The sequence below is a fragment of the Sinohyriopsis cumingii genome, chromosome 8 (assembly GCF_028554795.1).
Source record: "Sinohyriopsis cumingii isolate HCF-2022 chromosome 8, ASM2855479v2, whole genome shotgun sequence".
Classification (NCBI taxonomy): Eukaryota; Metazoa; Mollusca; class Bivalvia; order Unionida; family Unionidae; genus Sinohyriopsis; species Sinohyriopsis cumingii.
Window position 1 is genome coordinate 98,590,723 of NC_142968.1, and position 144,179 is coordinate 98,734,901.

Here is a 144,179-nt window from a genome sequence, read left to right on the forward strand (position 1 = left end):
GCTTATATGAAGAGACAGCTTCTTACCATTTGTTTGATCTTGCTTTCATTTTGGTTATGCACACTGACTCTCCTTGGGATCTCGAACTACTATTTGAGTCTCAAAAAATCACAACACTGTCAGGGAATATGGCAGGTATGAAAGGTTGGTCCAATTAACCCAACTGCAACCATCAAGAATACATATAGCAATGACTGACGTATAGTGCATCGTCACGTGCTCTGAAGGACAAATGATTTCAACAAAGAAGTTAAAAATGGACAAATTTATTTCCATAAAAATTTATGTACAATTGATGACATACAGGACATTCGAAGTAAAGTCAGTTTCTCCAACATATACTGATAAGAGTTTTACATGCAAAAGAACATCAAAAAAATTCTACTATCATAGAAAATATAGAAATATGGAGTAATCTTCGCATACAAGTACACACTGTGTACAAGCTTTACCTGATACCTGTATAAAAGTCTAAAAAGCAGTCACAATGATGAAGTCAGTCCCAAAAGCTAAAATATAATTTTATGAACACAAAAGACAACATCTCATTTACATGTACTAAATTGTTAGTCGAGTCCAACTGCAAAGACCCATATCTACAGTTGCATAATGCACAGACAAATCTGGGTCTATGCAGTTTGTTAGGAATAATCGGTAGAATAATAGGCCCTGATCTGCTGGCACACTTCGTGAGAGCTGAGCAGGAACTATGTTGTTTGCAGACTCAACCTGTATATATGAATTATTTTCAGATAATACGGGATGCTTACGATTATTTCTTTCATGCACCATGTAACCTCGTCATTTGACAGGTTGCATGCATTCTTCCCTGAATAACACACAAAATGCCCACAAGAGATATTAGCTTAAAGAGAAACCAATACAATTTAAAAATTTTCCCACGGATTTAAACAATTTTAAAACTATTAAATTTGAAAATGTCAAAAAAGATAGAGATACTTTGCACTTTTGGACATTGGAGTTAAAATAAGCACTGCTTTTTACACCTCCTGGATCTTGTCTTGTCCATAGTAATTTGATCTAATCCTCATCATTCATGGAATACAGGTAACACACATTTACCTAATACCTGCATTAATATAATTACATAATTTTTTTTGGTCAAATTACTTAAGTCTGGTTTTCATATTACAACTTTTATCTTTCATAAACTAACACTGAGTCTATGCTAGATTTTAAATATTTGGGAAAATGATCCCTCTCCAACCAGAATGTTTAGCAAAAACTGGGATGATAGTTAAAAACGTGCAATGTTCATGAGTCACTTTCCACTTTGAAGTTGCATACCTTTACATCAGATGTTTCAAGCACGTACAAAATACTGTCAAACGTTTATAAAAATATTACAAACTTTCTTATATTGCTTCATCACAGTTTTGGTACAACTGTTACTGCATAAAACATCAACCTCTAAAAAAGGTTACAGCATAATCATCCACTACCATATGTGAAGTCATCTTTATCATATACTTACTGAATTAAAACACTGGATAAAATCATTCATTATGGGTCTGGATATGTCCAGCAAGTCATAATTGTGTTCCAACAAGGCAAGGAATATACACCCTTCATTTGTATTTATTTTCTTTTCAAGGATCGTCTGTGAATTTTTGATTGAAAGTCTTAGATACAAATGCAATTCCTGGCATTTACGATCATATTAGCACCAAGACTAATTACAGAGCATAAAACTTCCCTTTTTTTAACTTTCCACCTTCCTCTTTGTGGGGGAACATTTTAATACAGTTAATATTTTACATGAGCATTTTTGCATCATACTGGAAAACAAAGGGGTTGGAGGAATGGTATGAAATCGAGTCAAGGCAAAGGGAATTCTGGGCATATTTGGATAAATGACAGACTCCAGGGTGACAGTTTTTGTAAAATTTCATGCAGTGTGATCCCTGCTAATAATGCAGTTTTGCATGGCATTAATCCCTTTAATCTAACTCCAGTACGACTGCATGAGACTACTGTATATCGATTCAAGACAGAAGTCAAGGTTAATTAGAGACCAAGCTTGGATGCTGGAGGGGATTTTCTTCCATTCAGAGATATATTTCCTGTTTCACTTCAAGATCACTTATTTGTTTTCAATTAAAATGATGGATATAATAAGGTTTTGACAGCAATGAATTAATATAAACAAAATATAACTGAAATCAATGTAAAAATATAGAACATTTGATTTAGTTTCACTGAAATAAACACTGCACATATAAAACTACCTGTGATGGCAATTGTTAGACAATTTCAGAGCTTGTAAATAGTAAGAAATTTTGAGTGTAAAAAATATCATAATCTAACTATCATGCCAAAAATGGTTTTCATGTAAATTGCTTTTCAAATCTATCATTTGCATTCTCCATATCCATCATACTGTATTCATCATTTCATTATTATTCTGCATTTAATATACATTCATGCTGCATTTTATTTTTGACTCACTGATTAAGTGAGTGTAAAACATTTAATAATTTTTCTGATAAGGAAAGATTGCAGTTTTATTTGTGTCTAATATTCTTTACATTGAACAAAGATTTTTACATACAGATATGACCAAGTTATTAGATTTACAATTAAAATCAAATACATATTCCTTGTGCACATTAAAACAAGAACACGGCGAACAGTTAATTATATGCCCACTTATGTTCAACAGTCCTCTATACAGACACTAGTGGATGTCTGACTTTGAGACTGCTGACCAATGTGGAAGTCCACCACAAACCCTGTTGAAAATGTATGCTCAATAAACAAGATTTGTGTGTGGAAACCATTTTCCTCCTTCAGTTAGTATCCTTTTGACACCCAAAACAAGAGGATTCTTCCTTATCCAAGTGCAAGCTGTCCACAAAGTTGGCCAATGGTATGTGATATAAAACTACTGGCAATGTTATTGTAGAAAACACCGTTTTTGTTTTTATTTCACTCACAGTGACCTTGATTTTTGAACCACAATTTGATAAGCTTCTCCCCCCCCCCCCCCCCCCCCGTAATCCATCCACAAAGTATGGAATCTGTATATATGAATAAATAAAGTGTTGTACCAAAACCAGTTTTCTTCAACTTGTCACACTGACATTGACCCTGAAATATTTAGAATTCTTTTTCTTAACCTATATGCATTACACAAAGTTTGGCAATTTGATATGGTTGTTAATAGAGGTTCCAGTATTACCAGCATACCAGCAGGTATCAGTGTTAACACTTCTCGTTTAATCAACAAGCTCTCTAATGTCAGTACAATGTCATTTCCTGGGTATCAGCTACAGTACAAGCTAAATTATTCCACTTTAGATTTTAGATTACAACTATATAGGGGCTCTGGGCATCTAATTGGCCTAAAGTGCTTGCCTTTACTGATCTCTGTCCATGTGGATTTGCGATTTGTGATCAGCCAGTAGCCTCATGTTGGTTGCTTGTTCTTACTGGTACTTGCACAAAAATCGGCATACACATAGCAAATTCATCCTCTGTAAGGTACTGAGCATTTAATCTTGGGGTGATGTGCTGGTCTTTTGGGCCAAGATATTTTGTTTATACCTTTAGGTAATTTGTTTTTGTCTTCAATGATATAATAAAGATCTTTCTTCCAGCTATTCTTATAATATTAAATTTGTAGTCCTTAAAATAAATGTGGTATACCATGGTGTGCATCATGGTATGTTCCAAAATACCATGGTACAATATCTTTTGTGATACCCAGCTTTGAGAACTTTTGATATTGTGCAGAAACCATGTTTCTTCTTTCTGGCAGTGACCTTGACGTTGGGCTCCAAAACAGGTAAGGTTCTTCACTGACCAAAATGCAAGCTGTCTACCAAGTTGGGGAACTGTTAAAGTGGACAACCAAGTTATTGCACAGAAATAATTTTTCTTCTTTTAGGAAGCATCTTTGACCTTTAAGTCTGAAATTGTCAAGATTACTGCCTACCCAAAGAGCAGACCATCTACAAAGTTTCCAAACTGCAGATAGTGGACAGCTCAATCTAGTGTGCGGATATGAAACTGGCAATCATATTGACAGATCGCAACATCTTATGCCAAGTGTATAAAAAATGAGCTGCAAGGTTTGTATTCTTTAAATGTAGTAGTGATCAGCATGGTAATTTGACCGACTAGAAATAAGCACAGAGGAAACAAACCTGCAAATATGAAGGATTTGTTGTTGTTGTTGTTGTTGTAGGGTTTAACACCATTTTTCAGCACAAGATAGGCTATAAATGGCGGCCAGTATAAATGGTGGAGGAAGAACCCGGGAAACCCCCGGAAAAAACCACCGACCCACGAGAAGCTACTGGCAAGATTGCTCACATAACCACATTAGCCAAATCCAAGACTCGAACTCACGCAGACAGAGGTCAGATGGCAGTGATCCGTAACAGTGAGCGCTTTAGACCACTTGGCCACTTGGGGCCCCCGCAAATATGGAGAAAATGAAGTAAGTAAAGACCCAGATGCAATATCAAATTTCAAAGTATGACCCATGACCAGGTCCAGTCCAGTTTTTCAGAAATACTGTAAAACCTGTCCTGAAAGACTACTGCTATGAAAGACCATCTGTTTTGAGAGACCAGGTCCTCAAAACATAGAATGGTTTATTATATAGGATAATGACCTGAAATAAGTGACCACAATGTTTTCACAGAATGTGTGGTCGTTCAAGAGAAGTTCTAAAGTAGTTGCAAAATTCAATTTAATCAACATTTTTAATTTAAAGATCATTATCAAGTTTGGTCTCAATCTATGAAATATTTCAAAAGGTAATGGAATTAATGACGCATGGACATGCTTTAAGTTAAACGGAAGCCACAAGTTAGCAAACCTGAGACTGAAAAAGTGGAAAATCAAACTTTACCTGTTCCTCAAATCATAAAGTTCTCAGTGAATTTTTATTACACAATAAAAAATCATTTATTAAAATGTCTTGCTTCAAACATATTTCCATGGCAAGAATGTATAATACTGTGATACAATTTCAATATCTAGATATACAGATATTGTTCAATTGCCTTATCCGTCTCTTCCACATAGTAGCACTGATATGTAGTCTGAGCTACATATGCAGTGAATTCATTCACCGAGATGCAGTCAGAGAAGAAACAATGCACATTTGGGGACAGTATGACATGGTGAAAAATTAGAGCACAATCAAAGGTGCAAAGGTCTAGAATGGAGGTCACCAAGACCAATTCTTAGTCTAAAATGCTACACCCTCTGTGCAAGTTGGTCTACAACAGGCAAAAAGATACTGGGATTTATATTACATGCAATATTTAATTTTTATTTTTAAAATTACATTCTTGAATGAAGGTTACAGTGATGCAGTTTTGTGCATAACCAAATATTAATCCCTAAATACAACTAGAACTGTGTTTGTAACAACTGAAATCCAAGTTCAAACAGTAGAGTAAATGGTACATTGTACGGCTAAAGTAAACTAGTATTATTATAATTCTTTCTGTTAAAACGTTTCCATTGGTCACATACTAAAGTAGTACCTGTTTAACTTGTGTGCTATGCCACTGTGACTGTGACCTTGATCCCAAAATAACGGATTGTTTTCTTAGCTCAAAAAGGTTGCCAATAATGCAAGCTGCTTTCTCTGACATACAAATACTCTTCTTGGAGTCACTGTGGCCATGACATTTTGAATCTGAAATGATTAATGTCTTCTTTCATTTCTTTAATGCAAGCCATTTGCAAAATTTGTTTTTTAGAAAGTACAGAGAACTCGTTATTTTTCTGAAACCATCTTTTTCTGTCTCTGTAATATTTACTATTGATCTACAAATAGATGCTTTTTATTGTTTCAAATGCAACTAACCACAAAGGCTGATCATGGTTTGCATCATAAAACTGCAGTTAATTTGTGTCAACTCATTTTGTCCTGGAATTCCTAAGACACCGATGTCATATCTTTTAATGCCAAATCAATAGGCATATTCATCATCTTAAAATGCAAGTAATCTCTAAAGTTCAGTACAGGCAAGTGGAACAGAATTTAAATGGTGTGAAAGAAAGAATCTTTTTCCTTATTCCAGTCCCTGTGACCTTCCAATTTTGAACATCAATACAATAAGCAGCTTTCTTATCTCAAATGCAAACCATTTACATAATTTGATCAAGGTATCGAGAATACAAATCAAGTTGCTGTGTGGCAGTGTTACTTCCTTTAGTCTCTATGACCCTTTGACCTGTGCTCACTTTAGCCTAAATCTGACAGGTTTCTTCCTAGTCTCAAATTCAAGCTACTTACAAAGTCTGGTAATTATAGATGGTGGAATTGTTGTGCAGAATTGAAGTAGGGAACATATGGATGGATGCACTACACTCTCCCTTATGGCCTCTCTCTCCTCTGTGTGTGTGTGCACATGTACTTATGTATGTATGTATTAGGGTTGAAATGATACACCTGTACCATGTATCAATATGATTCACGATACACAGCCTTTGATACGATACATATCGATAAACATATGAAATTGATGGTCTTTCCATCTTTGGCAGGTAGGTGGTGCCCTTTTATGTATGTTGCCATACTGGTTTTATTTCCCATATGCAGGTTACAGGCAGACATATAGTTATCATATATTTATATGCAATTCTCATCAATGACAACAGAAAAAAATTTCAAACAATCCACCTGCTGGTTGTCACTGAGTTTCATTCAAAAGGTTTTAGGCCATTTAATGCAGGTTCCATATAATTTACTTCAGCCGCCAGAGCCTTTGCTTTGAATGGCATGCATCCTTGTAAACCTCTTATTACAAATTTAATGTCTCACTTAAACTTGCAAGACATTACAATGTTATCTTTAAACAGGAAATAATGCAATATCCTCTTGCAAAGAAAATCTCATCTAGAACAAATCTGGACATGGGAATGAGGACAAATACCAAAAAAATATATTGCACTTCATGCAGACACAAAAGACTGCTGCAGCCAGAGGAACATGGATTTGTTAGTGAAATAAAACAAGTGACAACACCCAGTCCCATTCTAAACGTTTTTTTAAAATAAAATTTACACAAGATGATAACGAGAGCAGTTTCAAATCTGCCCCCAGCTGATTCTGTGCTAATTTTGCTTATTCCACTGTCATTTCAGTCATTGGTTAAGTATATCTGCATATGTCATTCCAAATTTGTTCCTCATATATAATGTAGAAAGAGATGCTGCCAGGATTGTATCTTTAGGGGAAATTCCATCTTTGTCACCAAAATAATGGGGGTTAATAGAAAAGGATGTGGGGGGGGGGGGAGAAGGAGAGGAAATAGCCACAGTTCAATATTTACCCAACACTTTGACATCCGTATTTGTCTCCTCCACCTTTTCTGAGTTCCTTTGAAATCAAAGTCTTCAAAAGATGTCACCTCTAGTTGTACAAGTATTAATCTGTTAATTATTTCAGAGCATACCGTGTTCCTAATCTGTGTATGAATACTGTTCTGTGCTTCCTTGTGAAGGGACATCTTAATAGGAAGCCTTGTCAGCTAGAATATGTTGGCAAGATGATCTGTATGGCATTTATTTACAATTTTCCAGAGAACACAGATATTTTCTTTGTATACATCTGCTCCAAAATAAGATTTTTCACAAACAAACTTATTGTCCGGAATCAGTAGTTTTCTGACTACTATGTCAAATTTCTTTTCTGTTCCAAAATGCTGTTATATGGATTTTAGTTTATCAAATGCCATAGTCTGTTTGTATAGAAAGAAGTATTCAAATAAATATCTTTACTTCTTAGTTTTATTTTTTCATTCTTATTTATTCAGTTTGTCTTAACTCTGATATGGACATGTTGTTTTGTAGCATACACTCTGCAGGGCTTAACTGATTGATGAAAGAATGGAAAATTGCATTCTGCTCTTGAATTGTCTGTATTTTTTAGGCTCTGTATTTCTACGTCTCTTTTCCAAATACCGCTGAAACGAATGATTGACTGTCCTGCAATATATTTTTGTCCATCCAACATGTCAATCTGATTCATATTTAACACCATTTTTGAGCTCAAACTCACTCACTGGTACCAACATTAACACCTTCCCATCTCTAATATTCTCATCTGCTTCACAACTTAAAAAATTATTGTCATCATCACTATTATCAGACAGTATTTGCCGATGAAATTATAATCTAAAGATCACCCACGACGGGAATCAGACATTTGGGTTTTCAAGGTAGCTGTTATATTAAATGCAATTGTAAAACCTCCTGGATGGATGGTTCAAGCTACACTGTAATGCTTATTCTAGGGCACAACGTGCCAATCAAATATAGTTTAATAACCATTCATGTCATGCATGAAGAACACATATGCAGACCTGCCAACCCTGATGAGTCCGTCTCAGTAATGCAGTTGCTTTATTTTCTATAAGACTGACCATTTTTCAGTAACAAAATATCAATAACTGCTATTGTAAAGCTGGAAAACGTAATTAAAAGTTTGACACATCGACAATAAACATGTTCAACTGAAAAGCTTGTAAAGTATGCATAGACTTTATTTACCACATGTACAGTTGCACAAATTCTAGTTCCAAACCCTATGCAGCTCAAAGGCTTGTTGCTATCTCTCAACATGACATAATTCTTGGAAATTCTTTTCTATTTCACATGACGTCATACTCAAATTGGCATGTGATGTCCAATAAACTGTGTCCTTTCCAGCTTTTATTAATAAAATCTGAATATTCCTTTATATTCTTCTGTGTTGATTATTAAAACCTTTCTAGAAGATTATTTTCCCTTTCGTCTTAAACATGCATCGCTTTCTGGATGCCACTTTAAAAAATTCCATAATCAACAGTTTGATCATTGCAGGTGCTTCACATGAACAAACAGGTGCAGTTTAATGCATCAGTGTGCTGCTGTAAAGTTCATCTGGTTCCCTGACTAATTTCACTAATTCTAAGGTGAAACCCAGATGCCACCAAAAATATGGATGAACCAATTGTCTGAACTTTGCAGCAATGATCATTTTCCCTGTAGTTTTTGCTGGGCAAAATTGTAAGAGTTGGAAGGTCTGTATATGTGTAAACAGTTGTCTACTGGAAAAACAGATGTTCTCTGTTGCTTTGCCAATACTTCCTGTTTGTGGTTATTATTTAACCTGGTCCTGAACAAGCAATAACCACCAATGAGAGTTCAATGGATCAAAGTAGACAAAATGCAATTCAGTGTAAAAGTGGTTATTAAATGACGAAGTCCCTATATAAGTGGAACACATTTGAAATGTATCCTTTATGCCGAACATGCTGCTGTGTTAAGATAATTAACATGTAATGGGGAGGGAGAAGCCAGCCAGATTACTAAATATGTCACTTTGTGTTAATTTGAAGATGGAAAGCAAGTATTCTCAATAGTCATTTTCGTTTTTACTAACAACAGTGAGAGCCTGTGACTGCAAATGCTATTTCAGATGAATTCTACATTTAAATAATAGCAAGACAAAATAATAAGTATTCATGACTGTGGAAGACTAAAATAACTTGCATACAGTATTGTTTTGTATCACTTCTCCACCATCTCTTTTAATGTATTAATGCATCATTTCAACCCTAGTATGTGTGTGTGAGCAAAATGTTTTGAAGTAGAGACAAAATCTAAACAGTCATCAACAGTCATAGCAAATTTCATTTGCTGACCTTTAAAGCATTTTCCTTAGCTGTGCTAACAAGGTTTACATTTAAAAAATTAAGTGACACAGTTAAAAAAATGTACAAAAATTGATAAATGTCTCCAATGATATAAAAATGTTAATAATATGATCTACAAACTGAAAACAAATGTTCCCACATTAACCTTCAGTATACCATCAGTAATTCCAAGCTTCAATTTTTCAGAATCTAGGTTAGTCCATCTGAAATGGATTACATGTTCTCTAAAAGTCAACTTGTTGCTTTATATATGAATCTATGAATACATGTACACATTAACAATTAAGGTCTAAGGAGGGTAAATATTTTATCTGCTGCCTCATTTCAAGACCATGTATTCAAGTAACATTTTTGACCAAAATTACTGGCATAAACTTAAGCTTTCCTCACAAATTTCCCTGTCATCACTTTTTATGCATTGATTCTCTAAACAACTTGTTTTTGTTTTTTTTTTGGTGGTTTTTAAAAAAAAATTTTAGGAAACTATATTCTATGTCTCCCATACTAGTGCACAAGTATACTGGTCTATATCGGCACAGAAAACTCCTGTTTAAAAGTTTATAAGATATTTGACTTCTGTAATGTCATTATTTTAATCCAGAATGCAGAATTTTCATTAAAAAAATTTAAATAGCAATTCTGCACAAATCTGAATGGATGGCATCTCTGTATTCCTTATAATCTTTCTTCGTCCACCTAAGAGGTTTGTGTCTAATCTTGATAAAGGCAGCCGCTGTAAAACAATGTTTTTGACCAATTTTCTCAGGTCATTAGTGTATGCACATAAACAGGTTAGCCAAATGTACTTAAGTGTTTGTTTTTGCAGCCTTACTAAGGGCTGTTCCAGTAAAACATACCTGGGACCCTGGGAAGGCACTTTTGATGTGGGGCACTCATTTTAATATTTAACTATATTTGTATTAAAATACCCTGGCACATATTTTTAAATAAACTGCCTTCCCTGGGTACCATGTATGATTAAAGGGAAACAACTCTGATTAAGCTTCTCATGCTGACATGACCAGATACAAGCAGTGGGGTACATCTCTACAAGTCCAGCGTAGGAGTTACTGCCTGAACAGATATACGGACACAACCTTTAGGAATATTAAAAACAAATCCAGTCAATTAGCTCACCATGACTCAATTTTGGTGCATGACATACCTCCAGCCCAAGACGAAACTTTGTCTGTCTGGTATCAACTGGTAAGATGTTGGAAGAGCTATGGTACAATTTCAAGCCATTTTTAAAAAATAATCTGAAAGTCACAGCAAACTAGTTTTGGTGCATTACACATGCTCATTCCAAGATGCACATAAAGTGCATTCTGATGTTGAGTACGTGAAGTGGAGCAGTGGTTAGGGCAGCACAACAACGAAGGAGGGACAACCAGGGATGGATGGATAGACAAAGTGAATCTCACATCACCAGATTCTTCATTAAACTGATATCTATAAAATAAAATCAATTCAGAGTGTCCCCATCGATAAAATGCAAACAAGCACCGAGACAGAGCGAGAGAAAGAAAAATAAGAGCCTGAAGTGCAACAATTAAATTTAGACTTGATGATGATTATTGGGACCAAAGTCAATTTCAGTAGTTTAAGCAACACAACTGAACCTTATATATCCAACTGTTCAACATCAGGCAGAATCCATTTCTAAAAAAAATAATCTCATCAATATTTGATGATGCCTTATTTCTGAGGAAAAATGAGACTACAATACTGAACACGGCTTTTGGAAATATAAAATCCATCCAGTTCTTTTATGACTCACCAGTCCTGGACTCGGTCATAAAACTATAGTCAATAGCTGTCTTGTTGCTATATCCAAAGATAAAGGAGGACCCTAACCCTGAATTCTACTGTCCATGTCCAACAGCATGCTCTGAAGCTCATAACATTTTCCATCTATGCTATGTGCATGTGAACTTTAGAAATTGCTGTAGCTGAATCCTGAACACAAGAATGACCTAATAGTAACCACCTCTATAACCTCCTCGTCTGTTGTAACCCTGATTTTGGTAGTTCCTGTCATAATTTCTGTCTCTGCCATAGCCTCCATCTCTGTTAGAGCCACCTCTATTTCTGTCATAACCTCCATGACCCCTGTAACCTTGACCCTGATTCCTGTTATCCTGACCTTGATACCTGTTGGATTGGTGGTGATGGTCCCTGGAAGAAAGAGATCAGTTGAATACTTATTGAAATTTTTTGAGCTTTAAAAGTAACAAGGGGCCCAAGTGAGCCTAATATTGCTCACCTGCTTACATAACTTTATAGTTGATCATTTCATTGAGCAAGGCAATGTACTAACTTGCTATTGAATTCATCCAAGATCCTGATATAAAAAACTTAAGTTTGTTTCAATATCGGGTGATGAAAACATAGTTTACAGAAAGGATTTGGTCCCCTGCAATTGTTGATATGACTTTTGTATAATTAATAAAACATCCACCTAAAACTTTAAAAAATTGTTTTGAATTTTGCACAAAAATAGGAAATAACAAAATTAGTCAACAAAATTCAGCTACTTCAAAAAATTTCTATATTGTTATCAGTACAATATCCACTTTTGTTTATTAAAATCAGGAAAATGGCCTTTATGACACATAAACCTCAAACAGTGTTGTTAAATATTGTCCTTTACTGAGTAGGTCACTCCCATGATGTGCCACAATATAGCTTGTTAATTCTTAAAACGTGTTCAGAAGCCATTTGATATGTTTAACCAGTCAAAAATTATAAATCAGCACAAGCCAAAGCAAAGACCATGGACCATTTATCAAGCAGTCTTATTAAATTATGTAAAGAAATTAAAAAACTTGAACCTTGACATCCTGTATCATAAAAGTTAAAGTCATTTAAGTAACTGCAAACATCACACAACTATTTGATGCTTTTCTTTGAGATACATTTTCATTCTGTAATTTTTGTTTCTTGGGTGAAATGGAATTTATATAATGACTGTGCCCAAATTGTTGCAAAAATGACACAGATAAATATTAAATGCGAAACACCTAAAACTAATATTTTACAAAAATTGATATTTATTTTTGTGTGTACAGAAAATCATACGTTAAATATATGTGTAAAAAATAAACTAATACTGTGTAGAGAGCATTAACTGACCTCACTGTATCCACAATAGTAATTCGGTCTAAATGTGCACAAAGAAGCACAACTTACAGAATTTCACAGATAGACATTGACTGCTGGACTTCAAATGATTTCACAGGAAAACAAAAATATGCAGTACTCAACCATACTATATTTAATGTAACATAAGGAAAATACATACTGCTAGGTAATTTTGATACATAAATGTATTCATAAATAAAATAATAGGCAAAATAAATGTCATTCAAAGTCAGAATGATTCAAGTATATAATTTTCAAGTGAAGAAAAAATTATTTCCACTCTGTCTTCTTACACCTCAGTGAATCCTTGTGAAAGGCACACAAGATCCCTTTTCTTCAGAAGGAAAATAATGTATTAAAATTGCTGTTAAAAACCAGGCAACAAAAAACTTGTTATAGTATTCATGTTCCACTGAAACACTATAACATCAGGAATTACTTCTGGGGGCGCTCACCAGTTATTATATACTTTTGAGAGAATGACATATGTAAGGTGAAGCTGTTTGCTTTTAAAACATGCACAATGGAGAGAATGGTGGCATACCTCTATGCTATATTAATGTAATGTGGATGATATTTCTTTGGATATTGTACTTTTGGAAATTGTACATGATTTAAACACACTGCTAACTAAAATGAATGCTCCCTTGTGCTAAAGAAAAACAGCCTCAATTTGTCTAAAGTACACTATCCATAGTAGCTATTAAAATAGGGAAAATGAATACCAGCTTCTGAAAGGGCAATGAATGAATTACCAAATATATAAATTTTGAATCCACCTCCTCTTTTTTTGGAGCGACAAAGGGAAGTAACTCTTACAGATTACATCCCCTTCATTGACTAGCTGGTGCTTCTTGTGCCAGACATAAAGAGTTTTAACTCGAGCACTGTCTGAGAGTGGATTTTGGCATTGCAGGAAAATTGAGGAGAGATTTACAGTAATGTGATTGGGTGAGTATTTTCAGAAAAACAGAAGTTACTATGAATACATTACCCAATCACACTAATGTTAGGAAATTAGGTAGGAGGAGTAAGAGGAAATGCCAAGCATCAACCTCTACCTCAAAGCACCCTGAAAGGGAGACTCTACTTTTATGGGTAAAACTCTACAAACTATAGTTGACAACTGAATGTATGTATATACATGTGCAAGGAAATATCCTGTGATCTCCTGCATTTGATAAGTGACTATAAAGGAAGGTTTTTCTCCAGTGAATCCAATGACAGTTGACATCTACATCCCATGGATGTGGTTGTGTCAGTAACCATAGGACCAACTTTATTCAAATATGTGTTCTTGAGACCATGTCACACAAACAGAAAGAGGAAAAATAGTGGACTAGGCATGTCAGCTGACTGATTCCATTATATCTTTGACTGAGACACTGCATAGACAAGAATGGCAATCAGAAATTGCTCATATATAATGAGACAATCTTGATCGGACATGCTGTGAGATCAGATTATGATGACTGAATGACTTTCTTTAGTCAGGTTTATAATACTTGTGGGGTTATGTCCTGTTTCCATGGATTAAAAAAGTAAGAAAAGTTTGCCAAAGTTGACTTGGCCAAAAAAAAGGCCTTATTACCAAGATAGCTGATTTCTCTGACTGGCTACTTCTGCAATCATCAAAGATTTGGGTAAAGGTCTTAAGGACTGATGTATGTCGTCTTCATCTGTATTAAATGACACATTGACATTGAAAATTGCATTTGTATTTTGGCAGTAGGAGACATTCTGTAAGTGGCATGTGTTCAATGGCCACTTTGGGAGGACTGAGTTATCAGGATGCTCTAAAGTCAGAAAGATTGTTGATTTCAAGGTTCTCTTCCTTCAGTGGTTATGTCTTTGAATATATCATACCATATGGCAAAGATGCTACTGTCTCATCAGCATGCACTGCCAAAAATCTTCCACACTGGAAAGCTACTAAAGGTGGTTTTGCGACATTCTGGACAGCCTGTACATTAATATGATGGCTTGGCATGGCTGGCTGGGGCATGACAGACGACTGGTGTCAGTATGATCAGCTGGCTTGGCTGGTTAGCCTGTTGACTTTTGTCTCTGAGTAAATGGTTCTGTTTCTGGATAAGATAACTGTTTCTTTTTATTTTATTAATTGTTAGATATGCTTTGTTGTTGTTGTGGTGTTCAACGCCATTTTTCAGCACACAACAGGCCATACGTGGCGACCACTATTAATGGTGGAAGAAGAACCCGGGAAAACTCTGAAAGAACCACCAATCCATGAGAAGCTAGTGGCAAATTTTCTCACATACCAACATTGGCCGAATCCAAGACTCAAATCCACGCAAACAGAGGTGAGACAGCAGTGATTCGTAACGGAGAGCGCTTTGGACCACTCGGCTGCTAGATATGCAATGCACATGTATAGACTGTATAGATTTTTCATATTTTCCCAAAGACCAGTCAAAACTGTCTTTATGTTCAATATTACAACTAAGCACTAATAATGTTAACACCTAGACCCTTAATAACAATGGACACACCTCCAACCTAGAAAAGAAAGAAATTTTAAGGCTGGAGAAAAAATATTGTAACGGAAAGAAGTGAGAAAAAAACAAAACAGACCACTTGCAAAAAAGCAATTTAAAGGTCGGTAAAAGAAATTAGGTTGTTATAAAGGAAAATGAGTAAATCAGAAATGATGTCATATTTAATGATAGAAGAATATCTTTATTGCTATATAATTTTTTTTTATAGATGAATACATACAATATTGGTTTACTCTTCCACTAAAAAAGACTGTTGGAAGTCTAAAAGAAAAGGATAAAAGTTCACAGATTCTTGGAGGCCTGTTGAGTGCAATGAAAGTCCAAATTGATGATATCTGGTATAGGGGGCGGTAATCTGTAAGAGTTACTTTCCACTGTCCATAAAATTATACACAAACTTTTTCAAGTCAATGGAAGGGACAGATTAAGGAGGTGCAAGAAGTAATTCCTAAAGATAATTTGATTAAGTAATGTAAGTGACAGAGAAACGATCAGTGTCTCTCATATTTCCAATCCAATACAATATTTGCTCTATGCTCGTGAGCTACGAGGAAACAATATTCCTTTCAGCAGTGGCCTGTTTCTAAATGGGTTGTTACAACTATCAACTATCCTGACAATAAAAATAATGGCTTCTTTACAAAAGGATGCAACACCTCATTACGACTACTCACTCATAATGAAAATCATTCAACACTTTAAGAATATTAGCCAATTTACCAAGTCATATGAAAATCTGGTCAGAAATACCTTCTCAAGTGTATGAAGCTCAGTCTGCAAGATTCAATTAGAAACAAACTGGACATTATGATCATATAAGCCTCATTAACTTAATGAAATTATGCTGAAAAAGTGCTAGAGGTGAATCATACCCAGTTGATACAGTGACACAATAATGAATTTTTTGTACTTCGTTTACAAGTAGGGGCACCAATATTAGTACAAATGCCAAATCCAATCAAAACTGGATCAGAAATCTGGTCTCCAGATTTGTAATAAGCAGTTGTTGATGGTGAGAGATGAGATGCATGTTGCATTATGGATACAGAACCAACCCATATACTCACTTGACCTTACAGATTGTGGAATTTTAAAATATTTCATTTCTCTTGATCACCATTTTTTCTTGAACCACTGAACAAGATGCATGGTGCCTAGTCTAAGATTTTTTCTTCCCTTTTATACACTTTAAAAACTGAAATGAAAGTAGTTAGCATGTGACATGTCATTCTGTCTATACAAGAATAGCAGATATGTAATAGTAATGCTGGTTTAAAGCCGGTCTCTCATTTGCACATTTTTTCTGCCATTCATGCTGCATAATGGTCATGATATAGCTTATAAAATCCTACAGGAGTTTTTGACCCTGACAAACATTCAATGCACTTATTGACTATAAATGTGTGGTGGCCAATTAACTTACCTGTTCTCCGCATAATGTCTATGACGATAGTCATCTCTGTGGCGATCTCTTTCATATGATCTTTCCCTATCGCGACTATGTTCATGTGATTTATTTCCATGGTAGCCATCTCCGGACCGACTGGACCCATGAGACCTATCATCATGGTGCCTCTTATCTGATTCCCTTTGATCTCGATGATCATTCCCATGGGAATGGCTAGAATGAGCATCCTTGTCCTTGACCTTTAACTGACTGGAGTCCTGTGACTTTTCTCTGTCCTCTGATTGGTGGCTCTCAGAAGGTTCATCCTTGTGCTGTTCCTTATCCTTTGCATCTTTCTCAGAGCCTGTGGAGCTGTCATCACCAGACTGTTTCTCTGTCTGTTTTGTGGGTTCAGACTCTTCTGGATTTGCCTAAAATGTATTTGCAAATTAACATAGTTGCAATGCTTACTAAAATATGTATCCTTGTCTAACATACAAATGCTGGGATTTGATGACATGCATGGTTCAATTATCGCAGAGTTTACCACTGCATTGTCAACAAAGCCAGTAAGACTGATACTGATAATTTGTGAACGTAACACAACCATTAATGTTAAACGTTAATTTTTTTAACCATCACCCAGTTTGATGATTCTGCATGAACAGAGTTCAAGACAGAACTCAAGACAGTGACATGAAATATAATTTATAGCGACCTATTTTTGTGAAAAGCTGTAGTGCTCATTAACACACATTCTCTCACCAAGTTTCATCGATTTTGGTATAAACATGATATACACATAGCGTGCAAAAAACATTTGATAACGAGCTAAATGAAAAAACCTAAGCTATTAAAAAGTTAAATGTAGGTCACAGTGATTGTTTTCTGCTAGAATTGAAGCATGAACAGTCCTTGGAAAATTAATTAAAAACAACTAATGTAACTAAAGTCAGTTTAGTGTAAAATACAAGTCACAGTTACCTAATTTGTGATGAAGGTGTAGTACTCACTGTATACATACACGCACACTGTGCAACTTGTCTGGTCATAAGCTAAATGAGAAAACTTAACCAGAGCCAGCAAATGTGAAATATTGATCACAGTACCCTTCCTCTGTGGCAACGCTGTGATAATAAGAGAAATGCATGCAATCACATAATCTAACATGAACAGAACTCAATAAAAAAAAAGACACCACCCACCTCCAAATGTAACCAGTCAGTGGAAGATGCAATACAGGTCATTGTGACATACTTTTGAGATAAATGTGTAGAACTTGTAAATTTGAGTGAAATGAAAACAATTAACCATGAACAAACATGTACAGAGTTAGCCTCCAACCCACCCACTGCTCCCCTGGGGACAGATAACACACAATCAACCTCAAACTGCTGCCCAGGACCTAGGATATAACTGATATAAATGTGGTTCACTTTCAGTGTTCGTATGCATGTTGTTATGTGCAGATGCTGTAGAGAGATGAGCTATAATCGCAGGGGCACAGAGATGTGTCCATACGTGCATCTTCAGGTGAAATTAGTCAAATTAGATGTCCATGTACTGAAAATATTACACACAGTTCCAGTCACATCTTTTCTTGAGTTGTTATCAAAAAATCATGAAGTTTCAACTGACAACTTTTTCTGATGCCAAGTGTATTCCAGTGTTTGTCAAACATGCTTTTCTGAATACTGCAATTTAGAACTAATGAAACTATTTTTATGATTGGGATGGACGGCTGATCTTCTACAGGTCCATGTGAGATGTTCCTGTTGGCCAACGGAAAATTTGTTGTCAACCTGTGGGTGATGACCATAATATTTATCCAAGTTTTGTGGCAATCCTACAAAAACTGCAAAACTAATTGTATTCACCAGATTGTATGGTACAAAGATGAAATGGTTAAAAACTTTACAAAAGCCAACGGAGCACATTAACTTGTCCATGTGAGCATCTTCAATTGATAACATAATATTTAAGAAATTTCATGGCAATCCATCATAAACTGCAGGAATAGTTGCAATTATGAGTGATGGATGGAAGGATGGATGAGTGCACATGAGGATGATTATACATCCCCATGGGGGTATAATGGTCATAGTTTTACAAATGAGTGTGATGAAGTCACAATGGTGTGTGTGATTTGGATTTTTAATGTGGCTTTAACATTAATGCAGTCTCATCGCTACAGTGTTTTCAATGTGGCAGTTTAGTGATGTCAAGGAATAGGGCATCATGCCACAGACATGTAGCATGATGTCCCACCCAGCTGCATTATCCTCAAAGCAGGCCGACCAGTCCTATCAGTAACCTCTTAATGCTGAGTGCAAAGCGAGGCAGCTGTTAGTATCATTTTTAAAAGTCTTTGGTATGACTCAGCCAGGGTTCTAACCCACAACCTCCCTCATCCAAGACAGACACTCTAACCAATAGGCCACCGAAGTGGTCAGTCATAATGGTAACATTTCCAACAGTATATTGTAAATTTTACTGTGGTTAAGGTTTACCTCAAACAATCTGATTGTGCATTACATGTGTTAGTTTTATTCATTTTGTGTGGATTGCACAAGTTCTCTGTCAACTTGCATAGCCACTATAATGATGGTATATATATTAGTCTGCTGCAACCCCTATTAAGTGAAAACATTGCAGGTATCTGAGCAAAATCTTACAGGACATCTTGATGTAAACAGCATGAAGGCATATTATTTATCACACAGACGTAATCTAAAACATTAGCCTGATTCTCAGATTAAAAGGACATTACTGCAGCAATGTTGTTACGGACAACTCCTGTACACTACAGAGGTACACTCTGAAAAGAAGCAACATGACTGATTCACGTGGGTACCCATGCATACCTGTGTATTAGAATCAGACCCTTCTGCTGCTTGTACGTCACTCTGCCCTGTACTGGCATCATTCTCTATTTTGTTAACATCTTCCTCAACAGTATCAGTCTCTGATTTGTCCAAATGTTGCTCAACAGGTTGCTCTGAACTACTTTCATTACCATCTGAGTCGTCCTCCTTGCAAATGTTTTCACTAGCAGTCAATTCTTTTTTACTTTCTTGACCCTGAGTACTAGATTCCAAAGTCTGATTGTCACTTTCATGATTTTCTGATGATTCACTTAAAATTGGCAGAGAATCTGACACCTCTGCATTTCCAACTAGACTTGACTTCACAGGTTTTGAATTCTCCTCTCTGCCATCTTTGCCTTCATCTTCCTTTGCATCTACAAAATCATGGTCAATTCTATTTATTACACTAGAACTATTTGTAGTTGCGTCTGTGGAGTCTTGCCGATCTGCACCACAGTCTTCTGTTTCCTCAGTTTTTATGGGAATCTCGTTTTCCTCATTTTTCACAGCAACTGTTGCAGAGTGATCTGGCTTAGTTTCCATGACAACCTCAGATTCAGCTGAGGTATCAGTATCATCACCAGCTTTTTTTTCAGTTTCATCTCTAGCAGTGTTTTCTGACTCCTCAGCACCAATTTCAGAATTACAGGTTTCCTTCTCCAATTTTGTATCTGCTACCTTTTTTGGAGACATTTTAAAATCTTTTTTCATTGATTTTGTCTTAGTTTCTTCAGATTTTCCTGCAACTGGTTCAACATCATCCTTTTCCACTTTCTGTGATTCTTCTTGAGTTACAATATCTTTTGACTGATTTAACTTTTCTGACAGGTCAGTATCAGAAGGGTCACTTTTTAAATCCTGTGTCTCAGTGCCCAGAAGAGTGGTATTCTCCATCTTTAAATCTAATTGCAAAGAGTCTTTACTTTTGATACTACCATCCCTGTCCTTCTGTAAAGAATGAACATTAGCACCTGATGTAGGGACTACATTACTCTGAATATGTAAGTCAGCACTGAAATCTCTGCTCTTGACTGAGCCACCCTCATCTTTATATTCTGTCCCCTGAAATGCAGACAATAAGAAATGTGATTTTTTTTTAATTACCTGCAATGCTTTTGCAAATTGCAATGCCATTGCAACAAAACTATCACTATTATAACTTTAACAATATACACAGCCTAGAACTGAAGGCAATAACAATGTATGTGGCTCTAAATGTATGTTACTGCTGTATATTAACTATTACTTTATGCTATCAAGTTTGGACTAGTTAGAACATGTAGTTTAACTTATTCCTAAGAGGTCCATCAGCACAGTCACTGCCTGTTATAGTGTACAAAATTAAGATGGATAAAAAAGATGTGTTTTTCTTCTATAATACAGGCATGCAAGCTAATAAAACTTAAATAATTTCAAAAAGGTAAACAGTTTTCCATATAATGTCTACCTCGTTTGTGATCTTGTTGGAACCAACCAGGAATATTATGTATTTTTCTAGATTTTAAAAATCCATGACATCACAGAATTTTCTTTCTATTTTGCTGGAGAACTTAATGATGTCATGAAAAATATATTAATTAATTTAATGTGACAGGAGATAATATTCTACGCTGCTCCATATGTCTGGAAGTACAAAAACTTGTCAGTAAAGATAAAACATAATTATAGAAAACTAGAGTTTTCAAGTCATTTGTTTTGTTTATACCCATATGTAAAGCACAGCTTTCTATAATTATGTTTTATCCACTGTTTTAGCAGAATCACAGCTTTAAGACAATGGTATCATTCAAAATCTGGATGCTGCAATAATGCATCTTGTCAAATGTCACTCGACCTAACATGTAGCAATACCAGCTGCACCAGTGATAAAGGGATATATAAACCTCTCATTGACAAGAAAGTGATTAGCTGAACAAATGAATCAACCAGGCCAATTCACTCGGTTAAATTACAATAGCAACAAAACTGGTCAGGGACTGAGGGTGACTAGACCCCTCCCCCCACCAGCAAACGAAAGGGTATGCATCCACATCCTTTCAGTCATCACTTTCTAACAATTAATATTAATCGGACGACCCCTAAACTTAAAAATCTAAGTCAGAATAAAATGTGTCTACTTGTTCATTGGAATGTAACTAAAATACAAAGTTTATTCAAAATTCATTTGCACAAGTCAGCATTCACAAACTCAAATGAGTACAGAATATGACTGCAATGACCCCTCACTTGATACCAAGTACATATCTTAAGAAGTCTTGAAGTTAAAATGTGGTATTTTTGTTACCACCAATTCATAGGAAGTAACATCAGCATGATTTTGAAGATGGCCCCAATGGTGGTCATATTTTTTTCAGGGGACACCACCCAGATATAAAAAGTCTTATGGTGAAAACCTTATGTTGATAGGATGACTTATCCACGAGGAGTAGGAATAACAAGACTGATAAAAATGGCATTAACAGCTGTCTCGCTACGGGATCAGCATCACGCATCACACACAATTCATGGCATTCCTTTTAGTAGTTTAGGAGTATCAGTAACAAACTTGTGCAGACTGAAAGACAACAGGCCATCACATAAGCTATCCTTGTCAATGGCCAGCAGAGCTATAAAAATCACCTTTCTGAAAAGTTATGTCCTAGAATATTTTTACCACCTGTCACTTAATTACAGATTTTATCAGCATATTTCATTTATCAAAGCATCCTAAGCACAGGGATGTATTCAATTTTTTTTTGTTCTCCTTCTAACAACTTTTGAAATTGATATTGTTCATTAGTCTTGTTCATTTTTATATACCTTTTTACATTTTTCTCCAGCTGTCACCTCAGAAGAAGCATTCATGTCCTGGTTGGAGGAATGAGCAAATGATTTAGGCACTGGTGCTGGTAATTTTGTTCTCTGCACTGAAAACCAAGACAAACAGTTTACAGGTATTTGTAAATATTTTCAATGAACAAGGTAAACATAAAAACATAATTGTGAACACACTTTTTTCAATCATGCAATTAGTCCAATTTTTTAACTTCCGCAACATTCATGTGTATTTAATTATGATGAGCACAGAAGTTATCACAGGTTGAACAGGAATTATATCTTAAATTTCGAGGTCAGATTTCATCAATAAAATCTGAATATCTGAATGCAGATTTCTTTCTTTTCCAATCTACAGACCTGCCAACCCTGACGAGTCCATCTCAGTAAGGCAGTTGATTTTTTCCCTTAAGCTTTCAGTAAGGTGTAACAAAATACCATAAACTGCTTTTGTAAAGCTGGAAAATGTAATTAAAAGTTCAGTATTTGGAACGTGCAGCGACGATAAATATTATGTTCGACTTAAAAGTTTTTAAAGTAAGCATAGACATTATTTACTACTAGTACAAATTTTAGTTCCAAACCCTATGGAGCTCAATCACTTGTTGCTGTCTCTCAACCTGACGTAATTCTTGGAAATTCTTTTCCATTTTACATGACGACGGCAAAGATCATTTTCCTGTAGTTTTTGCTTGCATGCCCATAGTCTGTATTTTAAGGGCAAATTTCGTAAGACTTACGGCAAAACTGTAAAGAGTTGGTAGGTCTGAATCTACCATGTATACTTGCTAATAAGCCTAGTCCCACTGCAAACTTCAGTGATCCTGATCTGTCATCAGGTAAGGCATCACAAGATCCAGGGTCTATGCAGTATGTTAAGAGTCATAAGTATAACAAACAAAAGATATGGGTCTATGTTATTGCAGTGGGTCTTGATAAGCATATTTGATATGTGTATTTTCTCTATAGAAACTTAGCATAAAATACATTAATCCTTTCTTAGAAGGTTTTATGAAGCAGCTTTATAACTAACCTTAACAGACTGTAATCAGACCAAACAGCCTTACAAAAATGTTCTACAGACCTGTAAACACATTTATAGCAGAAATTTGAGACGGTGGAAATTTAAAAATAATAGATTTACAAGTCTCTGAACGAGAAAAACATCCAGCCCAAATTCACTACTTTAATTATATAGCCTCTACATTGTCAAAAACATCCAACTCTAATTTACCACCTTAAATATTATAACCTCTAGATCAAGAAAAATGTCCAACCCAAATTTACCACTTTGAATATTATGACCTGTCTAGATCAAGAAAAATGTCCAACCCAAATTTACCACTTTGAATATTATGACCTGTCTAGATCAAGAAAAATGTCCAACCCAAATTTACCACTTTGAATATTATGACCTGTCTAGATCAAGAAAAATGTCCAACCCAAATTTACCACTTTGAATATTATGACCTGTCTAGATCAAGAAAAATGTCCAACCCAAATTTACCACTTTGAATATTATGACCTGTCTAGATCAAGAAAAATGTCCAACCTAAATTTACCACTCGAAATATTATGACCCCTCTGGATCAAGAAAAACGTCCAACCAAAATTTACCACTTGAAATATTATGACCTCTCTGGATGCACAACTGTTAAATATACTGTCAATATTTAACCAGTCAAAAGAAAAATTCCATATTTTTAAAAACAAGTCAACAAAATTTTATGAGTGCAAAAATAACTGCTGTTAAGAATTAATGGCACTGTGGAATTATTCAAGTCATGATTGACACATTTTAAAATCAAGATACATTAATTTTATTTTACCGATATATGAAATATTTAAAAAATGGGAAATTCAATAAAATATAGAACTGAATAAAATAGAATAGAATAAAATAAAGTGCAAATTATGAACTTAGTTAACACACACTCATGCATCTTTACATTTTGATATAGTTCTTGCCTGTGAACTGCACAGTGATACATCCACAGTGCACTGGATTTGCAAAGATTTAATAGCTCTAAAATTTCAAACACCATCATCTGGATTGTAGGAAAAGGGATCACCTATATCTCACTGTTTGCAAAGGTAAGATGATTAACAAAGCTAGAAACATGTTCATGGTAGAGAGATACCTTACAGCAAACACTGGAATAAAAATCTTGACCAAGGAGAGATGGACCAATGGACATTTGTATTTTGCATTCATTATCTACATTTGCATTACTTTCACTTTTTTAATGACAAAGAGATACAGAACTGAAGCTTCTTGCATAACACAGTGTCTCGTTTGCATCTTTGTAATGATGGTGCAACCACATAACAAGTGACATCTATATCTTACTCCGGCAAGACAAAAGGATCTGATACATTGATTGTATGCATCGGTACGCTATGTCTCATCAACAGTTATATGATTATATAGAAAAGCATGAAAAGCAACCATCACACAAAACCATATGCATGACTGTAAAAGGCTGAATACAAACATCTACTCTACAAGCAAAGCTGGATTCATGGCTGATATTCTGTGAAGAAATGTCCCAGTGTGAGGAAAGTTGTTAGTAGAGATAAAATCATAGCTTGCAAGTTGGTGAACTTTATCAAAACACACCCTATGTAGTATGCATCTTGTACTACTATTCCATAAAGCACGATACATAGCTTTCAGTCAAACAAGTCTTAAAAATAAGTTGATTATAATGTGCTTTTCTCCAAAAAAAAATGTCAGCATCAGCTAATCGCCATTATGATAGTTTAGTTCTGGAGACTGCAAATAACTTTTGACAATACAGTAATCTTTTGAATGTATATAGTATTATGCTAATCGTATTGATTCAAAAAGAAGAATGACACTATTGACAGACTACACACCAGTTATATTGTGTATCTGGTACATAACAGACTAAACACCCGTTATATTGTGTACCTGGTACATAACAGACTAAACACCAGTAATATCATGTGCTTGTGTGCAGTACAGATTAAATATTGGTAATATTGTGTGCCTGTGTGCGTGACAGACTAAACACCAGTAATATCATGTGCTTGTGTGCAGTACAGATTAAATATTGGTAATATTGTGTGCCTGTGTGCGTGACAGACTAAACACCAGTAAAACTGTGTAACTGTGTGCCTGAGAGACTATACACCAGTAATATTGTATACTTTTGTGAATTTCAGACAACACACCAGAAATATTTGATATCTGCATGCATTACAGACAGCACACCAGTAACATGCGTACATGAAGCAAATAATGGTAAAGGTAAAAGTTGTATGGAGATGACATACCCCCATACGTAAAAACTACAACTTAAAATACCTTAAGAATCCAAACTCTCAAATTATAAACCGATTATGGTCCATCTCCCTTAATTTATACACTACTTTTACTATACTTTGTTTCCATGGCAACATAAAAACAGATTATGAAAATTCCAGACATCAATAGGAGGCTTAACATAACTTTCATAATGTGCAAAGTTTGGTTGAAATACCTTTCATGGTAAGAGTTATACTCGAGAAACTAAAATGTCTTTCGACGGATGGACTTATCAATACATTGCTCCATGTACCCACCAAATTGCAGTACAGACTTGAAAATGTTTGTAGCCATTTCAAAATGTTAGGTTGCTAGACCATAATATTTGGTTGCTTTAGATATCAGTAACAGAAATTGAGTGGAGAATAAAATATAAATGGTGACAAAAAGTGAATGTTTGAGCTAAGTAAATTAAACAGTTAATATAATAAGAATAGTGTTAATGGAACATTATGTGCCAGGACTCTATTTAACAGTCCTCTATGTAGATAAATGAGCAGAAACCATTTTTCTTCATTCAGCTAGTGACCTTGACCACTGAGCCACAAATCAATAGCCATCTTCATTATCTCAATTATAAGCCATCAACATTTGGTCCAGACAGTGTTGTCAAACTGATGGTATTGTGCAGAGGGTCATAGTGATCTTGACATTTGACTTCTCACCCCACCCACCAAATGACAGGCTTCCTTCTTACACCATGTCCATGCTGTATGCAAACTTTGACCCAGGCATGTTATATAATGTTTTTGTGCGAAAGTATCTTTTTCCCTTTAGTTGGTAATCATTATTTTTTAACCAGCTGACTCAAAAACTTGCCAGGCTAATATCTTTCACAAAGTTTCATTGAGGTATGAGATGTAGAGCCAATGTTATTATACAGGAACTCTTTTTATTCTTTCAGTCACTGTCTTTGAGTGTGTGTGTGTGTGATTTGGATTTTTAATGTAGCTTTAACAATTTTTCAGTCATATCACTACGATGTCTACAGTGTGATGTCTAGCACTGGTGCATCAAGCCATAGACATGTAGCATGATGTCCCACTCAGTCACATTATCCTGACACCAGGCTGACCAGTCCTAACACTAACCTCTTAATGCTGAGCACCAAGCGAGGCAGCTGTTAGTACCATTTTTGTAAGTCTTTGGTATGACTTGGCCGGGGTCCGAACCCCAACCATCCACATCCGGGGTGGATGCTCTAACCACTAGGACACCGGAGCAATCGTCAGTGTCTTTGACATTTCAATCCAATCCAAAGTCAATTGTACTTCCCCAAAGTCCATGCAGTTTGGTAACCTATGATGGAAGAAAATTTAAGTTTTTGTCCAGAATTTCAGCCTGTGTAACCTTTAAAGCTCAAATTGGATTCTTGCTTACACTAAGACACTGTAGATGGTGGAAGTTATTGTGTGGAAACCATTTTCTTCTGAAAGTGACAATGGTTTTCCCTTACGAGCCCAAACTTGATAAGATCTTTCCACACCTCAAATACAAGCCATCTACAAAGTTTGGTAATTGCAGATGGTGGAAAACTAGAGTTATTGTCTGGATATCAAATCAGTAAAGATGGTGGACAGAAAACATATGCACTCCTGTTTTTGGTGGGAATACAAAAATGGATATAAATGATATTGTTATATCACAAGTGTTCCATGGAACCTGGAAACTGACCATATCCATGTGTTGATCCAATACTTCTGTGTCTGACTCGCAAATGATTTGAAGCAACATTGCTGAAAATGCTAATGGTGTCACCAGAAATGCAATACCTTGGTCTCACAATGCTAATGGATGTGAAGAAGAAAATCAGTGCTTTCCAGAAATTAGAAGATAATTAAGTTTTGAAACAAGGTGCTAATTATGAAGAGAAATTCTTTCTTTTGCATTTGGAACAATTCTATCCGTCTTCTGCCTTCACAAGCCAATACAAGCTGTACACAATTTATAATCTTCCATACACAAGCATAACCAAATATATTTAGTATACACTTAAATGTAAATTATACAGATACCACATCTTTGCACTTTTTTGATGTAACAGATCCAAGTGTTTCCCCAAATAATGTTCTATATATACCAACTCAATGTATTCCCTAGGGGTGCAAGACTGAGTAAAAAATAATCCTGGTGTCTGAACTGGGGGTCAGATTGACTATAAACAAATCTTGTATTAAACTTTGGGGTCAGATTAAAATTTTTGGGGTCTCTGATGCAAAATTCAGGGTAAAGGGAAACACTGTGACACTTCTAAGTCCAAGTACAAAATACACAGATCCAGATCTGCCATCACATATCAGGGTTTATTCAGTTTGATAGGAGTAATCAGCAGTAGGAACACATACCCATGATCTGCTGGTGCATTATGGGTTGAAAGATTAGGGTCTATGTTGTTTGCAGTTTGGACTCAATTAATAAGCGATTATATTTAGGTAATTCATAGATTTTCAAGGGTATCAACCAGTTTTGTGGTGTTAAATGTACCACTGAATTGACAGATTCGTCTGTACTATATGCAGGTTGTGAAAGGAGTCAATTTATTTCTACTGAATGACATACTGGTCTTTACAACTGGATGACATCTGTCAATACCAATTAATGATATATCTGTGCTATTTGCAGGTTGTGAAGGGAGTCCTATTGTTTCCAGAGAAGGTCAGCTATTTGTGGGGTCATTAAAACCTTGTGAAACATTACAAGTTTCACAGTACACTACTTGTTCTCTATAAATTTATCAGTTATCTGGACAACCAATCAGGAATAAGTATTCCAATGGGTCTGGACAATAAATGTTTAATTCAATATGTATCCTGGTCTATGATTAACTCCACATATATATTTGTAGCAGACAGGATTTGAAACACGACAGGCAATTAGAGGAATACAAATTTGAATGAACAATAACTAGAAGATTTGGTTTTATGACTAAGTAGTTCATACAAGGGTTGTATGGAAAAGCACAAACTAGATCTGTCAGGAAGGGAGTGGTTACACAAAAGCCACACAAAGCAAGTGTACAAATTTTTACATAAAAATGGGGATGGTGGGTTAACTCTAAAATACAAATCTGACAAAGCCAAGACTTGTATGGAACACAACTAACTGTTAAAATTGCACACATAGTTTCTTAATAATATCTCACACAGCTCTGGAGATATTAAGTGGACAAGATGGTGAAGGATGAATGGACACAATTTGTAATAATAATATGAGAAAATGTTGCTCAGACAACATTTATTCATTACAGGAAACAATGCAATTTTACCTACAACACACAATGTCACGATACACAAGCATACCAAGTTTTATGAAGATATCTCAAAGGGATCAAAAGTACGTACACAAAAGTGACAGACAGACAAGTTAACTCCAGGATACACCCAAAACCCACCCACTGGGGGTGGTGGAGAGGAGAGGCACAGTAACAAAACTAGTAATGCTGGAAAAGAATAACTAATCAGCATTTTCTGGCTGTATGACTTCTGTATAATAAGTAACAATAATAATCCAAGTCCACTAGTTATTGTTTACATATGGAGACTACGAGCGAATACAAAGCAGCATGCTGATGCAGAGGACTAAGTCTCACCATTTTCAGCTGCCTTAACCTCTTGGCTTGGCGACACTCCTTCCGCTGCATGTGAAAACAGTTGCAATTAAGAAGTTTTACTTACTCTAATCACCATTTAATCCACCAAATGCTTAGAGAGAGAACATGGACAGTTAATTTCAAGACAAATAAAAATTCAAGATATAACTATCGGCCCTACATGCAAATTAGGATCAAGATTTTCATCAAATTTAGAAATACCCTAATAGCTTTTCACTGTTATCTACGACTGTAGAAAACATCTTTAACCATTAAATGTTTAATAAAATGACTAAATCACAAATACCACCTTGCAAAGAACATAAAATATTCTTACAACAAAGCTTTGACATGGGCAAATGCAGCACAAAATGAAATTGCAGAAAAGAACCGTAAGAAGAGACTCAATTCCCATTACATAATTATGAAACACAAGATGAAAAAAATTATAGCTTTTTAAAAGAGCTATTTTGAAGACTTGTGCTTTCTAAGAACATTAAAAATAAGAATAAATATTAATTTTGCTTCCATTTGAAGGTTTAGAAAAAGAAAAAGAAACTAAAGCTAGATGCAATGTGTAGCGATGAATTTGCTCTGCAGGGTCATCAACTTTCTTGGAAAAGCAAGTTTGGAGACAATAGTCTTTATGGTGCCATAGTTGTTCTCAGTGACATAATGCTGGATGTACAACCCATTCAATATCTCATCAATATTAGGGAGCAAATGAAATTGCCTGAAATGCAATAAACATCCATAAAGTACATCATAAAGAAAATATTAGGAGGTCAGGCAATATGGCATCACAATTCTTCTAATAATAATGCTGAATACAAATTAAACGAAACCCATACAAGGTCTTATTATAAAACTGCAGCCCAAATTTGGTTGAAATCAGCAGAGTGGAATTGTGCTGTGGACACCAAATTCAAGAGGATGAACAGTTAACAGCCACAACACCCGTAAATGATATCGTGGAATGCCAGAAACCAGCTTGCTATAGGTCTCAAAAATTTGCAGCAAAATGCCAAAAAATGTAAGGAAGTTATCTTGAAGAACCAAAGTCAGGAGAAGACACTATTTGATAGCATCTCTCTTCTAACTTAGATTAAACATGTAAAAGGTACATGCAAGAGTCTTTGAGGCAACATTCATAACAAATAAAAAATATGCTGAATGGTTCAAGAGCTATGCCAGTCACAAGCAACATCCAAGTGAAAATACAGATGGTTTGGTTTGGTGGCACAGTAACAAGTTTATTATTTAGTTCAGAGGAAAAAAGGTCACAATGGTGGCTGACCCAGGTTAATCTGAAGGTAGCATTAAAGCTATATTCATTTTGTCTGAAGTCAGGCACTTTAGCCACAGTCACCAAGGCTGGGCTGAATGATGATATTTATAAGGTTCCTGCATCTCAATGTGGGCCTGTAAGTACCAAAAATAATGAACAACTACTTACGTGTCATAAGATTCTTCTTCTTCACTAAACCAAGAATGTCAAGCAGAGAAGTACCTGGCTTCTCAGGAGAATCATGGTCACCTTTCAAAAGAAAGAAACCCAAACCATTATATGATACATATATAGTGTAGTCTCTGAAAAGATTATATTGACTTTGCTTCAGATCAGTGATATATATAACTGACACCTGTGGCACATATGTTCATTTTTAAACTGATAAAATGACCCATGTGCAAAACAGCACAAGCTCCATGAAACATCATGTATTGGGTACAAAAGCAATGAGACCTAGCATATCAGCGACAAACAAAAAAAGTTAGACTGATAAATCTTTGTACACCCAAGGGCACGAATGTTGGTGATGCCAGTTCTATAGCAGAGAAGGTCAAGAACTCTGGAGTAGTAGCTAGAAATAATTTTCAGTGGAGACATTGAAGGCCTACTTTTCCCAATACGTTACTGAATTGAGAAGCTTACAACATTAGAAGTGTGCAAGAGAAGCCTCAGCTGATGGATGGATTTGCAAAGTATTGAGATGTTTAACATATTATTATCAGGTAATGTATCAGACAAAGGAAGAAAATGTTGTACATGACAGTAATAATGAAAAAGAAAAACCTACCTGCACTACCTTCATCTGCACTATCTTTCCAAAGGACATCTGGCTTTTTGGTGTAACATGTCTGCTTTGAGCAGAAGACAAGATGGTTTGCTAAAAGAAGAACACAGGATAAGACTCACTACTTCTATCTCAAATTAAGATTAAATCTCTAGCAAATTAAATAGGGGACAATCATTCTGAGATGAAAAGTAATATAACATAAGACTTAAGAATTTTTCTGTTTATATTGTAACAAAGGAATGCACAACATCTTTTGTTTTTCTGTTTGGGTTGGTTTAAAAAAGTACCTTTTACTATTATGTTCAAAATAAATTCCTTTACGCTCTGCCTTGTTTCCAATACCCTCCTGCCCAGAATAACAATGTGTATTCAACAGTGCAAAGTGTAAACCTAGAACTGCCAATGCCATAATGCACTGACAGTCCAGGATCCACACTGTTCACCTGGAGTAATAGAAGGAACTATGTAAATTCTGATTTCCAAACACATTATATAATGAAATAATGCCCTCTTTGGTACATACTCTTTTTATAAGAATTTCACAGAGCATTTTTTTCTTCACCTGTTCCACATATTCCAAATACCCAGTAACATCAATCGAATAACAGTAGAAAAAGGCCACCGCTTTATTACCAAATATACTCACTTATAAACCCGTTCTCGTATAAGCTGACCACCAAACTACTGAAGAGGTATAAACACTAAAAAGCACATCACTCACATACAAGACAACCGAAAAGTCCTAGATGACATAACAAGATGCATGCGGTAAGTTCTAAATGCATTTATTTAGGCAAGCTTACATTAGCAAAATTTATCTATATAACTCTCATGGAATTGGCATGTAGGATTATTACATAGAAATGGTATAAATTTGCTTGAAAAGTCAAGAAATTTATTTAATTTTCTTTCGTATTGTTTTTGCCTAATTCAGATTTGTGTATAACTTGATCCCATGATGACAAGAATTGAGCATTCGTGGGTTGCTGTAACACTACCTCTCCATTTTGACTTAATAAAAAAAGTGAAGCTAAGTATGATCTGCACTGTGTAAGTACTGTACATTATACTACAGCCTGATCTCCTGGATAAACTTGAACTGACCCATGATATATTAAGTCTTTATTTTTTTAATTTTATTTAATTTTGTGTCAGATAAATCAGAACACATGCAAATGCAAAATAATAACAAAACCATTCGGGACACCAAGAATGTATTTTTTTCACATGCATATTATGTCTTATGACATGGAAAAAATTACTTTTTGTGACCCAAGATTTACAGCCACTATGGTCAACAAAAACAAAATCTTAAAATCTTTCAAGTTAAGACCCCAGCCCACAGATAAGCTGAATCTTCTTCTACCAGTCCTAAAGTTTTCTCTAAATTATGCAGCTTATACAAGAGTATATATGGTAACTAATGTCATTGGGAAACTCCCATTTCCACTTGCTCTAAGAAAGTTTCATATTAAGGACTTGTTCTATGTAATTCTTTTTAATACAAAAGAAGGTGACAACTCCACAATAATTACTACTACTACTACTAGAAAAAGGGCCAACAGAGAACCTGACATAAATGCAAACACCTGAAACTTACGTCCATATCAACAACAACCAAAACAAAAATTAAATCATAAACATGATACCTATGCCTGGCCTATGCTTTGCAGGCAGACAATAAAGTAACAACACTGAATATTAAAGATTTATTAACATACCAATTTTATTTCCATATTTGCTGGTGTACCCACAGAGGCAGTGCATCTTTTCAGTCATAGGTCTTTCCCAGGGAATGTTTAGATTTAGACTCCACATCTGGCGGGAATGGAAGCCCATCATGTGATTGGCATATGCAACACTACAACTGGTTGCAAAGCGACACATAGAACAGTTGACGTGCTTCCTGAAAGAAAACAAAAATCAATGCATACAGTAGTCCCCCTCTTATAAGGCCACCCCTAATGCAGCAGGGAAGTGGCCTTATAATGCGGGTGGCCTTTCTAGAGGGGGATGACAAATGCAAATAGTAAATACGTATGAAAAAAGTCACAAGTACATTTAATTTTAAATATTTAATATTTTAATTAAAACATCACATGCATGATGTGAAATAAATGTAAAACAAACTTTGTCATCATTTTCAAAAGAATGCTATGAATAACCACTGATATAGTTTTAAAACTGTTTTTATAATTATGTTACAATTCACATCATCTGTCACTTTGTTGGTAACAGTCTAAAAAACAAACCAGTCACGTCACATTAAAAATATCATTGCTGTCATATCCCCTGCATATATCGTTTAGTCTTTTGTTCCAATCTTCGACAACTTAATTATTAACATCAACTGATTCGCTGCTAATGACAACACTTGATATTGTGTCGCACTTGAAATCTGTGCAACCATCCGTTACTTGCGGTAAAGTTGTCATATCCCAATTCAACTGACAAACTTTTTGCGTTTTCTTGTCTTTTAAATCAGGATACAAACGTCTCCTGGATCAAACAATCTTCCTTTCTCCGTCCATTTCACCTTTCCACTTCTGCAGAGTTGTTTCATTATCTTTCACGATATTGTTTATCTTAGTTTTTCCGACGTTAGTTTTCTGCAAGGATCCTCGACGACCCCCCACTCCGTCAGTTGAATTACTTTCACGTTCTCCTCTAAACTGAGAATTTTTATTTTCCTCGATGACATGTTGATCTTTTTACAGTAAGTTATTCATGTTGCCAACTACAATACTGATAAAACAATTTTGTATGCATCTAAACAAATTGCCGTGTGTTTTTAAAGGAAGTGATCTTGTCACGTGATTTGTTAGTCGCAGTCTGGTACCCTATTGTTTTTATACATTTTTTTAAACTAAGTGAGAGAAGCCAAAACGGCTTCGATATGTACCATTAACATCACGCAGATCTGACCTTGCGGCCGCTAGGATTTGTAATTTTGACAATTATTGTCAGTAGTAATAGCCACTGATTACCAAAGTGAACAAGCTCAACATCTTACTAAGGGAAGCCATAAAGTCTATTAAACCATTTTCCTGCTGACTTGGGTATTGTACATCGATACTGCCACTTCTCAGCTGTTACTACTGTTTGATAATTGTAATCTTAACAATTATCAAAGTGACTAAACCGGACATCTTATGATAACACAGCAGTAAAGCTAATTGGATTACATGTACGTACCTTTTTGTATGGATTAAAATTTGAGTCTTTCTCTGTTTTTATGGAATAAATTTGGCTTCTCGTGAGGCGTAAATGATATAATATTAACCTTAGTGGTAAATGTACTTTATTCAACACTTCTTTCAGTAACGAAAACCTGACATCGGGAAACAGAAATCGGATTACTTAACACAAGTTATGAATAAAATACTGGTTCTGGATACATATTCATATAAAATGCGTCCGCTTGTGAGGGGTAAATTTTATAATTTTGCACTAATATGCTGGCCGCTGGTCACGTTAGCCGGGTGGCCTATCGCGAGGGGTACTTTTGAACACAAACTCGTCGGTGCCAACGGACTCTGGCTGTAAGGAGCGGGTGGCTGCTGGTCAGGGGGGCCGTTCAAGAGGGGGACTACTGTATATTAATAAGCAAGTAAGCATGTAAGAGACATGTATACATGAACAAATACATTTCATTTTCAATATCATTTTCATAGTCCAAGGCTCGATGTCTTTCACACACCTACACAGCAATTTTCCCTCCATATTTAACAAGCACATCTTTTTTTAATTAGAAAAATATCTTCAATGAAAATTTTGAAGGTGCAGATTCTGAGTTAACCAAATTATCTATGCACACTGAAACAAACAAAAATGTATAGTAAAACTTCCCTCTACAAGACCCATCCATAATCTGGATGCAGATGCATAGGTCTTGGTCCCAATAAAACCATTCTCCATAGACAGGCCAGATATGTGGGACCCAGTAAGACCTCTTTAATACTAATTAATCTTTATGTATTTGTCCACCTGTATAAAACGGACAAGCTTTTGGTGCATAAAGTGTCTGGCTCGAACAGTTTAAATGTATTTCCTATGTTTATTCACTTCATTTTCAATGGAATACGTGACTCACACATTTCCTGACTAATCCGAATATAAGACCCTTGAAGGGACTGGAGCTCTACTTGCCAAAAAGAATTTTCAGTAAATAAAGACCGTTTCTATTTTTTAAAAGCAAAATGTTGAAACTGTCTCGGGTATATCTGAGTAATACCAAGAATTCTGAAGTAGCACTTTGGCTGCCATACTGGATGTAAGATTGGCACCATTTTCATTAGGACAAACCCAACATCAATATACAACTTTTGGTGAGAACCCCATGTGAATACACATGACCATCCATTTAGAAGGAGTAGTGATAAAAACATTTTCATGATGGATGTCATAGTGGCTATACTGGATATTAAATCAGCATTGATTTTCATTAGGTACCAACTATACCTCACAAGATGTTTCTTTGGTGAAAACCCCATGCTGAAATGCCCCGCCATCAAGGTGTAGCAACAAGATTTTAAAAATGCCCATCAAAGAGGCCATACCAGAGGTCAGATCAGCACTAATGTAATACAGAACTTCCACTCAGTCTCATCAAAAGCCTTTTGTTGAAACTCCCAAGTGAAAATGACCAGCCATCATGGAGCAATAACAAGATTTTGAAAATGGTCACCAGAGAGGCTATAGAGGAGGTCAGGTCAGTGCTACATAAACTCTGAACCAGTAGATGTCACAAGTCTTCTGGTAAATGCCCCATATCAATATGGCTTTCTGTTCAGGATGAGTAGTGTTAATAAGATTTTCTAGATGAACATCATCGTGACCATACTAAATGTCAACACCATTTTTATTCAGGAATAACTGTGATAAAATATCTTCATGGCAGCTATCATGGAAGCCATACTGCAGGTCAGATCGGCTCCGTTTTTATTTAGCATCAAGTAGACATTATAGGGAATCTTAGAGAAAACTCCATGTTGACCAGACCATCCATTCAGCAGGAGTGGCAAGATTTTCAAGGCGGCCATATTATCAGCAACAGTGGATACCCAAGTGACAACATTTTCATTTAGGACCAACCCACCATAAGAAGTCTTCTTGTGAAAATCCGATGCCTATATGTCCATCCCTTCATGAAGAGTAGCAATAATAAAACGGCTACCAAACTGGATGTCATATTGGCACCATTTAGGACCTCCTAGATATTACAGGAACTATGTTAGTCAAAACAACAAACTGATATGACCATCAAGCAGCAGAAAGAAAATTTTCAATATGGTTGTTATTGCAGCCATACTGAAGAAGCACCCTTTTCACCTATGCAAAACTAGACATTGTAACTAACGTGTCTGTAAAATTTTAATTCCTCCAAGGAGTTTAGGACCAGCAGTGATAACAAAATTGTGTTAATGGATGCACAGTTGAATGAGAACAGACCCTCCCATATGTTCTTTTGGCATACAACTAGTAGAGCTAAACTTTTTTTTAAAAAATATCAAGCAATAATATAATTGGTGCATTATCAATAGTAGTCAAGTCTCCAATTTTTCCTCATCAATCAATTGTTGCTTTCAATGTTCAAGTAATTCTACTGAAGCACATGGGACAGCACATAGCAGAGTAACCATACTACTTTCATACATTTTTATTTTCATACTTTTCTATCATTCCATTAAGTCAGTAATTTAAGGGTCATTTCCGTCTGTAGGGTTGACAGGTTGCAACTCAGGATGACAAGCTAAGGTGATCAGGGCAGATTTCTAAGAACAAAGATGTTGCTCATTCTTATGTATTCCTCTCTCTCACACACACATACAAAGAGTTCTTACTTGTAGTGTTCTGCAGATCCCATTGATGTTTTACATTCGAAGCACACATAGTCCTCTGCAGATGCTGGTAAGCGAACAACTCCTATATCCATTACCTTGGAGATAGAGGGAGCATTGAGGGATTTGACCTTTGACCTGTGTAGACCTGACTCTGGAACCTTGATCATCATCTCATTGGAAGTAGACTGCTCACTGGCAACCCCTGAAATTATTGCACACAAGTTTTAATGGGTGTTACAACATCAACTGAAATTTTGAATTAAAGTAGGACTAGAATCAGCTGCACAAAACCAACTGAAGATCATCAGGTTCATTTCGTAAAAAAAACTTGGTTATAATGTTTCAGAGAAGACGTGTAAGTGCAACTAAGATTTGGCTTTTTATGCATTCAGGGCTTAGAAACATTTAGTGATTCAAATTTTATACCATACAATATTTCAATGATGATCTCTTTATTACTGAAATTTGTTATCACAATAACCCTGTCAAGGCACATATGGATGATATTTAGGCCATTCTGATGTAAATGTATCTGAAATCCATATGAAAAAGCATACCAGATTGGACAAAGTAGCAAAATGACACTGTTGCTACATTAAACAAGTGAGATAAGTCAGTTTTGTCCCCTTACCATCATGAGGTCAAAAGTGTATGCAATTATTAAATCTTTTAAGGTTACTGGGCAGGTATGAAAAACAAAACAAGTTTCATCTCAACAGGAATCATAGCATAACCATAGAAATGAGTGAAAAGAATTGTTGTGACCATGACTTTACACAGGCTGTTATACATGATACATACAATGCCATCACATGAGAAGAATTTATACATGATACATACAATGCCATCCCATGAGAAGAATTTATACATGATACATACAATGCCATCACATGAGAAGAATTTATACATGATACATACAATGCCATCACATGAGAAGAATTTATACATGATACATACAATGCCATCACATGAGAAGAATTTATACATGATACATACAATGCCATCACATGAGAAGAATTTATACATGATACATACAATGCCATCACATGAGAAGAATTTATACATGATACATACAATGCCATCACATGAGAAGAATAAGTGTACCATGGTTCATCCATGCACCTCAAATGACTTGTATGATATGGAAACAAAATTAAGCTTAATATATTGACCCATGACCTTGACAATGAGGATGAAACCTCAAATATCCAATGCAGCACATCATCTGGCCACAAGATACAAGTACACCAAGATTCATCCATTTACCTTAAATAATCAAATCTGAAAAGCCAATGTTACTGAAACCAAAAATATTAACATTTGACCCTGTCAATGAAGATGAGATCTTCAGTATGGTATGCAACAAACCTTTCAGTAATGATATATAGTTTGGGCTGGCATGAGGCAATACAGTGCCCTGTGCAAACCTGACATTTGGTGCCTCCCTCCCACACCATGATCAATCAAATATTTGCTGACAAGGAAGTTCATAAGATATTGATGTGAGTTATGACCAAATGAAAAGAATTTTAAAAAGAAAAAGGTTTTGTTTCATTTTGTCTGAATTTTGCACTCCTTTTCCTCTCCATTTTTGCACCCCTCTGATAATGGCACCCCGCTAGTACATAACTTGCACTGGCCCTGTATATAGTTATACAAAGTTTTTTACCTTCAGAATAAATTGATGAAAAATTTCAGAGTGGAAAGAAAAGTGCAAAAGCAAAAGCTTATAGCATCATGACAATAACCTCAAAGCCACCTACCCCACTAAGGTATAGAACACACCTGGTAATGATGACATGCATGAATCTCACTATCTGTGCCTGCTAAGTCTATAGCAAGTCTTGTATGAAAGGCTAGTCAGAAAAAGGCTCTAGACCAGGGGTCTCAAACTCGGGGCCTGTAGGCTGCATGAGGCCAGAAAAGACATATCGTATGGCCTGCAAACTGATTGGTGTCATAAGGTGTCATGAAAGATAACAAAATTAGTTTGGCCCTCGGGCCATCGAAAATGCCCTCATGAGGCAGTCAGGGTGGTTTGCATTCGAGACCCCTGCTCTATACAATGGTTCAAAGATTTCTTTGTTTAACCACACCAGAACCCACAAGCTCTATTAAGGCTTTTGTTCAAAAGGAGTGAAAATTAGATATAAAGCTGGAGAACTTTGTTCTCGCCCATGTTCTTCTTTAATGATGGCTCAAACAGGGTTGAAGTCATGAAATAGGAGACAAAAAGTGTGACTGTTCTCCCTAAAATTACATACGATGTAGTCAGCTATTTGTGGTACAGAGGCTCATAAGGGAGAAATGTCTGCTCAAACCTCTCTGAGAAAATTCTCCATTTCCCCAATATAAATTTTCAAAGAGGAGGACCTTATGTCTAAGCATTTCTGTCCACTGTTCTCCCTTGAGGTCTTGTTTCATATGAGCCAAGTGTGCATCTTCAATATCTCAAGGCTCAGAAGGAAAACCCATATAAACTGTTGTTTTAACAAGCGGTAATCTGAAGGTCCATGCAGGAGGTCAATAACAAATTATCTTTCCCACATGATGGGAGCAGTCTGGACAAGTAAGTACCTGGATTCCCCCACTTTCTACAAAAGAAAGGTTTGGAGTTTGGCATTCTACTTTATACCAGGGAGGTCCACCCCATACTTCCGAAGAATGATGTCCAGGTAGTTTGAGGTTACAGATGTAGGTGTGGCTCTGATGACTGAAACGTCTCTAAACAGGATCCTCATGAAAAGCCAGGGTAAAATAGTCAGCATGAAAGCAAGTCATCTGAACTAACACACGTCCCATTATGCAAGCCTCAAACACTTTAGGAAGAACTGTGAAGATGCACATCTTGGAGGTCTAAGCTGTCCTAATGAACAGCATTGAGAACCAAGTTCAGAATCTCCATTTCAAACTTAGGTGTCAATATGTATGGGTGGAGACAACTTGTATTTAGGACATGTAGGAACTCGCCATAGGACATGGCCAACTAAATAAAATAGGGAGTAAAATCCTCAGAATTTGCATTAGGAAAAATCTTTGCTACCTTCTTCATAAGGTATTTCTTACAGAAGAATGTCTGCTTTGCATGGGTTTCTGGAGACATCTGGAATGAAGAGAGCCCTGGACAGAGTGCAGGACATGACTTGAAGGCCTTCAAATATGATTTATTGTGGCAGAATCCCTCCCATTTTACAGTTAAGTGTTGAAGTCTTCCTTTTCCTTGGATATTGGAAAAAGGAAGCACTAATATGTTGTCATTTTATGTAGAAATGCCTGTCGATGCTAGGGTCGTGAATTTGCTTTTCAAAACTGTGCAAGATATCAGCTTATTTGGTCAAGTGACAGATTGATAATTACATTCTGTGACAGGCCACTTACATAACGGAAGACTAGAACTCTGTAGGCAGAAGCTTGAAGGCTTTTCAAAGGTTGCAAAAAGTGGGGACTGTCAAACTGAGGAAGGAAGATGGTACTTGTAAACATATACCTTCAAACTGTTACGAATTATGTGACAGAGAAGATGGTAACAACTGAGCTGGAAAGGCAGGTGAATGAATTGTGGGAGTCTGTCCATGCGGGACAGGGTGATCTGAATGTCATTAAAGCAATACTTTCATGGGGCCAATAATAGGTGTTGTGGAGGTTGGTTCTCTGAATGGGATGCCATTAACACCTGGTGTCCCTGACAGGACTGGCATCACCAAATGCCAGAAACTGCCTGCACTGCAAGTCCAGGATTGGGTATGCTATGAAGACAGATCACCATAGCTAGTCCTAGTGCTAAAGCATACATGCCAACCCTGAGAGAGGTACAAAGGTAATAATTGCTAATATAGGTGGCAAAAAAGCATAATCTGAGCATAGAAAGTGTAATCTATATATTCCATAAGTACATTCCACTGTATGAAAATATATACATACATTTTGCTAACCTGAATCTGCAGCTCATTAAAATTCTTACCACAAATGGGCAAAATAATGTGGATTAGAACTACAAACACAAAACATACTGACAAATTATCTGTATGCAACGTCATGTTAACTAGTTAACTTGTCCGATTTTCAATGAATGACCTAAGAGCTGCATTAGATCACACTCATATTCTTCTTTCAAATTTGTAAAGGGCTGTTGCTTTGTACTTTTTCGGATCTGACACATCTGAAGTTTGAAAGGATCCAACTCCTCCAACATTTTTGGGTCATATAACATGATCCACAAGTCACACCATTAAAGACTATTTCCTATAACATCTGGCACCCTTTTCTGTTAAAGTACAGACTAGTCTGCTACCCAACTTGTCAATATAATGAATATGTGAGACAAAATTGTGAAGTGAAGAAACTGATGTTTAAAAAAAATAAAAGTGTCATATACAGTTGTTATAAACAGAAAACAAGGAAAGCACATGTATGTTTAGATTGGACAAATGTACTCTTATGCTGTTGTTATGCAGCAGTTGTTTTAGAAAATTCTCAAATTTATATGAAGAATGGTATCAAAGTGATGATAATAACAATGACAAACATGACTTTGTATTGCTTTATTTAGTTTATATTTTTTAATGGACATGAAAAGTATCATCCACAAACAGGAGAGCCCAAGACATGATTATGTGAAAAAATGTGAAATGGCCGGCATGTATGCTAAAGGTCGAAGTCTATACTGTACAAGATTTGGAGTACATGTGATATTGGGCCTGATCTGATGTTCAAATATTCTGGTACTGGCTATTAAGGGAACGATCCCCATAACCAGTACATGGTAATGGATTGTCCTGTATGCAGGGTTTCATGGCAAGTCAGCACAATCATGGCCATATAGTGGTGATGTTACAATAAGCCACAAAATGTAACAGCAAATAGAAATCCTTCAAAATAAATATCACATTTTGTCCCATGGACCCCTGTACCATATTGGTTCTGGTCCAGTGGTTTTAGGCAGGATGCTATGTTTGTGGCACTGTGAGGGATTGCAGGACTGCAACTGCATGTGATAGGTATATTTTTAATGACTAGGCAATTATCCTCCCTCAAGTGACACTGGTTATCATAAAGTTGGATGCCTGCATCATTGTGTGTGCTTTTCTTAACTCCCTCATTGACCTGGGTAAACTGCTTGGTCATGACAGTTGCCACTCTTGCTTTAAACCAATGACAGCAAAATCACAAGCATGATTTACAGTTCAAACAAGTGAGGAAATTATCTTCTGCTATAATAAATTTATACATCCACTCCAGCTGTAATATACAAGCAACAATATAGCCAGTGGTTTCTTTTTAAGCTTAGAATGGATGGATGGATGTACAGAGGGTATAAACCATAAAACCGCATTTTGAGAAATGATTTCCCAGAAATGGCCTTGCAATACAAACAAAAATTATATTTATTTTAGGTGAAAGAACCTAAGACAGGTACCAGGAGGTACATCTATTCAATTTCTATCAGAAACAAAAATAAAGACTGCATGTTGTAACACTAAAAACATGAAATATTGTTCTCATCTAGATAATGTGCCAGTGATTAGATTTATTAATCTTATGTACTAACCAACAACAAGTAGTGTGCTCATAAATAAGAAATTCTAAAATCACCATTTCAAGTGTTAACTGGTAAGAGCAAAAACCATACTGTGCTTGATTTTAGCAAACTGATCCATTATCAAAGTACTTACCTGTTTCCTTTTGGTTTTCTATGTGGTCTTTCTTACGGTGGGATTTCACATCCTGAGAGTTGAAAAAGGTCAATCTACAGGTGGCACATTTCTTGGTAGAGGATTTGGACTGGTGTTTTAGAAGATGCCCATAGTAAGTCTGCGTCTGACCCCAACCTTGACTGACAAACTTCACACGGAAGATGCGTAAACAGTACAGACAGAGCAGATGCTGAGAACTATCATGTTTCTAAAGAAAGGACAAGACAATACAAATTATTTGTTAATATTCCGCTGGGTTAATAAGAAACTTGTATTTGTGGTTTAATAAGAAATGACAAATTTACTTGCAGGTTAATTCCTGGATTAGAGAAGCAGAGTATACCATCATTACAAATGAATTAATTATTTAGGCAAAAAAGGGAGTTCATAAATTAATGAATTAAAGTTGTTTGTTTGGAACAACTATTCTGTTGCCTATATGTTTAACTCCATATCGGGGCCCAGAGTGGCTGAGTGGTCTAAAGCACTCATAGTTATGGATCACTGCCATCTCACCTCTGTCTGCATGGGTTCGGCCAATGTGGGTATGTGAGAAAGCTTGACAGTAGCTTCTCATTGGTCAGTGATTCTTTCCTGGGTTCTTCCCCCACCAATAACACTGGCTGCCAAGTATAGCCTATATTGTGTTGAAAAATGGCGTTAAACCCTACAACAACAACTCCATATCAGCATCATATGTCTTTACATGGAAGAAGTTTTTGGTTTACATTATTCTGTATCACATTTCTTTCAAACAGTTTCAAAAAAAAATCTGAGGATCTGGTGATGCATTTTGTCTGTCAATTTGTCTCTCTGCTAGCTCATCTCCTAAACTAGCTTTGATGTGGTAGCCTTATTTGGATATTTTAATTTATTCCATGCATACAACATATACTATCATCTGTTCATGTTTCCAAATAGGCAGCAATCAATGTCCTCATACTTTTACAACAAAATAAACAAAAATAAATAAAAGAGGCTGAAAATGGAAGCAGTTATCAACAGGAACTAACATCACAGATAATCCAAAAGAGAATATTGCATAAAAAGGTAAACTATACTTTACAATCATTTCCACAATGATATTCAACAATTCTGATATTAAATAAGATGACTTTCTTTCAGTATGTGCAATAATTATGTTAATAATTTTTGACGGTAGGCTGAGAATGTGCTGGGTGTGACTTGCACCTGGCTGCTCCAATGATACATTTATGCTTATGTTGGTACACCATCCACAAAGTAGGGGTGCTAATATTTGTACTCCTAACGAGTGTTTGAGTTTCATGGAATATTTATAATGTCCCTGTTGGCAACATCTGTAATATCAGAGTCATTTTAGAATCCCAACATGTCATTCCTAGTAGGTGGACAAAGTTACATAACTCTCAGTTACAATGGCATTTAGTATGACCAATCATTGTATATGCAACCATTGCAGTTGCAATGACATTCAATATGACCACTCATTACATATGTAACCATGGCATTTAGTATGACCAATCATTATAAAACCATTGCAGTTACAATGACATTCAATATGACCAATCCTTATGCAACTATTGCAGTTACAATGACATCCAATATGACCAATCCTTATGCAACCATTGCAGTTACAATGACATTCAATATGACAAACCCTTATGTAACTATTGCAGTTACAATGGAATTCAATATGACAAATCCTTATGCAACTATTGCAGTTACAATGGCATTCAATATGAAGGATCATTATGCAACCACTGCAGTTACAATGGCATTTAATATGACCAATCATTATATATCCACGATAACATCACATATGACAGGTTTTGCATGACAACTCTGGGTCAAAGTTTGGAATATTCCTTTTTGCATTTTTGTGTGTTCTATTTAATCAAACTTTACACACATTACTGGCTATATAATGCCAAGGAAATGCAAGCTAAGTGCCTTTCCTAAAGTCACGCCAAGACAGCTGACCTGGCGGGCCTAGGCAGGTACTGATTTGCAATTAGATGCTGTACCAACTGATTTTCAAAGGCTCCTTTGGAATATGCAGAAAAATGCAGGACAGTTTTGATGGCAAGCCATTGCATCTGTTAATTTGTTTTTCTCATCAAATTTTTGACAATGCTGATAAGATTACCTAAAATGAACAATGGCAGTGAGTATCTCCTGATCAGTTTGCATTATTATACATGTATGCATTTATTCAAAATGTATCATTTAATTTACAATTACAGCTATGCAAGATACCGTATGAACAGCGTTTTGCTCAAGTCAGTGGCTCACTCATGTCCATGCACGGATGAATCACTCCATATCTGACTTGCAAAAAACTTGAACACAGAACTGACAAAATTATACCTGTGTTGTCATACATATCAAGATAGTCTTACCGCAAGTTGACAAGAACTACCTTTTTAAAGTGGTCCACCACATCACTGTACATGGAAGAGCGGAAGTTGCATAGCTGACACACGTAGGGCATTTCACAAGCCATATGGCACTGTTTCATGTGGTTTCCCAATGCACCATATGTATCCTGATCCTTCTCACAGATACGACACATAAGGACTTTTGTACTCAGGTGCACCTGAAACAGTCAGCAGAGTGAATACATGAAGTTATTATTATTGCAATGTAATTATTCATACTATTAAATATTATAAAATATTGTAAAACAGTTCTATGAGGTCAATGCCTGATAATAAGCCACCTTATACTGGATTACACTGCACAACAGACATGTGCAACCTGTGGTAAATAGGTTGGATCCAGATCATTACTTGAGTTTTATCAACTTATTTACATCACACAGGTTGCTTAAATATTGCTCATCAATTAAGTTGCACATGCATGCTATACAACATAATCGAAATCCACATGACAAGAATAATCCAAACTAAAGTGTACAAACATGGTCCTGATTCCTTTTCTTGTACGAAGCCACATAATCTTATCCTGTACTACACTGTACAATATATTCTGAGTACATATGCCAAGTGGTATCCGGGTACTCACCTGCTGATGATAACCACGATAATAAAATGAGCCAACGAGTATCCATTTACCTTGTACAAGTTTTCTGCCAGTGCTTGTAATGGCAGCAAATTGAATTACCTTTTGAATGAGCTGCAAATGTATGTATTTTCAGTGCCAAGCTTCTTTCAGTAAATAATTGACCTAAATCCCACAGCTTGTTTTCACATGTGACAACTCTTTCATTGAACCATGAGTGTGGTACAGTGGCAAGTAACAGAGGGTTGTTATTTGATCTTGCCTCACAACTGACATGTGTTCAGTTGCAACCTTGAACAGACTTTACAAACTGTATGATCAAAATGTTACTTACAAAGCTCAAGCTCAGTCTCTAAATAAGCATCCACATTGGACAGTGAGGCCAAGGAAAGGGATTCCGACCATATTTATGATTACTAGATCACCTTAATTTACAATGATGGTGGATTTCAGGAATTTATTAGAAAACAAAGATCAATGCATGGACTCTCAACCATTTGGTAGTGATATTTATAGAATACTGTGAATTGGAAAAATGTCGACTTAACTTGAGGTCTGTACATATTCAACACAATTCCCCTTTGGTCCAGTAACAAGATAACCTATCATTAGGATCAACAAGATATTTTAAGATTGTAATACTTTTTACAGCTTTAGTACTGAGGGCATTCCCTGGTAAGAAGCCACTGTATCCTACACTATAACATGATCCTAAACTTGTATCTTGACAAGTCACCTCATTCTGCAATACACAGTCCTGAGGGTATTCCCTGATAAGCAACCTCATTCTGCGATACACTTTATCAGTCTTTAGGTATTCCCTGATAAGCAACCTCATTAAGTAATACACTATCGCACAGTCCTGAGGACATTCCTTGATAAGAAGCAACCTTATTCTGCAATACACCGTTTCATATAGTCCTGAGGGCATTCCCCGAAAAGCAGCCTCATTTTACAGTACACTGTTTCACATAGTCCTGAAGGCATTCTCTGATAAGCAGCCTCATTCAGCAATACACTGTATCACAATCCCAGGGGCATTCCCTGATAAAAAGCCACCTCCTTCTTCAATACACTGTATTACACAGTCCTAAGAGCATTCCCTGATAAACAACCTCATTTTGCAGTACACTGTATCACACAATCCCAGGGGCATTCCCTGATAAGAAACTTCCTCATTCTTCAATACACTGCATTACAGTCCTGACTTTTCCTGATAAGCAACCTCATTCTGTAATAATTATACAACTTGATCCCAAGATCACAGGCAACTGGACAGTGGGGATGTGAAAATAGATAAAGATATATAAAACAGTCCAGTTCTATGCTTGTAGTTAAGGTGTGAGGAGAAAAAAACAAAACAACTTAAACAAAAGGATGAATTTGAATCCAATAAAAACATACACATCACCACTTCAAAAATGCTTAAAGTTATAAAAATGAATTATTTCTAAATTGGCAAAATATTGCCAAATCATATGTCTATAGTATACCTTTTCCATGTGAGTCTGCATCTCAAATGGCGTGTCAAATTGCTTGTAACAGTGTTTACACTGGGTCAGGTCACTTAGATCTAGATTCTGCTGCTTGCCGCTGTCAATGTGTCCTTGAAGATGCTGCATTGTGCGTACATTGTTGTATAGCATTTTAGAGCAGTACCAGCACTGAAAAGGGGATGAAAAGCTTTGATAAAATGATTATCAAGCTGAACCATTTAAATATTGGTTTTTCTCTCTCTCTCTCTCTCACACACACAGACACTTTCATGAGAAGTCCACAGTAATGGGCAATTTGACAATCTTTTTTGGGGGGTGGGGGGGTGGGGGAATTAATTTTCCTTGCATGACAAATTACAGCAATAATTAACCCGATTTTCTTTTGTTGAGCATCCTTTTATTTGGCTAGAATGATGTGAAACTGTTAACAGAGTTTAGTCTAAAAATAGTTTATACTAAACTTAATCCAGGGTGTAGACTGCTGAATGGTTTGACAGAAAGATGGACAGACAGACATACACACAGATATTAAAGAAAGTGCTCTGTAGAGTTTCAGCCAAAGCTGACCCGACAATAAGAGAAGCCACTATAGCAATTATGTGGTAATGGGCTTCAGACTGATTATTAATCAAGTCAGATATTTTTATCTTTCTCAATGTCAGTAAGCTGAAGAATAGTGAAACATGGTTCTCCATTTTAACATGCAACTTGTCAAGGTTATTTATGATGATGTGCAAATAAATCATCCTCATATCAGTCTATCATATAAACAACACTTGTGTCCAAAAACACCACTGCAACAATGATATTGTTTTTAAATGATGACTGTAAAATACAAGACATGAAAAACAATTGGCCAGAAGATTGGGTGCCAATAAAATCATCAGAAGACATTGAAAAACAAGCACAACATGGTTCCAATTATTTGGTGGAACGTTGTTCTAATTATTGGTTTAACAAGCTTCAAGACTAACACTGTGGGTTTTTTCAGTTCCTTCACGTTTGAGTGCATTCATATATACACTGATCCCATTGCTGACAATTCAGTTCAACATGAACATAGTTTTGCATTTAATGCATGATGAACCTTTCCAATAAATAAAGAGTGATTTCTTTGCCCAGTCACCTCCAGCATGGTCCATGAGGTTGTGGCCCATTTGCTTTGAAACTAGAACGTATTCTAAGCCAACAAGGTTTCCTTACCTGTATCTGTATGCTTATCAGTATAACCCCTGTATGTGTCTTCATAGACAAACATTTCTGGCCATGATGCTTATGTGGATCAGACAGAAAAAAAACGGAACTATTCACATAATGTGTATTCTTAGATCTACAGGAATGTTATCCTAAACTTTCACTTAATAAAGCAACTGGCAATATGAATTTAAAATATTTGTTTTTTTTAAAATATAAAACTTCAATTTTTTTACAGTGATGAAGCACGTTTTTTGCCCAAGCCAGCATGACAGGAACTCCGAGTACATGCGCATATGACTTAAAATCTAGTGCAATATTATTCAGACATGATTTTAGTCTTCCGTAAAAAAAAAAAGCTGAAATTTTTTTTAAGGGGTTTTGTAGGATCTCCCTCAACAGGGTCTGGAGTTGCAGTGCCCCTGATCCGGGGGTCCAGGGTGCTAAAGGCCCCGGCCATAAATGCATTTTACACTCATAAAAAACTGCTCCTGGTGCAACTTATGATCAAAATATAAACCAAAATAATCATCTGATAAACTAATAAACTTACCAAAAATATTCAACTTGAGTTCAATAATTTCACAATATTTATAGTCACATGAATTTGTGCTCCAGTGCTATTGATGATGAAGTTATTTCATGTGCATGTCAATGTTCACATCGTAATTAAGTCACAATTTCTGAATTTTTGCAGCAAATATATTATACTTCCCTCTTTTCATAATAAATCTGATCATCCAAGGATATCAACTTTATACAAATAATCCCATACATTCACTTGTCTTTTTCTCCAATGGACAGAACCTGTTGATATGCCAGTCGAGCTCTTTTTGTGTCTTTGGCAAAGATTTGCTTCTGAATGAGAGCCTTTTTCCTTTCGAGCTGGTGCTTGGTGACATGCATTGCACATATTCTGACACAGGGCTGTCTGTGTCTATTCTCTCATGGAAGAAATCTATCTTCTTACAGTAATTAACTGCAGTTTCTTTTGTTGGTGCTGTTTCAAGCTCTTTCAACCTCAATTACCGTAATTCAGGTCACAAAATGCCAGTCCTCTAGTGTTCTGATTTCTTATAAACTGACCAACTAAATTTCCATGAACTCATTGCTCCAGTCATTCAAGTTTCCGTATGTTTTTTTATCTAAACTTTCTGTGTCATGGTCTCTCTCAACAACTTGGGACGCTATGTTTTGCAACCATGCTTCTTCTTTCCATTGCCATCAGTTTCCATTATACAAAGAGTCATTTGATGAATTTAAACTTTTGACCAATCAGAATCCTCTTTATGAGAGTCGTGTGCTAACTAATATATGGAACGATTAATTTACAAGGGTCGTTGTGGAATGGGATCAAACAGACCTTTCTTTTTATATATAAAAACAGATCGGATTTTATTTAAAAAACAGACTATATCAAGAAAAATCTGATTAAAGTTAGGAGAAAAGAGGAATTCTGCTTTAAAGCAGAGAAAAATCATGTCTGATTATTCAAATGATTTCAGCTGAATGCACAATAAATGTCCACAGGTCATGAATTTCACAAATTTAAATATTAAATTTAGCATTGTTCACACGGATAAATGAAGCTTACTGATCAAGCTGGCAAGAAGAGCAACACAGGAACTCCACGTCACCTATAATCAACAGATCCAGTTATATTTTCTCAAAGCTTCAGTTGAATGCAGCCACTGATGTAGAAGACATGTGACTTTTACAAAAAATAATGCAAAACTTGAATATTGCTTCCCAGCATCCTTAAGCATTTTAACAGCCAAGATAGGAAACAAGGGTACATCATGGCATAAACTTTATTCCTAAAATTATATTATCAGTTTCGCTTAAATGCTGCAAATAATTAGAAAAAATTCATCAATACAAAACTTCAACATTGTTGACAACATATTTACAAAGGTGAGAAAATTATGCTGTATTCATTTATTCCGTGAGGATTTACCTTGAACCTGTATTCTCCTTTCTCCTCTGTATAGCTTGCATCACCCTCCTTTTTACCATAGTAGTAATCTTCCAATGGCACCCAGTTATCTGCTGAAGAACAAGAACATTCAAGAAATATGAATATCACATTGCAAATTTTAAACAAAAATAAAATTGAAACAATTACTGAAAATGAAATTTGGTTACTATAATGAAAGTATGGCACGATGTTTACATGAAGAATATATCAAAGTTGCTTTCAATAAAACTGATTCAACACCTTGATGATACAAACCTATTGCAGAGCTCTTTATTTTTGTGCTGTTCAATGTTTTTATTTTTTTGTGTGCAAATAAAGACATTTTTTTGGGGGGTGGGGTGTCCTTAAATTTGTGATTTCACATGACAGAGTGTGCACATTAACGCAGGGTTAGGTTTATTTGCTGCCCATTAAGGAGGATGCAAAGCTCACAGTTCGCATTTGCATTGTTAAAGTGGAAGACACAGCAGACTGTTTTTGTTGCGCTTGGCTGCAGGTGCCATTTCTTGTAGAAGTCCATCATATTGTCCAGGTCCTTTTTCAGTACCCCCTCAAGCTCAGCAAATGAGCGACTTTTGGATGTGGTCAGTATGTCAGAACACCTCTTTAACATGCATGTGTTTTGCTCATTATCAAAATCATTCCAAGACCTTAATGATAGAAACACACCCTCCTAGTTTACAACAATTGGTGAAAAATATGGCCAACTGAGATATAAGATCACCTACCTGAGATATAAGATCACCTCATTAATATGTGTGAATAAATTAATAACATATCTTAGATCATGAAGGTAAAGGTAAATAAGGATACAATCAACAGCACACTATACATGCACCCAATATTTAAGTCATCAGTGTTGGCGCTGAAGATGCCAATGGGTACATGCCCATTGATAACAACCCGGGCAATAAAATAAGCCATGTTGTACCTGTTCATTGGATACAACTTTTCTTTTAGTGCTTGTAAAGGCAGCACTCACATTGTTTTCAAGTTGACAATCCCTTTCAACAAACTGCAAATAAATGCACTTTTTCAGTGCCAAGCTGAAGCCTGCATCTTCCAGTAAATAATCCATAGCTTGCTTTCTCAAGTGACAACCTTTTGATTACGCCAAAAGTGTGGTACAGTGGCAAATAACATAGGGTGGTTATTTCACCTTGCTGCACAACTGACGTGCTCAGCTGCAACCCTGAATAGTTGTTATTTATGGTGACTAAAACATGGCAATTTACTTGATGATGATGGAGGATTTCAGAACTTTATGACAGCTTAAAAAGTTTAGCATGACTGCATGGGAGATTACTGACCAAGGGATCTATTATGACCTCTACCTATGGAAAAGGTGTATGATTGTGAACCAAACAAAATGTGCAAAATCCTTTTTTTTCAACTATGACCATGGTCCTAACCTGACCTTTAGACCTTAGAATCTAAAGGAATTTTTATTAGCTGAAGAGCAAGCCATACACAAAGTTTGTTCAAGAAACTTGCTCAAGAAAACCCATTTTTCTTTCAGCTACCATGACCCAGACACTTGACCTTAAAATCAACAAGCCTATTTCACATCTAAGTCCTCGAAAAACAATGTACAAAAATTATGCAAAAAAAACTTTCTCCTCTTTTAAAAGGGCATCTTTCTCATGAAATATGCAAGTCTCCCCAAAAATGGTGAAGTTACATAGTCACTATAAAAAAATGTCTTTACTGAAACCATATTTCTTCTTCCAGCCAAAGTGACCTTGGCCCAAGACACTTTGACCCAAAGTCAAAAGGTTTGTTCCTGATCCAAACTGCAATCAATCCATAAATCTTGGTCCAGGTCTGTGATGCAAATTAATGTTATTGTGCAGAAAATTGTTTTTCTTCTCTCTGTGAACTTGACCATTACCTTTTGACTTGCATAATCAATAAGCTTCTTCCTTACCCCAACTACAAACCATCAAAAAATTTAGTAGTTCTTAATGGTGGACAAGGATGTTCTGCAGAAACAAAATTGGCATCAGATGAACTGACAGCATAACATAATCTGTGCCTTATGGTGGAAATATATAATCGGATTAGATTAGATACATGGCCACCACAGTGGCAACATGCTCAGCCAATCAATTGCAAAATCACCTCAATACTGCATACTGATCTTCCTCACTATCAAACTGGTCCTATTACATACCGATCTTCCTCACTATCAAACTGGTCCTATTGCATACTGATATTCCTCACTATCAAACTGGTCCTATTACATACCGATCTTCCTCACGCTCAAACTGGTTCTACTGCATACTGATATTCCTCACTATCAAACTGGTCCTATTACATACCGATCTTCCTCACTATCAAACTGGTCCTATTACATACCGATCTTCCTCACTATCAAACTGGTCCTATTACATACCGATCATCCTCACTATCAAACTGGTCCTATTACATACCGATCTTCCTCACTATCAAACTGGTCCTATTGCATACTGATATTCCTCACTATCAAACTGGTCCTATTGCATACCGATATACTGATATTCCTCACTATCAAACTGGTCCTATTGCATACCGATCTTCCTCACTATCAAACTGGTCCTATTGCATACCGATCTTCCTCACTATCAAACTGGTCCTATTGCATACCGATCTTCCTCACTATCAAACTGGTCCTATTGCATACCGATCTTCCTCACTATCAAACTGGTCCTATTACATACCGATCTTCCTCACTATCAAACTGGTCCTATTACATACCGATCTTCCTCAATCAAACTGGTCCTATTACATACCGATCTTCCTCACTATCAAACTGGTCCTATTGCATACTGATATTCCTCACTATCAAACTGGTCCTATTACATACCGATCCTCCTCACGCTCAAACTGGTTCTACTGCATACTGATATTCCTCACTATCAAACTGGTCCTATTACATACCGATCTTCCTCACTATCAAACTGGTCCTAGATCTTGATTAGATACGCCAATACTCCAAGTTTGATCAAAACTGATCAGAAATGTTGCCTAATGAGCAGCAGCACACTCAGCCAATGAGAAGCAAAATCAACAAATTCATGTAAAGATCTTGCTTACTGTCATCAACACATTAATGAAAAGATCTTGTTTACTGTCATCAATACATTAATGTAAAGATCTTGGTTACTATTATCAAAACATGCATGTAAAGATCTTGCTTACTGTCATCAATACATTCATGTAAAGATCTTGCTTACTGTCATCAACACATTCATGTAAAGATCTTGCTTACTGTCATCAATACATTCAGGTAAAGATCTTGTTTACCGTCATCAATACATTCATGTAAAGATCTTGCTTATTGTCATCAACACATTCATGTAAAGATCTTGTTTACTGTCATCAATACATTCATGTAAAGATCTTGCTTACTGTCATCAATAAATTCATGTAAAGATCTTGCTTACTGTCATCAATACATTCATGTAAAGATCTTGCTTACTGTCATCAATAAATTCATGTAAAGATCTTGCTTACTGTCATCAACACATTCATGTAAAGATCTTGTTTACTGTCATCAACACATTCATGTAAAGATCTTGTTTACCGTCATCAATACATTCATGTAAAGATTTTGCTTATTGCATCAATACATTAATGTAAAGATCTTGTTTACCATCATCAATACATTCATGTAAAGATCTTCCTTACTGTCATCAATAAATTCATGTAAAGATCTTGCTTACTGTCATCAATACATTCATGTAAAGATCTTGCTTACTGTCATCAACACATTCATGTAAAGATCTTGCTTACTGTCATCAACACATTCATGTAAAGATCTTGTTTACCGTCATCAATACATTCATGTAAAGATCTTGCTTATTGCATCAATACATTAATGTAAAGATCTTGTTTACCGTCATCAATACATTCATGTAAAGATCTTGCTTACTGTCATCAATAAATTCATGTAAAGATCTTGCTTACTGTCATCAATACATTCATGTAAAGATCTTGCTTACTGTCAAACTCACTCACAATTTTGACAATAATTGGATAAGAAATACCACCTGCATAGTGGTAATGAGCAAATGTTGATGGAAATATGACAGACCAACAAACAGAAGACAGGCAACAGATGCAAAGCTATGCCAGAAGCTCATTTGGCTGTAATTTATGGCCAGGTGAGCTAATAAAAATTGCACTGTTTAGATAATGGGTCCTACAATATGATCTGCAATCATGATCTTAATTTCAATTAGACTTGAAAAGAATGTTGACAGTTGAAGGCAATGATGCAATGATTTGTACACCTACCCTTTTCATCTGTCTCTTGACGAGGTTTCTTCTTTGCAATTTCATCACCTCCAGTATAGCCAGGTGGTCTCTTGATTCCAAATCCAAATGTACCAGATATAATGTTGGCATCTGGTTTTTCTGAGAAAAGAAACATCAAAAGAAATTAAAAATGCTGGTATCATAAATGATTTGCTCTATTTAGGGTGGTCTTCTTTACTAAATCAAAGCCTACTGTGTGACTTTAAATGACGTGAACACTGTCATTTTTTACATAGTTGTATTGTAGAACTATGAACTCTGGGACAGGCTGAGCATAAAACGGTGTTATTGTAACTTCTGTTGCTTCTTAAGTAATGACAAGAAAAATGCTTATACAATTTTACTATTTCCCCTATCCTCCAAATTTGGGAAAGTAATTGACACTGTAATGCCCATGTAGTGCTAAAATAAAAGAGATAATCTTGTTTACTTTGACGTCTTTTGCCATTTCAGTTGTGTTGTTTGCACCGTGGATTACTTTCATCTTTTTCCTGAACACTTACATTATTGTAAAAATGTTATATCACATGCTCAAGTATCTCATGAAAACATTAACATGTCTAAATATCTGGTTCACCCGAAATGAGGTGCGTCATGAAATTTTCAATTCTTGATGTTTCCCTCCTTTTAACTTGAGTGTTCACGCATTAGGTACCAGCATTTAATAATTTCCATTAACTACTATTGTTTTCAAATGAATATTCAAATGAATATTCACTTGACTAAATGATCAGCTGTATATCTGCATTATTCTTTCCCTTACATTTTTAATAAATCTTTGTTGCCTGGGGTCCCCTCTAATTTCAGAATGGACCTGTCCTGTATTCTAAGAAAGGAACCTGTTGGGTTTGTCAAAGAAAAAATAAATAAATCAAATTTGACAGAAAACTTAGATCATGCTCATGAAATGCTGTAATATATTTTCAAGATGTTGACACACTTGCCAAAACATGGTGCAATCGGATTAAAATCAGATCACTAATCTCTTATGTGGAGATCTGATTTCAGTCAAGCTGTAACATGGTGTGTCATGCTAAAACACAATTTTATTATACTCCCAAACCCCCTGACATGGTCATGTTTAACAAAAACACAATTATCTGTAATCATTGAAAAAGAAACACCCACCCACCAACTGTCATTATATACCCATTACATGTAGCATGTATAAGCGTGTGTGTGTGATTTGGATTTTTTTATGTAGCTTTAACATATCGCTACGTTGTCTGCAGTCACACTATCCTGACACCAGGCTGACCAGTCCTAACATTAACCTCTTAATGCTGATCTCCAAGCGAGGCAGCTATAAGTACCATTTTTAGAAGTCTTTGGTACGACTTGGCCGGGGACTGAACCTATGACCTCCCGCATCTGATGTGTATGCTCCATGTATAAGCGATAAACAGGCATGAATGGAGCTGATGTAAAACTATCATTTGGACAGCTTAACAGCAATTAAAAGGCGTAAGTTAGATATAATCTGCCATTGCACAAATTAATTGGCTGACAATAGTTAGTGAGCTGTGTTTGAAGACTGAAGTGAGTGAGTAGGTTGTGTTCATTTGCATAGGTACGATTAGGACATGGAACAGCCCAATATAGTCAAGTCCAAGATATGCTAGGGAGGTTTAGGAGAACAAATGTTATTCAATATCAGTGACACAGAATGTTTAAGCCATATGTATTATAGATTTTTGTGAACAGCTTCAATGTTTTATGAAGTCGGATTTACTGCAAATATAAAACACAAAGCATGATAATTGAAATTGTCAGAATAGTGTTTAACTGATTCAGTTTTGAAGCTGATTTTAGCCATCATCAAGCCCAAAGAAAATGAGTTCAGAAATCTTGGTTGATGGAGTTTTACCAGAACAAAAAGTGTGTGTGTGTGTGTGGGGGGAGGCAATGAATTATTGTCACATACTGCAAACATATCAACACATGTCAACTTGATCCTGACCAGGATTCGCTCTGAGAATCCAGTAGAGAGGTTTGAACACTAGGACCATCCAGTCTTTAGCAAGTGTAGCGATGAACACTTGTATTACCGTCAAACCCCCTACTGAATTTATATTTAATTTGTATCAATTGCAATGTTGTGTGACAAATAATTTAAAAAAAAGGGGAAATTTTGGGGACATGAAAATTGGAGTTCAGGCTTTGTGACATTTTTAAGTCACCAGACCTGGGCAAGAGTCTTTTTCTTTGACCTAGATGCAGTAAGAACATAAACATGGCATGTCTTAAGCACACAATGGACTTCTTTTACAAAATGAAGCAAAACTGAACAGTTTTATGCAAAATGGCATATTTCCCTTTTGTAATACATCTTCAAAATAACCATTTAATTCAAAATTATTGAGCACATTTATAATCATTATTTTGAAAATATTTAATATTTTGCAACCTTTTGATTACATTATAAATAGATTATAATGAAGTTTTGTGTGAAATATAAATGACTCATTACATACATTTTTATCATTATTCCTCTCTCCATTAAGATTTTAGAAAAGAAAAACTTTTAAAGAAAAGAATGTATTACCTAATTTAAAAATAAAAATATGCAACTTGAAAACTTTTCAGGTCATTTTTTGAGTGCAAAATTGGAAATAGTCATGCCAAATGCAATTGAAAAAGATAGTTTTCAAAAATTGTTCCCATTATTTAATGCCATTTGATCTGAAACAATAATTTAGTTATTTGTTAATGTAAAAAAACAACAATCACCTTTGATCCTGTTGCATATTAATGTGTAGCAAACTGAAAATTTGGCATGAAAAGTGAATCATTAATGAGTGATAATTTCTGTTTTACTTTAGTCAATCAGTCAAATCAGGAATGAAGAAAATTATTTTTCTTCATGATTTACAATCGAGTTATACATTTATTTTAAGGTCAAAATTTTCCAAACGATTATGAACGTAAATTCATAACGTGCAATGAAATTTTGGCATATTAAACAAAGAAAAAAAAAGTGCACTGGTTGAGGTTGAAGGAATAGACGTATTAATTTGCCAAGACAAGCATGGCTTTGGAGCAAGTGTGGATAGAAACATATCTGATACTAATGACAATAATTAACGTTGCTTAGGATTAGGTATCCTGTTTCGAGAGCAGCAATGTCTATTGAAGAATACTTCATTTTTAAAGGTTAATATAAACTGTTTCTTGTGGATTGTTCAATGAGTTGGCAAGTTTTTGTATATAAAAGTTTGGGACAAAGATTTTCTACATCGAGAATGAATGATATTGTTAGAGTTTCTCAGTGTACAAGGAACTGTGTCTTATGAATAAGGTTGGAGTAAATAAATTATATAATCCTGGGACTGGCCACTGATAATTTTATAAAATTAGAATTTTTTTTCTTCATATTTTGTCTTTCTGCAAAAGTAGTCCATCCATTTCTTCTCTGCTAGCAAATTTTGGTAGTCCTGAAACTATTTGTTTGGTTAACAGCTGTGATGGAACAATTCAGTTAAACAGGAAACATAACTATTTATTTAGAACTCGGTGTAAATAACCTACATCCAGCAGTTATAGTTTAAATTTTGAATTTTGCTGAAAGATATTAGAAATGGCAACACGTCTTACATGATATTGGAAAATGGGTTTTTCTTATGTTAACTGTTCATGTCACCTTGTAATTGAAATCATGTTAAAAATTAAGACTTTGTTCTCTTAAATAGAACTATTGTTGTTGCTGAGCGAGAGACAGAGAGAGAGAGAGAGAGAGAGAGAGAGAGAGAGAGAGAGAGAGAATACTCAGAAGGACTAATAAACATACACACATTATGTGTAAGATCAATTTAAATTTACACACATGAAATATACATTTTGTATCACTCAAAATTTTCTAAATGTGCAAGAAAAATATGAACTGTACAAATTTTTTACATGACCATAAAAACTAAACATTTTTGAAAAAGCATCTTTGTTTGAACCAAAAGAGCTGTTCTATCATTATCATGGTGTGGTACCAATCACCTCATAATGTGGACACCACATATCAACGAATTGTTACCTGATTTGTTATCTGCTGTTGGACTTTTTGCTGCTAGCTGCTGTATGGGTATTGGGGCTCTCTGCAAAGTTGGTGGCTGAGGTACTTGCTGCTTCTGTTGTTGCTGCTGCTGCTGCTGCTGTTGTTGTTGTTGTGGCTGAAGTGAAACAATTAGAAAAATTTATGGCATATGCACTACCAGTGAGCTACATTTTTGAGATGGTGTATTAACCCAGATGCATCCTCATAAAGCAAAGTGACTGCAGCCAACAATGTCATAGAAAAAGACTTCAGCATAAAAATGTAACTAATCCCACTGAGACATGAAGTAAAGGTCATAATGTACTCACCAGGAAAAATGCATCGCCTGGGATTTGAAGATACTATTACAGCATGAAGAATATGCTTGAAGTATATGCAGAATATGTATCAAAGAAATGGCTAAATGTATATCACCAAATCTGTGCTAATTTCCTCAGTCAAGTTTTACACTCTTTAGAAAAGTTGTAGCTGATGGAGCACTACAGTCACTCAGGTCTTCAAAACAGCCAACTACTTGTATTTAATTAGTTGTGGATTTTATAATCACTTTGACACAATAATCCTGAAGCATGCAAAAACATCGCTTGAATTCTTCATTGCAAATACAAATCCACTATAAAATAAATGTCACCGGTATCTAAAAACATGGTTTATAGAAACTTGTTGAGATCTATATCCTGGACTTTGGCACATTTTTCAAAATGTTATTAGTTATTGTAGCCTCAAATAATATGGAATGAGTTACAAACAAAATTATCAAACTCCTGTTGGTGGCCACAGAGGACAACAGAACAGTACCATTTTCACTGAGGACTAACTACTGTAAGAAGTCTTTCAGGGACAGTCCCATGCTGATATGACCATTACGGATCATTGCCATCTCACCTCTAAGTGGGACTGAGTCTCGGACTCAGCCAATGTGGATATGTGAGAAAGCTTGCCAGTAGCTTCTCATGGGTCGGTAGTTCTTCCCGGGGTTTTCCCTGGTTCTTCCTCCACCATTTATAATGGCTGCCATGTATAGCCTATCTTGTGCTGAAAAATGGCATTAAACCCTACAACAACATTATTTTCAAGATGGTTACTGTGGTAACCATATTGGCATAAGATCCGTGTCATTTTCATAAAGAACTAACTAGACAACACATCTTCAAGTGAAAAACCCTACCTTGATGACCATCCATTCAGAAGTAGTGGGGGACAAGATTTTCAAATTGGCCATTGGATTACAGATTGGTTGTTGTTGTTGTTGTATGGTTTAACGCCATTTTTCAGCACAAGATAGGCTAAACATGGCGGCCAGTATAATTGGTGGAGGAAGAACACTGGAAAACCCCGGGAAGAACCACCGACCCACTACAGATTGGTACCATTTTCATTTAGGACCAACAAGATATCACAAGATGTCTTCTGATGAAATCCTCAATATGACTTTCAATTCAGGATTAATAAGAACAAAGGATTTTACATTTTAACTGAAACAAATCAAATTACAATTTTTTTTATTAACTCAATAATTTAACAATAAATCTTGTAATCATGACTATATGTTTTTAATTAAGTTTGCAGCTACAGAGTATGGTATGGTTTTATATTTGTAAGTTGTGATGGGAATAAATAATTCAGATTTAAGTGGATTGGAAGTCCTATACAGCTTACCATTTACCCAGGAGTTGTACTAACTTTTGTGTTTTGCATGCAACTAAGAAGTAGTCTCCCTTTCCAAACAATAGCTTATCTAGTTTCACGATCTTATTGGTTCACTCAAACAACTGATGATCAATTAGAATCAATAATCGTAACAACACTATTATTTACCCATATATAATAAACCTCCATCTATCAATGGATTGATTATTGTTTCACATTTGTTGTTAGAAGATGATCCATAGGATGGCAGATTAAAAGAACAGTAATTCAGAAAGCGTATGGCATAATGAAAATTATGTATATATTATCTTACCACCACTGGTACAAGAGGCCTGATAACCCATTGACCTGGGGCAATATTGGTAGATGTATTCTGAAGGTTGATGAACTTATACACTTGTTGGGGAATTGGAGATCCCTTGGTCGCCTGCTGTGATACTGAAGGACGGGTCAGAGTTGGCATGGTGGGCGTAACTTGTGGTCCGGGGACTGGGTTTGTGACTTTGGATACAGCTGGTGAAGTTTTAATAGCTGGACGAGTCTCACCTATCACGATCACATCATCTGATAGAGAAGCCTTGGTTGGGGACACAACTGAAAAACAAATATCACGTCTGTATTTGAGATTACAATGATGAATGAACGGACTGATCAAGGATCTGTCAGTTAATGGGCCCCAGTATTTGTGACATATTTCAAAATCATGCAGAACTCTTAAAATTTAGCAACATACTCCTAAAAATGTTGTTTCAAATGCTGGGTCTCATTGCTTGTCCATTTCTTTCTCTCTTCCATAATGATGTTGTTGTTGGGTTTAACGCCATTTTTTTAAGCACATTACAGGCTACACATGGTGGCCAGTATTAACGGTGGAGGAAGAACCCAGGAAAACCCCGGAAAGAACCAACGACCCATGAATAGCTACTGGCAAGCTTTCTCACATACCCACATTGGCCGATTCGGAGACTCGAACCCAAGCAGACAGAGGTGAGATGGCAGTGATCCGTAACAGAGAGCGCTTTAGACCACTCGGCTACTCGTGGCCCCCTCCTCCGTAATGAGCCTACACCCATAGAGGTGTGCTAAAAAATAACTTTACTATTGTTTTAACCATTATCCTCATCCAATTGCAAAATGAACACAAATAATTTAGAACCAGACTGCTACAAAGGGTTTTTCAAATATCAAAGGGAAAAAATCAATCTGCATATATGTGATTTAACAGGCGGTAGACCAAAAATACCGTTTAAAGACTGTCTACAGCACATACCCATTTATTGTTGTAATTAATCTATCACTTTTGACAATTACAAATATTTCATCAAATTTAATTTAAAAGCCTCAAACACTGTATTTTTATGTGTTCAATCAGCACATTAGAGAAATCAGAGAACAAGTCTACTGGGGACCATAAATGTTCCACAAATACAATGACCGGTGCAATGGTGAATGGCAGATCCATCGTTCAAGAACGTTCGATGCTTGTACACAACCAGCAGTTAATTCATTTACCTTGCTGCTGGAATAAAGGGAGTTTAGGGCCAAATGCAGGATATCTTTTGAGGTATTATAAGTAATAAAGGGAGTTTAGGGCCAAATGCAGGATATCTTTTGAGGTATTATAAGTAATAAAGGGAGTTTAGGGCCAAATGCAGGATATCTTTTGAGGTATTATAAGTAATAAAGGGAGTTTAGGGCCAAATGCAGGATATCTTTTGAGGTGTTATAAGTAATAAAGGGAGTTTAGGGCCAAATGCAGGATATCTTTTGAGGTGTTATAAGTAATAAAGGGAGTTTAGGGCCAAATGCAGGATATCTTTTGAGGTGTTATAAGTAATAAAGGGAGTTTAGGGCCAAATGCAGGATATCTTTTGAGGTATTATAAGTAATAAAGGGAGTTTAGGGCCAAATGCAGGATATCTTTTGAGGTATTATAAGTAATAAAGGGAGTTTAGGGCCAAATGCAGGATATCTTTTGAGGTATTATAAGTAATAAAGGGAGTTTAGGGCCAAATGCAGGATATCTTTTGAGGTATTATAAGTAATAAAGGGAGTTTAGGGCCAAATGCAGGATATCTTTTGAGGTATTATAAGTAATAAAGGGAGTTTAGGGCCAAATGCAGGATATCTTTTGAGGTATTATAAGTAATAAAGGGAGTTTAGGGCCAAATGCAGGATATCTTTTGAGGTATTATAAGTAATAAAGGGAGTTTAGGGCCAAATGCAGGATATCTTTTGAGGTATTATAAGTAATAAAGGGAGTTTAGGGCCAAATGCAGGATATCTTTTGAGGTATTATAAGTAATAAAGGGAGTTTAGGGCCAAATGCAGGATATCTTTTGAGGTATTATAAGTAATAAAGGGAGTTTAGGGCCAAATGCAGGATATCTTTTGAGGTATTATAAGTAATAAAGGGAGTTTAGGGCCAAATGCAGGATATCTTTTGAGGTATTATAAGTAATAAAGGGAGTTTAGGGCCAAATGCAGGATATCTTTTGAGGTATTATAAGTAATAAAGGGAGTTTAGGGCCAAATGCAGGATATCTTTTGAGGTATTATAAGTAATAAAGGGAGTTTAGGGCCAAATGCAGGATATCTTTTGAGGTATTATAAGTAATAAAGGGAGTTTAGGGCCAAATGCAGGATATCTTTTGAGGTATTATAAGTAATAAAGGGAGTTTAGGGCCAAATGCAGGATATCTTTTGAGGTATTATAAGTAATAAAGGGAGTTTAGGGCCAAATGCAGGATATCTTTTGAGGTATTATAAGTAATAAAGGGAGTTTAGGGCCAAATGCAGGATATCTTTTGAGGTATTATAAGTAATAAAGGGAGTTTAGGGCCAAATGCAGGATATCTTTTGAGGTATTATAAGTAATAAAGGGAGTTTAGGGCCAAATGCAGGATATCTTTTGAGGTATTATAAGTAATAAAGGGAGTTTAGGGCCAAATGCAGGATATCTTTTGAGGTATTATAAGTAATAAAGGGAGTTTAGGGCCAAATGCAGGATATCTTTTGAGGTATTATAAGTAATAAAGGGAGTTTAGGGCCAAATGCAGGATATCTTTTGAGGTATTATAAGTAATAAAGGGAGTTCAGGGCCAAATGCAGGATATCTTTTGAGGTATTATAAGTAATAAAGGGAGTTCAGGGCCAAATGCAGGATATCTTTTGAGGTATTATAAGTAATAAAGGGAGTTTAGGGCCAAATGCAGGATATCTTTTGAGGTATTATAAGTAATAAAGGGAGTTTAGGGCCAAATGCAGGATATCTTTTGAGGTATTATAAGTAATAAAGGGAGTTTAGGGCCAAATGCAGGATATCTTTTGAGGTATTATAAGTAATAAAGGGATATGTAAAAGGTGCTCAAGATGTCTTCTGAGCCTTTGATGAAAATATGCTCACCAATGCTAGAAGGGAAATAAAATGGAGAGACAGACCATAATAAATTATTTTGGCACACACACAAGAGTATTTTGATACTTTTGTTTTAATTGTTATTGTATTGTTCGAGATGTTTTAAGAAGAATATTTAAGGGAAGCTTTTTTGTTCAATTCGTGGCAAAATGGCTGAAATGTGTTTTCTCTCAATGCCAAGAAACCACTGGCTAAGAAATATTACAAGTTCAATTGTGCATCGATATCCCAATTTTAAGCAGGCAGGAAGCAAAGGTCCTGAGCTTGCACTGAAAGCAGTCAGTGAGCTTATAAACCCAGGAAACTGAGGCTAGAATCTATAAGTTCTTTGCAGGATGAGCACAGTTGTCCTATCAATACACAATCCCAATGCTTATACAGGGAGGACATTATCCATTCTTTACAAAATACCAAGTGATTCATGGGGATATTTTGAGAACCTGTTATGTTTGAAGCCTAATAATAACAGTGAATGTCATTAGTCATCACCAGAAGGTGACCTTGTGAAGGAAATATAAAAATGATATTGACTATTGGATGCTACTTAAAAGAATCTTTGCAGAGAACTGTAAGAACTCTCCCTTTTTCATTAATTGACAATACATAGATTTCTCTTCCCTTTTCACTGACAATACATCGATTTCTCTTCCTTTTTCATTGACAATACAGAAGATCTCTTCCCTTTTCATTGATTGACAATACATAGATTTCTCTTCCTTTTTCATTAATTGACAATACATAGTTCTCATCCTTTTTCATTAACTGACAATACATAGATTTCTCTTCCTTTTTCATTAACTGACAATACATAAAATTTCTCCTCCTTTTTCATTCATTGACAATACATAGATTTGTATTCATTATTGTAACATCAAAATCAAAATCCACTTCAAATTTAAAACTTGCCATTTTATTATACTACGAAGGGAATACATATAATGTCAAAAAATGCACTTACTTGTTTTCAATTCCCTTGAATGTAAAACATTTATACTGATTTTAAAAAAATCTACAGGTTGGAGATACCAATTATGTCACATGTATGAAACTGGAATTAGGAACATATTACAAGAATTTTCATACCATTTTTCTGCTGCTGCAAGTTTGGCATTTGCCTCTGCTGCTGAATTCCTGTCACCTGCAGCTGGGGTGCTGTATGTGTCATGATCATTGTCTGCTGCTGTTGAGCTAGGACTGCCTTGGCACGGACCTCCTTAATTAATGCATTTGCCTTCTCATGCTCTTCCTGGGCCCTCTTTAGAGCATTTATCTGGTACGGTGAGAGGTCATCATCATTACATTCCATCATCAGATCAATGTCAGGGCGACGGCGTGGACTGTGGTTACTTTGGGTTTGGGATGCCGCTGCAGCTGCTGCTCGAATTCTAGGGCTTGATCTTCGCCCCATGGTGACGGTTTCAACTGAAAGATTGAACAGATTTACAGTAAAGCTTTGACAACTTAAAGATCAATCCCCCAAAATACTTGGCACCACTCAAATGACCCATGCAGTTGATATGTAGCATGTTTAAGTTTGCAACCTCAGAAAATGCAAAACTAAATGAAATAAGAATAAAAGACTTGGGTCTACAGCACTTCAACTTTTCTAACTGAAAAGTGACTTCATAAAAGGCTAAACATGTAAACAAAAACCCTTCAAAAAGTGATAAAAGGACTTGCATTAAGGTAATAATGAGCTGAAAAAGTTTTCACAATGAGGGTCCAAAAAGTCCCAATTCATGACACGAAAGCTGACATGTACAGTGGTCCCTCTCTTATAAGGCCACCACTTCTGCAACAGGATTGTGGCCTCGTATGAAAGGTGAGGTCTGTAAATGGGGATCACTTACAGTAGTCCCTCTCATAATGCCACCAATTTAGCAACAGGAAAGTGGCCACATATGAGGGGTGGAGTCTGTAAAGGGCGATCTCTCAGATGTAATAACTACAAAGTATGAAGGGTGCAAATAATTAAAAACAAAATGTAATATTTTGTGTGCGTGTGTGATTTGGATTTTTAATGTAGCTTTAAAACTTTTTCAGTCATATTGCTACAATGTGGCAGTTTATAGTATGTCTAGCACTAGGGCATCATGCCGCAGACATGTTGCATGATGTCCCACCAAGTCACATTATCCTGACACTAGGCTGACCAGTCTAACCTCTTAATGCTGAGCGCCAAGTGAGGCAGCTGTTAGTACCATTTTTATAAGTCTCTGGTATGACTTGGTCAGGGTTCAAACCCACAACCTGCCGCAGCAGAGACAAGTGCTCTAACCACTAGGTCACTGGAGAAGTTGTAATATTTTAATAAAATCATAAAAATGTTCTTGAATCAATACGATACAAGATTTCACAACATAATTTACAATAATTATGAATAATCAATTGTGCAAAACCAGTATCAAAAATATCTGGACTGTAACCATCCCTGTCGGATGATTTCCCTCCCCCCCCCCCACTCCAGTATAATGTATATTGATGCTGTTTACTTTGAATACTTCTGATAACAAATTTCTCAATAGATATCAAATGGCTATCCCTCTTTTGTTTACCCTAGTCAACATAGTTTCACATTTTGTTTTACAGTGTAAATAGTTGCTCAGTGTTTACAAAGTGAACTTGTCGGATGTTTAACTGAATTAAGTCTGGTACCCTGTATTTCATAATCTACAAGAGATATCACAATGGCTAACACATCATTTTTGTTCTTTCTGGTGACCATAGAGACCTGAGCTGAACAATACTGTACTTTTCATTAGCTGGCTATTGTCATCTTATTAATTATTAGTGATAATAATGGCCAGTAATTAATCAAGGGACAAAGCTAAGGAACATACTTCATTAAGGACAATTTGGCTATCTACCTCTTTGTATGGATTCAAGTTACTCTTTCAACATGTAGGAAAATGTCATTGTACTTAATTTAGAATTCAACAATTATCTGTGGGATTTCTATTTTTTGTTGTTATTGGGTTAAACACCATTTTTCAGCACAAGATAGGCCATACGTGGTGGCCAGTATAGCTGGCAGAGGAAGAACTTTTTGAAAATCCCATGCGAACCACCTACCAATAGGAAGCTACAGGCAAGCTTTCTTATATACCCACATTTTCTGAGCCAGAGACTCGAACCTCTATGGACAGTGATCGGTAATGGTGAGCACTCTTGACACCTCGCCACTCTAGGTTCCAGATTTCTATCTCTAAACACCATTATGTTGCCACACACATGAAAACTTGAAAGTTTTTGCACCAATATGCCAGTGTCATTAGCGGTGTATTTTGAAACATGGTCACTGATGTGATGGAATTCAACATGTAAAGTAGGTGGCTGCTGGTCAAGAGATGGGAAGTGAGCATTCTAGGGGGCAACCACTCTACAAGACAAAGGACACGTGGAAAGTTCTAGTACCTAGTAACATGGCGCCAATACAAGGAAGAAATTGGGATAAATATATATTAACACACAAAGGCACCAACTTTATACCAAAAGTAACATGCTTCTTTGTAATGGACAGGGCAATTACCTTAAAGGAACATATAGTATAGTGCAAATAACTCAATAATTGTTCCCCAAGTTTTTGGTTTACTGATCCCATTCTTTGACTTTCTCATGCCAACACGCTTCTTTTGTTTTCTTGATGGAAAAATACTTAAAGATTTAGTGACGTTATGTTCAGCAAAACTTTAGTACTCATGAAGAAATTTCCTTTTGTGACGTTAAACTGATCTTGACCTTTAAATTCCATTGCCACCCTCATCTCTAGAGGTCAAACTGATTAAAAAATGAATCTAGATTAAATAATCCAGGAAATGACATACCAACATGTTGGTTTCAATAAAACTATACATAACAAAACATGATTAACTACCCTTTTTTGTTCCTACAATATATTAGCAAACATACACACAGTATATTTGTTTTAAGGCTTGTCAACATAATCCTGACCATAAACTACCTGTTTAAAAGTTCTAAAAAAAAGATATAATAATATAAATTGCAAACAACATTTGGAGACAAACTTTCAAATAAATGCAGACACACAGTCCAACAAGATCATACATGACAGTAGGTCTGATGTTCTACTGGGCAAAAAGAACATCAAAGAATTCAAGACAAACTCATTTCTTCCAAATCTGATATTCTTCAGCAATAGCAAATGTTCAAATTAGTTGCTGTGATGGACATAATAGAAGCAAGGGATGACCTTAGCAACAAGCAGTCTGTTAAACGCTTCTCCAACATTTTTTGTGCAAGTCTCCCAGAATTTCCATTCCCAGCCCGCACTCTAAACTGTAAATATAGGTGAATTCCCTAGCTGCAGACTGAGGGGCAACAGCACAAGGCTGATGTGCTCAAAATCAAGCTTAACAAGACAAGATCTTGTGATCCCAAAATGTGATTCTATGCCCACAGTATGTTACCAGCAATTTCTTCTTTGTGTCAATTTCATCATGATATGAAAGAATCAGTCGACTGTGCCCTATAGGCAATACAGACCTTCACATGCTTCCATGATATCCAGCCCAACATCACCCATCATTATAAATTTATTGCAAAAGTACCATTAAGAACATAATTCTGGAATAATCTTAGGCTAATATTAGGGAGAAAATCAACAAACTTAAATAAGGTTATTAAATGTATTCAACGGGTGGTGTCCCCTACTTATAATGGTTAAAGCAACGTTAGAGTGAAATGGAATGATGGAAAAGCCATGTCTGTACAAGCCCCAGGCCATGTTTCATTTCAGGCCAACACCTAATAAAATGCCCCGACATTAGAATTTTAACATCTCGTACCTTTACAACAATCCTGTCCATATAACTCTACAACAAGTTCTGTGAATAAAGAAACATCACTCTAAAAGACAATCACTGTCATTAAGTGTCATGAACCAGTCTGCATTTCTTAGGTACATGTAGATTTCTTCTTCTCACTTTTATCAAGACTATATTCTCACCTGAATTTATTGGCAGTATAATGTAACAGTTAACTTATGCAACAAGTTTACTATTTCTGATGCTAATCATAAAGCCTGAATAGAAATGCCCCTTTTCTTCACTTTTTTAGTACTATGTATTTTGGGGGTAGATTCTATTTTTATAACAAACTAGTCCTTTTTAAGCCAGACAGCACCTTAACTGGCAGGAGTATTGAACACGATCAAACTACACAACTTGACATGGGATTCCCCTGACCCATTATTTCAGCAATGGACTGCACTATATGCCATGTCATGAAAGTTCCTGGAGTGCACTTTTTCCCCTCAATAAACTCTTCCTAACAGTTTTATTTACAGACTCAACCATCTTAATAAATCTTATTTTCAAAATGGTTGCTTGTCCAGAGCAGTACTGCATACACATGTCAACAAGAGAATCACAACAAAATCCAACTTTCTGTTAGGGCCCCAGGTGGGTGAATGACATAAGGCACTCGCCACAACATACTGCTGAAATTTCTCATGTCTGTTCTTGTGAGTGTGTGTGCAAGCTTTCCAGTAGCTTCATGTTAGGCGCTAGTTCTTCATGGGATTTTCCCCAGGTTCTTCCACCAAATATTCTGGCCACCATGTATAGCCCATCACCTGCTGAAAGAACCATCTCCTACCTACATTCAGTTTAAATGTGGAGGATTTTCCTTGAGCAAATGAATGTTTATGACAAAGGAAATGATTATCGTGACAACACTTCAATACAGCACTTGAAGCAAATGACACTTCATCAATAGTTTTGTTTTCTTCAACATCTCTCAATGCAACATAAAACCTGTGCTCACATCTACGACAAATTTAATTGATTCCTTATCCTACTTGGTATTATATGGCAAGTACACCAGAAAATGTATGATTTCCTACAATTCTTGTTTAATCATCAATTTGACTGTCAGTCATCGTGTTCAGTTTCCCTGTGTAAATGCAAAAACTATATGGTAGCTTGGGTCAGTAATAAAAGTCCTCAGTTCAAGGTTTTATTGAGTTTTTAATTCAACAAGCCCATCTTTAGCCCAAGAATGCTCATCTCAATATTTGTTTGTAATATTAGCAGCACAGTCACACTGTGTGGCTTTCTGTCCGAGGTACAGTATACAAATTTCCATTTGAACAAAGTTTGTTCTAAGTCACCATTTGAATCACGTCATGCGACTCAAACCACATGTACACACTGACCAGCAGGCTTAAAAGGTGTTTTTCCAGTACCTGAATACTCGAATAAAATCCATCCAGTTGTATGTCTGTAACATCTGAATTGTTAACTGGTTCAGCACCTTAATCTATAGCATCTTCGCTCCAAGTCATTATGGTTTATCTTCCAAAATTTCCTTTGAAACTGCATGGAGAGTATTAGCATATGATTAACACTTTTCCTAAGCTCCTAGTCACTACAGGGGTTTGAGAGAGGCCCATTTGAAGTCCTTTTTAATTAATGCTTCTCTCCTACTGGGGGACATCAGTTTGTACTTCATCATACAAGTTAAACAGTTTTGACTAATACTGACACTCTGAAGATGCGTCCGAATCCCTCCACATTGTCATATGGTCCTGAAATGCTTCATTCATCACTCCGTCATTTTCATTAACTTGTACTGTGCTGCATGTATTCTCCTCCCCAGGTCTGCAATGAAAATTTTCATCCAACCGAATCCATTGCAGTTATCAAACTGAATACACAACAAATATACTTCATGAATGATTAATCTCTGCCAGGATGGTTTTAAATCCGGTGTCAATCCTGCTAACAGTAGATATATCTTAATTATCTCCCTTAGACGACTGGATAATTAATTCTTGCATATTTTATCATTTAATGTTTGACTGGACCAAAATTGGAATTTAAGGTAGAAACATTTTTCCGTTACTTGGCGATAAATACAAAGCTCTGTGCATCATGTTTACAGTTTATCTTCATTTTAAAATGCATAAACCTATGTGAAATGTATTCTATTGTATTTACTTATATAATATAGCAACTTATAGCTTTCTTAAAATTGGTTTATTTAGCTTACCCATTTTGCCCATTTACTTCTGCTTTTATGTCCACCTCTGATTGCTTTCTACGGACTGGTCTGAGTACCATGAGGCTGGCTACCGAGCTTGAGGACTCTTCTCTCAATGGATCAGTTGTCAATGTGTTAGACTGATCTTTTTCCGGTCTTACATAGTTACTTTTTACTCGAACCCTTACAGTCTCATCTTTATATGTTTTGCCCTTATTATGTGGTATATTTCCTTTTTTGAAGTAATGTCTTTTCCTGGCTTTTATACCTTTGGATCTGTTCTTCTTGTCTGGCATTGTTGCACAATAAGACACAAGCTTGCTTTTGCATCAACTTCGTCCTGTAGACTGACATATATTAGAGAAACCCTTAGTTTTAATTTCTAGACAAAAGTTAATTAGCATATGTCATCTGGATTACATATAAAGAATTCATATCCTATTATTGTCTAACTGTCCTCAACCAGACCAAGCAAGAGTCTGGCCAAATGCTTGACTTCACACTGAACTGGTTGTGATAGACAAGCCAAGGTTTAAAACAGAATGTAAATTACTGGATCTTGTAATATATGGTGTTTTAAATGAAAAATCAATACTTTCGTTAAAAATAAAAGTGTTCATTTTGTAAGACATTATAAAAATTATGATGGCAGTAAAATCTGATGGTTTTATTATGTAGTAGTGGTGACAGATAGTTCTGGAGTATTGCATGTACAGATGGATGAGCACAGAAAATCATTACACAGATGTGTTTTACGGTTTAATTAATTTACATGGGCCCGAAAATGTTTCCTACCTACTTATCCAGGAAAATTACCATGCTATACTACCCTGTTCTGTATAAACCAAGAATTGGTTCAGTGAAAAATATTTACATCAATGCATTGAACATACACCTGATACATGAAAAATTAACCCAAAAAGGAAAAAAATTCAGACAGCTAACTACTTGTTTATTATCAAATAAAAAATTATCTCTGTCAGAAAATGATATACTTAAGCTTATACCATGCATCAGGTGATACACCAGATTTGGTGTTCTTTTAAAAATAATTATTTTATAGCAAAAATCTGAACATTTACAGGAAAACTTAGACTAGCCATATACATGTACTGGAATTTCCGGGCTTGGAACGTTTGATGTTATAAACTATAGCAGGTAATGGAATTTCCAGTCTTGGAATGTTTGATGTTATAAACTACAGCAGGTACCGGAATTTCTGGGCTTGGAATGTTTGATGTTAAAAACTACAGCAGGTACTGCATTAATTATTGCAGACAAATTTCATCTGCTCAATTTTGGCCTGTATATTTGCATGTTTATCAAGAACATTTGGCAAGTCCACAGGGTAAATACTTTATTTTAATTGACACTGAGAAACACAAAAGTTTGATTGAAAAAGAAAGATGAAGCTTAGACCAATGCTACGTATATATATATATATATATATATATATATATATATATATATATATATATATATATATAAATGCCAAAATCTGCAGATTTCTGGTAATTGTATATCAAAAGTGTTTTAAATCACTGACTTCCACTTGTGCACTGGTAAAAAAAGATGGCAAGGATAAAACTGCAAATTGTATTAAAATTTATACAAACAATTTGTAAATACTGAAGGCCCCACAGGCTAGTGCTGGTAATATATGAAATGTTCACAGGCAAAGAACGAAGAATCTTGGACCTCAAACTACCACAAATCTCAGGCCCTGTTCCAGATAATAAATATCCACCGCTTGCATAATGTACATGTGTTCCATCATTGCTGATCATGTCACGAAAGGTACATACAATTAAATAAATCCACTCCAAGTGTGAAAGTAGTTTTGCCACAAACTTAAAGCATCAACTTTAATAAAAGAAAACCTACAACCAATTACTCGAGACCTAGAAACATTTTGCTTAAAGTAATATATCTTATCATGCTCAATACATGTCTGACAACTCATAACTTGGATGAGAGATATGGTCGCAAGATCCAGAGAGGTAACAAACTATGCAAATCAGATACGTTACCTCATTAATACGCACAGATCTTGCTAATAATCACCTAATTAAACCCAGCCAGCATCTACAAGACTATTTAACAAGTTTCATCAGAATTTGATTAGAAATATTATTGCTTGAGTTTTTAAAAATATTAATTAACAATACATCAAAGGAATGAACACTGGTTTTCCCTTTATTACTTTCAACACCCTCATAAATCATCCTACATTTGACCTTACAATCTTCAGATTATAGTAGTATGGTAATCAGTTAACATCTTGTGCAGTGCCAGATTAAATTAAAATATACGACTATAGCACAAATTTTACTTGACAAGACTTACTTCATTGCTATTTATTTCTTAAAGTGTTGTCAGTTGTAAAGACATTTGTGCCAATTTCATTGTTCAAAATGTGATCTGTTATTTATAGTTGACTGAGAATATTTTTTTGTAAAGAAAATTACCAAAATATAGGACTTATGTTGAGAATTTCATAATGTTCAGATTTCCGGACAATAACAGCTGTTTTTGGTTATAAAACAAGCAACAAATCAGGGTTTTTGTTTACCAGTTTTGATCAGTCTTTTCATTTAAAAAGTTAAAAATGGTCAAGTTTTTTTTGCATTTTCTAGAAAAGAAAATGGGATCTGTGCCGACTGGTGATGTATTTTTCCAAATGGAATCAAATTTGTACATGAACAAGTGGATACGCTTTCAATCTCCACTGACATACATTTTAGCTGGTTGAAATGCGTGCAAACCGAACATGCCAACCCCATGAGGTAAACTTAATTTTTTCAAATACAGGTGGCAAAAAAGTATAAACCGCACATAAAAGGTGTAATCTATATACATATCATAATTACAGCAGAATGGATGAAAAGTATGTTTATTTTTGCTATTAACCTGGATTTGCTGCAGGTAAAAATTCTTGGCAAAATTTTTGTGGTGCAAAACCAGGTTACAAATACAAAACATGTTCACAAACAATTTATATTTACAAGAGTACTTTTATAAATCACTCACTCATATTCTTTTCAAAATTGTAAAGTGATGTTGACTTGTCCTTTTCTGATGAGACATGTTTTTTAAGTTTAAAAAGATCCATCTGTTCTAAAAAAAATTCATCCACAACACACTGTAAAACCCTTTTCGCTAAAAATCTGGCACCATTTTCATTAAAAGTACAGACTGGTCTGCTGCATCACTTGGTTAAGAATATAATGAATCTCAATCTTTTAAATTAAAGAAACCTGTCAGTTTTCATGAAAAAGGGTTATATACAGTTGCTATAATTAATTCGTTATTCTTATGCAGCAGTCTTTCTTTCAAATTTTATGATGATTAGCATCATAATAACAAAACTTTTATTTCCTTTAATTCTTTAATGTACTGTAAAAGTATAATACATGTACAGGCGAGTGTAAGACATAATTAGGTGGAAAAAAGTGTAATAGATGATATGTACGGAAATGTGACAGTAGCTTAGGAAAAACCAAAGTCAGTTAAATAAGGAACAGGATTCAAAATGAAGCAATCTAATTGCTTTTGTCAACATCAGACCTGCCAACTCTGAAGAGTCTGCATCATTAAGGCAGTTGATTTTTTTCTGTAAGATTGACCAGTTTTCAGTAAGGTGTAACAAAATATCAATAACTGCTACTGTAAAGCTGGAAAACGTAAAGTTTTTTTTATTGCTGCGGCAACATCAAATAATTGTAGAACACTGAAACAGATTCGTTTTATTTGCTTGGTATATATCATTGCTTCAAAGGTAATAAGTTTTCTTTTAAGTTGCAGGAAAACTATTTTTTTTGTTACATTTTTGTTCAAACTGCTGTCCTCTGGTCGCCTGTAGTCATTTCCTGTTTTTGCGTTCAGAGGTGGTTGATTGTAGTTGTATAGCTATTTTGATTATACAGTGGGAACCCTGCTATAACGCGATAATTGGGGTCCCAAAAATTGGATCATGTTAATGTGCGACTTTGCAGTATTTTACTTTTTTCAGAGGCACATACATGTGTAATCATGTCTAATGTATATGATGAATAGGGTATCAACACCGTTTACTATCGTGCTGTCGTGGCATGCAACTCATCCATGAGTCATGCAATTCCGTTGAAAAATTGCACAGATTTACAATATTCAATAATTTTATCCCAAATCATTAATATATAGCATGAAAGAGTATTAACACTATTTACTTGCCATCTGATATCATGCAGTCGAGGCTTGCAATTAATCCAAAATACATGTATATACAGTTTTATCAGCCAAAAATGTTGCCACCAATTGCAATTTAAGACAATGACAAAGCCCAGTGCGATTCCTGTTATTGTGTTCATTTCTGATTGTAGCTATAATAAATACTACATGCTACCTTGAAGTCAAGGCATGTGGAGACTTGGATGAAATTGCCATGTGCAAATCGGGATAATTACTTTGGGATTAAATGGAAAACTGACGTACATTTTAATGATTCAGAACTGCTAAAGCTGCTATAACTGATAGTTCAGATGGGACAGTTGCCAAGTGCAAGAATGTGCATGATCCCTGGCTTAGTGTTTGGAATAAAAACTTTCCTTTGATTTACAAAATTCATTCTGATGGACAAACATGAGCTATATGCCAGTGGTGTAAAGAACATGGAAAATTAAACTCAATGGCAACAACTGGTTCTTCTAGTCATTAAAGTTCCACATTTTCTTGAGATGAGACTTCTCGAGACAACCTACTTGCTAGGTGGTCATTAAATCATTGAAATGCACACTGACAGAAGCCTGTACAACTCTATTTCAAGAGTACAGAGATTTCCAGACTTTGCAGTCCTAGCTGTGATTGTGTTGGTGTCAACAGTGACATCCATGGCATGCAAGAGAGGCCTCAGTGTGCAGAACCAAATTAAGACTAAATGAATGTCCATCACAAAACACAAGACCTTAACACAAATGATGTGTGTCAAAGAAGAGGAACCTAGTGTGGAGCATGGAGGAATACGATCCAAAGCCAAGCATCAGAAAATTTTGTGAAATGCAACATAGACAAAGGTGAACTATATTGTAGTTAAATATATCTGTAAATAATATCAATTTTAATAGTTTTTATATATATATATATATTATAGAATAATAATTAATTACAAATGAATAAAACTAAAAAAGTTTTGTGTCTGTTTATTCCTGGCATTTGATGGACATTTAGCCACTTCAACATGTTTCTGGGAGGGGACTGCAACTTTTGCTGCTGGGACTCCTATTTTTACCAAGTTTAAAGTCCTGGACTCCTAGTTTTAAAATCCTAGTGAGACCTCTTACAGTGTTAACACATTAACCCCTGGAGCTTTGTCATTTTCGTCTGAAAGTCAAGTTGGAAACACATTTTGAAAGCTATTTCTGAACAGACTCTAAAACACCAAATCCACGGTGATCTTTCAATAACATACTGCTTAGTTGTGTTAGAAACATCATTTTTCACTGGCTATTTGACTCGTGCATGAGCAGAAGGGTACAAATTGGAGTTGTTGTTTTTCCTTTTTTTTGCTAAATGGAGCCATTATTTTTGTATGGAGACCACTCTTTATTCCAAATGCCCATCTTATCCTACTTTTTGCAAAGGCTCATCTGTCTGTTTTCAGTTCATACCAGTTTGCCTTAGATCTGAGACCAAAAAGTATAAAATCTGGACACAAAATCGGATTCCGACCATGGGCGAAATTTGGGTAGAAAAAAGTCAGGTCTAAAAAAAAATGAGTTTTTTTAAATCTGTATTTTGTAGTGCAACTATAGATATTCCAGATTATTTGGTATCATTATAGAGCTACATCTGTCTACCTTTTTATAATACCACCCACTTCAGTGTATCATGCATGACCTTGATGCTACAGAGCTCGGCAGTAGGCCACTACCTCTTGCCTGGTTAAGTCATCACTGGGGTTAATGTGTTAATCCACTGTTAACCAACAGTGTCACTAAACAATAAACTATCACATTAACTTTTGCCAGAAGCACAAAGCTGTTTAGTTACAGTATTTACTTGCCACATGTACAGTATTTAAACAGGCACATATTTTGGGCTGCACAAAACAAAAGTAAACTTCTTAATGGGGCTACCAAGGGAAAGAGGCTATTCATAGGGAAATGAAAACCTATAGCCAAGTTTTGAATTAATTAAGCATAAGTAAAGCTTGTACTTTTGTAACCACTCACAAAAATTCCAAAATATACAGAGTAAGATGGAGAGAATAGGTTGTAAATTCAACTACCTCTTGGGTTAATGGATTGATGATGATGATGGTAATAGCATAATTAATCCATCAAATTAAAACTTAATCAAAATTTAACTTAATTAAAATTAAATGCTTTTAGCAAAATGGGTGGAGTGCAGTTGTCATCAATACTTGCAAGGAGCCTCACTTTTAATTTCAGCCAAACAGTTTCAAGAGATCACAAATTTAATTTGTGCTGCCATTGGTAGCTACCGTAAGCATAATAAACCAACTTCTAAGAATCAAACATGTGCCCATTTGCTAATGGAATGGCACCTTTAAAGCTGGACAGCAACATCATGTAATTGGAGAGCATAGTATGAATCCGAATGGGTAGCCTGTCAACATAAACAATAAAATAACGAATTTGTTCAAGTTGGGCAGCAAGCTTGACATTGACAGAAGCCATGTGACAGAGGTTATGTATTTTCATTGATTTAGGTGAAGACCGTCTTAGTAAGGTGTAACAAAATACCACAAACTGCTACAATAAAGCTGGAAAATGTATTCAAATGTTTGGTATTTAAAACTTGAAGTGGCGATAAACGTTACGTTCAACCAAAAGGTTTGTAAAGTACATGTAGGCCTTATTTACCACAAGTACAGTTGCACAAACTTCACTTTCAAAGCCTATGCAGCTCAATGACTTGTTGCTATCTCTCAACTTGACAAAATTCTTGGAATTTTTTGTTCCACTTCCAATGACGACAGCAATCATTTCTCTTGCCATGACACAAACTCAAGCAGACATGTTTTCCAATAAACATAATTGTGTCCCTTCCTGCTTTACTTCACCAGAATCTAAATATTACTTTTATATCTTCTGTGCTAATTATTAGCAATTTCTAAGAGGCTTATTTTCCATTTCATCTTCAACAGGCGTCTCTTGCTGGATGCCGTGTTTTTGACAGGTCAATAGGTAGCTTGTTGACATAAGTGACATGAACATAAGTGGGTAGGACTGTATAAGGAATTGGCACATGTACCGCTTGAAATCTTTATTATGACACTTCTACTAATAGTGTATCAGCACATTGTAGCCTCAACTTCTACAAAATCAAATGGCAACATTGTAACATACCTTGTCCAAAAACGTATAAATACATAAACTTAAGACTTTTGCCATATGTAAAAAATAACCTGTCGATGTATGTATGAGTATTTAAGAAGTGAAAAATCACCATATAAAGGTATATGTACACCCATTATTGAGATAATCGGTTCTGTGCATCTAAATGAACTGAATGATTTGTACAATAGAAATATGGTAGAGCATGATGCCCACTGTAAAGGACATGCTTTGCTCTTTGGACTGCTATAGAAGTAAAAATGCAAGTATTAAATAATAAACCAAGTCAGACTCTTGTAAAATTGTCTGGTTCAGTTGTTTTTCCATGATCAAGGTGAAGAAAAAGAAGAATGAAGAAGCTGCAGTGGATTTTAGTCCTATAATATTAGACACCTCACCTGATATTTAAGTTTTTGTGTGCTACATTTTACTGCCTAAATAACTGTCTTGTATAGTATTTTTTCCCAAGTCAAGACTGACTGGAAAACGGGAGGTCAAATTTTAAGGAATATCTGATACGCTTGTCAACAAATTTAAGTGTAATTAAGATACACACTTTGCAGTATTTACCCTGATGGAATTATAAAACGACAATGTCGAAATCAGATTAATCTGAATTATGCTTCTTTAACAAAACAAATAAAATTATACTAATACTGACAAAAAGGCTTAAATAGCTTCATCTTCTTCAAGAAATATATCACCCTTTTAACCAATTTCAGCAATCCAGCTTCAACTGCATTAAAAAAAATGAAATAGGGGTCAACAGAACTTGAAAACACTTCCAACTGCTTCTGTGAGAATTTGAATTTATTAGAAACAATAGATCCAAGTCTGCGTAAATTAATAATGTGTAAAAAAAGTATTGACATGTGCTGCTGGTGGTGCAAGATAATCCTGAAATCTTGGCCTCTCGTTCTGCTGTCTCTCAACATCACAACACATTACACAATACCATTATTTGGGCAATATGATTAGCAACCCCAGTCTAACATGGACAAGATGACAGTTTAGTTTACCTGGAAATCTGATGAAACTGTTGACAAAGTATAGAATTTTCATTGCAACACCAATACGTGTCCAACTTATTTTATATATTGTAAAAGCAAATAAAATTATTTATAATGGGCATGTTTTCTTTTTATGTTTGATGGAATTATTATTTTATAATCATCTCAAATAACAGATTTCAAGCTTGAAATAAGCACTGATCATGCTGTGGTTGTGTGACACCTCTCTTCTTTGTTACAAAATGTGTTGGGTTATTAAAACTTCATGAATATTCATGAAATTTTCATTCCAATCAAAGATGTAAACAATTTGTTCAGTGGTTGTAGTTCCTTTGATATTCCTACACAAAGAAATAATCCATCGAACTTTATGCAGATTAGACCAAAAGTTTGGCAATTTAAATAAATGCATCATATATCATAAAAATTGGCATATTCCAAACTTTATTTTGCTACCAAATTTATGTATCAGAAATGTGTATAAACCAACTGCAATGAGCATTTAATTTGTAAACCATATGAATCTCCCTGTGTCGACATTGTCCGCAATATCTGAATTTTCTAACAGCTGACAACAATGTTAACTTTTAAACTGATGTTCAAAAACTAAACTTATTATTGCTATTTCATCAATGTCCCATTAAAAAATTTAAACAAATGCATTAGCATGATGAATATAAGGTTAAACGTATTTTAAGAGATGATTTTTTTGTATAGTTTTTATCGTAGTATCGCTTGTTGTATGGTTTGGACAGTATTCAGTCGCAAAATTAACACAAAGTGTGGATTTTCATCCACTATAAATAAGCTCAAGTTGTCGATGCTGTAAATAGCTGAACTGACAAACGGTCATCGGTTCTAAAATATGTTTAACCTTATATTCATCATGCTAATGCATTTGTTTAAATTTTTTAATGTGACATTGATGAAATAACGATAAAAAATCATATCACTATCAGACAAAAGCAAAGTTTCCATATGAAATTTTTAAAAATGTATTTTTTATTTTGACAAGCTTTAGCAAAGTAACTACAAACACGCTTAAAGTGGGTTCTCAAATTCCCAATGCACTCATAACATATGATAGGATAAATAAGGTTGTCAAAATACAAAATAAAAAAATACAAAGTCTGAAAGTGATAAATTATTTTGCAGGTATATGATATTGAAATGTTAGTTCTAAGTGAAAGATGGCAGCATTGCCTGGTCCATTCTGCAAGGAGCTAAATTTTGGGGAAGAGATTGTGTATTAATTTGAATATCATACAATTGTGGCGTGGCTTCTGAAATTTAACAGTAACACCAGGTTTTTGAAGTGTTATGCCAAAATAAACATTACCAAAATGTTACTTATCACTGATCGATAAGTAAAGCCAGTAAGTCGTCTTTGTGATTGTTTTCAATTAATTCTTTATACAATCATTGCTCAAACAATAGCCGACATGTGTTTCTTCTTTAACCCTTTAGCTACTACAGCTGTTGTGCAGTTTCACTACTGCTGAGTGCTATCATATCAGTTACTGAGACTAGTGAGGCTGGTTACTAGGCTGAATACTAGAGTATCATCATGGCTGCCTACAGAAAATGACAATAAAAACATGGTTACATCTATATTCATTATTTTTTGGGGGATTTCAGTGAAATAAAAAACAGCCTACCTTGTATAGTGTCTGTTATTCATATATTTTCACTACATATACTCCTACATCCCATCATACAAGAAATCCCAGTCATATAAACTGTATTGAATCACACAAAATAAATCCAATATGAACATATAAAAACATGAAGGAAATCCACACTCTAATTAAAAAGATGATAGTGGTACCTCTCAAAACAGTCATTATCCACACATAAATGTACTTGGCATTGTTTGCATCCTATGAAAACTTCATGTCTCCTCCCTTCCCTAACACACATCTTGCATCTCCCAATGAGAAACCAAAAAAGATATTTCCACCATTTCTTTGCTTTACAACAAGAACTGTATTGCATTCTGTTTTGGTCTGCAATATCCACTTCCCCTTTGTTTTTGGAATACTCATCTGCAACTTTTGGGCAAGTTACTTCTTTTGTTGGCCGGTTTTTTCTCTTAGAGTTACACCGGACAGCTGTGTGATTCATGTTGTTATAAAAAATATGGACAATTTTCTTGTCTTTCCAGGCAACACAGACCAGAGTCTCTTTTTGCAAAATTTTCATATCCCCCTGGCTTTTTTTTTAAAGGTTCTAGCATTCTTTTCCTATTTCCTCGGTCAGTACCACAACATAAAGAGTCCATCTCGACGTAAATCTTCAAATAATTGGGGATTTTAAAAGAAATTGTCCATATAGATGTGGTGGTTTTTGTTTATTATTTTTCTGGTAAGGTCTTTCACCACTCTAGATCCTAACCCTTCTTCTCTCACTCTCCTTCTCTGTCCATCAGGCTTTCCAACATATACTTGAAATTCATGGACATATCCGGTTTGAGGATGGGCTCTTTCCCAGACTTTAATGCCAAATGTTGTGGGTTTGGCTGGCAGATATTGCTTAAATGACAGTCTTCCTTTATAATCAATCATGCCTTCATCAATTTACTGGTTTCTGGGAGGGCAGGGTTCATACTGAACTATGAATGATAAATTCAAAGGCTTTTCCCAAACTTTCAAAGACCACAAACAGAGATTTCCAGGACCTATTTTTGCTAACATTGTGTATACAGGTTATATGAGAAAACAACGAATGCCAAATACCACAATATTGTTTACCGATTAAAGTCAAACTATAATTTCCTAAAATAGCATTATAATGATCTGGAAGATAGGTTAACATTTGTTATTTTTTCAGAAATATGTAACATACGTGTCAGATTTAATACAAAATAAATTGTTCTCTTAACAGACATCAGCACTGCTTTAAATGCATTATTATATTTGCTTTTTTTTCTCTTCAATCATTTTGGAAAGAGATGCCACCACTGTCATCTTTTCCTCTGCTCTTCTCCTAAGAGCATTTGACCCTGTGACAAGCACAATGAGTCCTTTAAACTCTGCCTCTTCTGCTTTCTGTACAGAGGAAGCATGTAGGCTGGCAATGTCAGCTTCAAGACGCAGCTTTTTGGCTCTAAGTTCTTCCACTTCATCCAAGGCTAACTCCCGTTTCTTTCCTTTTTGGTTTTTCTTCTCATCCTTCTCATCTGCTTTCTTCTTATACAGATAGGCATGGTACTTATGTCTTGCAGAGGAGGCATGTCATCATTTCATTGCTAATGACGATTTCCAAAGGTCCACCTGCTTTTCTCATAATGTCAATGATTAGCTTTGAGCTCTGAGGCTTTCTCTGCTGAGGTTCTTAACAGATACCTGTTTGTTGACAGAAAATCATCTCTCCACTGTTGCCTGCCCATGTGACAACAACAACATTTTCTGGAGAACATTCCAAAGTTCAACATATTCCTTTCTTTTAGAAAGGACAGAATAAAACCACTTCATCAAGGCTGTCATCAGTTCTATTGGAGCATTTCAAGGGATGATTGTCCGTTTGGTTAACTTCAACCACTAATTTTCCAAATTTTAATGAATCTAAATGAAAACAAATAACTTCATGATGTATGAAAGTAATTTTTAATTCGGTTTTACATACTAGTAAGAAACACTATCTAGACACAAATTACCATTTAAAAAATGGCTTCTGAAAAAGTGAAATAAAATATAGGGGTACAAACAAATGGGGATGTATAGTCAGACTATAGATACACAAATCAATTTCGGCAATGTGATATTTAAAAAAATTTTTTTATACCACTGGGGAAAAAGGTCGAGGGTCGGCAATGAGAAACGGGGACATTCTGTCAACTGGAAACACATTTTTTCATTCTTTTTTTTATTTGCCTAATCAAATGACTTGACCTACTACAGTTAAAGCTTCACAGCACACATTAACAACTCTTGCTTAACTCTACTATAGTGTACACATGCGCACTTTGAAACTGTTTATCTGTGAATTGATTACAATGGATGTTTCTATATTAAACCAAGGGACATTATTATGTAGAACAAAATTTTTCGAAAATGATTTTTGTCCCTCAAATGTGTTAAATAAATCGACGGTATAAGTAAATTTTGCAGCCATTCCTTGTATTTCTCTTGTTCCAGCCAGATATTGTTGAAAGAGCAAAGACCTGGCATTTTTAAACTCTGAAGATGAAAATCGACTGAACAAATTTTGAATCCTCGAGCGTAATACTTTCGTGCACTTTCTACATAGAGTGAATCTGTGTAATTAACATTTTGATTGGCCAAAGCTGATGGACTCGTCCAATCAAATTGAACGATTCGTCAAAAGAAAGAAGCCAGGAAAACCAGCTACATCCGAAGCTAATGACCTTAGGCAATTTTATTTGTGACTTCCTTTGATGAAGTGTGTAGCCGTCTTGCTTTGATGAAGAGTGCATGTGTTATTGAAGTCGCCGCTGAGGCCAACTTTGGATAGCCAAACAAAGCCTCTTTTGTTATTGCGGCGGCAATGAAACTGAACGGGTCATCAAAAGAACAAAACCAGGATAACTAGATTACATCTGAATCTAACAACCTCGGATACTTTTATTTGTGATTCTGGAAAGAAATTACAAATTTTTGGGTTTATTTCAATTTTCAAAGACTTTTAAAGACCTCAGGGTAATATGCTCGATTTTCCCAAACTTTCAAGGCCTTGAAAATGCTACCTCATTTTTCCCAAACTCTCAAGGACCTTCAAAGACCATACGAACCCTGGAGAGTCATAATTGTCCAGGCATTTATGCAAAACTGTGTCATGGAAAGGTCTTGTATGGAAAATCTGGTCATGTCCTGGTTGGCCTCTGGGTGGGTTGATGCTTGTGTTGTTGGCATGGAAATATTTCCTTATTTTTTCAAACCTTTCTCTTGTCATCATTTCAGGTATTCCTGGGATCCCAAAATATACAGATGTCATCCAGGCAATGGAATATTTAGGTATTTGCATAACACTCATGACGATGTATATTCCAAGATATGCCCACATCTCCATGATGCTAGTTTCATACTGTTGCTGGTCTTGTTTTTGGCCCAACATTTTCTTGGCATAATCGTGTTTCTCTCACAAGTTTTTCCACCAGACTTTCAGGGAAAAACCTGAGGAAAAAATCTTTCTCATTGCTTAGTGGACCAACATGAGAATCGAAATCATTGATCTCGAACACAGCGAGGTCATCACTCCATTGTGCAAGTGGGACTATGTCTTCCTCGCCATCTGATTCAAAATCACTTACATTGGGTGTTGAAACCGGACTAATATCAATATCAGATCCATTTTATATGAACGCTCAATTAAATGCTTCAATATCGCTCGCACTGAACCCTCCAAAGTCGCTCATATCTGAATCGGAATCCATTTTTGTTTACATCAATTACACGTGTTTCGTAAAGTGCAGAAAACCGCTTACAGTGTCGAAATTTAACCTCTCAGCTTTCAAACTTGTATCAAAATGTTGAGTAACCAGTCCTCTCATTGGTTATGATAATCAAAATTATGTAAACTTCTGTACTTTCAACCAATCAAAGTTTAGTTAACATAGTGGTCACATCCGCATAGATGCGACACTGGGGTTTCGAATACTGCTGAATTTTACACACATAAGCGACACTGGGGTAGTAAACTAGGCTTATCGGCACTACATATATACGTCAGTTGTAGCTAAAGGGTTAACTGCATACACAACCAAGAAGCAGGCAATGCGATGGTTGATAAAAGCTTCTCACAATTTAATAAACATCATAAAACGAAAGCCACCAACACATTTGCTGGGCTTGGCGTGTTATTAGAACTCGTTATTAATTTCCTGTGTTTTTATAAAAATATGTTACCATTATGGAAAAGCAAGTTCACAAACTCAAGCCGTTCTCTGCACTTCGCGCAATGATTAGTATAGTAATTTTCAAGTTTCTTTCGATATTCACAAAATCTGAAGTAAAGGTCATATACACGATGCATGCTGAAAGCATGTGTTGCTTGTTAATTAATCCTGCTGTAGTGATTCAAACGAATAGATGTACAAGCGTTAATTATTGGAAATTTGCAATGGATAAATGTACATGGAAATGCATTTGAGAAAATTTTTGCAGCATGAAATTTCGAGACATCATTCATAGACCCTGGAATGTAATGAACCATACAAGTGCTTCGTCTTTCTTAACCTAATTTTGCTGTTAATTTTTCCCATTCAATTCAGACACATAATGATGTATGAAAAAATTGTTTAACAGTTTAAATATGTATGCAATTTTTGCAATGGAATTACATATATTATGGATTAACTGAAAGCCCTGACGGTACGATAACAGACGCAAGTAAACAGTGTTGATACTCTGTTTATGCAGTATATTATATTAGACGTTGAATTCAGACACAATGATCTGGGATTTTTTGTATTATTTATTCAATATTGTTAATATGTGTGCAATTTTTCAACAGAATTAACTCTTTACCTTCTGCAATTACTTGCTGCCCTGGCTACTAAGCCTGATAAGCAGCCTGCCTTCTAGCAGCTGTTTGTAGGCTGAACCCCAGAGCATCATAATAGCTGCCTGGGTGAGAACTTCTAGAGTTATTTACATGCTGTCTACATTTTCTGTATCAATTTTGTTACAAGCAATCTATGTAATTTAATGAAAAATAAAATTTTAAACACTTACCAATGTTTTGTGCCACTCATTTCTACCAACAAGTACATATAATCCACAGGAATCAATGTTTATATTCAAATATTTATAATAATAAAAATGTATCTCAATATATCTGTGTTTAAAATGAATATTAGATTACTTTTCTCACCATTATTTTGCACACCGATGTGTCCACTATTTTATTGCAGATTTGGTAATTTTTTATGATACTGCCTGAAGCACGTAAAAAGAAATCTATCTCCCTTGCATTTTCTTCTAAAATAAATGCTGGCCACAGGCACTTGATTCTGTGGAAACTAATGTGTACACTCAATCAAGTGCATGTGATGCTGGCCCTGAAACTGCTGTAAAGTCGTCCACATTAACCGGTCTCGCGTGTTCCGACCAGATTTGATTGTCTCCTGTTTCATCCTCGGAGTCAGATAAATCTGAAATGTCAGGTGTCAAAACAGGACTTATACTAATGTCCAATCCTTCATCTGGTTAAAATCAATATCATCACTTTCAAATCCTTCAAAACTTCCATCAGAATCATCGACGGAATACATGAATGTTGACATTTTGTTTTACTGTCACCATTGACTTCGTTTTCAATAGAATTTCCCGCTTATATGCTGTAAAAGTACTAATAGAATACGTTCATCATTTTATGTAAGGACTATTTTCATTGGCTAAACATTATAAAAGAGAATGGATGTTTGTAATTTCATCCAATACAAAGCTTTAATATGAAACGTGTATATGTGTATCTGGGGTTTCCCAAATCTTGGATGGAAACGCATGTATGAGCCAGCCGGGACAGAGAGACTATTATTAGCAGCTTGTATATACGTCTCTGGGGTTACAAGGCTATTTTTATGGTCGCATATATGCGTTAGCAGAAGGTAAAGAGTTAAATGCATTATGTATGAACTGCATGCCACGACAGCACGATAGTAAACGGTGTTGATACCCAATTCATCATATACATTAGGCATGAATACAGAGATATGTGCCAATGAGTTGTTCTCTGAAAAAACTGATATGTGATGTGATGTGATGTTGATTTTTAACGCAGCTTTAACAATTTTTCAGTCATATCACTAAGATGTCTGCAATGTGGCAGTTTATAGTGATGTCTAGCACTGAGGCATCATGCCGCAGACATGTAGCATGATGTCCCACCCAGTCACATTATCCCGACACCAGGCCGGCCAGTCCTAACACTAACCTCTTAATGCTGAACGCCAAGCGAGGCAGCTGTTAGTACCATTTTTTAAGTCTCTGGTATGACTCGGCCGGGGATCGAACCCACGACCTCCCGCATCCAAGGCGGAGGCTCTAACCCTGAAAAAAGTAAAATACTGTAAAACCCCACATTAAAGCGACCCCGATATTAACACGATCCAATTGTTTGGACCCCAATTATCATGTTATAGTTTGGTTCTACTGTATCAAATTTCATAATAATATCTGAACAAGAAAGAAGGTTATATCATTTTTTTTATGCAAAGAGCCTTTTACTTTGGGTCCATGACTGCCACATAATCTGAATACATTTATATAAAACAAATTGCAACTTAAAAGTTGCATAATTTTTTTCAAATAGAGATATTTTTAAAAATTAAACTGTTTTGTAATGCTGTTAAACAGATCTATATGAAGAAATCAAGTGTTTGCGATTATTTCAATATCAGAAAAATGACTGGGGTTGCTAGTATGATATCACACCCAAAAACTAGTCCTATAATGTAAGACACAGCACATGTTGGTTTTGTTTTAGTGGCTGTCTTACCATCCAAATAATGGCCCTGTATAGTGTGTTCCGATGTCGTTGACAATGGAACGAGTAGTCAAAGTTTCAGGAATATCTCACACATCTGTCAGCATATATCGACACTCTTCTACTAATTTATGTGTAATTAATATGCTTACCTTTACCTATCTTTACCATGGCAGGATTAAATTATGACACTAGCAAATGGATGCATCTTCATGTTCTACTGACATACATTTAAATTTGTTGCAATGTGACAGTAGTCAAGGTATGCCGAAGTATGTTTAAGTAGGATCATTTGAAGATATGTTTCTTGAATGAAACAGTGTTTTACTGTTCCAATAGACATAAAATATTTTTTATTCATTTCGTTAAAGAATCATATTTCTACTTAACCCAATTTCAGCATTCCCGGCTTTCAGTCAACTGAAATCTTGGCCAATGGAACTTTAAAACAGGTCCATTTCTTTTGAGAATTTGAATTTATTAGAGAAAAGACATCAGAGTAAGTAAAGTCTGACTAAAACATTATGACTTTAATTTGTAGAAAAGCAGCGCTTTTTTAGTTGCCAGTTGTGCGAGAAATTCCTGAAAATTTGACTTTCGTTACAATGTTAGTCAACATCAAAACACACTGCACAGCGCTGTTAGTTAGGCTGTAAGATCCTGACACCCAAAATATAAAGATCAGTGTCAAGGTCTTACAAGTAGGACTAACCCAAAAACTTAAACATCAGGTGAGGCATCTTACATTATAGGTTTACAGTAGTTCTATGGTTAGTGTATCAGTCTCGAAACTGTACTGACCAGCTACCTTGGACAAGGCATTTTATTTCAATTGTCATGGCTGTGTTGATGTGCCACAAATCCAAAAAGGAAAGTTGTGAAGATTATCAGGATGACAGAGGCAGTGGTACACGACTGCAAATCAGTTTGGAGATTTGTTGAAAGGTTCCATTTTATAACTCAGCTTTATCAACTGGCAACTATCTGCGCTAAAATTAAAGAAAAAGTCGGCTAACCTCTGCCCTTACAAGGTCAGAGAGTGCACGTGTATAAAGGTGAAGGTCATTTTCGAATATACTTCTATTACATATTTGGTTATTTTTCTTAACAAATATCAAAGTAACACGTGACTTGCATTCCAGAAAATAAGTCAAGGCCGTTTACCGTCAAGAATATTTAAATTATTGTACAGAATTATCTTTTTGTGCACAATAGTTTCTGCGGCATGGAATCCGCGGAAGCAATATGGCGTCACACGAAACAATGCCTGATAAAAATGAAACTTTTCGCGCCTTTATGACATATCACAAGGGAAAGAAAAATGGATATTATACCTCTGTCCCTAAAGTAGTGTTCTGCAAACCTAATGTCAACCAATACGAGCTGTCAGTGCGAATTGTTATGAAAATTCTCTTGATCGATTTACAGTCTCACATAATTGTAGACTGCTATTGTGGGTCACGTGACTAACAGGTGCGCGAACGAGATTGTTTACTTTTTCATAAATGAATATTTTATCTCTCAGTCTTTTGAAAGAAAATAAGACCTAAACTTAGAAAAGAAAAAATTGTATAAACCCATAAATATAGTTTACAAACACCGTTTTCAACTTATTTTGGTGTTCAGAGTATTATTGTGTTTGACTTTGGTAGCTAGGCTATAAAATCATTGGTTTTGAGTAAAGTACTATGAACTTTTTAGAGCGGAAAGATATTCTGCAATTAATAAATAATAAAATAGTAGCGCTTATACATGTGAGTCACTGGATACATGATTTTCCACAAAATGAATAATAATGGTTGAAATGGGAATGAAAAGTGACTAACGGCTTACATTCACGGACATCTTCACCCACAAGGAGGTCACAGCTATTGCGTATATTTCATTTTCTGACGGGTTATGTTGATGATGGAGTGACCGGAAAAGGGGGTTGGGTTGGGTTGTGCAGAGTGACCTGGGACGTTTATAATCTAAAAATAATTTGATAAAATATTGTCACTCAGATTTATAGCAACCCAAACAACAAAATAACCCTATATAAGTTGGAACAATAATTTGTACTGAGGCTAAAAGAAGAAAAATTACCCTGGCTCCAAAGAAGATCTCATCTCCATTTCACACCCCCCCTCCCTAGTACTAATATTAGTACCCTTAATCCCTCCTCGTGGACCTCAGCCACAACAAATCAAGCTGAGGCTACGACATCGTAGCTACCCACTCCCCGAAGATTAAAAAGTTAAACCGAAAAGTAGAAAATACATTCTTCCATACATAAACGCACGCCTGGGGTGTGTAAAAAAATGTGATAATTTATTATTTTTTAATTAACTAGTAGCCTAAGTAAAACTAGTTAGGTTGATTTAGACCAATTTTATATCATCAATTATTTGATTTGTTCATATTGCTAGACATACTATATTAAAAACAGAAACATAAATAAATAAAAGGAAACCAGTTACCGGCATATCTTAGCTCAAAAGCAGATGCACGTTCTACGGTGCTCAAAAGCAGATGCACGTTCTACGGTGCTTACTAACAAGGCCAATTAGTTAAGAAATATCTCTCTCTCTCTCTCTCTCTCTCCTAATAACATATTTGTTTTAAAAACAGAACTGAGCACAATCGAACCTGGAAGGGCAATCAAATGGAAAGAAAAATAGGTACTAAACTAGATTTATAAAGAAAGGCATACTGCTAGATAACATGTACGGCCTGTTGGAATTATATATGTTTGCCAATAATAATAATAATAATAATGAACAAACAAGCAAACATGGAAGCCACGTTACCGCAGAGTTACAACGTATATGTGGACAATCTATCTACAACATGAGGTACATTGTATATGTGGATACTGTATGTCATGAGGTACATTGTATACGTGGACAATGTACATTATGAGGTACACTGTACATGTGGACGCTGTACATCATGAGGTACATTGTATATGTGGACACTGTACAACATGAGGTACATTGTATATGTGGACACTCTACATCTTGAGGTACATTGTATACGTGGACAATCTACAACTTGAGGTACATTGTATACGTGGGCACTCAACATCATGAGGTACATTGTATACGTGAGCAATCTAAAGCATGAGCTACACTGAAAAGGTGGACATTCTGCAGCCAAGGCAGTATCAGGTCAAACGTTGGAGCGCTTGGGTCCAGTATTTCAAAAGGGCCCTGACTTTTCTCGAAATGTCACCAAAGCAAAAGTCACTATGGCTATTTACTAAACGTTTGCATTATACCGAATAAATTTTCGCAAGAATAAAACGATGCTCAAATTTCAAGCAACAAGGCACTGTACGTTCGTGTGTGTTCACGATTTTGCCACCCACCCTTCTGGCCTTGACAGCATGAATTACATTGTATATGTGGACAATCTATGGCATGAGGTGCGCTATATGCATGGATAATCTACATCATGAGTTGCATTTTATACGTGGACTGTCTACATCATGAATTACATTATATACGTGGACAATATACAAGATGATTTATATTGTATACGTAGATAAATAAGCGCACGCCTATCTTACATTTATATTTTTAAAATCAATATTAAGTACGATATTTTACTATGTGGGTTGTATTTAATATATAAATATTAGTAGTGAATAGGGACACTCTAGGGACTAGGGGACTTCCATGTTAAAAAGGGTATATCCATTCTGGGGACTATGTAAAATTTAACATAGCAGAAAAAAATATCCACTCTGGGGACTATGTAATTTAACATGGGAGAAAAAAATATCCATTCTAGGGACAAGGGGAATTGAACATGAGAATAGAGTTTGGGCCTGTCTAGGGACAAGGGGAATGGAACATGGGAATACTGTGTGGGCCTATCTAGGGACAAGGGGAAATGGAACAGGGTCGGGACCCTATTTTAATACGGTCCCGACCTGATGGGTCTATGGAAAGGGAACAGGCAAATAATTGAAACCGGGGGGGGGGGGTCCTATTTTTTTTAAAATAAAAAAAATAAAAGAAATGGGCTAGGCAATTGAAAGTCAAGATCTTTTCGAGACCTATGAGTGGCCCTGAAAAGGGCCTTTGGTTTCATCATCATCTTCTTTTATTTCCTCCACTGCTTCCACCAAGTTCTCACTTTTGCCAGTATTCCTTTCTTCTTCTTCTCCTTCTCTGGCATCCAGTCTGGATGACCTATTGCTCGGAATTTCTCCTGTATTATGATCCAATTGTTGTTGAGTTTGTCAAAGGCCTCTTTTTTCTTTAAGTTTTCCTTATCCTTTCGTTCTTTATTCCACTTGTCTTTGATCTTCTTTACTTCTTCCTCCATTACTTTTCTCATAAGTTCTTCCGATTTCTTAAGCTGGTCCAGGCCGTTTTTGACAAAGGACCACTCTGTCCATTCCATTACGTCTTCCAAAAAGCACCTTACTTCTATCACATTATCCATGGCTTCCTTTAAGTGACCAGTCTTTACATACTCTGGATCTATAAAGCCTCTTAGTCTTTTACTTCTTCTTCTATCATCTTTTTCACCAGATCCATAGCTAATTTCAGGTTGGTCACTTGCCTTCTGACAAAAAATCCCGGGTAACTTCATGCTTCCATTCTCGTTCAATCCTTTCCACTACATAAGCTCCATCCACCATCCAATACCAAATGTTAGTTAGTTAGTTGGATTATAGTGGTTTTCGTTCTTTTGAACATGTACCACTTTTTTATTCACGCACTGCGTGATTTTTAATTACTCCTGGGGGAAGGAAAAGGAGCCTCATCCCCCAGGCTTTTATGTACTCAAAGAGTACTTTTTAATTTAGCCACTCAGGTGTAGGACTAACTAGTCCTTAACAACCTGACTGAAAGGCTAATAGACATGAGTGGGAATAGTCACACCACACACTCGTGTTTCTTAGTTGGATTGAAATGCCCCAGGTGTCAAACCAAGCAGTATGTGACTCCCGCCACGATTGGTCGGCAGCGATGAGGTCACATTAGGACACCCGGTCTTGTGGCATTGACGAAGTGGCCCGCTTTTTTGATATCATCAATTGCCTTTCCCAGTCCGATATTCCGGTAGACAGAGCCTTCCTTTTTTCCACTCTGTTTAGGTGGTGCAGGTTCATCAGCTTCATCGCCGCTGGATGATGATACTTCCAGGGCCGCTGCCAGCGTGGAAGTTTCAAATTCTTCAGTGTCGTCTGCCAACATTGCCTGGATTTACCAAATGTCCTTCAACTGGTTAAACAATTCTGTTACAGCTACCATCTTCCTTGTCTTTATTCCTTAGAATGGTTCGAACATCAAACCTTGTGGGTTCTTATAGTTAAAGCGCGGACGTGAAGGAAAACATCCCCAAGACATAAAATTTATATTACCTAGATCATTACTTAAAACGCGCGGACATGAAGGAAAACATCCCCTACTTTTCTCATTTCATATTATCTACTAAACACATACGTGAAGCAGCAATAAACAAACCCCAAATCTACTAACCACACACGCAAAGCATTAAAATGAAACCCTAATCTACTATCCACACAAACCAACTTAAGCTCTTACATAACACAATAATCTACTATCCACACAAACGTACGTGAGCACTTACAAACACACACACACACACACACACACACACACAATTTTAAAAAAAGAGTCAGTGTTTATATTCACACTACTCTACATACACACATTGGCAAATCGATTACTATTTCTTTTCTAGAGTATTGGGAAGCCCTGAAAAGGGCTGTTTGTTTTTGAACTCCAGTGACACCTGGTTAATGATGGCACCTTCCATGCCCGGCACCACACACACATCTTCTTCCCCAGTCTCCTTTTACTTTTTTTCTTGGGAGTGCAGAGGCGGGATGATTGGCTTCAGCACCCCAATCCTCTGTCTCTGGAATTTTATACAACATCCTCTTTCCTATTTTCTTTTCCTCCTCTTCCCTCTGTCTTCTCTCCTCCTCTTCTTTCTTTATCCTTGCCTCTTCTACGATGGCCTCTGCAGCCAGCTCATTCACTATACACCTGGCATATTCCAGGTGTACATGAAGTTCAAGCAGTTTTGCTAGTCTGGTGCTCATTCTCTTGATCAATCGACAAGGGTAGCTAGACTGCCGAGCGATTTTAAATTTATACTAAAAGCGCGGACGTGAAGGAAAACACCCCATAAAACAAAATTTATATTACCTAGATCATGACCAAACAACGCGCGGACCTAAAAGAAACACTCACTCAATTTTTTTACTACCCATTACTATTTTTAAAATTTTCATTAAAAATAATATACTATCCACATACGTGGAGCAGCAATAAACAAACCCCAAATCTATTATTCTCACACGTCAAACGTCAAGAAACATTATCTACTATCCACACAAACGTACGTGAATGCTTACAAACACAAACACATACAATCACACCAGAAAAGAGTCAGTGTTTATATTCATACTACTCTACATACACACATTGGCAAATCGATTGTTATTTCTTTTCCAGAGATTTGGGTAGCCCTGAAAAGGGCTGTTTTTTTTTTGCTTGCGTGAAGTTGAAGCTAGGGCGATCTTTTAGTTTCTAAGAATGCGACGTCCTCTAACGATAGACTTTCTGACGATAGGTCTGCTTCTTCGGAAAGAGAAGAAGAACTCTTTGGTATCGATACGACAATCGACAAAGCCTCTGTCAGGTTCAGGTTGCTGCTGCTGTTGTATTTGCTGCTGCTGCTCTCTCTGCTGTTTCTGAAGTCTGTACTTTTCTGTCCATTCTTCTTTCTCCCTGTTCATTTCTTCTCTGAAGAGCTCTTCTATCAGGTCTTCAGTGATCTCTTCTGGCTTCGGTATCAGACTGTGTCTGATCCTATGCAAATTCACGTAGGCTTCGTTTAGCTTAGCTAGTTTGGAGCACATCTTCGTAGGAGGATGAGTCGACAATGGATGGTTAGACTGGAAACTACCCCCTGTTTTAAAGTCAAAGCGCGGACGTGAAGGAAAACATCCCTACACGGTTTTCGAGCCGGAACGTTCAATGAGGGTCATGAGAGAGATAGAGAGAAGTCAAAACGCATGAATCAAAATTCTTATAGCCAAACAAACCACAAAGGCATTTTTTTCAAAACACATTTTTTATTCAAAATCACTTAACACTAACAAACAACTCTAACATTTTTAACAATAATCCAACAATATAACATCAAACATTTTTTTCAAATACCAAACATTTTTTTTCAACTCACACACTATTTTGGACAGGGCTGACAACGTTGTGAATGAAATTGTGATTTCCACTGTTGGAAGTCATTAGGACATTGATGGATACTACGTTTCCTAGCTTGAGACAAAAGATAAGCATACTGGTCACAAAACCATCGATCTACTTTCACATCGTTTCTAGAAGAAGAACGAGGATCAAAATGAGTTACTAAATGTTCTAAGGAATAGCCCAGGCTGCGATGATGCAGAAAATACACGCAATATTGTCCACACACCAAGGAATCTGTGCCTTGTAATTTCACATTATTGAATCGGGTGGCCTGAGCGTTTCTTCTCATAAAGTCAATGATATCGTCTTCCAAAGGAGGCAATCCATACGAATCGAAATATTCCACACATCCTTCGTGAGGAAAGTAGACGGCTACCCAGTGGGTTCCTGGGAGATGACTGTCGTCCGTGTTGATCACATAAGCTTGATGGTCTTGAGGTTTGCGATGAGGGAGTTCATCTTTGGCACAGACGACAGGATTCCAAGAAGCAGTGTACGAACTGTGGTTCAAAAGGTAATAAAATTCCCAGGTATCCATGTTTTTGTGTTGTTTTTTTTTCTTCACAGGTAATAATAAGTCATCAATTCGATCCTGACTTTTTGCTTGAAAATGTCTGACAAATAACCGTTTCTTCGCTTCGTCTCCCCACTCTGATTCAGGAGAACTTCGATACGATGGATCTCTTGAGTGGTTAATGGTGGACAAGAATGTTCACGCAAGTCTTTATACCACTGGTGCAACACGACTTCGTCCGAGATGAGACTCCAAGCTTCCTCCAGATACTCGTCCAATTTTTCATCTTGACTCAGCATCAGGCATTTATCGTGTTGAATTTGACTGGGATGATCGTTTTGACATCCATAGCAATCTTTCTTGATCAGTTCCGTAATTTTTTCGACCAAGTGTTTGGCAAAACAGGAGACTAAATGGACTTCTTGTTCTGGCCATCTTGACTTCATCATGATAACTTCTTCGTCTTCGTCTTGGGATTCTTCTTCCACGGTCTCCTCACATTTCATGTCCAAAGTTTCTCCACTAGGTAAAGAGGGATAACAGTCTTCCATGGCTTCTAATAATCTAGAATGACTTCTCTTAAACTGTTGATTTCTATGGTATTGTCAAATTCTGCATACAGGAGCACGTTCACTGTGTCAGGTAGAGGATTAGTAAACTGAAGTTCCACACGAATCTGGCCGGATTTTATAGGGTGGAAATGTCCCTCGTCGCTGTCTTGGTCTGGAGTGAAATAAAACGCCCACAAACCGTAGCCTCCTGTATCATCCTCGTACGATATGCCGTGACTGGTGTTGGTTCCTAACTGTCCGGTGGCTTCGTACAGGGACAAGCACGACCTCAAGTAATTCATGTCACCAAACTTAGGCTCAAACGGTCGGGTACACAGTGTCTTGCCATCGCGACTGACTTCGATCTTGGCTACGTTTTTATGATGAAACAGGAAAGGATTTTCGTTGTGGACTCCGTTGAAGGCTGAATTCTTGACGATACCAAGGATCAAACGCTTGGGTAACTGACCTTGGAACAGATGATCTTCGATCATGGATCGCTGCTCAGCAGGAATGGTGAACGTTTTTACTTCCACGCGTCGTATGGGATACCTGGCGGTCGTTCTGCTCAACGTTTGACTGATGTCGTTTCCCACTTCGGGTAACACTTCCACGCGTCGCACGTAGAACCTGGCTTCTTGAATAATGGTTTTGTACTAGTTAGCATGGGCCAACAAATGGAAAGCGGTACTGCTACGATTCAGTCTCAGGCGAATATCCACTCCGTTCAGTAAATACTTTTCTTGTAACCACATGTCCAAATGCAAACGATCCATCAGTTCTAAACTACGTCCTTGCAGAATTTTATTTCTACGTGTGTTAAACCCCACATTGCGAGGATCGTCATCTGTTGTGAGGGCTGTATAGTTAAACGTATTATCACCGGCTGTGTCAGGTTTCCATACCACACAAGCATCCAGATGAGTATTCTTGGCTTCTTTTCCGTACGTCAAGAGATTTTCCAGGTAGGCACGATACGGGTAAATATCCATGCTGCTGCTGACCAGTTTGTTATTCAAGTACAAGTCCACTTCGCTGAAAAAGGAATGCATGAAATTGTTGACGGGCGCTACCCTATCATTGGCTCCAGGATTGGTGTTGTCCATTTTCATCACTTTGACTTTCAAATACAGGTAACTGCTATTCAGATCGATGTAATCTTCGGGCTGACCTTTGATGTCAAACTCGATGGGAGCAGAATCCGTCAAAGAGGAGACGGGATGAAATTCCACCCACTGGGATTCTTGCATCGTCATCATGGTGGGTGGCATGGCAAACAGATCCAGTTCCGACTTGGAACAAGCGCAAGACTCGGTGCATCATTTTTTCTCTGTGTCTCAATATTTTAATAATCGAAAACGTCTAAGTCTCGAACGGTTCTTCTTTTCTTTGTCTTTCTAGCTTTAGAAGTGTGAAGTCTGGTGAAAGGGTGTTTTCTTCGTCGTCTCTTTCTGCCTTGTCCTTGCTGAATGCCTGACTCGGTAGCGTGCAGGGCATTTATAGGTGTTTCTCGTCGACCCAAAAGGTCTTTACCCGTTTGCAACAAGACATTTTTGCCTGCCCTCAAGAAAGCTTCTTTTGGGTTTTGTTTGTCGATGATGACATTTTGGAGAAATTCTTTGCCTTGTGTCAGTGCCGCATCTTTCAAGGTGTGCAATCCGCGTGTCACCATCGGTTTCAACACCGGAGCCACCGAACGAAAAGCCGATTTTAACATATCTCCTAAACCGTGTCCTCGCTGTCGAGCAACCCCTCGGTACACTGGATACATGACTTACGAGTCGTGAGAGAACCGTTTTCGAAAATGGAGTTTCACCATGACTTTCCCTTTGGTGAATGGAATATTTTGTCCCAGATCTCCTTTAATAGCAATGTTGACCGTGTCCAAATAAGACTTGCTGACCGGCAAATAGTGAGGATGTACAAATTCGCGGTGGACGTGATAAGTGTTTCCACCTTCCTCGTCAGCGTTCGTGGCAGAATCCACTTTGAAAGGAATGACACGCAGTAACGGTACGGAGGTGTGTCCCTCCACGTTGTACTCCACCACATCGGAGTACACGAACATCAAATTCAGTCCTTGGTTCAGTTCTACCGGGGAACGAAATAACTTGCTAAAAGACTCGTTGTCGTAAATGATTGGTAATTCGTTTTTCTTGATCATGGCCATTCTCATGTCCATGTCTCCGCCCAACATGTCAAACAATTCAGGACAAAATAAAATGGACACGATTTTACCCCCGTCAAATTTCATCAAGAAGCGACGAGCTGCTTTGTGGTACTCCATGGTGACACTTTTTTGACACTTTCCAAAGCTTTCAGAAACACGACATTAAATCTGGAGGTAATGGTGCTGACCAAATGTTGACCACTAAAATAATAGCCTGGAGGAATGAACAAGTGGTAGGACCACTTTTGAGTTTTGTCATCATAGGTTTTGTGATCATATTTGACATGGGTATTCAAGTACTTTTGCACTTGCTCGTCATGAACTTCCACAACAAAAAAATTTTGATTTGGAAGGACATTGAGGACTTGGGTCGGGTGAATGATTTCCACTAAAGCCACTTCCCAATGGGTTTCGTGATCTAATGGGATGGCCTGAGATAATTTGGCCGTGTAACAGCACAACGTGTTCTTGGGAAACACCTCCATGGAACTGTCACTGGGTAAGGTTAAGTAAAATTGGTTGTTATTGCTCATAATTCCAGAGTTCTGTGGCTGTCCGAGGGGTTACTGGACGTCAGAGGTGTATCTCCGCCCAAAATGGGGTTATTGTTGTTGTTGGAGTGGTGACTGGCACTGGCACTGAACACAAAGTTCCCGTTGTTCCCGTTCGAGGTGAATTTCCGGGAGGGATTAGGAAGCAGGTAACCGATGCAACTGCTCAATAAAATGGTCCACAATTGTTTGTCTCCTTGTTGCAAACTCAAATTGGCAATGGCTGCCCCGATGACACAATACACCACGAAGATTTGGCAGAAAAAGACGATTTGCGTTTTAGGCACACATTCTCCACACCACACCCACAAGGGTTGTTTCTGTAAATCTTGCAGAGAAGAACTGGGTGAAGGAGTGGTAGAGGTAGCTGCGTCTGTGTGAAAGGGCATGATGGTCACTTCTTTTTATAGTCGATGACTTGCGAAGCGTCGATCCAAGAATCAAAACTGGGCGGATATCCTTTCCAACGTACTTTGACTTCTTTGACACGTCGTTTGCCCACTTTACGGGTTCTGTTGTTCGAGAATGCTTTCGATGTCGTACACGTCGTCTTCTTTTTTGGTGACACGTTGTAACTCGGGCAAATAAAACGTTCCTTTGAGCACTTCCTCGTTCATGTCTTCCAATTTATAGACGGCAGGATGACGACTATGCACTCGTCAAGTGAAACGAAACAATTCGGTGGTCCAGTTAGGTAAGTAACCTTTGTCGAAAGTGCGTTTGGTTTTGCCAATGCGTACCCAATCTCCTACGGCCAACACTCCACTTTTCTTGGGGACAGCCCTCGTCGGGGACGCACCAAACAGGCGCTCAAACACCAGCACTTCGTTTTCGGGAGTCACTTCTTGCGGGGCACGTCCAATGCTTCGATGGTAAGATTGGTTGTACGCTTGCACCAGGTGTGGTAAGATGTCGATGTACTTCAGAGTGTGGTGATGCGTAAAATATTTCCACATGCGTTCTTTCAAAGTGCGTTGAAAACGTTCCACGATGCTGGCTTTGGTTTCAGGATTCTCGGTGGTAAAAAAATGAATGTCACGTTTCTTTAATTCTTTTTGGAAAGCTTGGTTCAGAAATTCGGTGCCTTTGTCCGTTTGCCATCGAAGAGGGTGATGACCGCTTTGTTTCAACACCCGTTGCAGGGCTCGCACTAACTCGCTGCTCGATTTGGAAGTCAAGGGCACGACCCAGGCAAATTTGGAAAAGACGTCGATGACACAAAACAAATATTTGTAGCCGCGATTGTAGCTGGCCAAATGAGAGACATCGGCTAAATCGGCTTGCCATTGATGATCGATGCCTTCCACTCGGGTGCGACTTCTGGCAAACTTGCGTCGAATGGGTTTGTGTAAAGTGTAGGTAGCTTGTTCTTGTAACCATCGTTGCACTTGAGGTAAACGGATACTTTTCAGTCGAGTTTTGGCAGCCGATACAATTTTTGAATTCCTGCGTAACCTGCAGGATGGGAGGGATCGTAGTAAATGCTGGCTAAGACTTTTTCCATTTGTTGGTTTGTGTGTTAATAAGGCACCCACTCTTGGAAGATGCTACTCTTTTTCTGTTGGGGTACTTTCTTGGATTGTAATGCTTTGCGTGTGCGGCCGGCAACAGGTGTCGAGGAGGAGGAGGATGTCTCAACAGGGGAAATTTTTTCTTGTTTCACTTCTGCCTTCACCTTCTTTTTCTCTTCTGATGAAGAAGGGGTGGTCATCATCTTTTTAATCCATCCAATTCTGGAGGTAGGTGGTGTTGTTAACTTGCGTACTTTTTCTGGTGGAGTTTGAAACCCTTCCTCTTCTTCTCCTTTTTCTGTCTTGGTCACTGGTAGTGGTGGTAGTGGTACTGGTGATGGTGCTGGACTTTTCATCAAGGTCTTAAAATCTTTCAGAGTGGGTAGAGCTGTTTCGTCTAAAGCTTTCTGGTGAAAGAGTTGCAGTCGTTGCAAGAGTTGACCGTACTTTTGCGATTTTTCTGTTTCGGACAAATCTTGGCGATCCATCAAGGACTGCATTTCGTGTTGTAACTGGAACATTTCACTCAAATTGGGATTGGGAGGTAAATGTGGGGTGCGTTGTTCTTGCCAACGATGGTATTCCATCCATCGTTTGTAAGGCACTAAAGCTAGTTTTCGTCCTTCCATGAGATGTCAGGGGTCGATTCTGAGATCTTGGGACTTCAGAGGGCCTTTTTATCTTGCTCCCACCAGTCCTTCCAACATGGTTCCCAAGACTCCTTTCAGCAATGGGCCTAGCAAGAGGGGTAAAATTCCTCCACGTTGGACCAACATCTTCTTTTTTTGACGAATGGGAATTTTCTTTTGAACCATTTGGCGAAGAACGTGACGATGTTTGCCTAAGCATTGTTTCTGGTGTTTGGACAAAGGGATCGTGCCTTTCAACACGTTCAAACAACATTCGCACACGGTATCGATGACCTCTTTGGAGGCTGATTGAATGAGTTTTTTTTCGTAGGGGTGGAGAAGCTTTGGACAGGACAGATAACATGTCCCCATGTTTGACTAAACGAGGAGGCAGTCCTTTCCTTTTCTTTCCTTGGGTTTTAGCAGAGGGATGTTTTCTGGAGGGTGACATCTTTGAGTCTTCAGCACCAAAAACACTGATACCCCTACCTAGTCACAGACCTTTTTATACTGGAACGCGTCGGCACTGATTGTCTATACGTCGTATCAACTTGAGGACAGGCATGATATGTCGTGCAGGGGTACGCAACGGACTACATCGAGCCAGTTCTTGCTTGGACAAATCCAGTAAACTTTGTAACATGCCCGATCTCTCTTAGACTTTGATTTTGGGAGAAGGTACTTTGTGAGCAGCGGCCACTGCCGCTAAATTGGAGGGTCCTGCCACTGGGGAAGTTCTTGGGGTCATCAACGGAGACGTTCTTGGTGTGATCAACGTCTCCAAGTACTTTTCAGTTCTTGGTGTCATCAACGGAGAAGTGACTGAACCTGAGGCTACCGGAGACGCGGTCACCGTCGTGACAGGTCGTGGTTTGCGAGTGTAAGGTTGCGTCCTGGTTGAAGTGCCTCTCTTGCGACTAGTTTTCTTCTATGGGCTTTTCTTTTTCTGGGGACTTTTTTCTCTGTTTCTTTTTCTGGGGGCTTTCTTTTTGCGGGGTGGTGTCTGGTTAGAGGAGGGTCCCGCCACTGGAGAAGTTCTTGGAGACACGTTTCTCCTTGTGGACCTGGTCTTGCCACCGTGGCTCTTTTTCTTCTTCTTCGAGCTTCGTTTGACTTCTTTTTTCTTGGGAAGAACTTTGGGAGTATTAGGATCCCATCTTAAGAGAGAGCGAATGATGACCCCTCCTAGAGTACTGCTCCCTCCAGGTTTCAAAATGATTTGTTTTTTGGTTTGAGTGTTGATGCGGGGATCGGCCAGTTAGGTCAAAGCGACTTTGTTTCGATCAAAAAAGCGTTTGGTTTGATGAAGAATCTGAATGATCCCTTGGAGTAATTGACGTGCTGTCACCGTGAACCATCGTAAGACTTCTTTGAGACTAGCTTCTAAGACACGAGCACGTATTTGTGGATTTTTTTCTCGACTGATGCCATACAAGGCACGAATCAATTTGACGGGAAGATGTGACTGAAGGGACGTCATGTTCAAACTGTGTGAGACAGACGAAAAGTATCTGAGGTTTTTATAGATTTTTTTTGGAGTGAAATTAAATCGAGGACGGAGACTTGTACAGGACAGGCCCTCCGTCTTGGCACCAGTGGTGAAACAAGTGGGTACGAAATCGCAAATCACCGGGGGTCGTAGGTTTCAAATCGACGAGTAAATAGGCGTGTGGTGTTTGGGTGGCCTCGTCGTACGCCTGAGTCAGCCAAGGCGTTCCTAACTGTTTGGCTAAGACTTGCACTTGCGATTTATCTCGAGGGCTTTTAAACAAGACCACGTAATGCGCATTGAGACTGATGGTACGATGGGCTTTACTTTGTTGAAACAAATTTTGGGTGATGTAAACGACACTGGCATTACGATGATGCCCTTTGCGCGTGAACCACAGTTTAATTTCTTCTTCGTCTTCTCCTAACATGTTGTCGAAAATGACCAAATGGGTTTGACGGGAGTCAGAGACGATGCCATCGTCTTCTTTAGGAATGCCTTCCACAAACACGATGGATTCGCCTTGACTTTGTACTCCCATTGCCACTCTTTGTAACACCACACGACACGTTGAGGCGGACGATCGATCAAATGATGTTTATGTTCGATCAATCGTTTGACGAATTCGGTTTTGCCTGAACCGCTAGGTCCAGCAATGAGCATGTTAAAGGGATGGCGAAGATACAAAGCCTCCCAACTGGCACGATCTAAGTGTTCGTCGATGACTTTGACAGTGGAGGAAGAGGGAGCAGAAGTAGCCATAGTGTGAGGAATGTCACTTGTGACACGAAAACAGACAAGACAAGAGTTTATATACTTTTTCAGGACACGTTTACTGAATGTTTTAAACATGAATACGAAAGACAAAAATACATAAAAGCCAAAGGCTTAAGTACAACGATAAAAGGCACATCGAAATTATCAACGTGGAATAGAAACAAGTGTCTGTACAACATGTTTTGGGTAATGTTCTGACCAGTTCTATAGGGGGTAAGGTCACACAAATGTCCTCCCGAAAGGGTCTTTCAGGCATGTCCACGACAGACCTGTCCTGAGTGACGGTTGTTTTTGGCACCGTCGCTAACACAGGTTGAAAAGTGACTTTTTTCCTTGAACAGCTCTCGTGCATACTGGGCCACTTCTTGGGTCCAAGCCTCAAAATCCCATTCTTTCTAGGCACGGACATCTGTCCAATGGGGGTGTAAGTCACAAGCTACACACACATCGTCATACACGTCTTGGGTAGCTAAAAGTTGACGAATCTTTTTTTTTCCGTAGAGGTCGAGAAGTATCCAGATGAAAACGCAAGGCTTTGAGCAAAAGGAGTCTTTCGTGACCATTTAAGGCCATGGGGATGGTAAGTACTGATTGTAAAGAGTCCACAAGGAATCGGCTGGTAAACGAAATCGTAGAAAACAAGTCATTAAGACACACACCACTTGTCGACCCAAATTGAATGGATATAGTTCTTGTAATAATCGATGGTAATGATCCACAGTTTGAATATGGTCACTGAGTTCCTTCCACGGAATCTGTTCAATTACATGTGATAAAAGTCGTGGCATGGCAGCCTGTTTTTATACTCTCTTTGTTTCGGAAACAATACACGTACTTTCTAGCCAGAGATCTTCGTTCTTCAGTGGGAAATTTAAATCTTGCATACTGTAACCGAAACGTCAGAGTTCGATTAGAAGTTTCCTCTTCCGCTAAGTAGATTCCACGTAAAATATTTTGGTAATTCTTTAACTTGTCTTCCTCAATGCGTTGCTCTAGGTGAATCTCGAAGTAACCAAAATTATGAACACGTGGATCATCGGGGGCCTGGAAGTATTGAACAAGGTCTGACCACTGAAACAATTTCTGACGAATCAGTTCTTGTATACCATTCAGGTACCAGTGGTTAAAGATCTGGTGACGTAACGGATGCAACTGTTCTTTACGTTTCATTTGTATTTTGACCAGCTCTAAGTAAATGCGTTCTCTCAACTCCACAGGCAAAGCACGAATGTTCTGTTGTAAAGTATCCATGAATAGGTCATACTAAATTCTCTTTCTGACACAATAAATGTACTGTTTGCACATAGTTTTAATTCATTGTCGAATCTAAATCGTTTAGTCACTAATTTACACATTACAATTCGTTCAGAAGTTTCCTCTTTCACTAAGTCGACATTGCGTAAAAGATGTTGGTAATTCGTTAACTCTTCCTCTGGAATTCGATCCAGTAAGTTTGCAATGTAGTAGATAGAATCATCAATACCAAACCAATTCTTTTCAAAACCAGGGGGTCGTTGATCAATGTCTCTCCAATGGAACACTTTCAACTGAATCAGTCCTTGTATAGCATTCAGGTACCAGTGATTAAACATCTGGTGACGTAACGGATACAATTGTTCTTTACCTTTCACTTCTATTTTGACCAGCTTTCGGTAAATCCTTTCTCTCAACTCCACAGGCAAAGCACGAATGTTCTCTTGTAAAGTATCCAGACACATGGTAAGTTAGTTCAATGTCTCGGTCCCACTAAGGGTAAGTAATGACAATTCGGTGACCATCGAGCATGTTCTACGTAGGCCGAATCTTGTGGTTCCCAGTGGTGAAGTGACACACCGCAACTGAAGCACCTGACTTTATCTTCGCCCAAGTAGAACAATCCGGCCCTGGCTAATTCTTCGGGGGTCGGTCCTCCCAGATACTTAGGCCATTTTCCTTTGAACGATTGAAGACGATTTTCAAAGTCGCAGTATTCCGACAAACGCACAGGGAACGAATATTCGTCTTTCACAGATTCGTTTCGATGAGGGTTGGGTGACATGGACAGGAGTTTGCTCAGGGCTGGATGACATCCGTAGGGGGGTAAACGTGAGGGTGAACATCCACCTTTAAAACGAAACCCAGTAAAGTGTCCAAGAGGACGAGCGGCATCGCTTTCGCATCCCTCAGGTTTGGCACGCACAGCATCACTTTCCATGATAGGGGTAGTGAAAACAAAGTTCCCATGATGCTTTACGGCATCGCTAAGGTCACAGCGTACAGCATCGTTCCCATCGCAAGGCTCACAATCGCATTCTACTTCAGAAGCCCCACACTTGAAGTGTGCCTGTCTTAACTTGTTTTGTGTTTCTCTGAAAGTATTCATCTTGTTCGCTTAGTCTTGGTAGTCACAATGAACTATCGATCTTGCCTAGGGTTCCTTTTTGTATACAGACCAATACCGACGTGTCCATACGGTAAGGTGAAATGATTGGGAAGTCGGACTCGCTTCTGGTACACGATTTGATAGACTTTTTTCAAGGGTCGACTGACGATGTGGTGAGTAGGTGAACGTACAATCTTGTTGGGTTGATAGGTGGTCACTTTAAAGTGTTTATCTTTTCCAGACTGCAAGGCTTCTTTCAATACCCCAAAGTTCACCACTCGACTGGTACGATAATTCAGTGTCAATCCTTTCACTTTACACTTCGTGTGCACTTCTCCTTGTTTGTCCCGGTATTCGTAGTCGTAATTTTTAGGACCGCCACTGGCGAAACTTAGAATCTTGTCGTCGGGGTGCTCGTCTGTCCAGGCTCCTAAACGGTCTCCTTCGATGTCAGGGTGCTGTTGACTCGGGTGATCGATGTAAATGCAACTGTCCGTATCAAAGTACAGGACACGTTCCCCTAACAGCTCTAAAGCTTCGTACAATTTTAAGCGAGCATGAGCTGTCACGTAAGCCGCAATGATGACATTTCCAAAAGGGTCGTCTTGTACAAAGTCCAGATCTTCTTCGTAATTGACCAAGATCAAATCTTCGCGAACGACGTCCACGTGTTTCATGAATTTGGTTTTGTCGTGAATCATCTGAAAGTAGCGGGAAAGTTCTGTCAAATACTCCGTCTTGGGTAAACACGGTCGTTGTGCCATTTTACCCCACAAGCAATTTAACATCACTTTGGCAAACGATCGCCTGCCTTCGTTTTTCTCGATGTAGTCTAAAGTGATGCCTTCTTGTTCGTAGTATTTCTCTTTGAATTGTATTTGGTCTTCGGGAGTGTGACACCAGGAAGGATAGCCGCTGGCTTCTTGCTTCAGTTTCAAAAAGGCATCCACGTAGTCTGCGAAAATGCCTTTCTGCGTGGGGTCACCCTTGTGGTATTGTTCTGTCTTGGGAAAGTGACAAATTTCGTACACTTCTAACAGTTGATATCCCATGTCCAGAGCTTTGAACAATTCTACGCTGACCCAGGTTCCCGTCAAGGCCCGTTCTTCCTGGGTGTGCTGACAAGGTTGATCTTGGTTGCACGTTTCGGCACAAGTACGGCACAAAGGAAACATCAGTTTGCCTTGGCAATGCTGAGGTAAGACGGGATGGTACAAGTCCGTGGGAGGCAAAACTTTGCACTTGATCAAGCCTTCGTATTGTCGAATGTTTTTCAGGTCGATATTTTCCGTGAACAATTGTGGGTGCCCTGCAGGAAAGCGATAATATTTGCACACGTAGGGATACAGCGAACACACGTCCAAGTATTTGATTTCTTCTCCTTTCTCTTCGTCGGCTTGGTACAGCAAACAGGCGGCATTGGTCCTTCCTCTGTACAAACTATCCCTCGGGTTCAGCAGGTCCATGAACTGGTAACTTTCCACGGCACGTTTAAATTCGGGATCGGTTTTAAAACGGTGATCGTATTCGTGTTCCCACATTTCCACCACTTGGTATCCTTCCTGTTCTAACTTTAGGCGTCGCTGACAAGTGGTCTGGTACAAGTCTTCCATGGTTCGTTGTAAAAACTGATTTTTAGTGCCACGGTCAGGGTAACAGACGGGGCATCCGTGAAATAAGCAACCGTTAAACTCGTACACGATCTTGGGGTTTTCTAAGTCCCAGCCATCGATCGAATGCGTTCCGATGGTCTTTTCACCTCCTCCGTTGCGAGCATGCTGAATCCATTTGTCTTCCTTGTCGCACAAGTAATGTAACCAGCGTAGGGCTTTGAACTAGTATTGACGTTTGACATAGTTGGTCGTTTGAGGACTGATGACAGCCACGGTGTTTTCAGGCATGAATCGTTGCCTGTACACTAAGGAACACGCTTTGGCAATGGTGCAAGCTTCCTTCAAAGGATCGACCCCTCCGTGTTCCATGAACAGTTCTCGAAATTTTCCACAGCAACGCCGTAAAATGTCCACGTCGGAACAATACTTTAGCATTTCTTCCTGAAAGTCGAAGGGGTCCGAGGCGTGAGCCTGGTACCAAGCGTAGAAAGCTTCTCGTTGTTCGGTACGCATGTTGTCGGGGTCGTAATAGTGAGCCTCAGGTAAATGGGGTAGAACGGCATGTTGATTGGCTTCCGTATTGAAAAAGTGTGGAAAGTACCCTTTAGCCATTTCTGTCATTCCAAACGTTTTAGGCATTCGGCTCAAAGGCATTAAAGGAATCTTTAAACTGTACTTGCCCCACTTGCATGAAAATGATTTTGGCTCCGTTCAAAGTCACTTTTGGACGCTCGGTGCCATGTTCCGTATAGTATCTCAAAAGAAACTGTCCGTCGTATCCGGAGAAATTGTGAACCATCACCGTGGCATGACGATGACAATGTCCGTAACGTTCGATGTTCTCTTGGCTCCACGTCTTGTCGATGGGGTCTAAGACCCATCGGGCGAAATCGGCTAGCGTGTTCGGTCCCCGAAAGATTTTTTCACGCCCTCCGGGAATCTTGCTGCAGTGAGGCCAATGACTGAAGATAGGTTCTTGAATGCACGTCTCGCACGCTCGATGAGCCACGCAGAAATTAGGAATGTGAATGCCAGTATCTTGCATGCATTCGAAATCGAAAAAGATGAAATTGTCTTTCTTCTTGTGACCGTCCTCTTTCTCTGGTTGGGGTTGGTATTTTTGCACGTAACATTGGTGTTCCAAGTCCACGATGTGATGAAAATGTGACATTTTTTCTTTCCTCGACATACGTGTGCCCTGACAGTATTGGTACATATGCCTTGTCCACAGGTAGGGCATAATCTCAGGAGTTGACAAGCACATTTCTGCTGTGAGCCTTGCGTCTTCAGATGTTGTTGGTAACAGGCAGGGCTGACAAACGTGCGCAGACAAGCAGGACAATGCATTGGTTCTTGCCCTTCGCTCAGACAGGGTTGAGAGGCCAAACATCCTGAGCATTTCGATCCGCAATGTTTGTGTTGCTCTCGATTATTATAACCATGGTCACATTTCTCACAGTAATATTTGTATCCCAGGAATCCGGTGATACTGGTAATGGTATCGAAATGGTCATCGTGATGATAAAGGTGAATGTATTTTCCGTCCTTAAAGTCTTGGCCTCGAAACAACAGAGGTCCGCGCACTTCTTGAGGGTGCACTTTCAAGGTGTATCGTGGAGCTAGGGCATCTTGCAATTTTTGCATCTCAGGAATGCCACAGGGTGAGTCTTTGGACAGGCCTGTTTGTTGTAACAGAAGTTCTGCTTCATTTCGTTGTTTGGCTCGGTTCGATTTTCGAATGTTCTCCCAGCCTCTTTTCCATTCTACCGTGTCGTTCTTGTTGGCATAAGTTCGTCCCACCACGATAGCCCTGGCTAAACACATCTGGTCTTGAGGGTTGTTAATTCGGACGAGGCTTGTTTTGGTGTTACGAAGGCCGTCCACCAATAAGACCTTTTTGTGGCCAGTCCTTTGAGGAGGAGTGTGGCTTTTCCATCGGTGATGTCAAACTGGTCATTGGATTGTTGTACGTGTTGAATCTTGTCCATTACTTTGGAAGCGGTCAATTCTGCACGACTGCTAAACTCGATCCAAACAGGGGATTTCAAACCGTCGTGTTGTATGGAAAGTCTCAAGCGATCGTCTTCTTTGGGTTGACATTTTCGCTTGAGTACGGTAAGCAAAGAATCCCGCACCCCGGTGATGAACCCTTCTGCTTTCTCTAAGGGTACGTCGGACTTGAAATCTTTAAACTTCACCGTGTATTTGTAAGCCGTGGTTCTAAATTTTCTAGAGGAGCGCTTTTCTGTCTCTCGAATGGAATAGTATTTTTCAGGGTTAACTAAGGGTGGTGAACTTTGTTTAGAGGGTTCGGATTCTGGTTCACTCATGTCCTCTTCAAAATCACTGGCATGAATTTGTGCCAAGACTTCAGCTCTGGTACGAGGCGATAGATCACGTTTCTGCCTCTTACTTTCTTCTTCTTTCTTCTCAAATGAATTGGATCGTTTCATCTTGATAGCAAAAAGTCAAATGACTAAAATTTAAACACCATGGACTAATTTATAGTCATGGCAGACTAGCGTATATAAAGGGTATGTGTCTTGTCCTTTCACTATTCATTATTCATTTCACTCTCAAACCGAGCACAACGATGGAAGAGACTACCCAGATCGAACGTTTCATCAGAGCGTTGCGAGGGGTCATTAGAAAATTTTCTTCAGACCAGCCGACAGACTACTCTCCTTCCTTTCGAGATAAAAGTGAAGATACTTGCTATATCTGTCAGAAGAAAGGGCATTGGTCTTCAGAGTGTCCAGACCGTCAAAAAAGAAAAAAGGGGTTAGAAAAGACAAAAATCAAGATACCTGTTATTATTGTCAAGAAAAAGGACATTGGTCTCCAGATTGCCCAAAAAAGAAACAAGAGGAGTCAGAAGAAGAGAGGGATTCTTCAGAGGAAGAAGAAGAGGAGGAAGATAGCAGACAGGTGAAGAAAAAGAAACAGGAGAAGAAAAGAAGAAGGGAAGAAAGTGAGGATGAAGAGGAGGAAAAGAAAGTGACGGTGAAGAAATTGAAAAAACAGAGAGAGTAAACAAAGAAACAGAAGAAGTCTATGAACTTTTTAAAGTGCTATGTTGTGAATTATGAATTGGATTGTAAATATTGATAAAAGAATAAATTAATTAGATAAGGTAAGTGTCTTTGGGTTTTGATTTTAAAATAAGAATGACACTCACACACTCATAAACACGTACTATAGGGGTAAAATGGGTTGTTTTTTTTTTGTTTTTTTTTAGTTTGAATGGATGTTGGCAATTGAAAGTCTATCTCTTTTCGAGAGACGTGGGTGGCCCTGAAAAGGGCCTTTTTTGGTGTAGGAGTGAGTTTAAGCAATCAACTTTAACGGTCTTAAGCCTTTGCCACGGCCAAGGCCTACTTCTGGACTGCGTACTGTTGATGATGATGATGATTTGGTTGAAATCACTAAGGGTGGCACGGTAGGCTTAGTCACAGGGTTGGCGTATTTAGCTCGGGAAGGTCGTATTCTCTTCGGTCGTAATAAAGAAGTCTGATACATTTGTTTCAGACTTCTTAACTCTGCTAAAATGTCAAACAGTACCGTGACCGTTTGATTTTCACACCCTTGTTTCTTTGCTGCTGCTTCTTCTTGTTGTTTTTTTCTTACCTCTTCTTCTTGCTGTTGTTGCTGTAGGAGAAAAGCTTGTTCCGCTTCCTTTTGCTGTTGTATAAATTTCTCCAATTCTTCTTTCTGTCTCTGTCTAAAATTCTCCACGTGCGGTAATGAAGGAGATGAAGGTTCCGGAACAAATTCTTGCGAGGTAAGAAAATCCACAAAATCCCAATTCACCTCTTCTGAAAGTAAGTCCGGGTTCCCTTGGGCGGTCTCCACTGCTGGTGCACCCCAATTGATCGTTTTCTGAATTTCCGTCATGTTGAAAAACTGTCGCATGGATTGACTACACACAGGCGCTAGCGAATCTATATAGACTACGTGACGTCACAGACTGCTCTCTTCCGATTGGACGGCCCATGACTGAATTTTGTAACGCGTGTTTGGATTGGTCAATGAACTCAATCCGTTTCAATCCTTTCTCTCCCTATAAATAAGCGCAGTTCACTGCATTGATTCACCTGTTCTCGGCGCCTCAACATGTGGACCGACGTTCAATCTTCTACGCTTGTATCTTCGATGATGTTCAGGACGGACATACCGATGTATGTCCGATCCAAGTGGACAGTTGTCCATAGGACCGACACCAGCCTATGGATACGTAGGATTTACGTGGAGAGGCAAGGATGCCTCAAAAGAGTTTTAGTCTATGGACCTACCATTAGACGAAGCTTAAGACGAAGAAGATGTCGCAGATGCCCTTTATATTAAGGGCATATTAACATAAACCCAAAGGCCCTTTTCAGGGCCACTCATAGGTCTCGAAAAGTTCTTGACTTTCAATTGCCTAGCCCATTTTTTTATTTTTTTTATTTAAAAAAAAAATAGAGACCCCCCCTCCCTGTTTCAATTTTTTGCCTGTTCCCTTTCCATAGACCCATCAGGTCGGGACCATATTAAAATAGGGTCCCGACCCTGTTCCATTTCCCCTTGTCTATAGTTAGGCCCACACAGTATTCCCATGTTCCATTCCCCTTGTCCCTAGACAGGCCCAAACTCTATTCCCATGTTCAATTCCCCTTGTCCCTAGAATGGATATTTTTTTCTCCCATGTTAAATTACATAGTCCCCAGAGTGGATATTTTTTCTGCTATGTTAAATTTTACATAGTCCCCAGAATGGATATACCCTTTTTAACATGGAAGTCCCCTAGTCCCTAGAGTGTCCCTATTCACTACTAATATTCTTAATGTGTTTGAAGACGAGAGTCTGAACAAAATACGCAGAAATCACTGCTTACTAATTAAGTTTACATGTTTTGCATAAATAAGGCTACTAGCAGTTTTAAAAAAATCAAGTAACCATCATTTCCTTAGCAATTATTGAGCTCCATTCATATATTGTGATCTGCAAGTGAAAGTCAATTTGGACCACAATCTAACTATTTTCGGAAAGAAGAACAAATGTGATATATTTATAATTATTATTTTGAAACGTTTCGCAACCATTAAAGACAGGCGGGTAAATATTAACTGTGGTTAAAACAAATTTATGTTACGTTGCTGCTTCATTTTGTTCCTCTGTGATTTTAATAATACATATCCATCCTACAACAAAGGACATTACAAGTATGCAAATTGCGGACAATCCATTCTACAGCTAAGAACACAACAACTATTTCCGTAGTGGAACAGAGATGATATTTCTTTATTTGTACAGGTGATTTTATTTTATAGCAATAGTATGCATACTCAAATTGTACCATTCAAAATGCGTCACATTTGTGAATGAATAAATTCCATGAAATGGAGGAAAACCTTTTATATATTTATTGTTTTAATCTCCAAACTCACCAACCCAATATTAATCCCAATAAGCTAAATATGCAAGATTATACGAAGTTTATATTCGTGTTTCCTTTGATTTAAATAGGATAAGAGACAATAAACAAAACCCATACCAATTATGACAGAGCAATATTTTAGAGCCCCACAAAACACTCCTTTATACTTTATGAACAAAGTACAATTGGATGAACATTTACAGTGCATTTTGTTTAAAGTACGTATAGTAAATAGTTGTGTACGCGTTAATCGGACAGATGTTTGGATTTGTTGGTTGTGTTTTAAACTTATTTTTCCTTTGATAATCCAGTCGAGGACAAAAGTCATACATATAAAAGCCCACAACACACGTTTTACATGTTGTTAAATAGGACAAGTCCGTCTGATGCAAAAGGCAAATATGTCGTGAATTCATTGGAAATCGAACGTGAACGATAATTTGTTTAGTTTAAAAGTATATATAAGCAAATATGAGATTGGTAGATATGGCAAAGTCAAACAAATAAAAGATACTCCTTACATAATGGCAAACAATGGAATGCTGACCATACTCGTGCTAGATAGCGTTATGTATCTCTACACGTGTGTATTATTTTCATGATTCTAACTTGAAAGGGTCATTTAACTAATAATAATTAAGTACTATTTTTCATGATCGTAAGTTCTCACTTTTTCTTAATATTCCAGTGTTGAGTTGTACTAAAACTTCAGGTAAACGTGATATAATTTTCAAGACACGAGTGCTTGAAATATAAGGCTGACCTAATTCCTATGTTATCCACCTGACCTTGCTTACCAGATCAAATTATTCTATAATCATGCGACACTTTCTGTATTACGTCTTAGCTCTGTAAACAAGAATTACATTACAGAAAAATAGGCTTTCCTAGTATTAATATCAGTCTTGGCAAGACATTTAGTTGTGTTCAATTGAGAGGATTCATTTATTTATTTCAATCATACATTGGAATTAGTATGAGCTCAAACATTTCAGACTGTTTTGGACTTATAGTTCTTACGTAATTACTGTGAGTTCAAGACATTTTGAGGTGATATCAGTGTGCTTCAATCATTACTCTTGGTACACTAGTACAATAGTGAACGTCATTCAGAATACCACTGGAACTCACTTGGATTACTTGATACGTTCGGACTTGATATAACATTTATGACTATTAAGGATTTCACTCACCATACTGTAAGTTACTTTTAATGTTTCATTTTGTGTTTTAGGGAAATAAATTATATTTTCAATTTTTCAAAAGTTGTTTTTCACTCCTTTTTGTTTATTAATTTAAGATGGTAAAGTCATTACAATAGGTCAAGAATCTAATTAGTTAATCTAATTAGTGCAATACAGACTATAATTTGAATATAATCGAATGTCATTCAAAAACAATATGCCGGCCAGTCTTCGGAATGAAATTTAAAATAATAATAATAATAATAATAATAATAATAATAACAATAATAATAATAATAATAACTATTATTATTAGTATTAGTAGTAGTAGTAGTAGTAGTAATTTTACTGTTAGACAATTACTTTTTGTTAATGACGATATAGATATAGCCACATACCTGCGAAAAGAAGATGGTGATGGGCAGGAATAGCTCATAATATTGTGCAGGCCATTTCGTGATAAGGGTAAAGACAATGCACCCAAATGGACCAAGGGGTTGTCATCATGGTTCAAGAATGGATTTGATTGATTTTGTTTTTAACGGCGCATCAGCACTGTTAGGTTATTTAGCGCCTAACAAAATGTTATATGTATAATCTTTTAAAAATTATTAAAATAAGTCTCATATCAACCAGTGATATAAAAAAACGACTACTGTAGGTGAAATTAAAACGATAAGATAGTAACGGTGAAAAATAAAGCTTCCCGATCAACGGGGGATGTAAATGGTGTATGTTAATGAAGAATGATGAAAAGGTATTAAAAAAGGGACGGTATATATATATATATATATATATATATATATATATATATATATATATATATATATATATATAATAAAACTGCACAAGGTGATAGCATAAAAGTTAGAGTTTAGAGTAAATATTCACTGCTTTCAGGAACTCTATAATACGAGTGATGTTTATAGCATCAAAAAGTTCCTTCATATTATGCACATTGTAATACCGATCGCGCGTAGGTTGCAGGTCAAAACACTTTATCATAAAGTGCTTAACAGTGAATGGTTCATTGCACGAAACGCACTCTGGTGGGTCTTCACCTTTTAGTATGTGGGAGTAGGTGATATAAGTATGACCAATTCGGATTCTTGCATTGACTACATCCTCCCTATGCATGGTTCTGTAGGAAGGAGTCCTGTCTCCTAAAGTTGGCTTAATTGCATTAAGTTTGTTATTCAATGCATCATTCCATGATGCCTGCCACTTCTGACATAAGGACTTTCTGACACTAGGCTTAAACTCAGTATACGGTATTTTAAAATCAGATGGTTCTTGAGTAAGGGCCATTTTAGCAACGCGATCTGCTTGTTCGTTATCTTTAATACCAATATGGCTAGGTAACCAATAGTATATTATATTGTGGGAGACACTCAGCTTGGTATTTTTAGCGAGTATGTTTTTCAATAATGGACTCTCCAGTTTTCTGTTGTGTAGTGACTGAAGTACTGATAGTGAGTCGGAGAAGATGATGCTGTTTAAAATACGTTTGTTTTCTATATGTTGCAGAGCAAGGTCTATTGCTCTGATTTCGGCTGAAAAAAATTGATGTTCTATTTGGTAAGCGAACTTGCATTGTGTGATTTCCACAAAGGCTGCAGCAGCCTTTTCCTCATCCTTTGATCCATCGGTGTAAATTCTTGTGTAGTTCTTAAATTCGGTGAGGAGTTCATAGTAAGAGCTGTGGAAGACAGAAGGGTTTGTTTCGGATTTTTTTCCATCGTGTATCGGAAAAAGTACTTTTGGTTGTTTAAGTAGCCAGGGTGGTGTTTCGGAGATGGACGTTTTCTGAATTTCAGAAAGATTTATTTTTTTACTGTCAAGGCTGGATGATATTCTAATGCCAAAGGAAGGTATGGCGTTTGGTTTATTTTAGTATAAGGTTTTGTATTTGGGTTGAAAAACAGCCGAAAAAGCAGGATTCAGAGGGTTTGATTTAATTTTGAGAGCATATTGTGCGGAAAGCATTTCTCTACGATGCAATTACGGTGGTTCGTTCGCTTCAGCTAGTAGGCTTTCACACGGGGATGTTTTAAATGCTCCCAGAGCCAGTCTTATTCCTTGATGGTGAATTGGATCCAGCATTTTATGATATGATTTTCTGTCTGAACCATATACAACGCAACCATAGTCCAGTTTGGACCGTATAAACGTTCTATATAAATTGAGTATGATTTTTCTACAGCACCCCAGTCAGTGTGCGATACTACTTTAAGTAGGTCAAGTGCTTTTAAGCATTTAGCTTTCAAGTTCTTTAGGTGTGGAATAAAAGTAAGTTTTCTGTCAAAGATAATACCTAAAAAGTTTGTTTCCTCAACAACTGGAATAGGTGTTCCGTCCAGTGTGAGTTTAGGTTCATCATGATGTCTTCGAAACTGAAAGAAATGCATACATACTGTTTTGGATTTCGAGAATTTGAAACCGCTTGTACTGGCCCAATTTTGAACCTTGTCTATATTTTGCTGCTGTAGTTGTCTTTCAATTGTATGCATCTGCTTTGATCGATAACATATTAGAAAATCATCAACGTATAACGAGCAATCCACACCAGGAGCCAAACACTTGGTGATGCTATTAATTTTGATATTGAAAAGTGTCACAGATAAAATACTGCCCTGGGGCACACCCATCTCTTGCTCGTGCATATCTAGAACCCACTCGTAGCTTAAATTCTCTGTCTGAAAGAACGTTTGATATGAAAGAAGGCAGACGGCATTTTAGACCTAGATCGTGCAGGTCATTTAGTATCCCGTACTTCCATGTCGTGTCATAGACCTTTTCTAAATCAAAGAAAACCGCTACTAAATGTTCTTTCTTGATAAATGCGTCGCGAATAAATGTTTCCAGTCTAACCAGACGATCATTGGTGCTCCGTCCATAATGAAAGCCACTTTGGAAAGGAGATTTTAAATTGTTAGTTTCCAGGTACCATACAAGCCGAGAATTGATCATTCGTTCCATTGTTTTGCACACACAGCTTGTGAGTACAATAGGTCGATAGTTGGTAGGATCTTCGCTATCTTTACCTGGTTTGGGAACTGGTATTACTGTTGCTTCTTTCCAAATTTTAGGTACATTACCAGTAATCCATAAATCATTGAACATTTTCAAAAGAGATGATAATGGTGATTCTGGAAGGTGTTTTAAAAACTGGTAATGAACCTCTTCATATCCAGCGGATGTATCATGGGCCTTATGTAAAGCCTCCATAAGCTCTGATAGTGAGAACAGTTGGTTATAGCTTTCCGAGTTGTTGGATGTGAATTTTAAACGTGACTTTTCTTTTTGAGTTTTCAATTTTTGGAAGGTTTGTGAATAATTAGATGCTGGGGAATTTTCAGAGAATGTGTCAGCAAGAACATTTGCTATGTTACGTTTTGAACTAAAATTGTTATTGTTCAGTTTTATTTGTCGGAGAGAATTGTGTTTTCTCTTTCCGTTTATTTTGCGGATTGTGTCCCAGACTTTCTTAATAGAGGAACGAGAATTTAAAGTAGAAACATATTTCTTCCATGATGCTCGTTTACTTTCTTTGATTGTGCGGCGAGCATTGGCCCGAAGAATACGATATTTACTTAAATGTTCGGGCGTTGGACGATTGTTAAATTTTTTCAATGCTTCTCGGCGTTGTCTAATGGCTTCCTTACATTCCTTAGCATTCAAGGTTTTAGGATTCTTTAACAGTTTGGTGAGGACTTGGGAATAGATTCTTCTGCAATCTCTAATAAAATAGATGTAAAATGATGAATAGGGTCATTAACATTGAAAATTGTATCCTCATTTAGCTTAGTTTTACAGAGTGTTTCAAACTTTGCCCAGTTGGCCTTCTTTAAATTCCATTGTGGAATTACGTCATCAATTGTAGAGTTATGATTTACAAGGAATATTGGAAAGTGATCACTGCTGTGAAGGTCATCATAGTCCAAAAGCAGCGAAGGAGAACAAATTGTCAGATCGATGCATGTGTATGTACCCGTTCATGTTTGTAAATATGTCGGTGTTTTGGTGTTATATAGACACAGATCGTATCTAGAAATAAAGTCTTCAACTTTGTGACCTCTGTCAATAAAATGATTTGATCCCCATAAAATGTTATGGGCATTAAAATCCCCAAGTAAAACAAATGGCGCGGGAAGCTGTTGAACAAGATTGTCTAATTCGTTTGGTACTAGATTAGTGTTTGGTGGCAAGTAAATAGAGCAAAATGTAATCACTCAGTGCAGAGTGACGCTTACAGCAATGGCTTGCAAATTTGATGTTAAAGGGATGATGCTATGAGGGCCTCTGTTCTTTACAATAACAGAAACTCCTCCTGAGGCCCTGTCAACATTTTGTGAGTAGGTGTTAAACAGGGCTTAGTTTTTAAGTGTGATGTGATCTGTATTTTTCAAGAAAGTTTCCTGAAGGCACAGTACTGCAAGATTATGTTCGTTTAAAAGCAGAAGAATATCATGGTAGTTGGCTTTAAGTCCTCGACAGTTCCATTATATGATGGTGTTCTTCATTATATTTTTAATTTGAAGATTGTGGAGCTAGGTTAGACCTTTCGCGGAGGCAATTTGTGTGGTTATTTCTCTGGAGGAAGTACGGGGGTGAATTTTTTGTTTGTATGTTTGGAGCTACCTTGAGCGCATGGAGCAGTATCTTCTGCATCCATGTTCTCAATGTCTCCAAACCTGTTATAGAGTTTGACGGGCTCATCTGACCCCTTTTGTTGCCTATTTCCATGAGATTTGTTTTTATTCTTTGGTGATTTCGGTGGTTGGGTATTATTGAAGGTAGTTTGGGTAGATGTCTTGTCTTTCTGCGCTTGGTAATGAGGGGTGTTTGAGCTTGGTGTTGAATTGGGTGTTTATGTTTGTGTTTGAGCGTCCTTTGTTGTTTTCGGATTATTTTTCACTACAGTGGAGAAGGATGGGCCTGCATGGGCTGTTTTGGCCTAAACGAGTTTTCTGGCTTCTGGATAGGGTATGTTAGCTGTATATTTTACCCTCTGTATTTCCTTCTCCTGTTTCCAGGTATCACAATCCTTGGAATTGGCGTGGTGCTCCTTTCCACAGTTGACACAATTCGGAGTTGCTCTACAATCAGATTTCTGATGAGAATTGTCTCCGCATCGGCCACATATTTCGCTTTTTCTGACACTTATAGCACAAAACGGGGTTTGGGATGTAAATCTCGACCTTCACTTGCAAAAAGTCAACCGTTACCACTTTGGGTACACTTGGTTTTTGAAGGTGAGTACAATGGTGTTGGTGTCCTGTAGATTATTATTACGTTTGATACGTATTCTACGTACTGCAGTGACACCTTCACTTTTCATTCCTTCAGTGATATCTATGTCGGTGACTCCAGCCAAGTCACGACAGCGAATCACGCCTTTGGACTATTGAGAGTGGTGTGAGCGAATGAGGTCACTGGAATATCAAAGAAAGTTTTCATTTTATTGATATTGTCTGTCTGACCTCGTCGCTCACACTCAACAAGAAGGCAACCCAATTTCATCTTTTTTTACGCTCTTTGGTGTACCAATCAATCCTGTTATAGTTTTCTCGATTACAAAGGGAGAGAGTGAGGCAAGCGGTTTTGTGGCATCTTTAGATTGTATGACCATGAAGCGTGGAAATGACTCCACACTACATGGTTCGTCATCAGAGTCAGATAAAGGTTTCGTATATTTGTTTTGATATTTTTTGGAAATATCCATCTTGGCCTAATTAAAATTCAGCACCCGTGCTCCCCGCCCACCGTGGAGCCCAACAAGGGGACACTTTTCAAGTGTCAGGTATACACAGATGCCATACTCAGTTGATAAAATCACCTTTGATTGACCCGTGAAGTCGCCAGTTTCTAGGGTCGGTAAAATTACCTCCTGATTGACCCGTTAAGCCACCGCCTTCTAGGAAGTCTTCCAAGACTTGGCAAAGGGAAAGATAAAGGAATAGATTATTGGGGCAACGGTGGTATCAAGAGAGATACAAGGAGAAAGAAAAAGAAGGTGAGAGAGTAAATAAAGACTTCATAGGGCTCGTTGTGACCATCCGATTTGTCGAGACCGGGCCCATCCTGACCACCCGTCTAAGAGAAGTAGAGGCCAGAGTAGTGCATTGCATGGAAAGCCTCTGCTCAACTACCAGGATCCTTTCCTCTCCCGACACGGGACGCAACCCACGGCAAACAGATTGTCTCTACTTAGTCGCCTTTTACGACACGTAGCGAGGCACGTCGGGCCAATTCTACAACCCCGGACCCGCAGGGGGATTCAGAAATGGTATGTGATGTCATTTATCAAGTATTCAGTGAAAATGAAACTTCGGTCAAATGTTTTAATGTTTCCCAAGCGGGAGGTCGCGGGTTAAAACTCAGGCCGAGTCATATGAAAGACTTATAAAAATGGTACTAAATGCTGCCTCGTTAGGTGCTCATCATTAGGAGGTTAGTGTTAGGACTGGTCGGTATGGTGTCAGGATAATGAGACTGGGTGGGACATCATGATACAGGTCTGCGGCATGATGCCACAGTGTTAGACATCACAATAAACTGTCACACTGCAGACATCGTAGCGATATGACCGAACAATTGTTAAAGCTATGTCAAAAATCACACACACACACACACACACACACACACACACACACACACACTATTCGCTAATTATAGTTCCCTGAAGTACTGGTCAAATGAAATTAAATATCTCCTAAATATGAATCTCGAAATCCTTTGAGGCATGTCCTATTATGAACTAATATTTGATAATCAGACATCGACTTTTAAAAAGTTTCCGCATGCATTTAGGATTAACTCTTTGCATCGAGCATCGATGCAGAATGTTCACCACACCTGCATTGATATTCGAGACGTTCTTTCTTTATTCTTCAGGCTCAAACAGTATAAATCACATGACATTGAGTAAAATCTCAGTTCAGTCCTCGGAACCTCATTACCTGTACTTTGCAACATATCCACAGATCTGAAACATTACTATTGATTCAATTAACAACAGTTCGCTTTACGGATCTGCAGATTAACATTCCATATTTCACAATTATACTTATAACGTGGTTCTGTTAATTGTTCTGCTGTCCGCGGTCTTGTTATCTGATCTTTTCCATCTCTATCGGCTGTTGCTGTTCCAGGATGTTTTGTCCAATTTGTTGTCTCTGTTAAGGTTATGTTTTGCTTCTGCCCTCATTATCATTTGCAGCATCAATATTATTGCCTGTATCATATCTCACAATCATTTTGAGTGTGTGTTTAGTATTGTCAAGTATTATATTCGTACATGGAAGCTTCGTAAGATCACAAGGGTTTTGCGAAATATTCCTGCTGTTCCGATTAGTGTAACACTGTCTGTAGTAGATCTGGCTTAAGAGGATTCTATTTTGTCTTCTCGTTCTTATCCATATGTCACTGACTAGGGAAAGTATTACTCCAAGTATACTCGCTATATCAGCAGGATCGCTGTCTTGTTCGTCTATGACATGATCACTTTGTTACTTCCACTTTTTCTTTGCATTTATTGTGGGAGTTCACTGGCTATGCTACGTCTGTTGCTAAAGTCAGGTTCCTTTGATTGCCCACCGGCAATCTGACTGGCCAGCTTTTCCATATATAATGATTTGTTTTCCATCAAAAATTAGTTGAATGAATCAGGTTTTTGAATATTGTTTGTCGGTCTCTTTCAGCAAATCACTAAAAGGAAGGTCACGTCCCTGGTTAATAAAGATCGGATATCTCATTTAAAAAAGAAAATGTTGTATTGATCATGTGTGCAAATAAATAGCATCAGTCACAATTAAATAATATGCAGATAAATATAATCATTCTTATTCATTGTTTACAAAACATATTACTCCGTGCTTGCCAATTTCGACATACACCACAAGGTTTAAGCCATTGGTTAGGTCTCTGAGGGTAATGCCAACACCATAGATTAACTTTATTATGGTACGTACACTTGTCTCGTCATGTTTAGTAGCCATGTATATGATCAAGGAATGGTGATATTGCATTTGTTCTAAAGTGTGACGGTGGTAGAGGTGTGTTTGATAAAGAAACTTCAGTAGACAATGATCTGTGACGGAGGAAGCAATATAATGTTTCATGTACAAAGGCTGAAAATTGCGTTGTTGAGGTCAAGCTTTCTTCTTCTGAAATGTGAATAACATTGCTCATATGTTTTACATTCTTTTTCAAATCAAATTTGATGAAATTTTACCTGTTACACCCTGCAGCTATATTCATTTCTTACTCTTGAAACTTAGAGCTGTTAGAAAGTAGAGTTAATGATTTGTTCTAACATCTTCAGAAGGTCAAAGGTTATATGTCTGACAACATACATGTATTCATTGTTGTAAAGTTGATATTGATACAAATGCTCAGGCAATAGTAGGCCGAAATATAATTCGTAAAAGGTTTATGGAAAACCTGAATCGATATGAAGTTGTGAGTCAGGCAAGCCAGCTTTTATAGATGGACAATTCTGAATATTGACGGACAATGATATGACACAAAAAGCCTGACGGACGTCAAAAAATGATATAATTTATCATGATACCTCAGTGACATGTACACCTTTTTTTAGTCAAAAAAATTGTGTTCGTACCTTGATCATGACTTGTGAAGTGGCACTGAACATGGTACGCAACACCACTCAAGTTAGGACTTTTCGAGGCAGTGCTCACCTTTGACCTTGAAGTAAAAACCATAAAAGGGGTAACTTAGACACTCTTCTTACATGTATGCACACTATTGTCAGTTTTCATGCCACCATATAGCAACCGCACTATAAGTACACGTGATGGTGTTATGTGAATTTGACATTAATTGCAACAAACCTTCTGGTTGCTACGTGTAAATATGCACAATATCATCCAGCCAATGTGCAAGGCTTAGTAAATCTCCATGAAGAAATCTTTCGGAAGGTAAAACAAACTGCACACATGTCTCTGCACACTAGTTCGATGTTTTCGTTCAGAAGTATCCAGATAGGTTAACTTGCATCGTTGTCAAGATAACTGATTGCTTCGGTAAACATCAAATTCCAATATTTCCAAATATGATAAACAATCATTAAAGTTGGAAAGCAGACACACACCCTTTTATACCCCAAGCTATGTAATTGGCAGAGTGACTCTAACCAAGAAATACATATGTCTTTTTTCTTATACTGTTAGTGAGTATATACTTATAAGTCGAGATGTTGATAGTTTTCATGACCTTCGGTTTATAACGGATGCTTAACTGCATTCATCTCCTTCTTCTTACATGTCTACATAGATAACGCTGGGATCTTAACGATTTCCAAAATATGAACTAGGACAAGCTTCACGCTTCAGGGTCATAACCCAACGTCTGTATTGGATATGTAGCAGGAGCATGTTTTATTATTTTATATTCATGTTTTAATTAGGCAGAAATAGGTATTTTATTATTTTATGTAGTTAATGTTTATTATTGAGTGAAATACAGTCATCATTTGCAATTATTGTGTTATTCTCATTCATCACATATTTAGCCATTTAGGTAACCTTGAACCAGGATTACCTGTTAAGAGTTTTGTTCACTGAGCAATGCAACTACCCTGATTGCTGGTCATGCTGGGTTGTTCTAATGTATGACAAGTGGTAAACAACTTTCTGATTGGTTAGTTTGCTACTTGTCTGTATAAAGAACATAGTATGAACAGCATATTAGTGGTCAGTCCATTAGAGTTTCTGAAGGGTGCTGGCCATGGCATTGCATTATAGTGCCTGATGATTCTTGTGCTTGCAAGATGTAAATTGGCCTTTGTCCCATATGATAAGGGTGTATGTAACAAAGCAAGGAGAAATGTCTCAATCTCCACCTATCAACCCAATAATGCACAATAAATCCAATACTGAACAAAACACAGGACTTGTATTTTCTCACCAATGAGTAGAAGGCAAGTGCGGTAACAGATATATGTCTGATTTGTCTCCTGAAACCATTCAGACCTATATATTGCAATAGACCGGAGATCTTAATAGTTTCCGAGTTATGACAAAAGAACAAGTCAGCTGTCCCATAGTCCATACTGGACATATGTCTAATCTCTCCCATCATGTCCTTTAAACCAAGATATGACTAGAGAATGGAGATTTCAGCTATCACAGAAGGTCAAGTATACTACTCCGTCGTTATGACCCATCTTTTGTATTAATAGGGGTTGGATTTTCTCTCGACATGTCTTTCAGTATCATATATGGTAATAGGCCGGAACTCGCAACTGGCTTCAAATTACCATAAATGTCCTCTCGCCCATTGGTCACAGCCTGATGTTGTAATCCAAAATCCTGATACATATGTTAAAGGGGTGTATTGACAATCACACAAACCAGCTTCTCTGCATCAACCTTCCATTCTTAACAGATTGAGAGTACAATAGAAACCCAACACGGTATATGAATCCTCTGGCCCTACTCTTATATTTCATATTTATAGGTAACTGCATGTGTATATGAAAATATGAATGAGTTTTTCGGATGGAATACTGCACGACCTAGGTTGTGCAGTATATCCATCCGACAAAACGAGTTCATATTTTCCCATACAAATGCAGTAACCTTTATATTATATGCTCATTTTCTTTTTCATCCTAAGGCTAAATTACATTAACAAAATACACTACAAGAAACAAAGTAACTGAATGTATGCCGTATTCAAAACTAGATAGAAAAGTGCAGATACATCATTATACGACAACATTATTAATGCGTACATAACTCCGCCCAGATCAATTTGAACTTACTCATGCTAGACACAACTTTCGAAAGAAAATGGCGTTTTTGTCTACTTAATATTGAAATTTGAAGTCATACTGAGAATGAATGCGCATTGCAACAACTTTCCATTTGATCTGGAATTAATATAGTTTGGTATGTTTGTCGATTCTACGACATTACGTGATAATGGACTGGATTTATATGTGAACATTGTACAGCAAAAGGTTTTGGATCGGAATATCTGGAAGTCACTGCCAGGCCTTTACTATGTTGGCTTGAATAGTAGTGTTAAAAAGAGGTTATATAGGTCCTTTATTTGATGTGACAAAGAAAGAATAAGAACAAAATTGTGAATGAGGAATATTAAGTAAAAACGATATTATATATTATGCCATTCTTAATATATTTCTATTATATATAACGTGTAAAGAAAACCAAATTTAGTTCTGGCATAAAAGTAGCAGTTTTTAGAGTCGAGTCACCAAGATGATTGCTTTTGTTTGATCTATTCTATTAGGCTGTAGTTATTGGCATTCTAAATTATTATATACCATATGCCTGACAAAAATACACCACTGTACAATATTTATGACGCTCATCTCTCTCTCATAAAAATACAGCAAATTACAGGCGGAAAAAACAATTTTTGGTAAGAATTAAATCAATAATATTAACAATACTTGAAAAGGCATTGTATATCTGTGTGGTGAAGTGAGACATTAGAACGCTGTTTACAAGTATCAGTATCATGCATTAAACAATAGCAATTACATTATAAAGCAAGTTTGGTTAGCGCAGATAATATGCGTCGTGTACATAATTAATGTAAAGTGATTTTACGACTTCTCGTTCGCTCTCCACATCCATGTACATTAAATATAACTTTGTCTATTATATACAATGCATACATATTTTTTTCATCACTGTCATTGATATTTAAAACGTTGCTGCAAACATTCACTGAGGAGATATTGGCACAATTGCTCACGGGTATTGCACCCTCTTCTGCTTTGATTCCTAGCTTTCTAGGGTGTTTTTATCAACTTCTCACCCATGCTTACACTGGACTGGCCGAATTATACATTCGTGCCGCTAAATTACCCCTTTACTTGTTACAGAACCCACAAATTCCTTATCACAGATTCAAAAGGTTATGTCGAGATGCCCATAATCTCGAAAAATATTTGGCTAAACGAGTGAGACCAGGTTGTGTGTGTCCCCGATGCACTCAGCACCGCGCAGAACGTTGTCGACCATGTGTCAACACATATACACCTCAACTCGTTTATCCAGATAGAATACGTATCTTTCCTCAACAGTCCGCGTTACCCTCATATTTAGAACTCAAGGATATTCAAACCACTCCTGCAAAAAACACAAACACACATTAACATAATCGTTATTAAAATACCACACATGAAATTACCTTGATCCGTAGGATGTCTACGACGGCAACCGTCTAGAATCCTCTTGTTATGGCGATACTAGTTTAACAAGACTAGCTATAAATGAAGATAACGTAGAATTTTATTGAAATATTTTAAAACGTTTTTTTTCGTCATTGTATCCTTTCAATTATTATTTAGTTTCGTGCCATATTTTTTCCTTTCGTTGTTGTTGTGGAGTTTAATTATAGTGGCGTGCACACAATTGTGCATGTGCCACTTTTTCTGACTTTACCGCAGCCTGCTAGTTGTTCACGGGGAATGGAATAGTGCCACCTCACCCAGTCTTTTATGGGTTCAAGGAACCCTGATAGTTTGGCCTCAATCTGTGGGTCCATAAAGGTCCCTTACAGTTGAATGGTTGGCTGTCATTACTGGGAAGGAGAGCTCGGGAGCGGTCCTGGTTGATTGACATCGCTGCTTTCTTGTTGCATTTGCCTGGTGTTTCTTGCGTTTTTATTATCTTGTTTTTCCGTTTCTTTCTTCAAAATGTTCTAAAAATGGGTGCGTGTTCTATGCTGTTTATAAGAGGTTGTTAGTAGAAATCATGTATGAAGAGATATTTTTAAGGTTATTATGGCGATACTAGTCGAGGTGTTTAGGGTGTGCTTCCTACGTTATGTTATTTATAAGTTTTTAGATATTGCCTCTTTAAGGTATTTATTTATTAATGCTTTTAGAACTGAATGTTATTTATACTTTATTTAGCAAGAGACCGGAGTCCTAGACGATTACACGGTTAGTTAAGGACATCTAGGACCGGAGTCCTAGCTAATTACTCGGTTTGTTAAGGACATATAGGACATCCGATTTTGCGGTCTCCTTAGTTTTTGATAGGTGCTTCGTAAGTGAATTATTTATTAATATTTTTATAAAATTGAATGATATGTTATGGGTTTTTATGTGGGGGCTTCTAAATTTATTTAGCTAGTTACTGGGTCTTTTGGTTTTGTGGGGGTAGTAATTATATTTTGTTATTAAGTCCTGCTGAGTCTATGAATTTATTTATATTTTTATATGCTGATTGTTTATTTTTATTAGAGTCCATAAGTAACTCTGAGTATGTGTGTGGTGATCCAATCTCTTTTTGGTTTTTGATAAATATTTCCCTAGCGGGTTGATATTTTGGGCATATATTGAATACGTGGTGTAGATCTTCTGTGGTGTGGCAGTTAAAGCAGTTAATGGTTGCTGGTTTGGGTCCTATAAACCTTCCGAAACTGCTTGCTAGTTTCGTTTTTCCATTTTTTATCCTGTTCATGGTTTTAGGTACCCTTAGGTAGCTGTATATTCCTATCTAAGGTTTTTTTGGGTTTCATGGTGCTTTTTAACTTTTGTGGAGGAGTTCCAAAAATCTTGCCATTTTTGGTCTATATATGTTTGTGCGAAGCTTAGTGCTTCTGTAGAGCTATAGTTAAGCTTGATCTCTTAGTTTGGTTTGTGCAACTTTGTCTGCTGTTTCGTTGCCAGAGATTCCAATGTGCGACGGTATCCACATGAGCTGGACTAATTGATGTGCTGTGGTGATATCGTCGATTAATTGGTATGCTCTGTCGAATATATATATATTCTTGCTAACAATTAGAACTATCTCTTGTACACTGCCATTTCGTGTCTTGTCTATTCTGTTTACTACAGGTATATTCAGAATACTTGTCAGACATTACTTCAGTTTCATTTCCTTCTTGAAGTGAACCATATTTGGCGATTCACAAGTAAATATTCATAAATGACTGAAACAATAAATGAACTTGCTACCAAATTAACCAAATTATGTTATCAATACACCGAGAGAAGATTTTTGGTAATCGTAAGACGATAAGACGACTCATACACAAATTAAGAAACAGTACTTGTTCGTTCAATCCAACATCCGCACTTACAACATATAGGTGAAAAAGGAAGTGTACGGTATTTTCCATATACACAAACACCCACTTTCATAATGGAACAGTTACACATGCAGACAAAAAGCTAAGCAGAATAGGAAGGGGCAGGGTATTTGTTCCATTCAGTCAGATACGTTTACAGTATGATATTATTCTTGATAACGACACCAACGCTTTTAAACCAACACCGCATTTACAATCCACCTGAGACAAACAGAGAAAGAAAACAAAATCGATAAATAGAAGAGATATGTTTGCTTATTTGAAAATATTCGTATACAATGCAAAATGCATTAACTCTAAATTGGAAATGGACAGAGGTACAAAACTAAATAGATGGCATGTATACAATTTAAGCAATGTTAGTTTGTTAGACCTTGCTTCCACCGTCCCACTCGAGATAGTTTTGTAGCTGGGAAGTCTTACAAAACACATATTCTAAAATGACATAGGCTTACATATTTCGATATTGTCGTACATGCTTTGCTAGTGAGGCATATATATATATATATATATATATATATATATATATATATATATATATATATATATATATGATTCTGAATCGTTCTTAATGTTTGCTTGCCACTGATTTATTGACAAAGGATTACTAATTGAATTTGAATGCGAATGAAGAATTTAAACCCACGTTTTGATTTATCGATAAAAGATTGTAATGGTTAGAATATTGTTATGGTTGCGAGACTGACTGTATGCTGACGTTACAGTAATGGGTATAGTGCATAACGATTAAATGATACACACTGTCTTTGTTGAAAAAGACATCTCACCTTTGATGTTTAATCCAGAACAAGGCAGAATGTGTTTATACAAGTTAATATATTGATTGAAGGATAACGTTTTCATCATAATCATTAAAACAGTAGACATTTTGATCATATGCATATTTGGTGGTCTTTTCGTTTGACCACAAATGATCCATCTGAACTAGTAGTAAAATTACAATTGAACGCTATTAAATTGTAGATCTAAACCTAATTGAACTACGTGAAAGGCTTGCACAAATTCTCATCTCCTACCAAGTCCATTTCAGTAATTACTTATCTTAATATTCAATTTATCAGGGCAAAAGGACCCGGATAGTAAGGGTTAGATAGATTATAACTGACACTTTTCAATGATTTCTTTTGACGAGTGATTCAATGTCTCGCATTTACCATCTACCATCGTACTATGGTCCGCATGGGCTCGACCTATGGGCGTATGTGAGAAAACTGTCCGGTAGTTTCTCGTGAGTCGATGGTTTCTCTTGGGGTTTCTTCGTTTTCTTCTTCCAACACTTATACTGGCTGCCATATAGAACCTATCACGTGCTGAAAAATGGCGGTTAATCCACCGCCACCATCACATCAACAACAAATAACAATGTTTCTGTTGTGTGTTAATTTTCTCTTTATTAATGTTATCATCTATCATAAACGGTCAAAGTTGAGACTTAATCTTTGAGCTGCAGAATGGGACGGTGCAAAACTGGGATAAATGGGAAGTTTCGCTTTGATGTTCCCTGTAGCTAGTGGCGTATATGCTTGTACACACGTCCCCGTACATGGTGTGCGTTAACCAAGATGTATCATAGGACTATCCTTAGCGGATGGTAACACTGGACAACAAATTTTTACAAAAGTCATGTTACTGAAATAAAATTAGTTAATTCTTATCAATTTTTATGTGCTGAACACGAATATGACAGTCAAATTGCAAAATTGGCTCTAGTTTTTTTGTAATCTGCAAGAAATTAATGTTTACATAACGAAATGCATTCCAATAGTAAAAGGTCAACTGTAATAGCCTACCTATAAAAAATCAAGTCATTGACTACATCTTAGATTTCTTCGCCTGTCTCTTGTACAGCTGTTCGGGAGCATCTCTGAGGAGTGTCCAGCAGTAGTCAGCCAGCATTGTAGTGGACCATTTTCCCTGGTATCTTTGTTCCATTGTTGCGATATCTTGATGAAAACGTTCGCCGTGTTCATCACTAACAATACCACAGTTGCTAGGAAAGAAATCCAAATGGGAATGAAGGAAGTGAATCTTTAGAGACATATTGCAGCCAAGTTTCTTATACTTCATCAACATGTCTTCTACTAGTTCCTTATAGTTTTCTGCCCTAACATTTCCGAGGAAGTTTGTAGAAACTAGGCGAAAAGCATTCCATGCTTGTTTCGCGTCACCTTCCAGCAAGTTGTTGAACCGGTCATCTTTGAAAAACTCTCGAATCTGAGGACCCACAAAAACTCCCTCTTTAATCTTTGCTTCGCTGAGTCGAGGGAATTTTTCATGCAGGTATCGGAATGCTGGCAAAGTCCGGTCAATGGCTTTCACGAAGTTCTTCATCAAACCTAGTTTGATGCGAAGGGGTGGTAGCAAGATTTTCTGAGCCTCAACCAGAGCTGGGTGTTGGATATTCTTCTCTCCAATGGCTACATTCTGCCTGTGAGTCAATTCCTTCCTCATGTAGTGCATTTCCCTTGCTCGGCTATCCCACTCGCATAAGAAACACATGTATTTTGTATATCCTTGCTGCAGTCCCATTAAAAGGGCAACTACCTTCAAATCACCACAGAGGTGCCAGCTGTACTTGTTATACTCAATGGAATTCAGTAGCTGCCTTAAGTTATCGTATGTCTCTTTCATGTGGACAGCATACGCTACTGGAATAGATGGAAGAATGTTTCCATTGTGCAAAAGCACAGCCTTGAGACTCAGTTTCGAAGAGTCCACAAATAGTCTCCATTCTTGTGGGTCATGAGTGATTTTTAAAGCATTCATGAGGCCCTCAATATCGGAACAGAATATCAGATTACTTTCCTTTCTGAAGAAAGGCTCCAATTGCTGGTGGCGCTTTCGATATGCAGTAATTGTGACATCTTCTTCTAGAAGATTCCATTGTTGGAGTCTTGATCCTAGCAATTCTGCCTTGTTCTTTGATAAGTCCAAATCACGAATCAGGTCATTTAGTTCTTCCTGTGTTATTCTGTGTGGGGTTGATGATGCACCACAGTGAAAATCTGGATCACTGCATGCTGATGGACCAGGAGAAGTACAGGTCGACTCACCTTTGTCTTCGTCAGATGAATCAAGAGAATATTCTGCTGGAGGTTCTGGAATAGGAAGTCCCTCACCATGTGGAACTGGTCTCAATGCAGACGGAATGTTTGGGTAGACTATTCTCGACTTCTTTCGCTTCGTTATTCCGCCGGAAAGAGGAGGAACCAAGCAGAAGTAACAGTCATTTAGGTGGTTGCTTGGCTCTCTCCACACCATTGGGACTGCAAACGGCATTGATGACCTTTTGCAATTCAACCACTGTGAAAGCTGTGTTGTACATGTAGCACAGCATATATGCGGAGCCCAAGGCTTGTCTTGGTCACCAACCTTGCATCCGAAGTAAAGATGATATGCCTTCTTCACTTGAGAATTGATACTTTTCTTCTGGTTGGCAAATGTCACTTCCCCACAAATATAGCAAAAATTGTCCGCGGTATTAACACACTTTCGAGGCATTACTGTTCTTTATTGTACGTAAATGGATAAAATAATAAGTTTTATGTAACAGTAGCTTGAACTGTCTCGCACAACGTCTAAAATATTTTAAAAGCTGAACCTATCTGATTGGGCTTTATATAGTACACTGCTTACGTCAGCTTCAGCAGCCGCCTGGCATTAGTATAATATGCCTACACATGTATAGTACACTGCTGACGTCAACTTACTTCAGCAGCCGCATGGCATTAGTATTGCATTGCATCAGAAAATGATGCAATCAACTGTGGATGATGTGAGCATGATGGTATTATGCAATGTTACATCATTATTCCGGATGTTGCTGCAGTCCTACTGGAGAAATTTACACAGTGAAACATAGAAAATGAGGTATATGAATATCTTCAAAACGAGAGCCAATACAAATTTTTCACGGTTATATTCGTGTTCGGCACACCAAAATACTACAGATTAGGGCCTTTTCAAGTCAGTAATGATTTCACTGTTGACCAGTGTAATTGGATACATATGGAAGAATTGAGACTTTAACTTCAATACTTACGTCGCTCAATAGAATTTCCATCAAAACATATTGCATCATGAACATGGATAAATATTATTCCAAATATATCGTAATTACTAATCTTAAATATTATTTATGATGTTCGGGAGAAAGGTTTATACATGTTGTAAAGCTACTGCATTGGTTTGAACCAGGGAAACAACTATGTATGACGAATATCAAATTGCTCACGCTCGTATACAAGTAGGTGATATGGGAAATCGGGTCTATACTTGTCACCAGAGAGGACGATTCTACAGGCCCGGTCACCTCATTGTAGGCTGTTATCTCTCAGGATCTTTTATATTAGTTTAATGGGTTTCCTTGACCTGTTATTAGATAATTCAATATTTGCTTTGTTTGCTATTACTAGTACTAGGCTTGAACAAGGTCTGCTGCTAAACAGACAACGAGGGGATACGAGAATAAAGGAATGAATGAATCATCTTGATCAGAATAAGCAGGTCCGTGACGACCATGCCTTACGTATGTACATGACATGTGTCTATTGTTTACGTAGCCCAATTTGTATTTGTTCAACAACTTTCAATGTACTGTGTTTTCCTGTGATACCATATTGTTTTCAGTGTAATGTGTATATAAGAATAGACAATTAACGTAAACGATGTCCATTTTTCGAGTTAAGCCACCCAATTGTTGGAGCTTTATTATGATAGTGTCAACTTTAACCTTAATAATTACTAACTGTTGAGTGTATAAATGACCTAACTTCTCACAATCAAGAACTTGTCATTCTGAGATTTTTATTTCTATGCTTTATTTTATCTTCAAATACCACTCTAGAAAGTATTCAAACAAAGAAAACTGATTTCTCGTCAAAGATGATAGCATAAAACACATTCTTGTTTGGTAGAGGGATGCCTGAGAGTTGATGTACATCACAAATCAACGACCACGAGTTCGTCAATTTGAGTAAGATAATTTAGTATTTATCGTTGCGGTTTAGTAGGTTGTTTTGACCCTGATATAAAAATATGTTTAACATAAATTATAAATAAAATAATTTATGTTTGTGATGCAAAAGATAACCACAAATCAGCTATTAAAATTTACTGTAAATCGCAGGATATATCTGGGGATCAATTTTAATCCGTACAGTTCTAAAATAGGCCTTTTTGTACTGTCAGAGTGAAACTTTAAGTTAAAATTTGAAAGATTGAATCTATAAATAGAAGACTCACACAAATGAATGAGAGGCTCAAAATAGTTTAGGTGCATAGGACACAAACCTGCGCATGAGTATTTCGGAAGGTAAGAATATAAACTTTGAAAAGAAGATATATGAACAAAGTTATTTTTTGACATAAATAAATAAATATAGTTGGTGTTTAGACACAATTAATTATTTAAAGTTACTGACACATTTTTTGACATAGAACGCTTGGTCATACATGTTTGCTTGTCGAAATGGTAATGGAGAAGATGCATACTAGTCATTACAAGAAAATACGAACATTTCTTTTACAATATATATGTTCATTGACAAAAATACCCCCCCCCCCCCGCCATATCTAGAGAACGTCGTAGTCATAATATACATTCTGTTAAGCTTTAATCACTGGCCATTTATTTTGTACAAATGTGTGATATTATTATAATCATAAACATAACGCATTTGTTATGTATGTACACCATAGAAATGTTTAACTAGACTTAAAAATCCGCTTTTCTTAATGAAAACTTTATTTGGCAGTCTCTGTAAACAATAGGTAGTTTTTACGTGCCAGAAATGGATATGACGTACATTTATCCCTTCTATTCAACCTAGCCATTCAAGCGTTTAATTTCCCCACGTAAATGTCTATGCGATATATCTTATGATCGTGGTTTTGTACAGCAAATATAGTGTACTGTGTTGCATATGGATGTACCCAAAAGAGTGTTATGGGAAAAATAGTTCTTTCTTTTTCAGAATGACCCCGTTTACCAGAAAAAAGTGGATTCAAGCTGAAACTTTTACCATCTAATTTTTGTTTGTTTTTATTTTTCAAGTTGTATTAGAATGTGCACGCGTAAATTGAAAGCTTGCAGTGGCGTCACTAGGGCTGGTGTCACCCAGTGCGGTAATACATGGTTTCACCTATATGGACCTTGTTCCTGCACACAAATTCAAAAATGTTATAGACGGTCATTTTGATATCACCCCTCTGATAGTGTCACCCGGTGCTGTCCCCTCCCCCAGTAATGCCACTGAAAGCTTGCATTTGCTAGTCAATATCGTCAATCATATTTGCTCCATTATTCCATACAAATAAGAAAGGAAATAATTTTCTGTTGAATTTGTGCCCCTCACCCGCACGGTACAAAATAATTGATAAACATACGCTTATTTGAAAATAAAATGAAAGAAACTAACCTTGCGTTGTTATCATTTATTCCTTTTTTCATCTTGCGAAATTTATTAAAGAAAAAAATACATCCACGAACTCTGTAATGTAGCGGATAATTGCTGGCATATGCATCCTTACTTTCGTGTGTATCTCTTATGTCAAATAAGACAATCACAAAAGAGACGAAAATATCACCCGATTTGCTTGAAGGCACATGTCATTCACGCATGATAAGTTACAAGGTACAAACTGACCAAGACTGTATATTATCCAGGTCAACTATACGACGGTATCTCGCAAATAAAAACCATTATTTAAAAAAAAACATTCACAGTGAGTGCAAATGATAATCTTTTCGCTAGCATGGAATACAAACGTATTATTCAAGCAAGTTATTGTTGTGTATAATATTTATCCTGCAAAAATCGATCATGATTACATATAGCAAGCAAATAGAAGCCCGGGTGATGAATAAACACAACTGAAGCAAGCAATAAACTCCTTGCTTAACTTTCCGACAGGATATCAAATACAAAATTTTTTATTACAAAGCAAATCAACACCGAAACTGAATTTGGTATCTTTTAAGTGTGACGATTTTTTCTTATGAAGTCGGCCGACATAAGGAAGCCAGCCTTGGTTCCTTTGGATTCTTTTAAGTGTGACGATTTCTTTATTTTGTGGATGAAGTCGGTCGACATAGGGAAGCCATCACTGATTCCTTTTAACCTTTATTAACGAGAATTTTCAAAATAAATTGAAACAGTGGTACAGTTTTGAAAGAGACGCAATCTAGTGCGTCGTGCACGCATATCAATATAAGGATGAAAAGTAAATTAGTTTTCAGTATTTTCATCTAAATATTCCCTATCAATAGTTTATAGCGTTTTATTTTTGCACAAGAAGAAGCATGTACTTCGCCTTGTGGAGATAAATGTACGTCATTTCCGGTTGGCGTCCTCTATAGGTGGGAAATCGTAGCTAAGGGAAAGTAACAGCGTTGTATACTTCTATTTCGAGTAATTAAATTATTATCTTTTCTTTACACTTGATAATATTTTTTTCTTTTTGTGCGTGCATAACTACTTTCAACCATGTAATGCAAATCTGATGTAAAACGAAAAATGTTGGAGTATGGCTGGTGACCTTTAAGACTAAAAATGCAGTAAGAAAACAGTAGACAACCTCTTTTAGTTTTTATTATCTTTAAAGCTCTCTAAATGACCCCAAAAGGCAGGAAACTTCACATTATTTTCAGGTATTGTGAACTGAACGATTTTATTTTCTTTGAACTGTCGCATCTATTACATGCTTCTAGTCACTGTTTCATTGAAGTTGCTGCATCATGATCACTACAAGTTCGTGTTGTTCATTGCATTACCATCATTTAAATTGTATTTACATGTTTAGATAAGAATACTCAGAACTTTGGATAAATGATAGCCCATTTGCTTTTTGTTCAGTATGTATTTATCTACTATTTTACCCCCAGTATCACGTACGTTTCCAACAAATTCGAATACATGGTATACAAAACAACTCACCAAATAAGTAGAAAAGTTCTCTTCATACACATTTTATAGGCCTTGGACGGATTTTATGACTTTGGGCAGAAGAAGAGATTAATTTTAAACAGTCAAAATGCGTAGGTGTTTCTGTCTGTTATTAAGCCCTCATACGTTTGAAAGGATTTTCCTCCTGTTTTATAGCTTTGCGCACTTTCAGGTAAAGATTGGCCTGAGCTTTGTCTCAGTTTCAAAGGAAACTCCTTAGCTACCGGTCAGTAAATCACACTTTCTCTTTGTGTTTACATCTGGAAGATGTCACTATCGCGAGTCTCTGATTTGTTTAGACCTAAGTCAATGTGCTCTTACAAGTTCGGTTTTATTTAATCAAACCAATTCGCTACCCTCACACAGTATTTAACGTATCGTTCTGTTTATATCTCCAACTATTGTTCTCCTGCAATGGTGTTTCCATTTCGTTAACTATTTTAGCCAGACTCTCACTTTTCTTGCACAGGATCATATCATTATGTGTCACATCCCATTATTAGGTTTTCATTTCATCTAGGGAATATGCAATTATATTAAGTTTCTTTACATCATTTATTATCACTAGCATTAGAATTCTCATGGTTAAATCCGTTATGTCGATAAATGATTCAACTCTGTCTCGTGCTCTGCGCAAAGGGAGTTATACTGTGCTATAAAAGAATCATTGGCTCTAGAGAGACTATTTTGATTCAATTGAGAGTTATCCACCCATGTGATAAATAATGCACTTTGCAAGGTTGTCACCCGTCTTAAGCAGTAGACTTATGCAACATCTTGTTACTTATATGACTATACACCAGCTGCGGTATTTGTGGATGTGTTATACCTCTTTGATTTGGTTTCGCTTGTGTACTCATCGGCCCAGATTAGCCTCCAGTCCGAATGCAAACAAAGAAAAACAAGACGCATTTCACTAACAAATATACACCGCTGATTTACAGCTTCGGAATTGACGTTGATGTTTTATGTCTGTATGCTTGGAAGAAACATTAAATCTAGCATTTCTACTGTTCAACGCCAATAACCATCTTCAGAGCTTGGCAACCTGCAAAAGGTATACTCCTACTCCATGTAGTATGTTCACAAGCCACACCTGCGATGGGTTTGAGTTTGTACTTAATCGTTTTTGTTCACCTTTAGATTCCATATAAAGTTATTTTGTCTAACAACCGTCATATTTACTATTCAATTTTGTGATGGAACTGTAATATATCTCACATTTACCAGAGGTAGAATTTAATTTTTCTGAAAAAATTCCAGTTACAATAATTGCTTTGACTAACAATTCATGTTTACTGGAAGTTACACTACTACTACTGCTACTACAACAAATTAAACAATTCCGATACCTTTTCATGGTATGACACAAGTTGGTAGAGGTTGTATGTTTCATAGAAAGTCATCAATGATAGTGACCTATGTTTCCCCATATTTTAGGATCGGAACCTGGGGGAAATCCAAGGGTATTTTCCCTTTCCACACTAATGTAATCTGTGTGTTATACCATGAAACCAACTGAGATGTCAGGTGTATAGTATGACACTATACAAACAAAAAATGGCACGATGTAAACAAAGAAAGTTTAACATGACGTCATCTTGTTGAAACATTTGAACAGAATAATTAAATGTAATGCTAATAGTGTCAGACATACACTTTGAGTGATCAACACTTAAACAAACTGACGAATACTTACACCCACTGCCTAGCACATATTCCTACAAGCAGAGTTTAAGTAGTCAGAAGTAAAATAAGTTGTTGTTGTTGTGGGGTTTAACGCCATTTTTCAGCACACGATAGGCTATGCATGGCGGCCAGTATTACTGGTGGAGGAAGAGCCCGGGAAAACCCCGGGAAGAACCGCCGACCCACGAGAAGCTACTGGCAAGCTTTTTCGCATACCCACATTGGCCGAATCCTAGACTCGAACCCACGCAGACAGAGGTGAGATGACAGTGATCCGTACCGGAGAGCGCTTTAGACCACTCGGCCACTCGGAGCCCCAGTAAAATAAGAGGTAAAGCACTACAAATATAACTCGCAGAACTCCCATAACACCAGAACTAAGATATAAGAACAGGAAATGATAGGAGTGCTCACATTCGCACACAATGAAATTAGCACACTTACAAGGAGTAGGACTGCTCATGATTACACAAACATACTATCATACTTGTATATTATCTCACACAACAAAGGAAGGAAAGATGGGGAAGCAGATTTAAGTTTCCTTTGTGGAAAAGATAACCAGATACAAACAGCATATGATCACAAAACTAAAAATACACAATCTTCATCAATGACTTATGAGTATCTCTGGTTCTTTGAAATTAGACGACCTTTGGAGTTTAACAAAAGATGGTTGACATTGGCGTGTTTCATTCTTCATCTCCGCTGCGTCTTAAAAGTGAATGTCTATAATTTATAGCCTTCCCTTCCATACAGTAATGTCTGTGATCTTGGTGATACCAAACAATGATTTCTGATACCCGAGAGAGTTGGATCAAACAGTGTCCTGGAGATAATGATCGATGACTCCACATTGGATTACAACCTCCCTTGTATTTAGAGTGTATATTGCAAGGTATGAACGCGCTCTACTGGTAGCATAGGATAGGATCGAAACTGATTGGGAGGTTCCATCATGTATTATATATGCACACACACAAACATAAGCGTTTCTATAATTCACTTGTAAGTAGTAAGGTGGGGTACATTAGCGACAATGGGAATTAGCATTACAGAGACCCCTGGGTCAGATTAGCGACAAGGGAAATTTAACATGGCGAAAAATCGTGGGTCAGATTAGCGACAAGGGAAATTAACATGGAGAAAAATCGTGGGTCACTCTAGCGACAAGGGGAATTTAACATGGAACTATAGTGTGGGTCTGTCTAGCGACAAGGGGAATTGAATATGGGATTTTTTTAAAAAATTTTTTTAAATTTAAATTTAAATTTAAATTTAAAAAAGGGTAGGCAATGGAAAGGCTATCTCTTTTCGAGAAATATGGCTGGCCCTGAAAAGGGCCTTTGGGTTTCTTCTTCTTCTTCTTCTAACTCCTTAACTTCTTCCACCAAGTCCTCACTTTTTCCATTATTCCTTTCTTCTTCTTTTTCTCCTCTGGCATCCAGTCTGGATGGCCCAAGGCTCTAAACTTTTCCTGGACTTTGATCCAATTCTCATTCATCCTCTCAAACTCTGTCTGTTTCTTTTTGCTTTCCACATCTTTTCTTTCTTCCCTCCATTTCACTTTAATCTTCTCTACTTCTTCCTCCATTACTTTTCTCATCAGATCTTCCCCTTTCTTCACCTTTTCCAATCCCCATTTTACATTTCTCCACTCTGTCCAGTACAATATTTTTTCTAGGAAGCACCGGACTTGGATGACATGATCCAGTGCTTCCTTCAAACTTCCCACTCTGAAGTAAGGTGGGTTAATGAAGCCTCTTGACTTACTGACTTCTTCTTCAATCATCCCTGCTATGATATCTCTTGCTGTCTTTAGGCCTTGAACTTGACTCGTTACAAAGTCTTTCATATCTCCATGCCTCCATTCCTCTTCTATTCTTCCTAAAACATATTCTACATCCATTATCCAGAAATAGATGTCTCTCAATAAATTAAATAGAACTGATACTTGAGTCATTTTTGTCTCAGTTATTCCTTAGAATGGTTCCAACATCAAACTTTGTGGGTTCTTATAGTGAAAGCGCGTACGTGATGGAAAACATCCCCTAAAAAACATAAAATTGAGTTAGTTAGTTAGTTGGATTATAGTGGTTTTCGTTCTTTTGAACATGTACCACTTTTTTATTCACGCACTGCGTGATTTTTAATTACTCCTGGGGGAAGGAAAAGGAGCCTCATCCCCCAGGCTTTTATGTACTCAAAGAGTACTTTTTAATTTAGCCACTCAGGTGTAGGACTAACTAGTCCTTAACAACCTGACTGAAAGGCTAATAGACATGAGTGGGAATAGTCACGCCACACACTCGTGTTTCTTAGTTGGATTGAAATGCCCCAGGTGTCAAACCAAGCAGTATGTGACTCCCGCCACGATTGGTCGGCAGCGATGACGTCACATTAGGACACCCGGTCTTGTGGCATTGACGAAGTGGCCCGCTTTTTTGATATCATCAATTGCCTTTCCCAGTCCGATATTCCGGTAGACAGAGCCTTCCTTTTTTCCACTCTGTTTAGGTGGTGCAGGTTCATCAGCTTCATCGCCGCTGGATGATGATACTTCCAGGGCCGCTGCCAGCGTGGAAGTTTCAAATTCTTCAGTGTCGTCTGCCAACATTGCCTGGATTTGGCTGAGTATGTTAGTAGAAATAGCTGTGGAAGCTTGATTTAAAAGTTCAGCCAGATGTTGTTTAAGAGACAAGGAGACGGTTAGGAGTATTTTTTTTTTTTTTTTTTTTTTTTGTTTTCTTTATTTTTTTTTATTCATCAATTCCTTATTTATTTTGATTCCCTATCTTATTGGTTTGGAATGAAAACTTGTTTTTATGGTTGTTTGTATGTTATTATGGAGTCCTGTTTTAATTAATTCCTATTTTCCTATTTTAATTTTTTGTGGCCTTAATTGGTTTTTATTATTCGGGGTATGAACGGCTGTGTCAGTTTGTGAACCTACGAGACCTAGCAGGCCGTCATAATTCCCAAACAGTGATTTTGTAATATTCGTCCTTAACTGGTTTTTATTATTCGGGCTATGAACGGCTGTGTCAGTCTGTGAACCCACGAGACCGAGCCGGCCGTCATAATTCCCAAACAGTGATTTGTTATATTTTTAACTGGTCTTTGATTTACTTTCTTAGATTTTTTTGAGTAGATTGGATTCGTGTATAAAACTTATGATATTTTTGAATGTTAGATTAATATTGGGGTTTGTGTTCATCAAGAATTCTGGGTATGTTGTAGGGGATCCAATTTTATGCTGTTTAACTTTAAACTTAGCCCTTTCTTTTTCAAGTGTATGGCAGTTGTTAAAAATATGCTCTATGTCTTCTGGGACCCTGCAGTGGTAGCAGTTAGGGTTATGTGGTTGTGGTCCTATGTACTGTCCGAAGCTGTTAGCCAGCTTGGTTTTGCCCGTGAGTATTCTATTTATGAATTTTTGTTCACTGCGTTTTGTTTTGGGTGGTTTCCTATTTCTACATACTTCTTTAATGATGGTTTTTAGTTTCCTGCCTTGAGTGCTTGTGTTCCATAATTCCTGCCATTTATTATCAATGAGGGTTTTAGATATGCTATTGAGTTCGCATATGCTATAATCTAGGTTGATGTGAGTGGTTTCGTTTAGTTTTTGTTTAGCTGTTATATCTGCCATATCGTTACCTGGTATGTTAATATGGGATGGTATCCACATAAATTCTACTTGTAAGTTATTATTGTTCAGTATTTTTAACAATAAATTGGTTTGCCAAAGATAGTTTTCTCTTGATTTGGTGTTGTTATTAAGTATTGAGTTTATGACGCTTAGCGAGTCACTTATTATTACCGCTTGGGGTATTTTGTTCTCTTTGATCCATTTGAGTGCTTCAAGTATGGCCCAGAATTCAGCTGTGTATATAGAGCAGAGGTTAGGTAGTCTTCTTCCTACTTTAATGTTAAGTTCGGGGATTACGTAAGCTGCTGCTGTTCTGGGTGGTTCTGTAATTTTGGATCCATCAGTGTAAATCTTAATGTAGTTGCAATATTTTGAGTTGATTTCTTCTGTACAGATTGTGTTTAGTTTGAGTTCCTGTTCGTTTTTATTGCCATATTTCGTAATGAGGGTGTTAACTGTGGGGTTGATATTTATCCATGGTTCTTTGTCATAGTGATTTGCAATTTCTGCTTGGAGTTTGTCTATAGGAAGTTGTTCAACTAATTGATGGACTAATTTCCCTGCTGGTATGTTTTGTGATAATTTAGTTCTAAAAGGTATGTTGCATTTATTTATAGCTAGCCGGGTGGGGTGTGTGTCGGGGTGTGTTGTTAGCCTGGCTGCATATCTGAGGGTGAGTTCTTGTCTTTTAAGGTGGAGCGGCAGTTCTCCAGTTAAGATTTGAAGTTCCACTAGTGATGTGGATGGTAGTGCACCAGTGCAAATAATTAGGGCCTTTCTTTGTATGCTATCTAGTTTTTTGAGGTTATTTTGCGGTGCCGAGTTGTAAATTTGGCATCCGTAATCTAGTTTAGATCTAATTAACGATTTATATAAAGCTAGTAAGGTTTCTTGATTGGATCCCCAGGTGGTTCCTTTAAGGGTTGTAAGGAGGTTAAGGTCTTTATTACACCTTTTGACTAGTTCGTTTATGTGGTGTCCCCAGTTTAGCTTGGAGTCATAATGCATTCCTAAAAATCGTGCTACATTTACGAATTTAATTTCTTGATTTTGGATGGTGAGTTTGGGAAACTGATTTTGTAATTTACGTTTGGTGGTGAATAATACTGCTATGGTTTTTTCATGGGATATTTTGAAACCCCATTTATCAGCCCATTTCCCTATTTTGTTTAAACTTGTTTGAATATCGCTGATTACTTTGTGGTTGGAAGGGTTTCCTGCTCTCCATAATCCACTATCATCAGCAAATTGTGAGAGTTCAATTAGTTTTGATGTTAAGTTGGTGTCCAAGTCATTAATCATGATGTTGAAAAGGGTTGGGCTGAGTACGCTCCCTTGTGGTGTACCGTTTTCAAGTGTGTGTGGTTCAGAGTAGGTGTCGCCGACTCTGGTTGATATTTTACGGTCAGCGAGGAAGTTTTCAATGAATTTAAACATTCGACCTGTGATGGCGTAGTGGTTGAGTTTGGCTAATAAGCCTTTGGTCCATACAAGGTCGAATGCCTTTTCGAGGTCAATAAATACTGCAATTAAATTCCTATCAGCTTTGCGTTTGGAGTTGAACGCCAATTTAATTGCGGTTTCTAATCGTATTAGTTGATCCGTGGTGGATCTTTTGTTTCTAAATCCGCATTGATTATCGGAGATTAAATTATTGCTCTCTAGGTGGTGTTTGAGTCGGTTGGTGACTATGGTTTCCATGATCTTACAAATGTTGTTTGTTAGGGAAATGGGTCTGTAGGAGCTAATATCGTTAGGGTCTTTTCCTTGCTTGGGTATTGGAATTACTATTGCGTGTTTCCATTTATCGGGTAGTTTGCCTGAGGTCCATATTTGGTTTAGTAATTTAATAATTGTTTGTTTAATGTTATTTGGGATATTTTTGTATATTGTGTATCCTATTTGATCTTCCCCTGGGCTAGTTTCGTTTTTGGTTTTCAATGCTAGGTCCCATTCGTAAGTTGTAATGTCTTTATTTAGGTTCGAGACTTTGGGACCGAGGTCTTTAAAGAGATTACTATGGGTTCTTTCTACATTGTCCCTATGTAATTGAAATGCTGGGGTGTGGTTGGTGTTGCTACTCATATCTGAGAAATGCTGAGCTAGTCGGTCAGCCTTTTCTTTATTAGTAATGGCTCCAGCTATTTTTGGAGTGGTGTTAGTTGTCTTTCCTCTAATTGATCTAATCTTATCCCAGACTTGTTTGGTACTAGTTGTGATATTGATATTCGTGCAGTAATTATGCCAAGTTGATTCCTTTGCCTGTTTAATTATGTTTTTAAGGTTTTTCTCCTTTTGTTTATATATAGTGAAATCAATAGAGTTTTTAGTGCGTTTGAATTTATTGAGGGCTTTTTTCTTATCAGTGATGGCTTGTTTGCATTCATCATTCCACCATGGGACTCCTTGTTTATGTGGGTTACCACTGGTTTTGGGTATGTTAGTGGTGGTTGCCTTTAGTATGGTATCAATCAGGTCTTCGTAATATTTATTAATATTATCATTTTCTATGTTTTTGGTGTCTATTTTGCTTAGTGTTTCATTAAATGAGGTCCAATCTGCTTTTGAATATATCCATCTAGGGGTTCTTTTTAGCGAGTTGTATTGGACCGTCATCTGCAGGGTGACTATTACTGGAAAGTGGTCACTGCCCAAGGGGTCAGTTTGATCCACTCTCCAGTCCGCCACCTGGGTTATTGATGGCGAGCAAATGGTGAGGTCGATGGCGGACATGAGACCGTTTTCTGGGTTAAGGCGTGTTTTTGTACCGTCATTTAAAATGGCTAAGTTAGATTCTGCGGTCCATTCTTCAATCAATTTGCCTCTTTTGTCCGTCACACCGCCCCCCCCCCCCATAGCTCGTTATGGGCATTGAAATCTCCACAGATGACGATCTGATTTACTCGTTTGTGATCATTTATTTGTTTGTAAGTAA

At 37.1% G+C, this 144,179-nt stretch overlaps 1 protein-coding gene across 5 annotated transcripts; it reads right to left on the bottom strand.

Annotated features, from left to right (window-relative positions):
* Positions 1 to 250: 250 nt before the first annotated feature.
* On the bottom strand, positions 251 to 89,290 carry LOC149794218 (uncharacterized). 5 transcript variants are annotated; one of them, XM_089968331.1, is made up of 20 exons: positions 89,166 to 89,290; positions 71,049 to 71,386; positions 70,542 to 70,657; positions 65,121 to 65,459; positions 60,933 to 61,213; positions 58,949 to 59,084; positions 54,904 to 55,023; positions 50,605 to 50,693; positions 47,451 to 47,621; positions 45,356 to 45,532; positions 42,934 to 43,162; positions 37,262 to 37,463; positions 33,140 to 33,324; positions 31,419 to 31,508; positions 30,797 to 30,877; positions 29,341 to 29,385; positions 22,406 to 22,512; positions 19,604 to 20,668; positions 16,776 to 17,170; positions 251 to 11,867 (listed from the first exon to the last, which is right to left on the bottom strand). In XM_089968331.1, exons 2-20 carry the CDS (start codon positions 71,333 to 71,335, stop codon positions 11,666 to 11,668), a joined length of 4,317 nt encoding a protein of 1,438 aa, XP_089824457.1. In that variant the 5' UTR covers positions 71,336 to 71,386; positions 89,166 to 89,290; the 3' UTR covers positions 251 to 11,665. The 5 variants fall into 5 exon arrangements, with proteins under 5 accessions (XP_089824457.1, XP_089824456.1, XP_089824458.1 ...); XM_089968330.1 differs by having other exon boundaries at positions 50,605 to 50,696; XM_089968332.1 differs by lacking the exon at positions 29,341 to 29,385 and having other exon boundaries at positions 50,605 to 50,696.
* Between the last annotated feature and the right edge of the window lie 54,889 nt (positions 89,291 to 144,179).

Excerpts from the sequence above, each read along its gene's own strand:
- LOC149794218 (XM_089968330.1), bottom strand. The coding sequence starts at position 71,335 with ATGCCAGACAAGAAGAACAGATCCAAAGGTATAAAAGCCAGGAAAAGA. Across the intron at positions 43,163-45,355 it reads TGGTGGACCACTTTAAAAAG|AAACATGATAGTTCTCAGCA; the intron begins GTAGTTCTTGTC and ends TCCTTTCTTTAG. Across the intron at positions 37,464-42,933 it reads AGAAAACCAAAAGGAAACAG|GGGTTGCCAGTGAGCAGTCT; the intron begins GTAAGTACTTTG and ends CAATAATTTCAG.